This window comes from Sander lucioperca, chromosome 5 (assembly GCF_008315115.2).
Source record: "Sander lucioperca isolate FBNREF2018 chromosome 5, SLUC_FBN_1.2, whole genome shotgun sequence".
Lineage (NCBI taxonomy): Eukaryota > Metazoa > Chordata > Actinopteri > Perciformes > Percidae > Sander > Sander lucioperca.
In genome coordinates this window covers 42,827,929-42,951,606 of record NC_050177.1, presented here as the reverse complement: position 1 = coordinate 42,951,606, position 123,678 = coordinate 42,827,929, and the positions used below count along the sequence as shown (strand labels likewise).

At 41.1% G+C, this 123,678-nt stretch overlaps 10 protein-coding genes and 1 long non-coding RNA gene across 14 annotated transcripts in view; 6 read left to right on the top strand and 5 right to left on the bottom strand.

The window, feature by feature from the left end:
- Positions 1-15,843: 15,843 nt before the first annotated feature.
- On the bottom strand, positions 15,844-20,850 carry LOC116038969 (homeobox protein otx5-like). The gene is made up of 3 exons (XM_031283703.2): positions 20,099-20,850; positions 18,644-18,795; positions 15,844-18,461 (listed from the first exon to the last, which is right to left on the bottom strand). The coding sequence occupies exons 1-3, from the start codon at positions 20,193-20,195 to the stop codon at positions 17,823-17,825; spliced, it is 888 nt and encodes a 295-aa protein (XP_031139563.1). The 5' UTR covers positions 20,196-20,850; the 3' UTR covers positions 15,844-17,822.
- A 1,410-nt stretch (positions 20,851-22,260) lies between these two features.
- On the top strand, positions 22,261-32,038 carry LOC116038979. The gene is made up of 2 exons (XR_004102212.2): positions 22,261-22,529; positions 31,162-32,038. It is a non-coding gene; the product is annotated as an uncharacterized LOC116038979 (long non-coding RNA).
- A 2,105-nt stretch (positions 32,039-34,143) lies between these two features.
- Positions 34,144-37,732, bottom strand: psma6l (proteasome 20S subunit alpha 6, like). Its single transcript, XM_031283707.2, has 7 exons — positions 37,442-37,732; positions 36,790-36,884; positions 36,283-36,364; positions 35,806-35,961; positions 35,394-35,572; positions 35,191-35,285; positions 34,144-34,712 (listed from the first exon to the last, which is right to left on the bottom strand). The coding sequence occupies exons 1-7, from the start codon at positions 37,515-37,517 to the stop codon at positions 34,655-34,657; spliced, it is 741 nt and encodes a 246-aa protein (XP_031139567.1). The 5' UTR covers positions 37,518-37,732; the 3' UTR covers positions 34,144-34,654.
- A 151-nt stretch (positions 37,733-37,883) lies between these two features.
- On the top strand, positions 37,884-43,567 carry LOC116038963 (inositol-tetrakisphosphate 1-kinase-like). Its single transcript, XM_031283697.2, has 10 exons — positions 37,884-38,167; positions 38,472-38,496; positions 40,468-40,590; positions 40,740-40,857; positions 40,948-41,049; positions 41,382-41,422; positions 41,538-41,703; positions 41,838-41,905; positions 42,402-42,564; positions 42,640-43,567. Exons 1-10 carry the CDS (start codon positions 38,085-38,087, stop codon positions 42,789-42,791), a joined length of 1,041 nt encoding a protein of 346 aa, XP_031139557.1. The 5' UTR covers positions 37,884-38,084; the 3' UTR covers positions 42,792-43,567.
- On the bottom strand, positions 43,059-48,836 carry LOC116038959 (DNA ligase 1-like). The gene is made up of 7 exons (XM_036001130.1): positions 48,739-48,836; positions 48,432-48,472; positions 47,253-47,293; positions 47,091-47,160; positions 46,607-46,671; positions 45,353-46,354; positions 43,059-44,875 (listed from the first exon to the last, which is right to left on the bottom strand). The coding sequence occupies exons 1-7, from the start codon at positions 48,834-48,836 to the stop codon at positions 44,807-44,809; spliced, it is 1,386 nt and encodes a 461-aa protein (XP_035857023.1). The 3' UTR covers positions 43,059-44,806.
- Positions 48,837-50,751: 1,915 nt separating this feature from the next.
- sars2 (seryl-tRNA synthetase 2, mitochondrial) lies at positions 50,752-60,103 on the bottom strand. The gene is made up of 16 exons (XM_031283684.2): positions 59,799-60,103; positions 57,113-57,208; positions 56,923-56,952; positions 56,648-56,788; positions 56,043-56,097; positions 55,880-55,943; positions 55,487-55,592; positions 55,316-55,363; positions 54,614-54,722; positions 54,229-54,274; positions 54,052-54,139; positions 53,743-53,855; positions 53,442-53,535; positions 52,793-52,885; positions 52,638-52,703; positions 50,752-51,025 (listed from the first exon to the last, which is right to left on the bottom strand). Exons 1-16 carry the CDS (start codon positions 60,072-60,074, stop codon positions 50,885-50,887), a joined length of 1,566 nt encoding a protein of 521 aa, XP_031139544.1. The 5' UTR covers positions 60,075-60,103; the 3' UTR covers positions 50,752-50,884.
- A 335-nt stretch (positions 60,104-60,438) lies between these two features.
- si:dkey-260j18.2 (uncharacterized protein LOC325231 homolog) lies at positions 60,439-68,191 on the top strand. Its single transcript, XM_031283682.2, has 5 exons — positions 60,439-61,009; positions 61,376-61,529; positions 61,706-61,784; positions 63,219-63,446; positions 63,656-68,191. The coding sequence occupies exons 2-5, from the start codon at positions 61,376-61,378 to the stop codon at positions 65,151-65,153; spliced, it is 1,959 nt and encodes a 652-aa protein (XP_031139542.1). The 5' UTR covers positions 60,439-61,009; the 3' UTR covers positions 65,154-68,191.
- Positions 68,192-68,627: 436 nt separating this feature from the next.
- On the top strand, positions 68,628-78,469 carry slc5a2 (solute carrier family 5 member 2). Its single transcript, XM_031283680.2, has 15 exons — positions 68,628-68,726; positions 68,920-68,991; positions 69,518-69,622; positions 69,833-69,892; positions 70,013-70,117; positions 70,207-70,312; positions 70,834-70,914; positions 71,651-71,880; positions 73,627-73,762; positions 73,938-74,045; positions 74,772-74,922; positions 76,468-76,636; positions 76,747-76,962; positions 77,579-77,708; positions 77,785-78,469. Exons 1-15 carry the CDS (start codon positions 68,628-68,630, stop codon positions 78,003-78,005), a joined length of 1,989 nt encoding a protein of 662 aa, XP_031139540.1. The 3' UTR covers positions 78,006-78,469.
- Positions 78,470-78,918: 449 nt separating this feature from the next.
- On the bottom strand, positions 78,919-94,434 carry fbxo46 (F-box protein 46). 2 transcript variants are annotated; one of them, XM_036001086.1, is made up of 3 exons: positions 94,002-94,434; positions 82,618-83,234; positions 78,919-82,526 (listed from the first exon to the last, which is right to left on the bottom strand). In XM_036001086.1, the coding sequence occupies exons 2-3, from the start codon at positions 83,098-83,100 to the stop codon at positions 80,727-80,729; spliced, it is 2,283 nt and encodes a 760-aa protein (XP_035856979.1). In that variant the 5' UTR covers positions 83,101-83,234; positions 94,002-94,434; the 3' UTR covers positions 78,919-80,726. The 2 variants fall into 2 exon arrangements, with proteins under 2 accessions (XP_035856979.1, XP_031139539.1); XM_031283679.2 differs by having other exon boundaries at positions 82,618-83,247; positions 94,006-94,434.
- Positions 94,435-96,115: 1,681 nt separating this feature from the next.
- coq8b (coenzyme Q8B) lies at positions 96,116-107,510 on the top strand. 2 transcript variants are annotated; one of them, XM_036001087.1, is made up of 16 exons: positions 96,116-96,260; positions 96,744-96,925; positions 97,135-97,285; positions 98,706-98,893; positions 99,255-99,321; positions 100,021-100,095; positions 100,517-100,636; positions 100,725-100,810; positions 101,018-101,158; positions 101,251-101,332; positions 101,878-101,971; positions 104,023-104,164; positions 104,846-104,953; positions 105,097-105,162; positions 105,810-105,896; positions 106,913-107,510. In XM_036001087.1, coding segments are annotated over exons 1-16 (1,896 nt in total). In that variant the 5' UTR covers positions 96,116-96,259; the 3' UTR covers positions 107,219-107,510. The 2 variants fall into 2 exon arrangements, with proteins under 2 accessions (XP_035856980.1, XP_031139543.1); XM_031283683.2 differs by having other exon boundaries at positions 98,688-98,893.
- A 3,333-nt stretch (positions 107,511-110,843) lies between these two features.
- The window catches only part of numbl (NUMB like endocytic adaptor protein), a 63,288-nt gene continuing 50,453 nt past the window's right edge, over positions 110,844-123,678 (top strand). The window contains exons 1-2 of one of the 2 annotated variants that reach the window (XM_031283677.2): positions 110,844-110,918; positions 111,053-111,228. The gene's annotated coding sequence lies outside the window, so the exon portion shown is untranslated. The other variant, XM_031283676.2, reaches the window with a different exon arrangement.

Below are 123,678 nucleotides of genomic sequence, written 5' to 3'. Positions count from 1 at the left end.
TTCTCAAAACAACATGGAATTTAATTTCTCATTCATTTCATCAAATTGCAAATGTCTTAGTGCATGTCTCAATGTCTCAGTACGTCTTTGCAAATGATTAAGTACAGGTAGCCTACATTTAGCACAATTTCCATTTGAATAGATCTTGTTGATCTAAACTGATTGTTGATTCTCAATCTAATGGTTGTTCTCTCCAAAACGTGTCAGCTTTATTTCATTGCATGAGTCATCACATGCACAATAGTCTGTTCAATTGTCAAAATTAGTCAAGAAGAGGAGCACGAAGACACCATGCTGTCCCGGATGAAATTTGGGCCACAATTATAGACCATGTCATCAACCATGGCCTCACAATGGCAGAGGCAGGTCGCCGAGTGCAGCCTAATGTGCCTCGCTCCACAGTCTCCTCCATCATCCAAACCTTTCATAAGAGATCTGTAACATGGTGATTGCAAATAATGCCATCACATTGAGACAGATCCGCGCTGCAATCCTACAAGACAATTACATATTCCAAAATGTCAACTCTATAAGCATCTCCACAATAGACCAGATATTGAAGAAGCATCAGATGACAATGAAGCAAATTTACAGGGTACCATTTGAGAGGAACTCTGATAGAGTGAAAGAGCTGGGGTACCATTATGTACATGTAAGTCAGTTACTGGTTGTCCATCATTATAACCTTTTTACAATTAAGCAGTGGTTCCCAAACTTTTTTGGCTTCAGTACCCACTTTACCTGATTTCTGATTATCTGACTTCAACATTTTGCCTAAAAACTGCAGCTTACTGTATGATGCAATTATCATTATAATCCTTATTTTGAAGAATATAACATACAATAAGTAGAATTACATCTCATTGTGCTACATTAATAGACAATATATTCACGAACGATATGGAAAACAATGTAGACAGCGGGCTATTATATAATGACATAAGTGATCATTTACCTGTTTTCATCGTCTATCACTGTAATTATAGGAAACCCTTGGACATTAGGCATCTCAAATACAAAAGAGGAAGAACTGCGGAAAACATAAATGCTTTTAAGGAAGAGTTACTGAAACAAAACTGGAAAATATTATATGAAGAAAATGACATTGATAAAGCATACAATGGATTTCTAAAAACTTTTACAATATTGTATGACAAAAATTGTCCTGTAAAACAATACAGTGATAGACAAAGTAAAACAAATAGCCCATGGATCACTAAGGGTTTATCTAATGCCTGCAAAAAGAAAAATACATTGTATAGAAAACTTATCAAGTATCGCACCCCAGATGCAGAAAATAAATATAAAAAGTATAGAAATAAATTAACTAATATTATGAGGATATGCAAGAAAGAATACTATAATAAAATATTAGATGACAATAAAAATAACATGAAAGGTCTATGGAATATTTTAAATAGTATTATTAGAAATGGAACTATAAATGGGAAGGCAAGTTACCCAGAATTTTATATTGAAAATGACAAGAAAATAGAAAACATGGAAGATGTGGTTAGTGGTTTTAACAATTTTTTTGTAAATGTGGGACCAGATTTAGCTGAAAAAATAAAAAATACAGAAATAACAGAAGGGGTAAAATCTGATCTGTGGAATTGTAATCCGACCTCTATTTTCCTTAGAGCAGTGGAAAGTAATGAAATAATAAACACTGTAAAAAAATTGTAAAAGCAAATGTTCCACGGATTGGAATAATATTGATATGAGTATAATAAAACAAGTTGTTGAAGAAATTGCTGAACCACTAACTCATATTTGTAACTTGTCTTTTCAATCTGGTAAATTTCCAAACAAAATGAAAATAGCAAAAGTAATACCAGTATATAAAACTGGGGATAGACACCTTTTCACAAATTACAGGCCTGTTTCTATACTCCCCCAGTTCTCCAAAATCCTTGAAAAGCTTTTTACAGAAAGACTTGATAATTTTATCGAAACATCCAAGCTTCTAGTGGACAGTCAATATGGATTCCGGGCAGATAGATCAACAACTTTGGCACTAATAGAATTAGTTGAGGAAATCACAAATTGCGTAGATAAAAAGAAACATGTAGTGGGAATTTTTATAGATCTAAAGAAAGCATTTGACACCATAAATCATGACATTTTATTACATAAATTAGAGAAATATGGTATCAGAGGAGTTGGATTGGAATGGGTGAGTAGCTACTTAACAAACAGGCAACAATTTGTAGAAATTGGGGATCATAAATCAACATACATGAACATAACATGTGGGGTACCACAGGGGTCGGTCTTAGGACCAAAGCTTTTCATAATTTACATCAATGATATATGCAGGGTATCGGATATACTAAAATGTATTCTATTTGCGGATGATACAAATATTTTCTGTTCTGGTGATAATTTATAGCAGCTTTTGGAGATGATCACATCAGAAATTGTCAAATTAAAACAGTGGTTTGATGTAAATAAACTGTCATTAAATATAAGCAAAACAAAGATAATGTTATTTGGAAAAAATAAAACTAACTGTCAAGTAGAAATACAAATCGATAACATAAGTATTGAAAGAGTATATGAAAATAAATTTCTTGGTGTGATTTTAGACCACAAAATCTGCTGGAAACCTCACATAAACCATGTCAAAGCAAAACTAGCAAAGACGATAGCAATAATAAATAAATCAAGACATATTTTAGACAATAAATCATTACATACTCTGTATAATACACTCATACAGCCATATCTAAGTTACTGTGTAGAAATCTGGGGACATACATACAAAACCAACCTACAGCCATTATGCACATTACAAAAGAAAGTAGTCAGAATCATAAATAATGTTGGAGCACACAAGTCCTTTATTCTTCAAGTCACACATTCTGAAATTCATTGATCTGGTTAAATTTAAGACGGCACAAATCATGTTCAAAGCAAGAAATAATTTACTTCCAGGAAATTTACAAAAAATGTTTATGGAAAGACAGGGTGGGTATAACCTGAGAGAACAAATAAACTTTAAAAAACTCAAAATAAGAACAACTTTAAAAAGTATGTGCATCACGATTGGTGGGGTGAGTTTGTGGAATGGGCTAGACAGTTGCTTAAACATTGTACAAACATAACAAAGTTTAAAAAGTTATATAAAAACACTTTATTAAAAGGATATGAAGAGGAAGACAGAAGATGGTGAAAGGGGGTTAGTGTATGGATTGTTAGGATGATGGATTTTCGGAAATGGGTTGTTGATGTACTCAAAATGTAAATAAATAAACAAAAGGGTTTGGTATGTGAAGAATTAGAGATGTATTGTTGTGTATACTCATTATCATGTTGTAAAAATATATGATATATAAAGAAATGACTTAAAGTGAATCAGGGGTAGGAAACTTTACAAGCTTGGCTTCATCCTGCTCCTTTTCGGACAAATTTTTTAAATCAAAAATCAAATAGTATTTTTAATATTACTTGTAAACACTGGATGGAGATTGTTCCTTTTCCTTTGGTGTGTTGCTACACACTTTTATTTTATAGATATATTTATATATGTGTATTTGTATATATATGCATATGTATGTATGTATGTATATGTATATATGGGTACATGCTGTATGTGTATATGTATTTTTAATTTTGTTCGAAATAAAAATAAATGAAATGAAATGAAATGAAACATTTTGCCTAAAAACTGCAGCTTACTGTATGATGCAATTATCATTATAATCCTTATTTTGAAGAATATAACATACAATGAGAAAAAGGGTAAAAGAGCTGCAATTAGTGCATCCCATGTAAATCTATCTAATACTGTGGGTTTTACTGTAACATTTCAGTAAGTCTAGTCATTGATGATTTTCCCCCTCCCCTTTCTGTCAAATACCCCCTGTAGTACCTCTGCATAGGGGTACCCCAGGTTTGGAACCACTGGAGTAGTGGGCAGTAGTATATTGAACTTGTGGAGAACATAGAACATTCCTATGTAATTGTCTGTAACTGTAGTGTATGACTCTTCTGTATGACTGATTTGATGTTTTCTTTTTTTACTCTATTGTAGAAAATAATGGCATTGGAAGGAAACGAGACCCCTCACATACTCGTGTTTGTGGATGAAGCTGGGTTCAACCTGGCCAAGGGCCGAAGACATGGCCGTAATATTATTGGCCACCGGGCCACGGTGGATGTCCCAGGCCAGCGAGGGGGCAATATAACTATGTGTGCTGCCATTTCTGAGAATGGTGTGGCCACTCACATCCCCAGTCTTGGCCCATACAATACACAGAAGCTCCTCATCTTCTTGGACCGCCTTCATTTTGATTTGATTCCTGAAAATGAGAGAGGTCTCGTAGGGCCTCCCCTACCACAATATGTCATTGTATGGGACAATGTGAATTTCCACCGTGGCCCGCTCCTCAGGGCCTGGTTCACTACTCATCCAAGGATGGTCATGGTGTTCCTACCATCTTACTCTCCTTTCCTCAATCCTATTGAGGAGTATTTCTCCGCTTGGAGGTGGAGAGCGTATGAGCATCGGGCTCAAGATCAGAGGTCCCTGCTCCATGCAATGGACGCTGCATGTGAGGATATTACAGGAGATCAGTGTAGGGGATGGTTGCGACATGCACGCCATTTCTTCCCTCGTTGCATCGCAAGGGAGAATATACGCTGTGATGTGGACGAGAATCTGTGGCCAGACAGACAGCAGCGTGTGGATGGCCAGGAGGGTGAGGACGGTGGCCAGGAGAGGGAGGGTGAGGACAGCGACCAGTGAAGAACTGTTAGTTGTGAAACTCCAGCTTTATTTACATCACTGTAGGCTACATATAATTTTCCTTGTTTTTAGTTTGTGTGTTTATATTACAGTATATTATGCTGTATACATTTTCTTTTTACTCTGATGTATGGAAGTTCCTTTATGTGTGTGAATAAAAATGGTTACAATTTCCTTGGCAGTATGAGTGCAATGTGTGATGTCAAACCTTGGAGGCTACTCTTACCCTAAAATCCTATTTTTTTCAGTTTTATACACAATTGTATTCTGTTAGCTAGACAAAAAACAGTACAGTAACCATTGTCAATGAAGGACTGGGCTAAGACTGAAAGGTGGACATGAGGGATATTTCAATGGTCCTCTGCCATAGTGACAAAACATCTAAACATTTTGACTTGCAGTGCTTACACAATGCCAAAGGGACAAAGCATTTTGGGGGCACTGACTATTTAAATGAGAAAGAAATTTAGTTTTGACACACCATGGTGTTGTGCTGAACCATCCAGGTTATTTTGGCAAAAGCACAAGAGTGTTGCGAACGTCCGGTCTGTTTCAAGAAATGAGCCAAAGCAACTGAGAAGGATCTTTGCCATTTTCGTGGCACTGACTCTTTATATGGGAAAGCAATTTAGTTTTGAAGCCTGAGTGAACAGTTTTAGGAGAGATATGAGCTTTTGCAAGTGAGCTATAGTGTGCTGAACTGTAAGACTGTTTTGCCAAATCTTAGAGTTTTGAGAATGTGATTTCTGTTTCAAGAAATGAGCCAAACCAATGGAGAAAAACAGTAATATGTTAAGACTTTTTCTCATGACATGAATAGTGCACTCTGCGAACCAGCTAGCAAGCCATGCTAAAATAATATACACTATAAGAGTTACGTATTTTACACACTGTTACACTAGTGTATGTTCTAGTTACACTATAAGCTAATATAGCTGATTTGGCTCGATGATTTATCAAACTGTAAAAATCCAAAACACCCAACCCAATCTTGAAAACAAGAGGCTAAAAACAAAAGGTACACCACTAAGAGTATGGGGCTAACGGCCAGCTGACCCCCAACGTGCAAGATATGTTCCCCTTCACCGGGAAAGAACTAAACTAATCAGGAGTTTGTATTCCCATATTTCAACACTGTCAAACCCACTGCAAAAACAACACTGATGGTCAGCCACAAACAGCTTGCGGTGTGTGACAAAATCAAAACATATGAACATACTTTTACAAAAATCCTTTGAATGAACTAGCAAAACATGATGCATGAGGGGCATGAAATAAGTAGTTAGTTATTTTCCTCTCCTAAATAAATTAAAGAGCCCCTGCAGACATGTTTCAAGTCAAAAAAATTGTTGTTGTCGTTGAATAATAGATTGTGTCTGATATGTTTGTTCTCTTAAAAAAAAAAAAAAAAAAAGTTTGATAACCTAGTTAAAAATTCTTAATTCCTCTACTCCTTGTCTCTCATTGAAAAATCCAGAATATTGTTTATTTCAAAAGTTGAACTGCTGGACACAAGACGTCTCCAACTTCTCAAAACGTGTCCATTGTATGTGTACGTGCACTGGAGGTTTCAGGCAGTCTTGTATAAAGTACTCAAAAGCAATACTTGAGTAAAAGTACAAGTATCTTCCCAGAAAATGACTTTGGTAGAAGTTAAAGTCTCCTTTTAGAATATTACTTGAGTAAAACTCTTAAAGTATCTGATATTTACAGTACTTAAGTATTCATAGCAATTTTCTGATATTAAATGTACTTAAATAGAAGTAAAAGTAAAAGTAAAAAAAAACTTTGATTATGAACTTTATGGCCAAAGGTGTGTAATGTTATCTTCATCACCACTGTCGTCGGGGTTATCGTCGTCTGTTACCATGGCGGCTGCAGCAGGTGCTTCCATGACACTCTCAGTCATTATGCTTCCTCCTCTTCTTCTTTAGTTTTGGCCTATGTTTTTTTTTTTTTGCCACTTGGCCACAAACAGGCATCACGTCACCAACTGGAATGGAGCGTACATTATCTTGCCAATTTAGGAGCAATGATTCGCCAAACTTCCTTTTTTTCAGTGTAATAAATTTCTTCTGATTATATTTTGTAGTAACGAGTAACTAAGCTGCTTAGGGGAAATGTAGTGGAGTAAAAGTATACATTTGATTTAGGAAATGTAGTGGAGTAAAAGTAAAAGTTTCCGGAAATATAAATAACGAAGTAAAGTACAGATACGTGAAAATTCTACTTAAGTACAGTAGTGAAGTATTTGTACTTTGTTACATTACAACACTGGTTTCAGGTTACAAATCACATTTGTGTTAGCTGCATATTAAACCATGATTGGCTTCCCAACTAGTTGTGATGTCATATACCGCCCATGTATTTTCTCCTTCAGCAAGTGATCATGAAAACAGATTTCTAGACTCAAACTCTGCACATAGCCTATGACATTCTGTACAGTGACGCTCAAACACCACAGTCAAGGAATAATAAGCAAAACACATATTGAGTGAGCCTGTAAGAGCATGATTGGACCTATTTGATTCATTTCACGTCATTCCAAAATTCAATCTCACTTGCCGTTTATGGCTGTAAATTGTGCTGTTGTGCCAGTGTGTGTGTGTGTGTGTGTGTGTGTGTGTGTGTGTGTGTGTGTGTGTGCGCGCGCGCGCGCGTGTGCGTGCGTGTGTGTGTGTGTGTGTGTGTGGGAGAGGAGACACCTCTCTCTCTCTCTCTCTCTCTCTCTCTCTCTCTCTCTCTCTCTCTCTATGTTGTGTTGTTTCTCTATACAGCCCTCCCTAATGACCAGTTATGGCATTACATAAGGCACACAGTATATCCAAAAACACACGTGAATACTAAACAAACTAATTTCAACATGCACAACATTTCTGGTTGTACTTTTTTCCATTTGTTCACAAAATATACTATTTGTTAAAATGGTACTTGACAACAAATAATTCTTTAAATGTTGAGTCGACCTTAGACACTCTAATAGTGGAAGAAAAGGCCCTGTGAAACTGTTTATATCAAGTTTCATAATATTGAGATTAGAGTTTAGATTCTCAACCCGAGACCGAGCCCGACCCGAGCCAGACCATTATCCATTACCTTATTATCCTATTTGGGTGGGGAGAAAGCTATGCCATAATCAGAAATATTATATATATATATATATATATATATATATATATATATATATATGCTATATAAAAGTAACAAATGTGTACAAAAGTTAGGCTGCAGTTACAAAATGCAGCACTTCATGCGTCTCCTCCTCTCGCACGCATCACACCGGGAGCTTGAAGATGTAAAGAAAAAAAGAAAAACAGGAGAATTAACTTTGAGCAAGTGTGGAGGAAAGTCGGAAGTATGGAAGCAGTTTAAACAAGTCGTGGGCAGTGACAACAATATGTTGTTCATCATTGTTTCTTTTTTTTTTTACGTTTCTTCATTCAGATCCATTTGCGATCCGTTCCATTCTAAACAAACAGCGCAGTTTACAGGCTTCGTCCTTGTTGTATTATTCTAAACAGATTTCTGTAGTTCAAACAACTCTGAATTGTAGTTGAGAACGTCAGTTATAACGGACCACGTATTAAAAAATTGTCGGGTTTAAATCGGGCTCGGGCTCATAATTACAGTTAATGTGTCGGGCCGGGCCGGGCTCGGACGCAACGTGCTCGGGCTCGGGCAGGTTCGGGCTTGATTTTTTGGGCCGATCTAAGCTCTAATTGAGATGATCAACATTTGGCCACTGTGTTGTAACAGCCCATTTATGTAAATCTAGAAGGTAAGATTTGCAAATTATGTATTATATGTAACAGACTTCAGCTTTGATGCCTGTGGTTTGGTACACAGAAAACTGTGTTTTTCTGCAACAACAGGTATAGAAATGTATATATTTTTTTCATATAATGGCACACAATAAAGATTTATTTGTGTGTGAGGCTGCCTGTGAGTCACAAACAGGGTGGTTGTTGTTGTCTTGTTGGCAGTACGCAGAAAAACTGGCATGTAAATAGCCACTGAGTCACAGAGATGAAACAAACATGTTGACTTGTTGTTTCCAGAAGGGGTGTGCGGTCCTATGTCCTTGTGTGGTGCTTGTGTGTGTGTGTGTGTGTGTGTGTGTGTGTGTGTGTGTGTGTGTGTGTGTGTGTGTGTGTGTGTGTGTGTGTGTGTGTGTGTGTGTGTGTGTGTGTGTTTGACTAATATTTTGTAACTTAATGGAGGCACCCCGTGACCCCCCTACCCCATCAGTTTGTGATTGGTCTGTGGCTCCAGCATCGGGGATTAGACCATGTTTCCCCACTTTATGTCCCCTGTTCCTCTCTCTCTCTCTTTCTCTCTCTCCTCTCTTTTCTATTTCTCTCTCTCTTTCTCCCTACATCACATGATCCGTTACATCACGGGATTGAGGTCAGAGCTGGATTAGGGCGAGCAACCCTGGAATTACTGAAAGTGAGGGAGGAGATGCTGGAGGTTGGGGGGGGGGTAGTTTAGCTGGCCTGCAGATGAAGAGAGGATGAGAAAGAGAGAGAAGAAAAGAGAGATTGGGACAAAGAAAGATGAGCACAGGAAGGGAGAGAGGGGGATGAAGATATGCAGGGGTTTACACTAAAAGGGGGATTTGAACAATGCAAAGGTCTCGCTGTCATGTCTGATGCTTCACATAAATGCAGTAAAGTATGTTTGACAAAGTGGAGCTCAGAAGAATAAAACATTTGTAAAATCATTTTGCAGAAGGCATGCTACTGTAACCATGCAGTAAGTCAGATAAAGAAAAAACAGCAGGGGGGCATAAATGTGGTCGAGTGATGGGGCAAAGTTCAAAAAAGAAGAAAGAAAGTACCTCTTAGTTTTTCAAATATTATTACATACAATAGCACATAATATTCAATATGCAATGCAGAATAGACATACTTAAAGTGCAAAAAGAACAGAAAATCCTGCTGGCTTTCATGCATGTTTTGTATGAACTTGGTATATTGTCATTCTCCACACATGTAGTGCTGATGTTCAAATGAAATGTTTTCTGGTTTTAGCTGTGCGACTCACCTTAAAGGCTAATATAGTCAATAACCAGACTTTTAAAACATTTACAATGTAAATGAACAATGTTGTCAATGTTCGTATTAAGTACAAAATGTAAAATACAATATTCTTCAAAGAGTAGCATATGTTACAGTAAAACATACCAAAATGAAGTCAATGACTTCAACAAAGATTCAAAGTGCAGTTACACACCAAATGTGAGAAAACTATAATTGGTTAATTTTTTCACTGTTGAGTTTAAGTTAGAAAACAGAAAAACATTCCCATCTTTTCACACATTTTTCAACTCTTCATTACTGTAATTCCAGGTAGTATTTGTAAGCTAACATTAAAAACACAATACTAAATTACTGTAACAAGCATGCATGATGAATAAGTAGAATTTTGATTCGCCAATTATCTAAATCAGTAGTTCCCAACTTTCTGGGTTGTGGCCCCTTACATTGATGTAATGTCTACTTGCGACCCCTCATCACTGGTTGCATATGTCTGCTTGTTTTAAAGAGCGAACTGGGTCCTGACCCCCAGGTGAGCGTCAGAATAATTGTAAAAATTTGTTCCTGACATAAAATTCATGTGAACGGCTCCTCAAGTCGCAACAACACCTCGGAAGGTCAGCAGAAATTTTGGTTACACGACTTGCCTTGTTGACGTCATATTACGCAAAAACATGTCGGATGAAAGTAAATGTGGGTTGATGGAATTAGCCTGTAACCGCTCAGGCAGGAACTGTTAGTTGCCGTCCACCTATGCCCTAGATCAGTTAACAAAGGGAATGCACAGCAAGTATGGGATAAAATCACTAATATAAAGTTTCAAACTGGAAATGAATACTGGAAACAGCCATCAACGTATCATTTACTGTAATACTGATCAATGTTACACTATGCCACAACCAGTACTAGCCTACTTGTCTTGGCTGGTTGTTGCACCTTTCTACTCAGACCGCACAAGTAACAGTGAGTCCCTGCCGTCTGACTGGGATTTAGCCAAGCACAGAGCTGGGTTCAGCCTCAAGTTGACACAGCACAACACTGGCATGTAGCCCAAAAGCTCATTACAAAGCACAAAGTGCAGTAGACTACGGCCACTAACAAGCTTGGGCTTTAATGGGTGTTCATTTACCAAGTCACACATGTAGAAAATGCTACATTGTTACTCTGACAACAGATTTTTATACTTCAAACGTTTTATTGGTGTCACTGATATTGTGACCAGTGGATTCAGCATTTAAACGATAGATAGATAGATAGATAGATAGATAGATAGATAGATAGATAGATAGATAGATGGATAGATAGATAGATAGATAGATAGATAGATAGATAGATAGATAGATAGATAGATAGATAGATAGACTCCCTCCTGTGCTCTGCAAGCAGTGTGCTCCTGTAATCCCCCAGCAGCATATGGACTCTGAAGCACAGAGACACAGATACACTCAGGACTTAGAAATATGATTCATTTCTTTCCTCTCTATAATCCCCAACAAACAAGCCGGTGGCCAGCCTGCTCTGGAGGCACACTGTAATCATGCCACAGGCTGCTGCCAGTGCTGACCAGCCTCCCCTCCCTCCCCCTTCATCCCTTCCTCCCTTCTTCCTCCGTCCTGCCTGCCTGCAGTCTATTTTCCTCATAATCGATTCTTAATCCCAACGCCGCCAAGCATACACGCGCTGAGCACATGCCCAAAAACACAAACACACACACACACACACACACACACACATACACATGCACATGCACGTACACACCCACACACACACGCACACACAAATATGTACAGACACATTCACAATCATCAGTCACATTTATATGAATACAGACTCACACACATTGTTTTTTTATGCTTGGTTTAAAGTAAAATGAAAAAGGAATCCATGATGAAAGTCAATGTAGAGTGAGGAACATTTTGTGCTGTTGTGTGGGAACTAAATAAAGTTCGACAAGGTTAAAACAGTAGTTGAAAACACTATTTGCCTGGTTTTGTTCACTGTAATGAGGGACCAGATCATTACTGTTTTAATTACACATCAAAGTCAGTTTACAGGTCTTACTGAGTATTATTGCGATTGTGAACAAGTTGCATAAAGCCCTTTGTGGCTCCAGGGGCAGCTGTGTGAAGTCTGATAAATTGCCTCATGTAATGTCACTTAAGTCAGTGTTGGTTGAGGCTGAAGAATTTAGAAATTGTGAAAAATCTGAAGGTGTGAAGTTAGTGAGCTTACCATACCTCTAAAGGCAGCATAGCACATTCAAATCTCCGGCAGAGCTATTGACGGTAAAGTTGCATTGTTGGTAATGTAGGCGCCAGGGGAGAAGAATGTGTGGAATAAAAAAGACAATATCTCTTGTTCTGCTGCATTGATTTTGGTCGGTGGAGTACAACAAAGTCATGCTGTGCAGCCAAACATTATTTAAATCCACAGTTTCATTTATATTTTTTCGGGGAGATCCCAAAGTTTCCAAAGATACCAAATACATCTGGCTGGACCCGTGGGGAAAAGTGTACAAAATGATGTACAAGACATCAGTGTGAACATCATAAAACTTCAATAAAAATAAAAATGAATAGTTGGAACAAGATGACACAGAATATGTGATACTATATGGGATTATACATATCCCAGTAACCTGCTTTAAAATGTCTGCATTCAAATATGATAATCATGGCACAATAAGATTTTTCTGCAAATAATTAAATAATAATTTGTTGTTTTAGAAGTTATTTGCCTTATTAGCTAATTAGGCTATTAGCATCAGCTGACTTTTATTATGCTCTAGCATTGAACACTGTAAAGTCAGTCAAATAAATATCAAAACTGTTTTGAATTTGTCCTAATAAATAAATAAATGCCTATTGCCAAATTTATCATTAAATTGATAATGTAAAAAGATGTAATCATTTTCATAAGTCATTAAATACGATTTGTAATGGTGCAGTAATGCTGCTAAATCACATAGTACTGCAGTGTAAGTAGGTGTGAGTGATCTGCAGCTAGTAGTGGTAACAGGATCAGTATTACAGTATGAATGGATCAACCAGCCACTGTCAACCTCAGCATACACTTCTGCTGAGGGCTTTACTGCAGATTACAATTTAACACCTAGTTAATATCACTAATAGTAAAAGTCAGAGTTTAGAGCCACAGATTAATGATATGTTGGACCAAAACAGTCGTCTGGATTATATGGGCGTTTAGTGCTCGGTGCCAGCTGGAATATCAAACACAAAAGCTCAGCGTCAATTCTTTCAGGAAGACTTCTAAACTTCATCCACCTCTCTCTCTTCCTAAAAGTGATCAGCTGTTTCGAGGCGTTCACTTTTCAGTTAAACCAACCAGAATTGGCCATGAATTTCACGAGCCAATCATAGCATGGAATCCCTGCTTTAAGTCTGTTCTTCTCTCTGCTGCTGTCAGTTATCATTTCAGGTTAAAGCGTGCAACCCTCCTCCTCCCCTTCCACCTCCAGTCATTGTCACCCACGGCACCCTGGGTCCTCCTCCGGCACACCGCTCCTTCGGTTCGGTCTTCGGGCTCCTTCACCACCACCACCACCACCACCACCAGTGTCTAGACTCCATCGGGGGGATATGCCTTGGCTTCTCTACCCCTTTAAAATTATTTTTATAACGATGGAGTCTAATCTCCAAAGACTCTGTACATTTCATATTATGCATATGTACAAATAAACCTTTACACATTTGCAACAAAGTCTCTCCTGATTAAAATGTGATCAGAGACACTGAGAGCAGTTTTGTTGAGCTTGCAAAAAGAGCTTTTTGTGCACAGAACTGCTCTGCTTCACTTTAAGGTGATACACGCATAGGTCTCGATAAGTTGCACTCTTCACCTTTGAGCTGCTTGGGGGTTAAATGCCTTGCTCAAGGGCAGCAACTGTAACATTAGATGTTAAAGGAAGAGAGAGCAGTGCATATTTGTCCCTGTCAAAATGATTCAAACTGGCAACAAACTTATTATTTTATGTTTTTTAACACATTTTCTTCTACAGTTTCCTCAGAGTTTGAATGCCTTTTTTTATGCATGTAACCTCTGTCTCTTCTGTCCAGCACCCCTTCCTTCATGCCACCTCTTCCAGTGTGCCCCCTTTTCCCCTTTACCCCACCTCTACTTGCAGTTTGTTATTCTTGCTGATCTAATTTAGAGAATGTCCCAAATCCTCTTAGTGTCCTGCTCCCTCAGCGTAACACTAAGTGAATTAGACAGGATTACTGTCTCCCTCTTCCTCCTCCTCCTTCTTGTCTTCCTCTTCCTCTTCCTCCTCCTCTTCTTCTTCTTCTTCTCTGTGCTCTCTCCTCGTCATCCCACATCCCCTATCTCTCCACTTGTATGTCCATCTTTCTCTTTTTCTGGACATTTCTCTTTTCATCGGCAGGATTAAAGCCTTCTCCCTCTCCAGATGACAAATTGGTTTCAATGTTCCCCCAGTGACAGATGCTCTCGCAGGCCCAATGCATCATGGGACAGAGAGTATCATTAATTAAACTTTAAACTCTTGCAAATAAAAATAGAAAACAAAAACCTGACCTAACACAGATGAAGTCCACCAAACATCAGCATGCACACAGCTCGTACAGGGAGACGAAATGTAAATGAAAGGAAAACAGTGAAGAAGAAATAATGATGCTGCTAACCAGGGTTTCTTTTCTCCGACTGCTCTATTTGTTTTTATTTTCTACTCTTACAATATACAATAATACCAAAGGTGGAGTGCTTCCCACTTTCCACTGAAAAGAGCCATTTTCCCCCTGTTGTGTGGCTGTCTCTACATGACTTTGGTTGGACAGCAGCACGAAAGAACCCCAGGCCCAGTCAGGCCATCCAGTTCTAGTTTCATGACAGTGTGATGTAGTCTAATCTGTAAAATCTGCAAAAATCCACCGCTCCCTGTTCAGATGCACCAATCAGGGTCAGGGGGGGAGGGAGGGGTGTCAATCACTGCTCATGCACATGCATTCATTCGCCCTTGTGGAGGGAGGGACTGAGAAGTTGTCGATGTTCAATTTTTTTGGCTAAGTCCTGGATCTTCGCAATCCTACCTACGGCACCTTTAAGCTAAATGCTAACGTCAACATGCTAACATGCTCACAATGACTATGCTACTGTAACATGCTGATGTTTAGCAGGTAAGATATTTACCATGTAGACCATCTTACTTTAACATGTTAGCATTTGCTATAATATAGCACTAAACACAAAGTCAGCTGAGGCTGATAGGGATGCCATTTGTTTTGCAAGGTATTTAGTCAGAAACCAAAGCTTTGGACAAATTAAAATTTTGACCTGGTGGTGGTGCTAGAGGAAAAGTCAGGCGATCACTAAACATGATTGTTTGTACAAAAGTTAATAACAATCCAGCCAATAGAAAGAGATATTTCAGTCTGGACCAAAGTGGTGGACCGACAGACTGACCATCCATAGAGCCATGCTGCTAGTGTTACTAAAAACAATAGCACCTGTTGACAGCAAGTGAGTATTGCATGCTGGGTTGGACCCTTCATTATGAGGAAACACATTTTCTAGGTGTATTGTGTCATTGTGATTTGTGCCTTTTTAAAAGATATTAAGCATCTCAACGTGAGCTAACATCCCTAAAACCTTTCATCCACTGCACTCCTCACAACCCCCGTGGTGATGACCCTCTGGCCTACCGGTGGCAGGAACACAGAAACATTCAGCAATCGAAAATAATCGGCCCATCTCTGGTACTTCAGTTTAGTGCTGGCAGGAGCAGTGGGACTCGGTATTATTGTTAGTTCTTTGTTTCCTGTCCTTTCTGCCCTGCTCCCTCTCATCTCTGCCTTATGCCCACTCAACCTCTTGTATGGATAAGTGGAATGCTTTCAGAAACTGATTCCCTATGTCCCCTCTCCTAGATGTCCAACACTCCCTTTTTCTCCTATTGTAGCCCAAAAGGGGCACATGTCATATAGCCCTAACTTGGTTTAACACTGACCCCCAATATTCAGTAGCCTAATTAAACAGTCAAATCCAATGACTTACAGAACACAATGACTCCAGAGTTTTAATGAAGTCGTTTAATGTCTCAGAAACATCATAGCTATCTAGCATGGTAGTGGCGAGACTGGTCGAACACAGGAGACAAAATGAAATATACAAAATAATTCATGTCAGAAAAAATAAGCATAGAAGATTATAGTAATGCAAAAGATAAAAGTACAGTAAATGATTAAGAAGCATAAACAGCATTGTATCCTATTAATGCTACTTGTATTGGATAAACCCCTGAGTTTGAAAAAAAAGAAGAATAAGCAGAAACCAGAAAAACAGAAACAGAAACAAATAAAAAGTTGGCAGTTTTCTAGAAATTAAGAAAGAGAGAGAGATTCTGTTGGGTGGAGCGCCTGCGTAACAACTTATTGCTGATACCAGACATGATTGCATTTTCAAGTTTTAATATTTACAAAAGAACCAAAAAAAAAGTATATTAGCAAAGTCCATGTCAGCTGAAGACAAAATATTAATGATGATAGTAATAATACTGATAATAATATTCAAAACAAATTACCACAATTTTTACTTCAACGAATTCACAATTTCTTAAAAGAAATATTGTTTAAGTCTAATACAAAAAAATCAAAATCAAACGATACATCAAACACATAAAGGGGTACCCATCACATCTTTACAGGTTGAAGTTGAGAGAGGCACCAAACTCTCTGTGCAAAGGGGGGCTGCATAGCGGCCCAGTCCCTTCCCTTTCTCTGGTGCAGACTTCTCTCCCATCAAATGCCTCACTGGAGCAGTTTATCAGCAAAACAAGTTTATAATAATAGAGTCATTTGTAGATTCATGAACTGCTTCAACAATCCGCTAACCTCATGCAAACACTGTGAGATGGAGTGGGGGGAAATCTACTCGGCTGCCAATAGCCACAATGCGACCATTGTTGCACAAATTGTCTGGAATTGATCCTATTAAACTAACAATGAACGAGCCATTCTGCTAATGATTTCAACCATGCTCAAAGGCAACAGGTTTGTACTGCAGTCACTTCAGTGACCAACTCTACTACCTCCGCGAGTATCACACACAGGCTGCAGAGGGTCAGTATCACACAAGGCTACTGGGAATCATCAGTGTCTGTCTGCTAAACATTTTTTCTCATGGTGTTTTTTTTTTAATTAGTGGCCACCTTGTAAAGCCACCTCCTTAAGATGTCAGTTTGGGTTAGTTGAGTCGTTTGGCTCAAAGCTTTTTGAGTCAGCTTGCTGATGAAAAGCAGCTTTATAAAAGAAATACATCACAGAAAATACAAGACAAGGTCTAAGGAAGAAATAAACATCAGCTTGGGCTCTAGTCAGTTCTGTGCTTTCACACATCCATTTCAAGGCTGTCTAAGCAGTAACCTTGTAGGTCACTGAAGCGGTTGTGCTGTGGAAGCTCTGCTTCAAATGTGGTACAAGTGGAGGCAGGTGGAATTTCTATTAACCAAAACTACTGAGTTATCGATCTAAAGGAGGCATTTAGCATGTGACAAGTCACCACCTTTGTTAATGCGTGTTCACGTTAAATTCTCTTGTCATCAGTAATATAGTTATACTGTATTTAAATCACAACTTCGGCCCAATACCACTGAGCTGGACAATTAAAGCTGTTGTTCTTCCTCACTAATTAGATTTTATTGTACAGATATTACAGTCTTGTTTTCCTTTTACACAGCCATTCATTGATTTCAAGGCTGATTTCTATGTTGCTTAACTTAGGAACACTACTGTCATCTCTTTTTTTACAATCACCAAGTCAAGCATCAACAGATCAGTTTACTTCCACACAAATATTTCTGAACTAGCAAAAATGAAGAAACTATTTCAGCTGATTAGTTCTTCAACCGATATGATTAATTGATTGCTGTGTCCCAACGTCTCTTCCTTCTTCTAAAACACAGCAAAAGTAATCTGGGGTCATTCACCCTACTTCAATTTTGTTCAATTTCTCGTTTCTTCCCCTATCCCCTTCCCTCCCCACCTCCCACTTCTTATTAATTACAAGACCTGGAACTTCCAGGAGTTCTGGTCTTTGTAGTCCAGACAGTCAGTGGCATTGAAATTGAGCTTCCAGGCAGCTTGGTCCTTGTAGTCTAGACAGTCGACGGCTCCAAAGCCCAGCGAGGCTGCTGTGTAGCCCTGGGAGGAGAGCGAGGCGGGGGACTGGCTGAGAGGCCCACCCATCGAGGCGGCTGTGATGGGGCTCAGGGCACCTCCGGTGCCCGACAGCTGCGGGTGCATGGGGGACAGGTAGGAGCTACAGTCCAGGCCAGTGAAGTAGGAGGAGGAGCCTGCGTAGCTCTGGCTGTAGGCTGGGGCCTGGGTGTAGGTCATGGGGTATGAGGTGGTGCGCTGCATGCAGGGGGTGGTGGAGGCACACAGGGGGTCTGGCAGCGGGGAGATGGAGGCTGGGCTCCAGATGGACACCGTGGCGCTGGCAGAGCTGGAGCTGGGGGTGATGCCGGTGCCTGGAGGAGGGGGAGGAGGGCTGTATGATCCATTGGTGGCGTTGGCACTGGCCTCAGAGTTGGCATCACGAGCAGGGGATGCCTTCTTTTTAGGGGGCCGTGGTTTGGACTGGCCGGTGCTCTGCTGCTGCTGCTGGCGGCACTTGGCACGACGGTTCTTGAACCAGACCTGGAAGAAGGCAGGGGTGCATCAGAGAGGAGGTTAATTATATAATCAATACTTGATTATCAAATCTCCTTCTTCAACTCATATCCAGTGCAGTGCAAAATGAATTATGACATGAATGTAATACAATTTTAAAACATATAATTCTGAAACAATATTCTGTATACTTGTTTGTAATGTTTTACCTGGACTCGGGACTCGGGCAGGTTGATCTTGAGGGCCACCTCCTCCCTCATGAAGATGTCTGGGTAGCGCGTTTTGGCAAACAGAGCCTCGAGGATATCCAGCTGTGCGCGTGTGAAGGTGGTGCGCTCCCGACGCTGTTTACGCGGGGTGTCTACAACGGAGAGAAAAAAAAAATCTATGTTATTTTTATTATTATTATTATTATTATTAATATGATTGTTTTTTATGTTGGTATTTAAAATAGTATGCACCAAAATTGTTAAAACATGTATCAGTGGTGGTTCAAACATTGAACTCTAATAAATAAATAATAATAAATAAATAAAAAAAACCTTCACAATTCTATTGGAAATAGCACGAAATTCTAATCGAAATTAGGCTATTAAAATCCCTTAATGCATTATTAAAACGCTATTTTAATAAGGAACTCCACAAAATGAAATGTCGACGATTGCCTATGAATCAAGTAGATTAGGCCTATTTGATTCCCCCCTTTGAATTCGCAAATAGCCGTAATAAAACTTGACTTTTCCCCGGTTCTTTATTTTAGAAACTGCCCGAGAATATCGATTTTTCAAAACATGTTTTGCAAAATAATAGGAATGAAGTTTAATAAGTTTGATTCGGTAATTTTCATCGGACAATATTGGCATGTCGTGTCTTATCTGAAGAATTGCGGTGTTGAGTAAAAAAATGTCTTGATTATGGATGTTTTTTATTGGATCGAATAAAATTATATAACAAATCTTATGGTTTTATCTTTCTATTTATGTTCGAATCGAAATATACAAAGTATAGAAACGAAACTTCAACTTCTTTGATTTAAACTCTAATCTGCGACAAGAAGGCCAAGCTTTGTAACACGCCTTCTGTCATCGGTGCCAAACCTCGGCATCATTTCATTCAAACTCTCTTCTCAAAGATGACAGATGGTGATCAGGTCACGTAGGCCATCCAAACAATATAAGAAGTGTTCATTCATGAAAAACAACATTATGGCACAAAATAATATACACTAAGCATCCTTTTGTAATTAGGTTACACGATAAGAGCAACAGATTGGAGTCTGTTTTGATGGTAAGTCTCTGTGAGAACAAGCTGCGTTTCCATTCACACACGTTTTTATTGTTTTTTGACTCTATAATCCGCTGAACTTATAGGTCAAGTGAACACATGTTCTGATGACTGAAGTACCAGAGACATCTATTCATACTCATAAAGCATATACTGATACATTTAAAAAAAAAAAAAAAAATGACATAGCCTGCACGTAAATTGGTCATTTTTTTACAGACCATTCTATGCAAAAGACATGACATTTTTGTGGATTCTTTCAGTTTCTGCATATCAAAATTTACTTTTTACACTTGAAACTACAATTAAAAGACATGTTTAAATTGTTGAAAAAAAAAAAAAAAAAAAAAAAACATACAGTCATAAGTAATTTTACTTACTGGGGTATCCAACGGCGGAGTGGAGCAGATCCATGCCCGGGCCGGACAGCGTTAACCCGTTCACCGCGTAATGGGGTTGCTTAATGTAGGACATCATGCCTCCTGCTGGCTTTAAAACACTCCCTCACTACCTCACTCTCTCTCTCCTTCTCTCAGGCCGGGGGCCGGGTCTCCTAGCTAGTCTCCAGGGGGTGTCTCTCTCTTTCTCTCTCTCTCTCTCTCTCTCTCGTTTTTTTTCTGTCACTCCCTCCCTCTGTTTTTCTTTTACCCTGGGTTGTTTGTCACTTAGTTGTTTTTGTTTGAATTAGTGCTGTCGAACCAAGCCAGGCCCCTCTAACTGAAGATGTAACGGCGATGCGTCTTTACACCTATCTGAACCTGACGCGTAAAAACACCGTTGATTTAGAGACCTGGTGTATATTGTATCCTTCCTCTATTCAAATAAGAAGGATAACGTTAACTTAAATCAACCCAAGACTATAAATTACGTCACCGCATTAAAATAAATGATAAAGGCTAATTAAACAAGACCCGTGCTATGATGCAGTTTCTCTATCCAAGTTGTGGTGCGCACCGACGTCGCCAGGTGAAAGGTACCAAAAGCAGCCGTTCCACAACAGTTCAGCCGTCTTCGGTCTGATGGGTGCTGAAAAGTGTAGGGGCCCCAAGCGGTCCCTGGTCCCTGAGGAGAGGATCTGGATCTGCACAGTGGACAAGTGAGGCGAGCAAGAAGAGGCTGGCTAATTAGAAGTAACTTCTCACAAGTAGACACCCAGTGCCCTCCCTCTCTCTCTCTCTCTCTCTCTCTCTCTCTCTCTCTCTCTCTCTCTCTCTCTCTCTCTCTCTCTCTCTCTCTCTCTCTCTCTCTCTCTCTCCTGGGCGTTCATACACACACACACACACACACACACACACACCGTGATTGGGCTATTCATGTTGGGCCTGTCATGCTAAGTATGAGGTGTTTAGATTTATTCAATGTCTTTTATAGGCTATACATTTGTTGAAACGTTCATGCTATAATCCAAGATGCAAAATTGTCATTGCAGCAGCACTGTGCACCTGTTGATAGCCTACATAATTAGTAAGGAGTAGGAATTTCAAAAAACAATATCAAATTACAATAACAATAATTAAAAAAAAGAAAGGAATGTAGACAGAACTAGGCCTACAGTTTGTTTGGCATTTGGAAAGTTTAGGCTACTTCTTACAATTATGGTGAATCTTCAATCTTAGCCTTCGAGTCTTTTCCAAGCAGGTTTTAAACTATTTTCGAAATTGGCCTCCTAAAATAATTAGGCGACCCTGTCTGAGTGTGGAGGCAGAGGTAGAGCAACTGAGAGGCGGAGAAGGGGGTACAGGCCGGATTAAAAGCAGCACAAAGACCGCGTTGTTCTTCTATTAAATCCCCTTCTGATCCCCAACATGCTCCCTCCGGCCCATCCATTCATTCACTATACAGTCAATAATAATAATAATAATAATGGCCTAATAATCATAATAATAATAATGTTCTGCCGTATCATGTGACTGGTTGATTTGCATAATTGATCGGTAGACCTAGGCCTAGGCCTACATACATATTATTTATTTATATATGTATAGACCTATATCATAGATTTATAATAATAATAATAATAATAACACCAAGTTATAGGAGGATAATGTGTTCCATGGGAACATTAATAGTGTAAAAAACAGGCAACAGGCAGACCAATTCCACTAATAACCTGTTAAATAACTGAATTATGTGTAGGGCCTACTGCAATAATTTAAGGTTAGAGGACATATGCCTATTAGGTTTTATTTGCTAGCCTACAAGTTCTATAATGCTTTAGCTATTCAAATATTCTGTATAGCCTTACAGCTCTATAGTCACACATAGGGCTATTTCCAGTATTAAAAACATTGTTGTTACATAGTTACATGGTTGTAATTAAAGGTAGGCTAGGCCCTAATATTATTGTAGCCTATTGTTGTTTAATTTCTACACAACAGTGTAGGCTCCTACTGTCTCGTCTCTCTGTTTGTCCTGTGCCATCCTCTGCTGCGAGACAATTTCACAGTGTCCAAAGCCGATTCTCTGCGATTGTTAATTGAATCGGATTTCTTATAGTTTAAAATCCACACCCGCACGCGCGCGCGCGCGCGCGCGCGCACACACACACACACACACACACACACACAGACCCATGTAGCTACAGCCCAAACTGTATAAGGGGTTTATCTAGCTCTGTAAAGCCAAAGCGGAGATATAAAGACACACACAGAGCGACAGAGAGACTTTACGGGCGTGTTTGAACGTTTCTAAATCTCGAATAATATGTCTTCACCTGCTGAGGCGAGTGTGTGTGTAGCTGTTTGGCCTGTGTCTGTGAACGTCAGGATACCTTTAGTCTCCAGTGGATGCCTCACCTGCTGCTCACATCAGGTAGGCCTACGCTTTGTTTGCTTGTTTGTTGTCTTTTGTTGGTGCTGCTCGGGCAGCTTGAACTAAACTAGCCTCCCGCAGGACAAATACTCGAGCTAGCCTAACTGTGGGGACTCCGACAATAAGAATGTCTCGAGACCTCCAACTGAAAGAAAGAGAGAGAAAAAAACCGGCGGGAATAGAGAGACCTCAGATATGCCTCAGAGCGCGCGACACTGCGCGCAGCACTGCTGTGCACGCGCACACTTCCACACCTGCTTCCCTCAGACTCTTCTGTTGCATTTCATATTGAATTTGAGAAATATTTTGCATATTTCAACATACGTATTTACGCACTTTAGGAGGCCTATGTTAATAGTTTGCTATTTTGATTTAAATGCAATGGCAAGATATAAAAATATAGGCTGCTAGAATAAAAAAAAAAATATTAGGCCAAGCCTATGTTTTTAACTTGTAGGATTTCTGTCTTATACTGTATGTAGCCTTTTTTCTCTGTCAGCCTCTTTAGCTTTATTTAATAATACAAGAACAATGACATGCTACAAGATATGATAATTAGCCCAATCCATCGAGTAAAATGGCGCGGGAAATCACTTCATTACGTTTGGATAGATACAAAAGGCCTTCAACCGTGGCGTTTGTGCATGCCAATAACAAATGATACATTTATCTATGGGTCTCTATATGGCTCTAAAATTATTGTTCCATTGTAAAATATCGAGAAAAAACTAGAATATGAATGTTGTTTTTCAGTTACTGCAATGAAAGTGATTACAGTAATAATAGATTTGGGGTTAGACCCACTGTGCAAATACCATTGTAAATTACACTCTAAATTCCCATAGCGATACTGTAGTTACACTCTACCAAGTAGAATAAGCAAAGTCAGTAAGTTCCTGAGATATCATAGACACACAATGATTTGTCCATAAGGTTGTGAAATCTTTGGTACAACTAAATGATAAAAAAACAAAGTTACCAGCTGCTCTACATTCATGGATTTCATAGAACAAAAAATTGTAAATTAATGACATTCATTGTCTAGTTTTAATAATTTCAGTCATTATTTTTGATATAGTTAGAGCAGTTTATTCTTATTTTTTTATATGGGCATATGTATAATTATATGAAGGCATGGCCTAAGATAAGTAATGCACTTTAAAATCGTGACTATGTAGCCTATTTTATTGCATAACGTGATGTTTGGAGTTGTTAGTGTGGAAACGTCTATGTGCTGGAGGACTGCTGGTAGTTTGGACGCACTAGGACCCAGAGCAGACACAAATTAAGGACAAGCAGCACATAAGAGGCTTAGTACATCTAATCTATACTCCTACACACACACACACACACACACACACACACACACACACACACACACACACAGAGCATTTCATAAACATCTAATTTTGCTCTCAAGCACGCATCCACATCTCAAAAGCAAACACAACCATTGTATTTTCATTTATTTTTCATTTTCTCCAAACTCATTTATTCCCCATTGTTGACCTAAACTTCCATCATACTTTGTTAGAGAACATTTGCCCATATGCTCCATTTCTCTCATCCCATTTCATTAGCAAACATGTATCATGCGTCCTTCAATGACTACAGTAAGAGCCAGAGAGCAAACATTTTTAAGACAATTAAAGTAAAAAAGGAAGCACATAGTCGTCCTCAGTGTGGTCAGCCTACCTGCGTAATACTGAATTTTATTAAATCAACTGTACAATCACTTCAACAGATCACAAATGAAAAAGGATTTCAAATTGAAATTGAAACGAAATTTGACTCAGACTTCAACATAATCATCATTCTGATGAGGCCTTCTGGGCCCTTTTTTATTAACAGAAACTAAGGCCTAGCTTTTTTTTCAATTTAGTTTTACAGAAAAAAAATTAAGTTTTCCCAGAATCCTTCCTGGTAAACCAGTCTTTGTTAAGTGCATTTGATTCCAATCTGCTGTTTCTGTGTATGATGCCGCTGATGATGAAAACATAAAAGGAGAAAAAGGCTCCTAATCATTTGTGTTTGTGTCTTCATTACTGAATGATTAATAAACTTAAAACCATCACGTCCAAAAAGACCCAAAACGTGCACACACACACACACACACACACATTATATAAACACACTTGCAGCTGTTACAGGTTACTGTAAGTACCTCTGTTGTCTCATGTTGTTTGATACACACACTGTATTTTTGTCTGTGTGCACACTGTGTGCTTATAGTGTGTGTGTGTGTGTGTGTGTGTGTGTGTGTGTGTGTGTGTGTGTGTGTGTGTGTGTGTGACAGTTACACACTCTCACACATACACACAGGCACAGAGTTCAGCCGATTTATCATAATATGCTTTATCTGAAAAGTAAGTATCTTACCTCGGGATAAAGGGAGGAAAGAGGGGTTTGTGGCCAGATTGACAGAGGAAGGGTGAATGGAGAGAACAGAGCGCTTGCTGCACAGGGACAGAGAACAGGACCTTCAGTTCTGTGGCTGCATCGATCACTATTGATAAGGTAACGGAGCATTATGGGACGGGAAGGAGCAGCGCTGACAGAAAGGGCCACAGTGGTGTGTGTGTGTGTGTGTGTGTGTGTGTGTGTGTGTGTGTGTGTGTTTGTGTGTGTGTGAGATGGAGAGGCAGACTGAGTGAGAGGCAGACTGAGTGAGAGGCAGACCAGGAGAAAGTCATGTGGTGCTTGCTGTAGAGGAACTGGTGGAGGTCAAAATTGTTACTGGGAATTTGTGTATGAGGTGGAACGAAGGAAGAGAAGAGGAACATGATGATAGAAATAAGTGGAAGAAGAGAGAGAGAGAGAGAGAGAGAGAGAGAGAGAGAGAGAGGCAGATGGGTAGAGGAGGTGTATGGGAGGGGCGTTGGAACAGACCTAGTTTTCTGAGGGTCTTGCTGTGAATGTTGTTCTGCTTTTATTGTTTTAGATTTAGTTATTGATAGGCTGTCATTTTACAACTGAGTTTGTTTTGATTCATTGTTTTAAATAGGTATTTATGATATTACTGCAACTGTCTATACTGTATACTAATATAGTTAAAACATAAAAATAGTGTTGTGGGTTGTGTGAGTGTGTGTGTGTGTGTGTGTATTGAGGTCACTCATTAAAGTGATGTGAGGATTACTCTGCGTGAGTCCAGATCAGACCATGTGTCTCTCTGCACAACACTCCTCTTCCATCTACAGTAACACAATGGTCCATATGAGATGGTTCCATACTGCATACAGTTTCCATTAAATAGCCCTGCTGTTAGACTGCCATTACATGCCATTAGTGTATGTATACTATGTGCTGCTGCATGCGTGTGTGTGTGTGTGTGTGTGTGTGTGTGTGTGTATGTGTGTGTGTGTGTGTGTGTGTGTGTGTGTGTGTGTGTGTGTGTGTGTGTGTGTGTGTGTGTGTGTGTGTGTGTGTGTCCATTTAGTAGGACTTGGGTTGTCAGCAGTCTATCATGTGTCGAGGCTAAAGATAAACTCAGGCTGTGGTCGCTTATATAATGGTGAACTATAGGAGTACAAGTGTGCGCATATAACCTACAGGAAAATGTTTAGACAGAGAACAGTAGCGTCTGTTTAATTTACTCGCACTTAACTACATCAAAAGCCCAATAACTTAAGTTTATGTTGTTCAGTATTTACACATTAGCTGCTTAATTTCACAAAAGTGTAGTGCACATTACAGACCTAAAATATTGATATGTTTATAATTCAACTATGTTATTTTATATGTGCAAACAATTTTGACCTAGGTCCACTGCCAAGATGTGCACAAAATTACTCAATACAATTTTCTACCAGTTATCCTTCATGTACTGACAGTGGAAGTAGTTGTAACAACATACTGTAACAAAGTTTGGGGAATTAAGGAGTATTTATTTATGGTGCTATTTTACATTTATGCTTTTACATAATTTACCCCAACAAAATTCTTATTCTTATAAAACTTATTTTTATATGTTTTTTGAACACACTTCCAGCTTTTCTCATCTCAGAGTAAAGGCAAACATAAGGTCTGCAGCAGGAACATGCAGCTTTGTGACTGTAATAAATTACCAGCAAACTGGCCAGAAACTGTGGTTGGTCCCATCACTTGAAGGCTTACACTCAGACAGGGTAACATGGCTCCCGGGGGGGGGGGGTGATTGTTGTAAGAACAGTCTGCAGTAGGGGCGGCCTCTAGCTCACCCAGTAGACCGTGCGCCCCATGTAGGCTGAGTCCTTTGCAGTGGCTCTGGTTCGAATCCAACCTGCGGCCCTTTGCTGCGTGTTAACCCTCTCTCTCTCCCCACTTTCCTGTCTATACACTATCTAATAAGGGAAAAGCCCCAAAAAATAATCTTAACAAAAAAAAGTCTGTAGTCAGTAGTTATTTGCCCGGTTGAGACGTGTTAACCAGCCTAGAGAGAAGATTCAGTTTAAAAAAAATCTTTCTCTGTTATTGGAACAAATTAAGCAGCAGTCCTTGGTGCATGCATAGTGTCTGTGACCATGAGTTCATCTGTAAATAATGTCTGGCCTCAGCATCTTGATCAATTTCACAGACAGTGGACCCCCTGCTGCGTGTATGTTTATGTCCTGCTGTCTTCTGAGAGTACCCAGATCTCTAATCCACTGCAGACAGCAACAGGTGGTGTGAGTGTGTGTCTGTGTGTGTGTGTGTGTGTGTGTGTGTGTGTGTGTGTTCACTGTCATCATTTAGCCCCCTCCTTGACCACTGTCTGGGGTTTTAACAAATTAACACCTGTTCATGCCCTCATAGTCATACACTTGTAATTAGATAAGATGAGCAATTTCAGTTGCATTTGTACACCCAGACTGTTATCAAACCATGTGGAAATGTTTTACTCTAATAATTGGACTGTATCAATGTTTCTGTACATAATACCTCTATGAAAGAGGTTGCATCAATTATTTGCTGTAATACCAATGCAGCTCCATTACTCAATTTTCAATGGCGGCAATAACTACATATTCTTTAACCGCTAACCGGTTCTATGAGGCAGCTTTTCTTTATAGGTAAATGATTATAAACTTATTATTCTAATTATATGTTATTAGAATTCATAATTTTTTTTTAATGATTTTATCAGGTTGTAACTCCAGTCAAAACCACTGATTTAAAAGTAAAGAGAAATAGAGAAAAATATAAAAATGTTATATATAAAAAATCGAGCCGATTGTACAGACATTAGGTGTGTATAGAAAAGGGTTATTAAGCATTTTGGCAGGGGCAAGTGTATGGACAACACACACACACACACACTCACTCACACACACACACACACACACACACACACACACACACACACACACACACACACACACAAACACACAGTCTTCAACTTATTAAAACAAAGCTCATGTGCATTTATGCGTGGTTTCATATGAATTCCCTGTGTTTGTGTGTGTGTGTGTGTGTGTGTGTGTGTGTGTGTGTGTACATAGCGTGATACAGTAGCTTGTACCCCCACCCTCCCTTTTCCTCCACACCACCACCCGCCCCCACCTACACCCCCACCACCCCATATGGCAGTAGACAGTAGTAATCATGGAAATGGAGCAACAGGCCCTGAGCCTCACTAATCCTCTGCCACACTCCGACACGTGCCACACTGATGCATATACACACCGTACAGACCCACACATGCATGGTTATTAAATACACTAGTTATGTACACATTTATGCATACACATGATAGACACACCACATGCACAGCAGCACACATACACCAATGGATACAATAGAATATTAATTATTTTGTTTGCATTATGATTATAAATGAGGCCAGTTGGACTCACCAATGGTGCCTGAACAAACCCCTGGATTAACATGCATCGAACACTCAAACACACGCGCACACACACATTGCAGCTACTATTTGGCATGCAGGACCCATAATGCACCATCTCTCACTCTATCCATCACACACGTATGTAATCTTTCTTTATGAAGCTATAGTGTGCATGTGAATTTAAAACCTGAGAAGTGCAGGAGCTGTGCAACATGCTGGTAGAAAATCACAAAGAGTGCTTTTTGAATGACAAATAGCACCTTGCACACACAAAAGCACGTCCTCGCACACACAAATAGAGTCACACACGTGCTCACTGCGACACGTATACACACAAAACCTTTTAACTGTGACGCACAAGGAGACAGGGCTACAATGGCTCTCTTATTGTTAATTGGCCATTTAATCCCAAGGAATGCGTCTGATTAGTACCCGCCTGTGGGTCAGGATCTTGCTCAACACTCTCCTTCACAATGGACAGGCTGTAACAGAGATCTGGGAGCACACACACACACACACACACACACACACACACACACACACACACACACTGGTGTCTGCACAAACACACACATGGACAAAGGTGTGCACAAGTCACACAAAGAAACACACAATCAAGCATCAATACATGTGTGCGCAGACACGAGGGGCCACAGTGGCCTCACATACCCCCTGTGTTAAGTGACCACACAGCAGTACACCCAGCATGCAACTTCACTGTAGATAAGCATATTAGTATCAGAACATAGCTCGCTAACACACAGTTACCATCTATTCAACCACAATCACAATTAACTGCTACATCACAAGGCTTTTGCACCACAATCTTTACTTTGCCAGTCCTGTATTTAATTACATGTAAACAGTATTTGCTAGAAGGATAGCGTTCTTCATTGTGGACTCTACAATGTGAGCACCTCTTCCAAGGCCTACAATGTTCAGACCTTTTGACAGTAAAATAATCAAATTAAAGTTCACAAAAACGCTAGTGGTGCTCCAATTTACTTTGTTGCTTTTCAGGTAATATACTATTTGTAGTCATTCCTTTAAAATGAACTGGATGATGTGCAAATGTTCGCTGACTAGGCCCTTATGTTTGTTTTGGGTGAGGGATGATGCTTAGATTCCGTTGTTCCTCAGCATATTTACTGTAGTGTGAAAAGATTGAAACAAACTAAAGGAAATTTGAAATGTAACAGCAGGAAGACATTTTTAACTGTTACCAATAAGGGATGGATAGAAGAAAAACACAGAGAGGAAGGGCTGATGGGACCTCAGACTGGTTGCAGGTAGATAGGTAGGGTCAGCGAGTGTGTGTGCTTGCAGTTGTGTGTATTTGTGTGTGTGTGTCTGTGTGTGTGTGTGTTCTGTAGGAGGTCCAGGCAGGCTGCATCACTGCTGACACACTGCGGCTGGTAAATCCAGCTTAGTGTGTCTAAAACAGTCCAACGAAATCTGCCACAGGGCCCCTAATGCTTGGGCTGCTGTCACCCTCAATCACTCACACACACCTAATCCCCACGCCGTGACCCAACACACACAAACACACACACACACACACACACACACAGGCTGGCTACCCGATGCCCTGGGCCCATTCAGCTTGGCAGGCAGTCCCAGTACCAGGAGACACCAGCCACAGGGTCAACATTTCATATTAGGGGAGGGAGGAAGGGGGTGATGGCAGAGAGGAAGGAGAATGTGGTGTGGAGGAGTAGGAGTCTGAGGACTTTGGGCGATGAGGAGGTGAACAGGTTGGGGTAGAGATCAAGGTGCGGCAACCTGGTAGAGGAGCAGAAATTGAAAGGCTAAGGTGGCTGAGGTAGTGGAAGATTGGGATTTGGGGGATAACAGGGTTGGGAGAAGAAAAGTGGTATAAATGTAGGGGTGTAGTAGAAGAGGAACAGCTCAGCCATGAAGCAGATGGAGTAGGCGCAATGAACAGAATTTTAAAATATGACAAAGAAAATGTATTAAAGTCAGAAGCCAAAGCTGAGAAAATAAGAACTAGAATTTAATCAATATTTGTGAATTAACAATGTATCAAATGACGAACATACAGACAACAGTAGCATCTGAATCTGCAGCTTTACGCCGCTTTAAAGTGAGTTTCAGCTCTTTGTTTAGCTGTTCGGCCCACAACTTTACTGTTTTGGTTCACTTTCACCGCTCTCATAGCGTCATATTCGGCCGCAGCAGGCAGCTGTTTTAAGCTAAAAAACTCACTGAACACTGCCTTCTCAGCACCAAATGGCAAACAGACTAAATTAGAAATAGTTAGCTGGTAAACATAGTGAAGCATTCAGTAACAAAAGCCAGATATTATCCCCCAAGAGTTGGGAGAGACCAAAAACAGAGCTTAAAGAGAGTGAATATTGGACTTACATTTATCAGGAAGAGACAAACACGAGTCCAAATAAATTACATTGTTTCTTCGTAGCTGCTGGATGTGTAAATATACAATTTTTTTCTGACAAGTTTCCCATATAAACATTAAAGATTATGATACGTCAATGTTGTGTTCACAACCTGTTTCCGCCGTGGCCAAAAAAGTCAGTTATTGGAGGTTTAAGCACCCTCGTGCTCCAATTCCATGACCTGTATGAATAATCTAGCTGTATGGACAACATACAGTATGTACAACTTCATGACCACCAGTTTGATCCCTGTGACAACATGTTGACATGGTGTACTGATTGCTCGCATGATTACAGTAAACAACTGGACGACAGTTTGAACTCTCTCTTCCATGTTACTTTTTCTGCACTCATGCAAAGGGGATGCCTGCTGCTCCTAACAGAGGTTCTCTTTTTTGTGTTCTCCCAGGTTATCATGTGCATGCAGTGCCAGACATGAGAATGAAGAGACAAACATGAGACGTGCACCTTCAAGTCACCAGTTACTACATCAACCTCAAAGGCCATTTCAGTCATTTTTCTTTCATCAAATATACTGTGCAAAGTACATGTATTTGATTCATAGTCATGTGTCTCTTATTGGCTTTAAGCTGCAGTGCAACACTTTACCTGGGCCTTTACTTTGTCTGGGCCTGTAAGGTAAAGTGGACACAGAGAAGAATTAAGTTAAGAGGCCTATCAATGTAACTTAGAACCGTCTCACACTCCTAGCTTTAAAGAGACTAGCAAGGCTTTTTGTTGCTCTCACTGAGAATCACTGACACAAGCCTCTCAGCCTAAATCCTAATTGTATCTGGAAACAAACTGAGCATCCACTATTTAACTATTCCTCCTCTCTGCCCAAGAAGTGAGTTGTAGTGAGTAATTGTTATTGACCATGGAATACTGTTCGTTCCTTTTAAAATGATGATCTATCTGAAATTTAGACTTACAATGTGTATCTCTATTGTGTGTATCTCACACAGATACTGTAAGTGTACAGTAATTGTTTAGGTCAAAACTAAGGCACTGTATTCTGGGCAACTCTCCACTATCACAAATACATAGAAAGGCTGTATGTAATAACTCTTATTAACATAATGCCTTACTCAAAGCCTTGCAAGTAAGTAAGAATGGAAATAGTTTTGTTGGTGTTTAATAGATAATATTGTAATAATATTGTGTACATGTGCAATAAAGTTTATTTTTGATGTGTCAACCCTGTAAAAGTAATCAAATTCTGTAAGTCCACAGCATTTTACTTGTGTTACCTTCTAATGTTTTAAGTAAAGTAAAATCAGACTCAAGTTGCTGTTCTCATGTGTTCGTGTTTAAATGTGAATGTGTCTGTGACCAGAAATGCTTCTACATTTATTGAACAGGACATAACAAGATGACATGCACGGATTGGCTGTCTGACACACACACACACACACACACACACACACACACACACACACAATCTCCACAGACTGTGAAGTATAATTGTTTAAATAGGTTTCCCCAAATAGAAAAGTACACCCAGAGAAACACTGAATTCTGTTCTGAAATACTCAGAGGGAGTAGGATGCAGACACAACATTGCCATCTAGTGGTCATATGAAGTAGCACAGGATAATCTACAGTTCAGTGGAAAGAATGTATGATTAACAGCACTGGGGAGCCAGCAATGTGAACATGCCATGCAATTCAGTATGATATAAATCATTAAAAACAGTAATTTTAATATTGTACTACTACTACTTTTACTATTGTGATACTCCCAAATAGGGCTGGGACGATATGCCTTTGTCCCGATTCGATTCTTTCACGATACATAAGTGCCGATTAGATTTGTATTGCAATTTTCATTTATTGCAATTTTCTTTTCCTTTAACAAAAACAACAGTTGAATAATCCACTTCTAGAGACAAAAAATGAGACATCTCTAAAAACTAAAAGTACCTGGTACCTGCTGACAGGTACTTTTTTTAGTACCACCTCAGTCGAAGTTCCAAGCGAGCTGAGGCGATACCAAAAGGTGATGTGAAAGTGACAGACGGGGGTGTCCTGAACAAACCCGCCATTTTTAAATAGTTTAGCCAGCTGTGTGAAAAATAAAACAAAATGTGTCTTCTGGCTGTGGCAACAACAACACACCTTCGACGTTCTGTGTGTGTGTGTGTGTGTGTGTCGCGTTACGTCATGGCAGTTTACTGCGGCGTCGCTATGATGACCAGCCACGCTGAGGCAGTACTAAAATCTGCAATGGAAAACAGATGCACAGTGTGTCGAGTCGAGTCGAGTCCAGCAGGTACCATGTAATGGAAAAACGCCATAACTGGGTGAGCTAGAGGCCACCCCTCGAGTTTTTTTCCCACCCCTACTCCCTCATCTCACTTCCTAGAAGAGTATTTGTTATTTATCCCTGTGTAAATACCAGTGCTTAACTCAGTGACTCATATCCGAATCCACAATATTATTTCGGAAGAAAAAAGTCTGGAGTACTCAGAAGTTCAAAACAAATTATGAAGTGCTCTTTGGAAAGGGAACAAAAGCTTCGAAAAAAGGATTAAAGGCTTGTGAAAATTATTATAAAATGCCTTTATTTAGATGGCTATTTCATATCGAAATCTTACATTAAAAGTAGAGCTGGGCAGCGACCCACGCGTATCGGCACAAAGCAGCCTTCTTCAGGGTGTGAACACAATATTATCTGTTGGAATAAGATGTGGATTCAGTCCTGTCTGTCCAGATCAGTAAACTGACCTTCTACCAGTCAACCTCAGGTAATGTTATCACCTCACTGATGCCATCTGCTGTTTAACAAGTGGGATTTTGTTTGTTTAGGATATTTGACTAGCCTGACAAGCCAGACCCACATCAAGATGTTGGGTCTGGGAACTCACCATTGACAGGGCTCAATCTGAGGGGCGGGATAAACGGTTGTCTTTCAAATTCCCTCTGCACGCAATAGGATAGCGCTACAACCAGGCAGAGCGACGAAGAAGGTAGCGAAGCTAGTTGATAGATTAAACTTTTGTCGTCTCTGGTCAGCAAAACTCCGAACACATCTTCCTTTTTCAAGAATGATTTTAGTGCCGTTCTTTGTTCTTTTCTCAAAGAAAAGCTTAACTCCAGCTGCTGCTGTTCCCAGCAGCAGCAGCAGCAGCAGCAGCCATAAGCCTGCCTACCGACTCTATACACGATGTGATTGGCCTGACCAGAGTTTGGTTTTTCCAGCTCGCAAGCCAACGGAGAGTTGCTAGAACCCCCTGGCTGCAAATTAAATTTGCTGCCGCTAGGGTGCGTCTAGATTTCTAGGCTAATATTTGACAAAATTTGGGAAAGAAACCTGAACAATCTATTCATTTTAGTGATAAAGGTTGATATACTTCCTTAACTATTTGATTTAAAGAAAAACAGGACAGTGTTTCTAGTCTTCTTTTCTAGTCTGTTTTATTATAACAGTTGTTTGAAAGGGGTTAACAATGAAGGATGGATGTTTTTATTGCAACTTTACAAGTGTGGAGATGACAACAAGGCTTATATAGTATTAAATAAGCTGTATGACAAATATTCTGTACACATCCAAACAAAACCAGTTAAGGTCATAAAAAAATGTTTAGTATTTCAAATAGACATACAGTATGTTGCAAAGTATGGATTCGGAATGTGTTGCTTGTGTTGTCCACTACCGATGGTTTCATCATACATTGGTGTATATTGATTTTTTCCCTTTAAAAGCCCAATAGAAATGTCTGGTGAAACACTAAATCAAACCTTTCTCTTTAATAACTTTCTACTTCAGGTGTACATGATTAACCCTCCTGGACACACAATTGTGTACTTTTGTTTTCAGACTGTTGCTAACAGTATTGCTAAATTGGGCTAAATCAAGCACACTGAAAATGAAATGCTATGATGAAGTTTGTGATGGCACCTTACTCCCGTTCTGCTATGGCAACCAGGTGGGCTTCTATCTCTTCTTCGGACAGCATCCTACAGGAGGGAAAACAAAGGTGAGAAGGGAAGACAAATGCAATTTGGAACAATAACCAGAGGAAGGAGGAATAAAACAACAACTAAGGACTGAACAACATCATACAACTATTAGAATAACAACAAATAATAATTTATACTGTTTATTGATCACTACACACAGGCCTGAAATACACACACATGCTCAGGACCTATTCATGCACAAATGGAGAGATGTCAGAGTGAGTGGGCTGCCAGTGCTGGACCAGCACCCTGAGCCGTTGGGGGGGGTATGGTGCCTTGCTCAAGAGCACCTGGCAGTGCCCAGGAGTTCAACCAGCATCTCTCCAGCTACCAATCCACACTCTGTACTTTGGTCCGTACTGGGACTTGAACCAATAACCCTCTGGTTCCCAACCCAAGTCCCTACGGACTGAGCTACTGCCACCCCTGATGATCTAATCTTAAATACATTTACACTGGGCCTGACTGAAGTTACCTGAACTTAGGTTTTTCCTTGGTGACCACGCCAATCTCCAGCTCACTGGCCTTGAAGTCCGAGGACAGGACAGAGGACAGACATGTTATAGCCAACTGGAAAGAAAGAAAGAAAGTTAGGTGAGTAAAGTGATTAGCTCAAACACATAGAAGCCTTTCTCAATGTTATTTTCTGTCACTCAGTTTCACTAGCTTTCACTCTACCTGTACTGTCCTGTCGTGGGTCAGTTCAGGCTTTTTCTTCAGTTTCTTCTCCAGGTAGCTATTGGCCTCAGTTTGTTTGGCTCCGACTGCTGTGGCTCTGAAGCCACAGTAGTAGCCTGCGGGGTCACATTTATATAGGACAGGACCCTGCTGGGGGTCTATAGCCACCATGATCATACCTGCAGAGAGCAGAGGAGGAGGGAGAGAGAGGGAGGAGGACAGAAGGTGGGTGGAAGATGCCACCTATATTATGTATATAATTTACTGTATGTTTTGTCATTTTCAATGGTCCCTTGCAAGTTTCTAAAACTTAATTTAAAAAAAATCAAACAATACAGAGTGAGTTGTTGATGAAGAACAGTATGAACATAGAAATGAAAACCAAGAGGCAGAAATCAAGAACACCACTCACAGCAGCCAAGAGGCCTCATTTCGGCATTTTGTGTGTAGACCTGGGAGATATCGGCCAACCTGCGACACAACACATCTGCCATGATGTCATAACCAAACTTGTATTTCCATTCACCTGCTTCCACTCGTGCCCGGTGAACCTGCGAGCGACTGTCCGCTGCACAAGAAAGAATAGGGGGGACAGTGTCGCTTTTTAACATTATTAAATTAATCAGATTGTCCAGACATAAATGTAATTACAGTAAACAAACAAGAATGTCACCAAGACTAATAACACATTCTAATGCCCATAAACCGTATATTACACTATTTTCTACCAGTTATTTATCATCTGTATGTAGAGAAACTGAAAAAGCCAGGCTTTCTGATGTGAAATAAAACAAAAGTCTTAATCTTTTTCACATTTGTTCATGGTCATTATATCAAAGTATCACAGTTACTTAAACAATTATGTGTTGTGTGCGTGCTGAATACATACCGCCGTTCCCAGTCATCACACAGCCAATGCGAGGGGTTAGTTTGAACATGTTGGTCACAGTGGAAGAGTCCAGCAGCTTGTCCTGCAGTCACGGAAAGGACAGAGTCACATCCAACTCACAAAATGTTATTGGGCTGACACATATCAATGTATCACTGTGCATGTGAAAATATCAACAATCACATTATGATCAGATAGGACTCCAATAGGCTCATTTATGCCTGATTATGACAATTAGATATTGAAATTGACAGGGGATAGACAAAATACAACTTTTTTTTTTGTCCTGCCAAAATAAAAGTCCCTGACTTGGTAATGTGAGAACGTATCTTGTTCATATATTTGATTGTCAAGTCAGCAAAAAGCTGCATCAAGACTCCTTTGAGGCTTCCCTAAAACTTCAGCGCTTGAACTCAGATCATCATCCACGTGTGTGTGTGTGTGTGTGTGTGTGTGTGTGTGTGTGTGTGTGTGTGTGTGTGTGTGTGTGTGTGTGTAATATCTTACAGGTATTTTCTTTTGTGTGAGCACCACAACGCTGTCTGTCCCCCGGATCCCCACCGACGTCAGCCCACTCTGGGATACGGCTTTAAAGGCATACTCTGCAGCACATGTGACATACAGTACAAAATAAAAAAATAAAAGAATAAAAGGTTTTTAGTGTAACAGTGCAGGATTGGATTTAAAAAAGCATATAACTACAAGATATAGGCCTATACGAAGATACGGTAGGCTACATTTGAGGAACAAAGTAGCCCAGCAATTTCTCGGCTACAAAACTAAGCTACAATTAGGCTAATGAACATAACAGAATTTAACATAGCCTACTTAACATATGAAATTATATCCAGAGTTAATTTTACTTTAAAATGGCGGAGTGTAGCCTATTAAAAAAATTAGGCTACTTGCTACAGGTTTAAGCTACGTCAAAAAAGTAAAACTTGAGTGCAAATTTGGATGCTACTGCACTCCACCAGACAGCTATAGCCACTTTAGCTAATGTTACACGATATTGCAGTAGGCTTTATTGTTTGTTGTTTTGATTGTTGTTGTTTATTGTATTACGGCTATCTGCAGGTGGTAATGGTAGTAGACTTCTCTTTTGCAGTAGCATATCCATGCTCTAGCACTAAAACACCGGAGAAAATATCTCTCTTACCGACTTGGTAGAGGCGGCCCTCCGGTGAAAATATGGTGATGTGTCGGTCGAAACCTGCATTTGAACCGCGAGACATTTTTTTCTCTTCTCGTGACCTCAGATGAACTTCTCGGCACTAAATGTATCTTTATATCGTCCTAAATAATCGACAAGTCTTTTTGTAGACGGTCAGTTAATTGGAAGCAGCATGACTGAGCTGCAAGTGAACGATAAGCAGAATAATGGAGACTTCCCTGAGAGGTTTTTACTTTCTCTTTCAGTTATAGTTCAGTAAGGTGGGGGTCATGTAGCAGGCAGCTCCATGAACATCGGCCTCGCTCACTATTATTGGATGGCAGCAATAAGGAAGTCAAGTGACTTTACCAGTTAGACTGACTCTCTCTCTCTCTCTCTCTCTCTCTCTCTCTCTCTCTCTCTCTCTCTCTCTCTCTCTCTCTCTCTCTCTCTCTCTCTCTCTTCACCTGTGGACGAAAGTCATGAATCTGGAGAAGCACTTCTTAAAAGACATTAGGACTTGTCAGCAGAAGTATTAGGGGGAGGGCTGAATGGAGAAGAGCGAGTCACCGACTCAGACCTTCCTGTCTCTGGCAGTGTCTATCTCTGCTGTCATTTGGCTGCTGGCGGCCCCCAGACACACAGCCAAATGTCGGGCCGCAGGGTTGGCTTTTGTCTCAGCGACAAGAAACGCAGGCGGCTGAACCTGGACGCTTTTGCAGACTTCTGTGCGTAAGTTGAAGCCGACTTTTGAATTCATTTAGAGCTGGTGGTCTATCTGGTAAAAGTGAATGGGCCCCCTCAGGTTAGTGGGGCCGGGCCCCTTAATAGATAGACAAGTGGTTCCCATAGCAAAATGAGGATTGTGTTGATTTTCTTTTTATTTTAATGCAATACAGAAACAACTCATCTAGTGTACACAGTTGTGCACCTCATTCAGTAGCAATGCAAATTGCTACATACGAAGCCTAATTAATTGTCAACCCTGTTTAAAATCAAATATTACATTATAAACATTTTAATATGTTTCCTGCAGGGGCCACGGAGTGGAAGTGGTGGAGGTAAGTGTTTTTATTCGCATATAGGCCCTACATTAAATGAACCTTAAAAGTTGCAGTAAAGGGATAAAGAAAGGCCAAATGTTTGGTGAAAAGTTAGAAGGATTTGCTATTCTGTTTTTTCATTTTTTCATTTTTTTTTTATTATTTATCTAGAACAATCAACAATGTTGCAAAGGAAAACAAAACAAAAAAATGAAAACCATAAAATAAAACACAAACAATCAGAATTTAACAAAAACCAAAAAAATAAAAAAAGGTTTAGTTCGAGAAGGAGCAGGCGGAAGCAAATAGCTTATTTGGTCCTGCCCCTATTTCACAAACTCATATTATTACCAAGCAAATACATATTCAAATGCAGCATACAATTTTTCAGGTCTTACAATAACTTACAACAATACAAAAATATTCAACAATACCAAACAATTCCATTCCTGCGTTTCGGTCTATTAACCCTGCTTGTTTGTCCTGCAGAGGGAGATGACAAATAATGTCAGCTAAAATTAGGTCTACTCCAATATAACACTAGCAAACAAAGAGTGAGGGGTGATTCTTATCTGACAGGCAGGTCCTTCCAGTTTACTGCATGATCCATGAAATGAAACACATAACAACTTACTTCTTAGAAAATGTCTACTAGGAAAAAAAATGCAGGTGTATGTATATATGTGTGTGTGTGTGTGTGTGTGTGTGTGTGTGTGTGTGTGTGTGTGTGCATGTGTGCGTGCGTGCGTGCATGTGTGCGTGTGTGTCTGTGTCTTTGTAAATGTGTTTGTTTCTGTGTGCACACGGAGATTGGTGGATGATTTCCTTTGTATAGATGCCATAACACTGACACACACTGCACCCATATCATCTTATTCTAGAGGTTAAGCAGTTAAAGTACTACAGTATTAGTAGTAGTAGACACACCACACACACACACACACACACACACACACACACACACACACGTGTCATGTACAGATGTCCACAACTTTAGTAGGCCTAATCCATGTCACAGCCACCTGCAGCCCCCTCCTAAAATCTGCTTGTGGCAAACCGTGAACAATGGCTGCCTGCTTGTAACTTATCAGACATTTCACTGCATGGGAATAACTGCACAGGAGCACAAGAGATACTTTTACATACACGCAATAATTATTTCACCTTTTCCCCACATTTTATGTCATAAGAAGCAGGCACAAATAGTGAACTTAATGTAATTAATGACAAATAAAATGTAAGTAGCTTCTATCAGTCAAAAATTCCTGTCCACAATTTGAGTTGAATTAAAGAGGGGTCTGTGCGGCAGGATACAAGCAACATTAATATGTTACAAACCACATTTTTTGCCCAAAATGACATGATGTAGGGCAGTGGCTTTCAAACTTTTTTAGGTGACACTTCTTTCCATGGTTAAAAAAACTTAACTGAAATAAGAAACACTTCACACATTATTTCATAAAATTCCAGAACTTTATGCTTAAATCGTTCATGCCATCATTATGTACTGTATGTCATGACACACAGTAGACCTATAGCTTTCAGAAAAAAACTGTGACTCATTACACAGGTATAACTAATTAGATGAATTATGCTGTTAGTCCCTTTTGTTATGCCAGTGACCGGACCCTGCTGGAACAGAGCTATCATCAGTGTTAGTAGTTACACCTGGTTTTCCTGCTATAGTCTGTAATAGCAGAGGTCAATGGAACCTTGATTTTGTGGCAGACTAGAGTCAAAAGGCTGTTGTGTTGTTTTTAGAGTTGGTTTACTATTTAAATTTTTTTTGGTAATAATTGCTGATTTCTACATTGGTGACCCAATTAAAAAAAAAAATATATATATATATAGTATAGTATACGTAATTTACACAAATTCCCAAACTTGACCCAAAGATAAGCAATGTGAAAAGTATTGTAGTATATTAGTATAGTACTAGTACTGTACTGTAGTTACACAGATCCACTACATACTCTTTCTCTCTGTCAGATTGACCTCACTCAGCCCCTGGTGCCTCAGGGACCCTTCGACGTCATCGTTCAAAAGCTGTCTGATGTCATCGTAGAGGCTGAGCACGACAGCCAATCGCAGCAGCTTCTTGTTAACTTCCAGGTAAAAGAACCACTTTTTTGTATCTGTCCGATCGAGGCTCTTTTGAGAGAAACATTGATTGTGTATGCAGCTGTATGCTTGTTCATTCATTCATTCAGTCATACACGCTGGAAATGAGAAGAGTTTTCAGTCTGTCTTTTACATTACAGAGCTATGTGTCGGCTCATCCCAGTACAGTTCTTCTGGACCCCCTGCCTGCCATGACCCAGCTACTAGACCGCTTTGCCTCTTATCGGATCATGAGCAAGCTGCACAATTCACTCCTAAGTAAACTGCAGCTTTTTAGTGTATATTGTGTAGTTTACTGCTGCTTGTAGATATTAACACATGCCTTTCCTATTATATTCTGTCCAACAGAATGCTGCATCTGCACTCCTCCTTACCTAGAGATCCACAGTGCCAGTGACCTGTCATCCATTCAACAGGCTGTGACGACCCAGGGCCTAAGCTTTCCTCTCCGTCAGTTCACTCTCTGTCTATCTCTAGCCTTTCACTTCCTTATTCAATTCTTATATTTTTAATTTCATAACTTAATAATGTTTAAATTAACTGTAAAGTAACCACATCTCAGCCTCTTTGTGACTGTAAGTGAAACCTAAAATCTGCAGTACATACAGACGGTATTGGTCGGATTATTGGGGGGGGGGGTAGGTTTATGGTCAGTGGTGTATTAACCCACCCCAAAAAAGCTTCTCACACTGCTGAATTCAATTATCCTTCTTTCCTTTTTGCTTCCTCATGAAGTATGACAGAACCTACAAACACTTCCTCTTTTTCTCTGTTGACCCCAGTTTGTAAAACCAGAGTGGCACATGGCTCACTTTCCCATGAGGTGAGTTGGTTTGCCGAACATTGTACTTGTGCGGTCATGTTTGTTTTGTTCATTCACTGTTGTTTATTTGCTCTCTGTTCATTTACAGTCTGTGCAATATCTGTGTGTATTGCAGATGTCTCTGATCTTCAGTGCAGGGAGTCTGGCTGGTATCCATCCTCCCTGTGTGCTCCAGAGTTTCGTCAACCACGGAGCTGTTCTGCACAAGGTGTTTGTGATAGGAGACAGACACTTCTGCGTAGAGAGGCCTTCAATAAAGAACTTCCCCTCCGGTCCCTGTGGTCAGTCTGCACCAGACCTCCAAATATATATATTTTGATATTTCCGTTCCTTTCCTTTCCTTTCTTGTCCTTGTTTTTCTGTGCTCTATTTGTTTCCTGTATCCATTCCAATTGTGATTTCTCTCTGCCTCCAGAAAGGAAGACCATCTTCTTCAACAGCCATCAGGTGTCCAAGCCAGAGTCAAGCTCAGATCTCACAGCAGTAAGTAATAATACTGTTTTAACAAAGTTTATGTCAAAGGTTCTGTACTCAACATTCAGAACATTAATATAGCAGCAAACATCTGTTTGTTATGTAAATATATAGTGGCGTATGAAGTCATACTCCCTCTGTGTGTGTTGTAAGCCAAGCTTCTCTGTTCGTTGGTCTTTAGTGGTTCTGGTTATCTGGTCCGGCCGCACAAGCATCTGAGTGCCTTGTGCGTCGGTATCAGAATCCACGGCTGTGACACAATGTCGGTATTTCGAGTACAGCCAATTTAACTTCTCCCCCATTCTCTCACTTTGATATCCTAACCCAAGGGCTAAGTAATCTGCAAAACTGCTTGACTAGAGTGGCATCATTCAAGGTGCACTTACGGCTTGTAAATAGTTTCATGTAGTCGTCTAAATTTACAGGTAGACCCCCATCTATTTCACCTGACCTGAGTGGGCTGAAATCAACCCTAAACATTTTCTATTTCCTCCTGATCTCTAAGCTGGACGAGCAAATGCCGTGTCTGCCTCCTCCCAGCTCTGAGGCCTTGGCCGCCCTGGTCAGAGAGCTCAGAGTTCAGCTTGGCATGGCCCTGTTCGGCGTGGACGTCATCATAAACATACACACACACACCCTCACAGTCATCGACATCAACATCTTCCCAGGTACTGCAGCTGTACAGACACACATACAGACACACAGACACACTGATGTTCTGATCCACACTTCTCTCTTATCAGGCTACGAGGGAGTGCCCCAGTTTTTCTCATCCCTGCTCAGCCACATCCAGTCAGTGTTGGACAAACAGGCCTCTGCTGGCCTGCAGGCGACAGGCTCTCCTGAGTCGAGACAGACTACAGGAGGTCCATCTGCTGCACCAACTGGCCTTTAAAAGTCACCTTAGGAACACATCGCGGATTATGCTGTGTTTCATCAACTTTCCGGGACAAATTAAGTCATTGGCTTTTTCACTGTTTTGTTGTGACCAAACTCAGCTTTTTTCAACACGGTGTTTCAATCATAATACGTTATTTATATGTAATCTGTGACATGACTTGATCTTAAACTATATCGCCTTTGAATCAGACTAATTATTTTGTGTCGTTTAAGCGATCTGCTCTATTTACAAGTCAACAAACCAAACAGACGACACATAATGGTTTAATACACTTTCCGTTTATTGATTGACAGGTAGCATAGAAGAAGTTACAGCAGGCACAAAATACAGCACTCTGATTGGCCAGTAATATTACAAATGGTGTTTTTGTTATAATTGTTTGTTTCCTAATGATCAAAATGTCATCTATGCCCTTATGTCCCCCCCCCACACAGACATTTCCTACATCTTTCTTGCTGGTTTGTAAGATACAGTTTGTGGAAACAATTTTGCACTAAAAAAAGAAAAAGAAAACTACAGTACATTCATTTTTTTCATTTTTATCAAGTGAACAAACATCTCATCTTTGGAATAGACAGTAATGAGCTCATCCGTGTTGACTGATCTTGTGTGTTATTATCACTACGTGTTTACACAAGTTGACCAACCGGCTACTTTGCCAGTGTTCAAATACATAAATGTATTGTAAATCTTGGCTGTGTAGAAAAAGAGAGATTGTATCTGCTATATGATGCACTTTGATAACATATTAAAATACATGAAATCATTCATTATTTGGCTAATTATTGCATTCACATGTGCTCTAGTCTATATTGTGTTATTGCAGTAAGTGGGCCTCCAATGGTAACCCTGTTTATCCTGCGGCGTGTGCATTTCTACCCAGTGTCCTCTAGGGGGCGCTGTTGCTTCATATTTCCTATGACCTTGGCTTACAGACCATGATATCGGATATTTACACAAATTACATGACAGCTATGACAACTTTGACGGAACAATACTGAGCATTTATAAATGTTATTGTCATTGTTGCTGTCACCAAAAGACAACAAAATGGCTTTAGTGACTCCCTCTTCCCTCAACTCCTCCTTGGCTTGTTAAGATAAGAGTGCAAAGCTGGCTGAGAACCTGAAGTGACACTTTCAGACCTTGTAAGCTCTAAGTACATCACATCCTGTGGTCACACACTAACCACGCACAAAACAAACTTAACATCTGACACAAGTGTCAGAATTTCAACGCTGTGTTTTGTTCGTGTCACCCTGGTTCATCACAAACAGTCGGGTTTTAACAGTGCAACAGCCAAATGAAACACAGTCCTTGTTTCTACTTTATCATCAAAGAAACAAAGAGGAAATCATGACTTACTCCTGTGTAGAAATATCAGTAATACATATCGTTAACAGTCGGAAGGGCAAGAACAGCTTACACATAGTTATCAGTTATCGCACAAAATATATATTGAAATACACACGTTACTTATAGTAGGGAATCTGTTTTTCCCACACACCATGGAGGATGATACCTTCGTAGAAAAGAAGCGCTGCTTGCCAGTATTCATGATTTCAAAGACGATGGTGTTTGTGCTGTTGGCAATCTGCAGTCAAAAACAACATTCGAATAAAAGTGCTGAATGCTTTGCATCCATGGCGTTTTACAACTGGAGGGAAATCACCTGTCTACCTTACAAACAGCATTTACAGGTACAGAGACAGGGACACGAGTGGAGATGGACACATATCTTTTAGATTCTCAGGAAAATGTGTCTCTTTTTCCTTAACACTCAGACATATTTTCCAGGCAATCTTAAAGCAGAAATTAAACAACAGTATGTACAGTTTCTACTGATGTCCATTTACAGATTCACATCTGAAGACATTTCTCTGAGTGCTGTGGGGATTTGAAGGCTGTAAAATGGTGTGTGAGTGTGAGCTGAATGTGTGACTTTGACTGCAACAAAGGATTTTGTCAGTCTGTGTGTGTGTGTGTGTGTGTGTGTGTGTGTGTGTGTCTTATCCTCTGCGAAACTCCCTCAGCTCTGCAGCGACTTTGCGCAACTCTGCTTCAATCTCCAGCAGCTCCTTTGGACAGAACAAATGAGAATATATGACACAGCATACAATAATCCAATCCAATGTGTGTCCAGTCCAATACAGGACACATGGTAATGCTTTAGATGACAGCCTGCAAAAAAATGTGAAAATATTTTGTACATATGGGGTACCTGCTGGTAGGTATGTGAGGGCCATAGAAATAAATTGACTGTAAATACTTTTTTTAAACTACCTGTTACATATTGAATATGTACTGAAGGTGTAAAACTGAAAACTATAATAGCATAGAAATAGAAATAGATATCTTCACAATGGTAAATATTATGGAGAGCCTCCAAGATCTGTAAAGCGTTGCATTCTGGGTATGGGGATGCTAACTTCGTTGTTGAATACCCATGGATGTATTGTTAATAATAATTATACTAGTGAGCCAAGGCTAATTAATCTGTAATCTATCTAACCCTAACCCTAACCCCCCTTAAGACACGTTATTTTTCGACATACCTCCCCTTCATCTTCTTCGGCGTTACCCTCCTCATCATCTTCCTCCTCCTGCCCCTCCTCATCCTCTCTGATATATTCATCCTCATCTTCCTCGTCCCCATCCTCCTCATCCGCATTCTTGTACCTCTCCCGCTCAAACTGCCGCGTGGCTTCATCGCTCGCTTTCTCCATCACTCTCTTCTGCAGCGGCTCCTTCACCTCTGCCGCCGCCACCGCCTCCTTCTTCTTGACTTCATTCTCTGCTTTCTCATCGGGCACCTTATCCTCTTCACCCTCCTTCTTCTCGCTCTTCTCCTCTGCTGTCCTCTCGTCCACGCCGTCCTCTTTCTTGTTGCCGTGCGTCTCTTGCTCGTCCTCCTCCTGCACCCGTTTCATCTTCCTGACGAGTTCGTCCAGCTCCTCCTGCTTCTCCTTCCTCTCCCTCTCCTGCTCCGGCTTGCCCTTGCTTTCCTTTCTTTCTTTGAGCAGCTCCTTCAGCTCCTTCTCCACCTTCTCCCTCTCCCCCATCAGTTCCACCTCGTTCTTCCTCCTCTCCTCAATCCTCTGCTTCTCCAAGTCCTCCGCTGTTTTTCCCTTCTTCTCCTTGTCCTCCTGTTCCTTCTTTTTCTCCACCTCTTCCTCCTGCTCTGCCCCAGAGCCTTTCTGGATCTCCCTCTCTTTCACCGCCTCGTAGCGTTTCTTCTTCAGCTCTTTCAGCAGTTCTTTGAGCTCTTCATCGTTCCGCTCCTCCTTCCCTTCCTTGGTGATCTCTTCAGCTAGCAGCTCCTCAAGCTCCTTGGCTCGCTCTTCTTCATTGTCCCTCCCTCTGTCTTCAATCCGGGGCTCCTCCATTATCTTCTCCTTGGTGTCATCTGCCTCTGTCTTGTCTTCTTTCTTTTCCTCTGTCTCTTTCGGGAGGCTGGTCAGGTCTCTCTCCTCCTCCGTCTCCTCATCCCCCTGCTCGAAGTCGCTCTCATCATCAGCCAGGTTATACTCATCCTGCTCATTGTCGTCTTCTTGCTCTGCAACAGTCACACTGCAATAGTCAGTGCCATGTGGTGTTAAAATGTATGAGCACAATTGTGTGATTGAAGGTAAAGACATCACTTCTCTCACATAGTTACTTTAAAAAAAAAAAAGTCCTTGTCTTGTGCGTGACTTTTACATTCATTTGATTCCAAGGAAAATAAATGAAACACCAAATCAGACTATGTGTTGTTGTAGTGAATAGTGAGTTAAAACAACAAAGTGTGCCAATGTGAATTTGTGCATAGCATCACCAGCCAGCCTCTGCAGCTCCCTGAGCAGGCCCTGGTGTCTTTGCACTTCATCAAGTTCCTCTGCAAAAACAATGACAAACACGCAATAACACATTAGCGCACCAAGAACAAAGTACAATATCCCAACATTATTATCTACAAATGTAACTGTTTTACCCAACAAAAGACCCATCACAGATTAGATTGATTGTACATTTCAGCAAATGAGGCAAAAGACAAACGCATCTTGTGATAGATGAATTACCGTAGTTCACTATTTTCATGTAATGTTAAATTGAAAGTTTACCAATCAAATGTCTGTAACCTGTCAGAAAATGCCCATCACAATTCACCTCCAAATGTCTTGATTTGTCCTGCCAACAGTCTAAAACCCCAAGCTACTAACTAATCTACAACTAATCGAATAGCTCTTTCAGCTCTAAACACTAGCCTACATACTGCTATTTCTGTATTGATGAACAGATACTTAGAGACGTCACCTGCTAGCTGTGGGTCACACTCATGTTGAGACCCGTCTTCGTTCAGTGTCTCCTGAATAATACATTCAACCTAAAAGCACAATACAAAAAAAAACAATTACTGGTCGAGCCATTGAAATAATGCCGAATGGTGGGGAAATTAAAAAAGGACTTGTTTCTGACCTTTGCATCATTAAGGGGTGAGGTAACTGGCCGGCTTCCCACTGAGGCACAAAACAAGGAAGGAGATACAGAGAGAGTAGGGAGAGAGATGGAGAATGGGAAGACAATTCAGTATATTTAGCATTTCTGCAACAGCAAAAGCTGTGCCAAACTGTGTTAGAGAGCACCACAGATGAACTACTTTGTTTACTTAGCAATGGTTTGTCCTGCACGGGTGTGGGTGGAGCTGTTCCCTCATTAAGGTAAGCACAGTTACCTTGGTAAAGCAATACAGCAAAGAAGCTTAACCCCCTCTCTCTTTCCAGGACGCAGATATTCTCAAAGGCTTTAGCACGCACACAGGTAGTTTCCCACCAGGGCTAAATCAGTCACCAATCTCCGCCTGCCAGCAGATCATTAAAGGCACATAAGCTGTGTGGCATCAGTGCCTTTTCTCACAGAGATACATTGAATCTAACAAGGACCTACAATTCAGCTTGCTTATCTTTTTTTGATATGTATTGGGAACTCTGGTTGAGGTACAAGATGATGCTGTTCAATTACTGCACGCTCATTTTGTCATAATTCTAAATGTCAACCCATAATATTTCGGTCAATTTAGAAATATTTTTTTAGTTTTCTGGCAACACCCTCTAAGCAAATTAAGTAAATCTAACTTAAATAAAACAACCATATTTACAAAAAAGACTTCCTGTAATCTAAAACAACAGTACAAACTCAGGTGCACATAGGGGGGATGCGCAATAATCAGTTTATAATTAGATTACTCCTCATCTTGGCATTTAATTGACGTCTGCAGTGGCATTTAGTGGTAGGCTAGGCTACAGCAAGATTGCTGGTTCTGTGGTAATAAGTAAAATTGTAAAATGTAGACTAGGCAGTTACTTCGTTAGGGTGGGGTCTGACAATTAGGCTATTGTCTTCACACACTGTGACAGCTAAATAATTTAAACCCAGCCTACCCAACAGTAGGCTGTATGTAGGTTATCGTCGGTATACCGCATAACACAGCTCGTAACACCACTGCAGACTAATATACGAATGTCTCTGTGAGAGACAAACGTCCTTCTGATTCTGACACTATAGTAGCTTACACTTATTTTAACTAATTTACACGTTTTCACCGCAGCTGGCGCATGTCACCGTGCATCACGTGCACTTGTGCGCTGTTCCGCTCACCTGTGCGGAGCTGTAATTTGCAATTATGTTGTTCAATAGGACTGTTTGGGGGGGGTCAGTAACATTAAAATGTTTGTTTAAAAAATAAAAAACGTCCAAACCAACCAGTGACAGCATCCACAGTCCCGCAGACAGAAACGGAAAGGTAGGCGCAAAACAAATTATGTAACAACGCTTTTGTTTAGCCTATTAAGTCTAAACCCCTGAGGCTTTCGCCATTATAGTTAGCACGCCTTATGGCTGCTCCATAAAGTATTCTTTTAACGCTCTAGTTTCGTCTGTTTATACCATGTTATAGCCTACATACCGGTAAGAAGAATAACAAGGGCTGACGTTACAGTTGAGGCAGTGCGGGCTTGTCACCAGAGCAGCCTGCAGAGCTACACTCGCATTTTCTACCGTCATTTCACACCGAGCGCCATACTGTATACACTGCAGGGGTTTAATGAATGTGATAAATGCTTACCTCCGACGACAGCCCAAAGAAAAACTGCGGTTATCAGAATTCCCATAGGATCCGAAAAGTGAGGTTCCTGCAGGAGATAACCTTGAAATAACGGGCTGGATCTTCACACACCCGCCGAGCGAGGTGGAGCCGCGCGGAGCTGTGTGTGTGTGTGTGTGTGTGTGTGTGTGTGTGTGTGTGTGTGTGTGTGTGTGTGTCAGGTGACGACTTGAGACCAGATCAGAACCCAAACCGTGTTAAGGTGCCAGAGATGTCAGTTGTTCTTCCTGTACTTAGAGTATATAAAACGTGTAATCTGTGTATCTCAGACATGTTAATGATTTTTAAAGCTAGCCCATTAAGAGGGCTTGAGGGATGTATACATAGAACAATTAAACTTCTCTGCAATTCCACTCTATTCATATCCCACTATATGCCCAGTGAGAATATTATTATAAAAGCTCTCATTGTATTTGCAAGGCCCATGCAAACATCATCACCTCCCCATGGCTGCTGGTTTATTACTTTAGCACATCAATTATTGATACATTGTAACAGTTGATATTAACAGGCCTGTAGACTTATGTCACATCTGCGAGCAGTTTCTTTCTGTGCTCCATCTGCAGGCCCCCCTCAAGGTCACAATGTCATTCAGTATGTTTGCTAATGTATATAAAAAATACTGGGAATTAGAAAAACACAGTCAGTAAGCAATATATGAGACAGAAATTAAAGACGTATCTTTATTGGTTATCCTTATTATGGTCCTCATGAGCTGGACAACACACATCCATGCTAGCATTCACAATTTCATGGCCTTTGACAAAAAAAGACAAATATATTTACAGTGACAATGAACTGATAGTAAGGTCTGATCCATCGCCTTAAAACATTGTTGCACGCAATTATAAAGTCAGACTGTATTTCATTTAATCTGAAGGACTGTGGAGATCATTAAAGGACAATTCCGGCGCAAAATGAACCTAGGGGTTAATAACACGTGTACCGAGTCGACCGTTCTCTGGGATATGTTTTCATGCTAATCGAATGTGTCTCTAGCTAGACGCATAGACTGTATATAGAATGGACCAACAGATCCCATTGCTCTGGACGGAGACCAGTGAAGGCCATTAGAAGCACTTTTCCCGGTGAGCACTGAGCGTTACTGCGCAGCCTCCAACTGAGAGAGACGACGTAAATGTGACGTGAGCAACGTGTCTGAAAGTTGTAAGTCTTCTGGTAGCTGTGCCAAGAGAAATCTCAATCATTCCCAATCTTGCAGAGACGGAGAGCGTAGGTATATGTAAGGAGATAACATGGACACAGGCTAATTATTGATCACTAAAATGATAGTTAACATTAGTAATTAAACTCAAACAGCTAATGTAAGTCGAAACTGCCTGCAAGCTTCTCCTGTACTATACGGTAATTCCTCTACTATGCGACAGTAGATACACTACACTAGCTTGAGCTATGATACTGGTTACTGGTTGCACGGCGTTCATCGTTTGACCGGTTTTCCCAAGATGGCGCCTGCTTGTATACGTGAACGCTACTGTTTTTATAAACTATCTTTTTAATAAACTGTCTGTACACTTACAAAGTTCTCAATGCTTCGGTTTACATGTAGGGACCCTCATTATGCTACCGTGGAAGTGTGGTGCTATGTTGAGCCTTGTTAGTGGTATAGAAATAGCGATTTCTTTTTACGTTACCCGTGCCCCAACGACTAGCTTTATAAGCTAATCAGCGGTTTGCGCTATCTTGTTTCAAGCTAGAGACACATTCGATTAGCACGAAAACATATCCCAGAGAATGGTCGACTCGGTACACGTGTTATTAACCCCTAGGTTCATTTTGCGCCGGAATTGTCCTTTAACAATAGGCACACAACAAAATGTATGAAATATCCTTATGAGTGTTAAATAGCAACTTTCTGTCTGACTTGATGGTTGAATGTGAACTGGCTCCCACCTCAGGCGTTTACAGGTGTGTGCTTGTATTTGTGTCATCTGGTCTTGGGAGCAGGTCTGGGTGGTCGACTGGGCTGGTTGGGTCCGATGTATTTCAGTGGAGTGTACTTTGGCGTCTCGATCACTTCTAGGCCCAAATAAGGCTGCAGGGCCCGGGGGACACGCACTGTTCCATCCTTGGGAAATGGAGAAAAAGGACGGAGACAAAAGAAACAGCAACAAAAATAGCATCATTAACAACACAGTGATGTTAAGTCCAGTGGATTTAAAAAAATCTTGAAATAAATATGTTAAAAAACATTTTGAAGTAGCTGGGTTTACACCAATTGGGTTGCACTAAATCCCTTGCAACTTTGGGCCGGCGAGTCGCCGGCCTCAGCGTCAGGAAGTATCGCGTGATATCAGGTCTCGCGATGCAACGAATTGCTTCACGGCACTGCACGCATATGGCCATTCAGGAACCGGCTAACAAGGTAGCGATGGAGTTTTTCACACTATCGTCATGGCTGAGCCGGCAAAAAAGAAGCAGAAAGCTAGGAAAGCATTGTCGGAGGTACAGAGAAAGAGGAAACGGCAGACCGACCGAGCGAGGACTCAGACACAAGTAAACATAGGAGCTGCCAAATATCTATTCCCAAGCTGTAGGGGGAGCTCTATAGAGAAACCTGCGAGCAAAAAGCGAGAAAACAGCGAAGAAATGGCCAAAACTGCATATCGCCCCTTTAATGCCCATTTTTATAGAGGATGTAAAATGCTTAAATAAAAACAAAAACAGAAGAAATAAAGTGTTTATTTAAAGTTTTTCATTGTGACATGCATTTTGACAATGCTAAATTAAAAGCTAATCACAACCCAGAAAACAAAGTGAAGAGGTGTACTGCATTTCTTTGTTCAGGAGAAAGTGCTCCTTGCACTATTCTAATGGGCATTTTACACCCAAGAAAGAGATCTCATACAAGTAAAGAAATGGGGGAATTAATGGGTCGTTACTGTACAATTACTGACTATCAAAATGACCAATGCCTCTTTTAGGCATTCGCCTGTAAATGAGTGAACTAAGCCTGCAATATTTGTTGGACAATTTCTCTCCCTCAGCAAAATGTAAAACTGTTTTGCAATTTAGAGGTAATCGAAGTATTATTTTCTATCGTTAAGTCAGCATTTCTAATGACCAATTTATATAAAAATGTTTTGACTAACAACAATCACCAGGGGGAGCTACTTCAACACAGGTGCATGCAAATTAGGGCTGCACAATTAATTGCAATTTTATCAAAATTGCAATATGGACTAGTGCAATATCCAAATCGCAGGGGGGGCGCAATATTTGTTAAAGGCAAAATATGTGTCTAACCATTCTGAATGAAGTATTGTGGTGCTGCAGCGACGTCCTGGGCCTACAGATCCTATCCTACAGACTAAAGAAAAACATCTTTGTTTGGTACAGAGTCTTGCAAAAATCACACTACATGACTATAGTACATTTTTATTTGTGTTTCAATGAAAATGGATCATTCCCTCCAATATCGTGAATCATATCGCAATCGCAACATCAGTCAAAATAATCGCAATTTGACATTTTCCTCATATCGTGCAGCCCTAATGCAAATGAATTTAGCCCAGTGGAAAGGGAACAAGGTCATGTTTTGTTGGAGTCGCTGACTTATGCTTTTATAGTGTCTTGAATCTATTTTGTCATTCTCTAGGACAATTATTTAATGCATTAAAGGTTTTCCAGGTTTGTGTGAACCCTCATGTGTGAAGTGTGCCCTCATGTTGGTGTCTTACTTTGGTCTGGTGAGTCTCCAGTATAGCGATGATGGTTCGGGGGATGGCACATGCTGTAGCATTCACCTAGAGAAAAATTAAAAAATTAAAAAAAACATTATGGAGATGGTACACTGCTGTGAACTAAACCCGCAGGATTGTACAGCAATGCTTACTGTGTGGGCGTACTGCAGGCTGCCATCCTCTCTCTCATACAGGATGTTGAGGCGTCTGCTTTGGTAGTCTGTACAGTTGGACCCACTGGAAATCTGATATATATATATATATATATATATATATTGAGAGAGAGAGAGAGAGAGAGAGAAGAACAGCAATCAAAATCAGCAGCTAAATACAGCTAACTGGCTCTGTGGAGCTCAATGGGTATGGCTACAATAGACAGACCTTGTTTGAATGGAAAAAAATCTGTCATCTTCCCCCATTAGACATGATTGGCATTCATAGCACATGCAGTACCATCATCATCTTTACCATTGTCTTTTTTTATTAAACAGAAGTTATTGACTCTCTTTCAACCTTTCAAAGCAGTACTGCTTTTTTCCCCCTCAACTGCTTGTGCAGCATTTTGTAGCTAAATAGAGTCCAAATGTTCCTCGCATGTTTGGGCACCCTACAGACTTTTGACTGACAAAGAAAGGGAGTCACTAATGACTGAAGGCATTTTTGTTTGTCTATTATCACAAATTAACATCTTTACATTAGTCACAGTCAGCAGATATCTCAGTTGACATCCAGTCATTTCCTACGCATCTGACTTACAATGTCGAAATAATGTAAGTAGGTAACTGATATAATGGGACTGACCTCTCCATAGCTGTCCCTCCCAGGCATCCATGCTTCAATGTCATACTTTCTGTGTGCTGGAGGACCCAGTTCCTGTGTTGGCATGTCCAGCACTCTGAGTGAAAACGCACATACAGACACCTTGGAGCTACAAATAGAGCCATAACTCACACAAATATTCTACATATCATGTCAAATTTATTGGATGTATGAAACAACATGGCAACTAAGATTGTGACTGTATGTGAGAGAATGTATTTCTATTTGTTTGTGTGTGTGTGTGTGTGTGTGTGTGTGTGTGTGTGTGTGTGTGTGTGTTAACCTGTAATGTAGTTCCAGTGCAGAAAACATCTCTTTCTGCAAAGAGACAAACTCCCCCAGCAGCTGAGAGCTCTCTTCTCCTGTCTCATCTGCTGTTATTCCAAACATCTCTACCTGGACAGACAGACACACAACACACAGTTAATTAAAAAGCTCATCATCATAATAAATTAGGCACTTGTTTATAACCTTAATAAAAAAAATTGCAATCACTTATTAACAGCAAACAAAGAGTTAGCAATACACAGTTTTGTATACATATTCATCCAAGCAACTCGTATGTCTCTAATATACAATATGTCCTTGTAACCTTGTTAAAGTGATGTACTCTGTAGAGCCCCCATGTCTCTCTGCCCGTGTCCGTCTCTGCTCTGTAGCAGGTGCTGCTGCACACCGTCCTGCAGCGGGAGATGACAGATCATGTCAGCTAGAATTACTCCAATATAACACTATCCGTAGCAAACAAGGAGTGAGGGGTACTTCTCACCTGACAGGCAGGTCCTTCCAATTTACTGCATGATCCATGAAATAGCCTGGAGAAGAGAGGAACTCTACACTTACTACACTAGAAAAGCTCTAACTAGGTAAACAAAGTACAAACGTATGTATGTATGTGTGTGTGTGTGTGTGTGTGTGTGTGTGTGTGTGTGTGTGTGTGTGTTTGTGTGTGTGTGTGTGTGTGTGTGTGTGTGTGTGTGGTGTTTAGTGAAATTACAAAGGAAAACCAGGAAAGCACCTGTAGCGTTCACTGGTACTGATAAACAACCTTATTGGTTATTTATTGTTCGATGAAATTAAAACCTCATCGTGATAGCAACACATTAAGACATTAGTGCATACATTTATTAACAGTGAAGAAGAATGAATTTTACCTGCCACCCCGACCTCTCCCGTCCCAGCCAGATTGAGGTCTGGGAAACGGGCCTGGTCCAGTGAATAGACCTGAGAGCGATGGGCGTTGGGCTGCATTCCACAACCCTCCTGAAGGTGGACGAAACAGAATGATGAAAAAAAATAAAAGAGGAGATGTCAGCGGGAGTAGGATATTGTGTGGCTTGAAAGATGCTTTGGTCTTCGAACTGATATGTCCGAGTATTATGTTTCAAAAATATTTGATTTGATATTTAATTTATCCATCCATCCATCCATCTACATCCGCTTATCCGGGGTTGGGTCGCAGGGGCAGCAGTTCCAGCAGTTCCAGCAGTTCCAGCAGGGGACCCCAAACTTCCCTTTCCCGAGCCACATTGACCAGCTCTGAGTGGGGGATCCCGAGGCGTTCCCAGGCCAGCTTGGAGATATAATCCCTCCACCTAGTCCTGGGTCTTCCCCGAGGCCTCCTCCCAGCTGGACGTGCCAGGAACACCTCCCTAGGGAGGCGCCCAGGGGGGAAAGCTGGCTCCTTTTGACGCAAATTTTATTGATGTGCATGTAAATTTTCTTTCCTTTTTTTTTTTTTTTTTTAACGATATTAAGTTTAGTATCTTCCAATTATGTCAAACTGTCTTCTCTTGACAACATCTATGCAAAATCAGGAATTTTCGAAACAAATGGCTCAGAGTTCTGCTACTTACAAACACTGCCCCCTTCAGCATGTCAGGTACAACCATAGGAATGAAGCCCTGCAGGAGTCAAAAAGAAAACTCAAGTTTGGCTATCCTATATGTTAACAGAATAATACAAATAATAATACATTCAGTTTGCAGACTTTATACAGTATCTAATATTTCAAAACACATGCTTACCCGTCGCTGCAGTGTGTCAAGGGCAAAGTTTTGGAGTGCAGTCTGAAGTCTGGCCCCTGCTCCCCTCAGATAGTAGGACCTGTGGCCAGAGACATGAGCTAGATGTCTGCAGAATGGGAATAGAGGAACAAAGTATAATGACCCCCCTTTCATATCAATGAACTTAATATTAGATAAATTATTATGGTATTACCATATTCATACAAAATGGCACTTTGCTCTTCAAACTTTTCGTATCTTTGCTCTGAACCTGCAGGCTGACTAAACAGAAAAACTACCATCTCTTCTTCAGTTTTCTTTGAACAAAAGGTTCAGAAGAATAGTGCACAAAAAACACGTGTGGAATATCAAGTGGGACAAGTACTTAAAACCAAAGGTCAGAGTCCTCCTCACCGCTGCCTGATGAGACCCAACTCCTCCCCCAGCTCTACATGGCCTCTGGGCTTGAAGTCAAACTCTACAGCAGAGAGAGCGCAGATTAAGATATTTGTATTTTTAAACACACAAGGGTAAAGCACTTAAGATTATTATTGATCTGACACATCAGATCAATTACCTGGTTTCTGTCCAACCAGTTCCACCACCCTTGCCTGGCTCTCGTCTCCAACTGGCTGAAAAAGAAAAGATGAACTTTAGGAAGTTTCAAACTACACTCACTTTAAAAAGACACAGTTCGCAGTAAATTTCTCCCCAGACGTAGACTGGGTAAACCCAGCCCGATCTGCCGGCGATTTGATTTCGCCCTGCAGCTCAGGCTGAAACCTGTACATTTATCTATCCTGCTTCCGTTACAATTTTGCGGGGACCAATCACAAACTGGTTTATCCACCTGGCGCGCTATTGGCGGGTTTAACACAATGACGATAGAGAAGCGACCAAGCAGCTTCTTGTTTACATTCAACAAAGCGGCCACCGAAGCGCAGCAACCGGTTGATGCCGCTGTCACTACTACGTCACCCGGATCGTTGGTCTGATTGGTTGAAGGACTATCTCAATTGCGTACAGAGTCATTTGAACTATGCCCGTTGATCACACCTCTTGTGCAGTAGAAAATACAGAGCAGACTCCCCAGACTGATGTTCAATATTAAAAGAGTGAGCTTGGTCTGGTGATAGCCAGACTACCCCAGATGCACAGGACAAAGTGTGTGTGTGTCCTCACCACATCAGGGTGTGTGGCGTTGGGCAGTCTGAGCGCTCGTCCATAGTGTTCCTGATCCAGCTCAGTCTCTTTGGGGTAAAGTTGATTCAGTCTGTTGCGGATCTCTCGGCCCTTCTGCAGAGCCTGGGTGTACTCTGGAAGCTGCGTGATAAACAACAAGGACTCAGTGCTGGTCCCAAATGTGATTTACCACTGAAGAGTGCACTGAAAGCAGAGTAATAATGCCAAGATTGACTGAGTCAATAAAGTATTAAGTTCTAAAGTGCCAAACTTACATTGCCGAGGGCTTTCTTGTCGTTCTTGGCCTGTGAAGAAAAGATGATTCATGTCACAATTATGGATGCAGCTTTATACTCAAAGTAGTGAAAATGAAATCACATCCATAAGTTCTATATATTCAAAACAATCAACACAAACATCAGAAAAGTGGTGACTGTGACCAGTGCTGTAATAACCTTTACTGACCACTAGAGCTTTGACTGTGTCACTGATGTGTTTCTTCTGCTCCTCCAGCCCTGAGATTTCTGTCTTCACTGCCTGAAGCTCCTGCCACACACATACCTAGTGGACACACACACACACACACACACACACACACACACACACAATTGAAAATCCAGTAGAACAGTGGGCTCACCATGTTTTCCTTAAAATTACATTTTATCCACATTTAAGGACAACGCTTGAATGCTTATAATAGCTATATCTTTTGAGTTGGCTTATCTTGCTTTAGCTTTGTCGTCTTTGTTTAGCTGTATGTCTGCTGCATCTTCCTATACAGTAGTTTTTCAATGTACTCGTAGCCTATATACAGTATGTAAGACTATTGAGAGATACTGACAACCTGAGTTAAATTTGTTGTGTGTCAACAGTGGACCAACAAAGTTTTGGTCCGATTCTAAATACTGTATTTACTTGTTCCGACATTTCTTTGAAGCAATATTGTGATTATAGTTAGTATCATAACCTACATTAGGGATGAGCGAGTACAGCATTATCTGTATCTGTATACCATATGAATTATCTGTATCTGTATTCGGACTGGGCGTGGCCTAACCCGGAAGTGGGCGGGATTTAACCCGGAAGTGGGTCTGTTTGTCTTGAAATGGGCGGGGCTTTAACGGTATGTTATTTTAAGCATGCAATTGAAAAGATGGGTTGATCAGAAATTGTTATATTTATTGCTGATTAGAAAACTACATGACAGCATCAGCATTGAGCTTCAGATCAATGGTTTTGATCACGATAAACTATATACAGAGCAAGAACAATGAATACAACACATGCGGTTGCAATTATGAAGTAAAATGTAATGAACAAGAGTTTTCATACTCAACATAACTTTCTTTTTTTTAACTTTTAATTTTTTTATGATCAGTGTGGTTCTTTTTTATTTTTTTTATTTCCACACCAGGTATGTGTGTGTGTGTGTGTGTGTGTGTGTGTGTGTGTGTGTGTGTGTGAGAGTGTGTGTGAGTGAGTAACAGAGAGACAGAGAGAGAGAGAAAGAGAGAGAGGGGTGCGGGGGGGACTGTGTTTTTCAGATCTGTTTAGAGCCAGCTGACGGTTTAAAAAAGAAAAAAAATCTCCGACAGGCAGAGACGCAACGCGAGTCGCATTCTACTAAGCATCACGTCTGAACAAACCCCACGTTTACCAGAACTCTACTGGTTAATAAGTAAGTACTACAAACCGAAGTAAAAAACAAACCTGAAGCTGAAAAAACCCTGAACGTTAACGGAAAAGACCGGCGAACCTGAGTGACTGAGGGAGAGACAGACAGAGAGAGTTGTTCTGTGTGTGAGTGAGCAGAGCGGGACACAGCAACACAATAAATCTGTATGTGTGTAGGGGAGGGGCGCTGTGACGACTAGCCTATCACAGAACGCAGACATAGTCAACTACCCAATCAAGATTTTTATTCAATCCGAGAACAGATATTGACTCGTATTACTCGTATAATACTCGTACTCGGCAAAAGTGCTTTATCCGTACCGGATACTCGTTTCAGCCGAGTATCCGGCTCAACTCTAACCTACATTACCATTTTTATGAGTACTTTAACAGACTTTATAACCAATTGTAAATGTATTGTACATCATTTCCATTCAGTCACTCAGTGTTGTGAATCTGTTATATTCCATTGTGTTAAAACTCCGAAGCCTCATCTGACCTTGTATCATACATTGTGTCACTGTTCCCTCTCTGATGAGTCAGAGTCAACACACAGAAGTCAAGCCAGTAGATGTTACAATATGAACCACATAACAGATGACATAAAGAGCTGCAGTTCCATTAAGAGCTTTAAATCTGTGTGTGTGTGTTTGTTTTTTTTTTATTGTGCCCTGCCAGGGGACTGCAGATGGCTGTCCTAACTGTGGCTAACTCTGGTACAATGCGTCAAATGGTAACATTTATAGTTAAAATTGTACATGGTCCCTAATAAAATTGTACACGGTCCCTAATAACAAAATAATATTAAAAAAATAATTGTAATTGTGATGTTCCATCCATCCTTACTGGTATTCCAGCGAAGAATTCAATTTTATTATTGACTCACCAATAGCATGTTATGCTGTAGTACGAGCAACACTGGCTAGGTTAGCAACAGGCTGCACTCTGATTGAGTATATTGAGCTGTTGCTTAATGCTGAGATGCAAGAACTGTGTGAAAAAGCCTAGAATTTAGAATAAAGTTCCCTGTGTCTGAACAATGTGAATGTCAACGTCGTGGATCTTAAGATGTACAGATTCAAATTCAAAGGTGCTTTATTGGCATTAAAGTTTTAATAACAATGTTGCTAAATACAAAATACAATTTGTCCAAATATTCGGACAGTACACAATAAGTAATATGAACATTAACACAACAAGATTGATTTATATTAATTATATATACTGTGTGTGTGTGTGTGTGTGTGTGTGTGTGTGTCATTCACTGTCCCTCAGTTTTTTGACATGTTGATAGAAATTGGGCAGCAAGGTCATTCAGCTCTTTGAACTTGTTAAAATAAATATTATGCTTTACATTCTGTGCTTTTGCTCATTTATAAGCAGCCACACAGCCCGCTGTTAACCCCAGAAAAGATAAAGTTGTCACGGCTTTAATGTCCCAAACAGGACGGCATTTGCAGATAAAAGAAACACTTACAATATTCCTGACATCGTCCCCTCGCAGGTCCCCCTTCCTGTTCTCTACATTTGCTATGACTTTGTCGGTCTCCTCACACACTGCTCTCATATCGAGCTCGGGCTTGTCGCTATAACCTTCACGGACATGCTCGTACAAACTGCTCCGGGCTCCGTGGGAAAAGCGGTGCGGGATGAACACACGTGTCCTCTGCCTTGAACATTGTCTTGCTACCGGCTTTAACACAGTCAGAACAGTGCCTCCAACTCTTGCGACCATGCCGATGCAGGTCGCCATGTTTGTCTTGTGGTTAATGTTGCATTCATGGTTATGGGAATAATTGTTATTGTACTCTGTGTGTGCTCTCGATCAGCCTTTCTCCATGCACTTCAAAAGTTATGCGTTTGATTACAACATTATCACTTAAATGGAAGCATAATATATGATTATAATACTGACTATTCACACTTCGTAGCCTTGCTTCTTGTCTTTTTTTAAATGCTCATTGAACTATGAAGCAAAACGGTTTTACGTAAAACGGTCATATCTGCCTTAAATGCAGCATGAATGCGGAATTCAGTATTTAGGAAATTAAATCAAAATAAAACCAGTGTGTTTATTTAAAATTATATTTAAAAATATATATAACTGCTATTTTACGCAACGGTTTTCACATAATATCAAAGAGCGAGCTGGAAACGTTTAATTTTCCCAGTGACAGAAAACGACTCAGCTCCAAACAATCGTCACGAGCCAAAGGTCATCCAATCAGATGAGCGGAAGTTTAACGTTGCGGTAATCCGGTTCAGACGTGACAAGTGCGGCCGACTGAACTCAGTCCTAATTTCTGCCCTGTAGGCTCTGCAAACTATTTTCTTCGTTACTGCCTTACCACCGAGCTGGACGTGTGAGCATAATGCCATGGTGGACTGATATGTGTTACGACGAGAAGCCTTTGCACAGCGGGAGAATTGTTCCTTTGTAAGCTAGTTTGGTCAGTAACGTTGGTGATGGATGAGCAGCGAGTAGCCTGAACGCGTCTTCTCCACAGGGCCCGGGACGAGCGTTTAAACTGAGCCCGGAGGACTAAGACACCCAGATGAGAGCAAGCAAAACCTCCCGAAGCTTCTGGTAATAACCGGGTACTTAGCCTGCCCCAAACTGCCTCACCAATTTCTGTTGAAAGTGAGACCCAACCAGCCTTCACGGTGGAAACGAGAAGAAGAGCAAAGGTACTGTAAGCTAAAAAAAACATCTTACCGGTAAACTGATGCTACAACAACAGTCTGCTTTGTGTTTGTTATCTATTATAGCCAGTCGTTTATGGGTTAACATACTTGTTATTGTCCTTGTGGTATAAAAAAAGGTTAACATACTGCAACTAGGAAGTGGGGTAAATATGTAGCAAACTTAAAATTAAGCTGTATCATGATCTTTGTCATAAAGCAACGTTTTTGTTTACCTGGGTCATATATGTTATAAGCCTCTATCTACATAGGACTGTCTGTTACAGATAGGCCTTGCATGCATATAGGTTAACACATTTTCTGTGAATAATTCTCTGGCCAAACTATGAGTGTTTGCGTACTGTACCTCAGATGAATGCTGTGCGGGGGGGCACAGTCACCTGGCGTCCCCAGCCGTGGCAGGATGGGGACGGGGGAGGAGGAGAACCTCTGTCGGACAGCGACTCAGAGGAGGAGGACTTCCCTGATGACAGTACCACACCACTGGGAGACTACATCACACATGGTGAGACAGATACATGACGAGACTAGAGAGGATGGTGTTGGGAATTTGGAAACTACTCATTAAGTTTCACCTGTCATCCCAACCTCTCTCTATTCTGCTTTGTCTAATTCTTACTCACCCCTCCTTCTGTTCTCGCCCTCCTCTCGTTTCTCCTTCCTCTTTCTGCTTTGTTTTAGGATTGAAGCAGCTCCTGGATGCTCAGCAGCTGTGTGATGTTACTCTACTTGTTGAGGGAAAGAAGTTCATGTGTCACAGGTATGACTGCTATATAGTACAAAGAAGCTGATACATAGAAAAACAATAATTGTTAATAATTTAGGAGTGCTGATAAGCTTGGAAATTGAAGAAGTTTCTGGGGACTTTGATGATTTACGTAGAGACATTATGAGGAGAATTAGGATCAAGCAGTACAATTTAACCATAGTGTAGTGTCATCTCAACTCTGAAGTTCCTGTCTTTCTGAAGGAGCATGCTGGACATACAAGATTAGAGATTGCCAAATAAGGTCCTTCTTCACTCATCTATGCATGTGTGAAGATGTTATTGGATTATATACAACAGCTATTCTTACCTAAGTAACAAGGCACATTGTAGGTACCCCAGACCACATGCAGCACATTCTAGGGTCAGACAGACAGTCAGTCTGACATCTACTCAGAGTTCACTTTATCTATGGCAGGGATCTTCAACAGGGGGTCCGGCACCCCAAGGGGGTCCTCAAAGTCAGTGCAGGGGGGCCTCCAAATTATTGTTGTTTTTTTTAAAAAAAATTCCGAAAAAATTAAAAAGCCCTAAAAACAATTCAGCATATTATAAGCAAATATAAATCCCCACTGATGATAGGCTTACTGGCCTATAAGGTAATCACTAAGGTAGCCATCCACAGATACAGTTCATCCTCCTAAAGGATTCACTGTGCCACATTTATGTTTAACATTAAAACAACTATTAGCCTATTTTAATATAGTTTAGTATTCTATGCAAAAAAAAGGTATGTATAAAGGCTTTAGGCGGCCCCACAGGTTATTGTAGGCCCAGTTTATTATGCAACTTCATTTTATACAATATATGTAGTAGGGGGTCCCTGATCCGTCTCTCTCTCAGCTAAGGGGGGTCCTTGGCTTAAAAAACGTTGAAGACCCATGATCTATGGTGTGTGCATATGCTTCTCCAGTGTGACTACTCTGTGTGTATGGGGTGTAATCTTATTCCGGTGACCTTGGGAGTCAGAGAAAAACAGGCAAAAACAGTATTTTGTATCATGCAGCGGTTAAATCCCAGTCAATTGAGAAGACAGAGATTTGAACTGTTGCTTTGCCTGAGACAGGTTTTGATATAGTGTTGGTTGTGTTGGTCCCTGACCTTAACGTGCCCTGTGGTACCACTGTCCCAACTTACACAGCATCAGTTCGTAAACTGGAAATAATTACTTACCCAAGTATTATAACATAGATTGCAAAGCAGATGTAACTGATGAAGTTGCAATTATACAGCCAGCTCTGTTCTTGTAGAAAGCTGTTTGCATCCTCTGTTTGATATCAAAAAGGGGGAAATATATTGAACACATTGGTTTGACTGTGAGCTACTTCTTGTGAGTAGACACAAACTTAGCACTGTAAAATGTAGAAATGTCTTCTGCATGTGATATGAAACCGTTATCTTCTATCTTTCATCCTTCTCTCCCCTCAGAGTCCTCTTAGCAGCCGTGAGCCCGTACTTTCGGGCCATGTTCACCAGCCCGCTGGTAGAGTCTCGCCTCACTGAGATCCGACTGGAGGAGGTGACGCCGTCTGTCATGGAGACTGTCATCCAGTTTGTGTACACCGGTGAGGCTGGGCTCTCTCTGGACACAGCTGAGGATCTGTTTGTGGCCGCCAACCGGCTTCAGGTGATGCCCCTTCAAGACCTGTGCTCCAGGTAAATCTGCTGTATAAAAGTGACAGATGATCAAGTTTACAGCCTTATTCATTAGCCTTTACAATTCAGGTGGCTATCTATTTACTTTGGCATTAGGTTTAACAAACCAGCTTCTGTCTTCTGCATTTTAAACCCTCTTGTCTCATTTCCTCTTCTGCCCCTCTGTCTTTCTCTCCCCTTGTGGTTGTTCTCTACTCTTATCTCTCCAGGTTTCTATTTGAGCACCTCTCAGTGGATAACTGCCTGGGGATGTACTCTCTTGCTCGCTCTCACCATGACCAGCTGCTGCTGCGTGCCTCCCTGCGGCTCGTAGCCCAGCACTTCCCCCGGGTGGCCCGGCAGAAAGACTTCCTCCTGCTTGACCACGGCACCTTAGGCAGCCTCCTGAGCTCTGACCGCCTGGGGGTGGACTCGGAAGCAGAGGTTTACGACGCTGCACGCCGCTGGGCAGAGCACCAACCCTTAGATCGCTATGCCCACATGCCAGCTCTGCTTCACCACCTGCGGCCGGGGCTGCTGTCCCAGGAAGAGAGCCGAAGACTGTGCCAGGAGTTGGGGCCCGCTGCAGCTGGTGAGGGCCTTGGGGGGCCTCTGAGACCACGGGAGGGCATGTTTGAGAAGAAGATTGTCTGTGTGGACCTGACACCTCGGGAAGAAGATAATTTAGCTGCAAGAGACTATACAGTGGACTGCTTTGATCCTCGGACAGGGAAGTGGGAGAAGTTAGCAGCACTGGGTTCACTGGTCAGTCCCGGCTGTACGGCTGTAGGTGACCGGCTGTTTGTAGCGGGTGGGATTCTGCGGACAGGCTCTGTGTCTGCAGCTGTGCATGAATATGATGCAGTGTTGGACCGCTGGGTAGAGCGGCCTTCCATGATCCAGCCGCGGGCTATGTTAGGCCTGCTGGGCTGTGGAGAGTCTATCTATGCCTTGGGTGGTAGTAACCGCTCAGCTCTGCTGGACTCCAGTGAGACCCTGGAGCTGACTACGCTTCAGTGGGCTCCAGGGCCTCGGTTACCGCTCCCTCTGCGCGCCTTTGCCAGCGCAGCATTACGTGGGCGGCTTTACCTTCTGGGTGGAACCACACTTGAACAGAACCGTGCTGTGGTCCACTCAGGGGTGCTTATTTATCATACCCTAACAGACTGCTGGACACGTGTGGCTCTGGACTCCGGCGCCACCTGTCTTGCTGGAGGAGTAGCAGTGCGAGGAGGAGTGTGTGCAATTGGGGGATACATGAGGGATACCACCAAGTTCCTGGATGGAAACTACACCAATCTGGAGACTTTAGACGCCACTGGGCGTGTTCTGTTTTTCAGAGAGGGCAGGGGGTCTGGAGTAGAGAGGGAGGTGACTGGGGGAGGGGTGATGGTCACTGCAGAGCAGCGAGGGGGTGCAGGTGGTGGAAGCGACCGTTCCCCAAGCCCTGTGGTATTTCCCGGGCTGCCACGGCGGATTGCAGCTGGGGGCGTGGCCAGGTGGAAACGCAGGATTTATGTGCTGGGTGGGGAAAACGGCTCACGGTTCTATGACAGTGTGTACTGTTGGAAGCCCGGCTGGCGCAGTTGGGTCCAGAGACGTGAGAAACTCCCTGGAGACACTGGAGGGGTGAGCCAGTTTGGGTGTACCACTTTAAAGTTCCCTAAGAAACACATCCTGTCCAGACTGAGACTAGCCAAAGAAAACTGCAAGAAGTCCACTGACTAGCTTTGTAGGGACCAGTATGACTGAAGTCGAGGCAGCCGTTCATTTAACACAAGATGAGCTCCAGGCTGAGTTCGAATTAGCTCTTCTGTTGGTCTTGAGATGAAATCACAAGGAAGAGACCATTTTATACAGCCTGAGTGCAGCCCAGAGTAGACCTATAATGGACTAGATGCAGAAATGTAATATGGATAATAAAATGATGTACAAGTGGAGCCAGAAACTGGTTAAAAGTCAGGCAACGTGCAGCTGAATGTAACTAGTTAACTATTTGTTAGAACAGTAGTCCTTTGAGAGAAAAAGGCCTTTTTAATTGTTTTGTTAAAACAAAATGTTATTTTCAGCTTTTTGCTGGCATAAGTTTTTAATGGCTGTTTGGAAACCATTTGAATGCTGTGAATCTTTAAGCAGCGTCTAGTTTAGACACAAGGACATTGGCACATTTCTGACCATGCTATGTTCCACTTTATTTTCTTTTTGTTTTTTCTCTAATGTGAGTTTGTAAAGCATTTTGAAACTGCAATAAGGGATATACAAATAAACTTGACTTAAGTGAAATATATATTTCATAAAACTACTTGCATATAGTTTTTACTTGTACCATTAGTCATTTTGTTTTTTAATCAACAAAATAGAGCCAAAAATGTACTTTGGCACATAAGGTATATGAGTTACAAATCTGCTTTTTAAAACGAACTGAATCTTTTTATTATCAAAGTCATAACCCAGTGAAGAGCTGAACGTCCTGCAGGAACTGCAGGAAACCTAAGTGGGTTTTTGATGGCACAGCAATGGCTCATTTGTTCACTTTCATGCTTCACAACATCAGGAAAGTCAAATACCTGCCCCTGGACACGGCCTAGTGTTGAATATGGCAAAGCCCTGTTCACTGGTCTCACTAGGCAGGCAGCCAGGTCCCTCCAACTGATCCCAAATATGGCACACAGACCAGATAGCGTCCTTTCACTTGGTAGAAACTGTGCTTATGTTTGGTGTTCTTAAATGCTCTTTTTAAAGGTCCTGCCTCAAACAAGTGGAACATAGCAGTGGGAGAAATGTGTAGATAAGGCTGAATACACAAAAGATGAACACCGTCTTCCATATTAATAGATATGACAATGTGTGTGTTTAAGTACAGAAAATCCACTGTCAAAAGGATTTGGTATAGACGTTTATGAAGATGTGCTGCAAAGAAAACTTGAACAGTTTTTTTCAGCTAGCATGGTGTGATTACAGGGACGCAAGGTAAATATGTGCAGGTGTCGTGAAGATGACCTACAGAAATTGTGTCTAGACTACCGCACCTTTTCTAAACCTTCAAGCCAGGTGAACAGTTGTCTACTTGATTTATCAGCCGTGTCAAAATTACATTTTGGTTTTAATTGCTCCAGCCACAGGACCCGTGAATGTGTTTGGCATGGAGGTAATGGATTATCTGAATACGTTAGCACTGCACCTAATTTATTGAAATGTATTTCAAAGGTTTTTGTTGTTTCGAAATGGTAACTTTTTTGCTCTGACTACAGCTCGGCGTTCTGCAGGATGGCACTATAGGCTAAGATAGACTTGTCAAACAGGAGCAGATGTGTCGAGATCTGAAAGTGGTTTTAAAGTAACTTAATTCTTAAATTCTGATTTTATGAAAGGTCAGAACGTTTGCCCACAAATGTAAGCACATTGTTTTGCTGTAGGCCACCGTGTTTTCCTCAGTCTTTTCACTTCTGTTTTCCTCTCTTATTTACTCACATTGATGAAATCCAGATACTTCTGCGGGTGATATGTGCATATGAAAAACACTGCCAGCTGTGTCTGAAAATGGCAGAACTCTACCAGTGTTGTCATCAGATTGCAAACTACCAAACAAGACCATAAAACAAGGCTATTTTGAGATTGTTTTGGGCTTAAAGTCAGACCCAGAGAAAATCACTGAAAGATGTCTGTGACATTAAAATGAATTAGTTTTAAATGCTAAAATAGCAGCAGGGAAATATTTTTTGGAGTTAATTCACTCAGAACCTGCTGAGTTGACCTTACCATCTTAACAATCAACGTTTTCATTACTGCAGGCCAGATATTAGTTTTCAGATGTAACTTTAGATTGGTTAACATTGACACAGTTTAGATTCTGTGAGTACATTATCAACCAAAAAGAAGAAATTGGGATGGATACAGGATGTAATGGCAAAATAGGGATTCCTTTTTCAGATCTTACAACTGGGATATGACGTAGTGTGACTGTGTATAGGATCCTAGACCTGCAAAGTGGATTTATTGCTGAAGCAGTAATTCAATAGTAGCCTGAAAATAAAAAATGTAAACCTGCTAATAAGCATTAATTTGGTGAGAAAAAGAGAGGGTATTTCACATAATGTAATTGTAAAACTTGATCATTGAGGCCAAATTGATGTAGCTCCCCCAAAAAGGACTCAAATTAGACTGGTCAGGTTTGTCTCATAGCTCTGCTTTCCACTGGGTTATAATGAGTCAACCTATCAATAGATTCAAACGTAGATTTCGGTCAAACCACCCTACCTTGTAAAACTTTCCAAAGTGTTACAATGACTCCCTCAAGAACAGAATAGTGAAACTTCCCCAATTTCCCAGCTAACAGCAGATGTTTAACACCACCAGTTACTTTATTTAAGAAGTAGTGAGTTCACTAGTCAAACACACAACATATACCTTTTTTAGTTTTTGTTATTTTGGTTGGTGATGAGATGTGAGCTTTAGTGTGTGTTGCCTTTTTCATTTCAAATATCTGAATTTTCACCTTGAAATGTCACATGAGTTGGTTTTCTTTTTCCTTCGCGTGTTTCGTATGACACGTGGAAGGTGATTGTGTGCATGTTTTCTATGCTGAGGTTAAAATCTGTTTAACACAAGCTCTTTGCACACAGGCACACACCCAAATACTGTGTGTGTCCATTCACAGAAGTGAAACTGCCCTCATTTGTACACCTGACCCAAGTTTGTGATCTGAAAGGCAAATGGATGTTTTGATGAAAGCAGTGCTATCAAATGATTAAAGGACTGTTTGCTTATGTGTTTTTCACTGGTGAATTTTTACTACTGCAGGAACAGTGATTAAGTATTTTGGCTAATTATGTGCCCCCCACCATACAAAAATGAAGTACCTGTAGTACCTTGAAAATCCAGTGGAACTACATGACGGATACCTGTTTTGTCATGGTTGGGTGTTAATAATTCCTCTAATAAACTGCTGGCACTGCCCATTGTCACAGTCACAGCTGGCCAAAGTTCTCACTTGAACTGACCACTACAAATCTACTGCCGAGGCATCACTCTTCTACAGATGCAGTTTTTTTTTTCTTGTTCATATTGATATCTAAGTTTAGATGTTTTTTGCAGATGAAGGTGGTATTGTTTAGGCTTTATTAGAAGCAAAGCTCCAGATAAATCAAAGGCAGGTTGTAGTATAGAAAGCTAATTAAATCAAGCTACAGGATAAGTGAAGCAATGGCGGAGCCCTCGTCAGACAAAGTGATCATCAACAACCCAGCAGACATCGCCGTCATTGTTGGATATTTCATCATGGTTATTAGTGTCGGCATTTGGGTGAGTGCACCTGTGTTAGTCTGTGTGCGTAACTGAGACTGAGTCTAATCTTTGGGAGATTATTATGACTAAATTTAAAGAAAATGTATACCACCATAAAATATTTATGTCTCATAATTGTATGCATAAGGAAACACAGGTGACATTGATTTTGGTTTGTGAGAATAACACAATTGTCCGGTCTGTGTTTTAGGCCATGTTTCGGACCAAACGTGGGACAGTTGCAGGATATTTCCTGGCAGGACGCACCATGACCTGGTGGCCGGTGAGTTCAATAAAGAGCTAGCCCAATATTAGCTTATTAATATCAGTGTATATGTTGGCCGATAAGACGTTGCAGCACAGAAATGCAAAGGTTATGTTATCATTTCATAGTTTGTCCATCAGAGGGGGCTGAAGTTTATTTTTACACTGTAAAATACCCTGCTCAGTATATTAAACCTTTTTTTTTTAGGGAATCCTTATCAAAAATGTATGCGGCAGGAGTATTGTAACTGTAAGTTAAGTTCATGTCTTTTAGTCATGGAAGGATGTCGAGGCAAAGTTTGTCCAAATATAGGTCATATCCTTTTGTATCTTAATAAGAAACAAAATATAGTGGTTCCTTCCAGAAAAGGGGCAATATATGGCCTGATTTTGAAACTCATAAAGATTTTGATGGGTGAATGTGCTGTGCATGTCTCTGTTTTGTGCATTTCTGGTCATAGTCTTCATACTGTATGATGTCACGGTACTCCTGTAGGTTTGGATTTGGTTTCTTCAGTGATTTTCTGTGTTCTTTTTTAATTCAGGTTGGTGCATCTCTGTTTGCCAGCAACATTGGTAGTGGTCACTTTGTGGGCCTGGCAGGCACTGGGGCAGCGAGTGGCATCGCTGTGGGAGGGTTCGAGTGGAATGTAAGTCATACTCACAGCTTGTACAACTCTGCAGTTTAATTCCTATGAATCACCATTTTAAAACACTGAATTCATGCATACATTACTCTTGTGCCAAAAGCCACCTGAATCTACTGCAGTAGGTAAAAGTCTCTCACAGTGGATTTGGAGGATAACATGATTTAACATGTCATACGTTATACATTGTGTGTTGTTCATTTACTGTGTCAGGCTCTGTTCATCGTGCTGCTGCTGGGCTGGTTGTTTGTACCTGTCTACCTCACAGCTGGGGTAAGTAGTAAGTAGTTCAGGCTGTATTATCATGTGTTAACACGTGTATCGTTCACTGACATGATGACTTCTGTAATTTCCTATATTGATACGCCCACTGTGTGAAATGTGTTGTGTTAGGTGATCACGATGCCGCAGTACCTGAAGAAGAGGTTCGGAGGGACCAGGATCAGCCTCTACCTCTCCGTTATCTCTCTGTTCCTCTACATTTTCACCAAGATCTCAGTGAGTCATCCCGTCTGAGAAAACAAAACATACAGTACGTTTCTTTCTTCGTTCCTTCCCTCCCCCCACCTCTCTCTGTCTCTCTCCAGGTGGATATGTTTTCGGGGGCTGTGTTCATCCAGCAGGCATTAGGGTGGAACATCTACTTAGCCGTCATCACCCTTCTGTTAATAACAGCCTTGTACACTGTTACAGGTACGTAGCCTATGTAAGGAGCCTAGTCCAATTTTAACACATGAGCATTAGTTTACCCATCATGACGGTAGTATTCCTTTTTTTAAGTAAACTTATTTTCATTTAGCCTCTGAAAACAGTTGTATAATGTCTTCTGTGACTCTGGAGGAAGCACCCTTATCATGTCAAAGTCATGTCATCAGGGTTATCTTGGCTTGGGCTTGGAAACTGCAAATTCAAAACAGAAAACCTGTGTTACAAACTGGGGGGTAGAGTTTGAAAGATGTGAGCATTCAAAGGGAAGAGGGGGTTTAATGAAAAGATTATACGTGTTGCATTGTGGGAAATGTAGGAATGTAGTGTTTTTGGAGCTTGGCCTAACAATCAGTTTAAATCGTCCTCTGCTGCTTCAATTCTTTTTACCTGTCTCTTGCAAGTCCCCCAACTTTATCAAATTGCGATACGAGATTGTTGAAGTACCTCTTTAAATGTCACAATTTGTGTAAGTGTGTGTATTTTGAGGTGCGTGACTGTGTTACCAGGTGGCCTGGCTGCTCTGATGTACACTGACACAGTTCAGACCTTTGTCATCATTGCCGGGGCCTTCGTCCTCACTGGCTTCTGTAAGTACATCATATTTAACCTTCCAAAAGATATTTTTATTCACACTACACACAGTTCATGTTTTTGGCTTCTGTCAGTCCCTCTAGGCCTGTGGCTATGCCCCTCCCTAGCAGCTTCACAACAGGAAAGCGATTAACCAGGGTCAGTAATCATTCATTTCACTGCAGCAGTGTACAGTACGCTGACACTGCAGAGCCGCAAAACTCTCCACCTCAGCCTACACAACGACAACCACCCCCTGCAACTTTATTGATTTCTTTATACTTGGTCAATATATAGCAGTATGATCCTTATGTAGATTATTGACAAAGGAGGAGGCAGACAAGATAAAAGTGGGCAAGAAACCAGTGGAGGAGGGAAAAAAGGCCACCTTCTTCTGTGAATTGGTGATGCGTTGAGATAATAGTGCTGACTCAGCAGCTGACTCATATCTTTAGTTAGGACAACAAGAGAGCTTTGGACTTTTGAGCTGAGTAGGAAAGAGCAAAGCATACAGTGTGTGTATTTATTTTTAATTTTTTTTTTTTTTTTTACATAAAACAGTCTTGTTTTACATGTTGTTAATGTAGTAACAGGGATATTCATGCATACCATGCAGCTATGCGAATTTAAGGGTTGAATGGAATTCGGAGGTGAATTGAGTGTCATCACTTTGAATGGAAGAACACCACGAGGGTCCAGCATAAAATACACAGAAATTACAAAGAACTTACCCTTTCTCCTTTTGACTTCCAGCTTTTGCTGAAGTAGGAGGCTACAGCGCTCTGCTGGCCAAATACAGCTCTGCTATGCCAAGTAATTTCTCTTCAATGGATCCCCAGCGCTACAACATCTCCCCCCACTGCTATACCCCCAGACAGGACGCCTTCAGCATGCTGAGGCACCCAACCACAGGGGACTTGCCCTGGCCTGGAGTGCTGTTTGGAATTGCTATAGTGGGAGGCTGGTACTGGTGTTCAGACCAGGTGAATATCCCAGTTTGACGTTGATGTTGAAAAGCTTTGGTTTAGTTTCTCCATCCTGGGGGAATTCAAGGAGAGGGAAAGGGCAGAAAGTGACACAGAGCTGGTATTAGTGCTCAAGGTATACACATAGATCAACCAATGTCTAGTAACTACATGTTTGGTTTAAATTGAGATAAGACCAGAATCTGACTTCTTAACATCTTACAATAAGATAAGATAAGATTTTAAGTTTTGCTAATGTTATCTCCCTGCATTTTGTTAAATTGGTCTTCAAATGCCTAAATAACGCTGCTCCCCCACCCCTTTGCAAAACAATAACAAGACAGCAAAGCGGTACCAGATCCACCACCCGAGCAGCGTTAAAAGGCAATTGTAGTATCCCTTTCCGTAGAACATCATTTGCCCAAACTGCCTTTTCAGTAAAAGGAGCAAAATTATGGAACTCTCTGCCAGACCACTTGAAATGTATCCCAACATTAGCCACCTTCAAAAAAACAAAAACAAATTGTGGCTAATTCAGGAACAATACTGCTCTCATATTTAGTTTTTACACTGTGCTCTCTCTGTATACTTTCTTTCCTTTTTCATTTCATTCCATTGTATTTCATCTCTATCTTATTTTTAATAATGTAAATCTGTATTTTTAATTTTAACCAAAAGCCCTACTAGGGACAAGTGTCGTGAATTAGCTTCAGCTAAAAACACTATGATACATACATCAGATGACTGTTTAAGCTTATCTATGTTTTTCAAATCTGTCCCTATCTACATAAACCTTTAATAATAATATCAAAAATATAATGCCTTAGAAATCAGTATTTTTTGGTTAAAATAAATAAATATATATAATTTTAATAATTTACCACCTTTTTTCCTGTTTGCTCTATTGGAAAAATCTATTTAGCATCTTTGCCTATCCTTAAGGAGCAGGAATGATCAGGGAGACCTAAAAACCAAATAACTCTCCAGCCATACATAATGCAATGCAAGGAAAACTGCATTTATTAAAAACTAGTGTGTTTCTGCATGTGGCCTTTATCACAGCCATACAACCACTTTAGTAAAGGGGAAAACACCAGTATGTCAGTAGAATGACAGCAGCAAGAGTCATTTCATTGTAACCATATAGTTTAGCTTCCTTTGTTTCTGTGGTTACATGAATATTGATCCAAATAATATGCAGTAAGATACACTGGGATGTTATTTCATTGGCTGCTGACAGATTAGCTGTTTTAGCTTACGTGTTTATATTGAAACATGGATTGGGAACCCAGGTCCCCATACGGACCAAAGTATGGTGGTGGACTGGTAGCTGGAGAGGTGCCTCCTCCTAGGCACTGCCAAGGTGCTCTTGAGCAAGGCACCGAACCCCCAACTGCTCTGGGCGCCTCTCCATGGGCACTCACTCTCACTCTGACATCTCTCCATTAGTGCATGTATAGGTACTGAGCATGTGTGTGTAATTCAGGCCTGTGTGTAATGTATAATAACAACAGAGTGAAAACATTGTAATTTCCCCTTGTGGGATTAATAAAGTATACATTACATTATAACACACAATTTAAATAAAAAAACTACTTCTCCTAATTCAAAAACGGATGGACCCTTTTGGTGCTTACTCACAAACTGAACCAAACTCTATAAACCTTGACTAGATTTCCAGCCCTACTCTTTGGAAATGTTTCTCATGTGTGAAACAGTCTTTTCTTGACACACAATAAGCTATCCTGTCTTGTATGACTCCAGGTGATAGTCCAGCGGTGCCTTGCAGCTCGTAGTCTGACCCATGTGAAGGCCGGCTGCATCATGTGTGGCTACCTCAAACTGCTGCCAATGTTCCTCATGGTGTTCCCCGGCATGATCAGCAGGGTACTCTACCCAGGTCTGTGGCTTACACTTGTCCTTTCAAATCACATTTAAAGGGGGTTGACAAAAACAACAGACACAGCATTAGAGTGAAGTATGATACCTCTGCATGGTTGTACTTTTATCAAGCAAATGTCATAAAAAGAAAGCTGTATCTTCATGCTGTGTATGTGTTTTTCCTCCACCTGTAGATGAGGTTGGCTGTGTTGTCCCTGAGGTGTGTGAGAGGGTGTGTGGGACTGAAGTGGGCTGCTCCAACATCGCTTATCCTAAACTGGTGGTGTCAATTATGCCAAATGGTAAGAACACATAACAAACAGTGTGTTTACATGCACAGCAGTACAGACTACTTTTAAAAAAGATGAGGAGGATCAGGGGCGATTCTAGGATCAGACCTTTAGGGGGGGCTCAGCACCTGATGAGAATGTGACACAGATACAGTGCCTTGCAAAAGTGTTAACTCCATCCCCCCTGCTAAATCAGTAATTTCACTGGATAAAATGAATATATGTATTTATTATTAAAACAGAGGATAAATGCAAAATATTGAACATGTGAAAAAACTAAGAAAGTCCCTTTATGGACTACCAGAATCAAATGAAATGATAATGAGGTGTAAACAATAAATATATAAAAAATAAAACTTGACTGGGTTACAGGTGTACAGCATTGGTGACAGCAACACAGGATATTAAACCTGTTTCTTTGAACCTGTAATCATTTGTCCTCTGTCACTAACAGACACGTTTGCAAACTGTAACTTGAAGCACTAAAATTCATTTAAAAAAATAAATAATGAATTTGTTTTTTATTATAATTTTTTTCATCTGGGCTGAGATGAAATGTAGAGGGGCTTGAGCCCCCCCAAAAAGGGTATAAAATCGCCACTGAGGAGGATAAGTTTTACGTTCCGTTTCTCATCCTTTCCACTCTCACCACCCTTTTTGGCCAACTTCCTCTGATCTTCTCTCTGTCCCCTTCTTCATCCCCGCACCTTTTCTTGCTGCCTTGATCTCTCTGTGCAGGTTTGCGAGGTCTGATGCTGGCTGTGATGTTGGCTGCTCTCATGTCCTCTTTGGCCTCCATCTTTAACAGCAGCAGCACTCTGTTCACCATGGACATCTGGACTCGTATCAGACCATGGGCCACCCAGCGCGAGCTGCTTATTGTGGGCAGGTAAATGGACGGTGTCTTTCTCTTGTGCTAACCGATTACAAACCATATGTCACTGGACTACATTCACTACTTTTAAGGAAGTACACTGAATTTTGCTCACAAACATTCAATGATGCAACGCTGTGACTTAAGGTCTTTGTCAGGGAAACATCAGAGCATCATATGATACGAAAAAACACCCATTATGCCCAAGCAGTTTGTTATGCATGTAAAAAAAAAGAGGATTACACTTAGTGGTGGGCGGCTTGATCCAAATATCGATAATATCGATAGCCTACCAATGTTGGTATTGATATTGATCAATACCAGTGTAATGAGATCTTTCTCTCCATTGTGCACTGCTGCAGTTTCATCAAAGAGGCAAACTGGCCGGGCGCCTGGGTAGCCCACCTGGTAAAGTGTGCGCCCATATACAGAGGCTCAGTCCTCGCCGCCGCGGCCATAGCTTCGGTTCCGACCTGCGGCCCTTTGCTGCATGTCATTCCCTCTCTCTCTCTCCCCTTTCATGACTAAGCTGTCCTATCGAATAAAGGCCTAAAATGCCAAAAAAAATAATCTTAAAAAAAAAAGTGCCGCTGCTTTCACATGCCGCTCCTGTCACGGTGCAGAGCAGGCACACTTTGCTCCTCCTCCCCCCTCTTGTGATTTCATGTTGTATTTTCAGGCCAAAAATGAAACAACGGCAAGCTGAATCATTTTTAAAAGGCTGTAAGATACAGTGTTAACACACATTTATACAAGGATATGAAAATTCTGTCCTGGGTTTTAACTTATTAATAATCCAAAGGAAAAATCACAAAAACACTTAAAGGTCATGAAAATTCATTCAGATTTAGCATTTTGATGATGAGTCCACTTTAATTATTAAAAGTATCGGTATCTGCGATACTGGCCCTGTATTTACTTGGTATCGGATCGATACCTAATTTTGCAGTATCGCACACCACTAGATTACAGTACAGGACACATGGAATGCAGTTTGTTCTGCATTTTTATATTTTACAACACACATTTTTTTAAAATGAACAAAACAATGTGTACAATGTCTAATATGCTTCTTCTTCCTGATAAAGTCTTTTTCATGATGCTACGGTTCTACTCCATGCATAGATGGCATTTACACTGCTAGGGTTTGGGTAAGGGTTTTACTAATAAGAACAATTTTTGGGGGATTTTGCGTTCAACTTACCAATAGCTGATATTTTGTGCCATTAACCATTTTGAAATTTCTTCCCTTATAGACTTTAAATCACATAGCCTAACGAAGGTTTATAGGTGGCCAATGAAATGTCATTAAGATAAGTAGACTGAGCTCCTCAACTGAAACCCAGGATACAAGTGCTAATTGTGATGTGATTGATACCACGACTTTAAAAGTTTATCTTAAGGGCTTCTGTTGAAACAAACATTGCAGTTTTGACCAATTAATTCTGGGGCTATTCCAAAGTGTATGAATGTATGATACTGTGAATTGATATGGATAGGTTTGAAGGCATCACCAACGGCCCATGTATTTCTTCTTTTTGATTTTCCTCTCCTTTTTAGAGTCTGGGTTCTGTGCATCGTAGCCGTCAGTATCTGTTGGATCCCAGTTGTGCAGGCGGCTCAGAGCGGTCAGCTGTTTGATTACATCCAGTCAGTCTCAAGCTATCTGGCTCCGCCTATCGCCTCAGTCTTCCTCCTGGCTGTGTTTGTTAAGAGGGTCAATGAAAAGGTGAGATGACACACATGGTAACATCATATTAAATCATATTACCATTGATGAAACACCTGGGGGAATCATACCAACAGAACATTTGATTTTCCATCTGCCTTCACCTCAAGGGTGCCTTCTGGGGCCTGATAGGCGGCCTGCTGATGGGTCTGTGCCGGATGTTGCCTGAGTTCTGGTTCGGTTCCGGCAGCTGTGTTTTCCCGTCTTACTGCCCTTTCTTGGTGTGTGGGATCCATTACCTCCACTTTGCAATCATACTCTTCTTCTGTACGTCAGTTCTGGTGCTGGTGGTCAGCTACTGCACCCAGCCCATAGAAGATCTACATGTAAGTGACTTATTTAGTTGATAAACTCAAAGATGCACTGATTCACTAAGACCCCACATGTTTGTGTAACAGGAGGTACACAAAATATCAGTCATATCAAGTTCCTTAAGACAAAATCTTATTCATTAAGGGGCCATGATATTAGGGTGGCTGTGCAATTAATCTGAATTTTAATAACGGTTACGATTTTGGCTCCTAATGATCACAAAAAAACGATTATTACGCACATTACGTTTTGCAAGTAAACTCTTATTTTGTCTTGTGTTCTGAATTAGAAAAAAAAAAACAGTTCAACAGAAACAGTATGAAGGGAAATTTCACAGTTCAAGGTGTTTCCACTGTTGATTTGTTTAACTGTTTCACTGTTAAGTTCAATAAATGCATCATCTTTCCAAAAGTCAATGAGGAATCATGTTAAATAATGCTGATTTCTACATTGACCAAAATAATTGTGATTATGATTTTTTTCATATTCGAGCAGCCATGTCAACATAACATGAAAGCATTTTGAGAGCGCGCTGATCTGCAACTGGATTAAGCAAAACCTGCCAGCATTTTAGAGGAAATGTACAAATGTTGTCTGTTTCTATGGCTTATGAAATTGTTTTCTTTTCAGCTCCATCGTCTGGTGTTCAGCCTGCGTCATTCAAAAGAGGAGAGGAAGGATTTGGACTGGGAGCAGGAAGAGAAAGGAAAAAGAGCTCGGAGAGAGGCTGAGGAGAGGATGAGGGAGAATAGTGATGCAGGTAAGAAAGAAAGGATGTCACAGTCACAAAAACAGACAAATCTAGGAGAAAGTACTAACTCTTCTCTCTTCCTCAGTGGCTGAAGAGGGGAACAAGTCTTGTATCTGTCGCATGGTTGGTCGGTTCTGTGGTGGGGGCAGCGGCAGCGGCAGCAGCTCCCAGGCCCACGAGCAAGACACTGAGGCATCAAAGAAGCTGCCTGACATCAGCGAGGACCCGGTGTGGAAGTACATTGTGGATGTTAATGCTCTCATTATGATGGCTGTAGCAGTTTTTTTGTGGGGTTACTACGCTTAGCAGTCATATTAATTCTAGTCGAAAGTGCATGTGAGTTGGAATCTTGATGTGATTAAGTTTAATCACTTTGTTGGTATGATTCGGTTAGTCACTCTTCAGAGAATAAATAAAACAATGTCGCCACCTGTTGGTAAGTACTTGTCACTGCAAATCATAGAGATGTCACAATTACAAAAAAAGGTACAAATTAGGCAGCCATGCAAGTATACAGTATACTACCAACAGTCTCACTTCTCTGTAGAGCACAATGGGTTGTGATCATTCACTGCATTTCTCCAACAGTGTGTGTAATGCAGTCTAAAAATGTTTTATGAGGTTAGAATGCCATTACTGTATACTCTTACATGTTGATTCAATCACAAGTCAATCACTGAGATAAGAGGTGCGAGAAGAAAAAAGTATTATGTGGACGCCAGGTAAAATGTATATTCAATAAAGTATCAAGTAGCCCGAAGATGTGTTTTTTCGACTCCTTTTAAGACTTTGGCTCAAGAAATCAATGAAAAGTATGAAATTGAGTCACTTTACAAAAGTCACCAAGAGAGCAATTAATACCCAGAAGTTAATATCGTAGGCTAATGTGCATGTCTAGTTCTCAATGTGGTCTCTAATCTGTATTTAAATGTGCTTTGTCATTTAATCAGTCATATGATAAATCATAAGATTGTCATAAGTCAAGAAAAGATATTTGGTACAAAGTATTGCTTGCTTTTCTGCCTCATATAATACTATTGAAAGCAGTTGTTTGTCTGTTTGTTACACACTTGTTAAGCTCTGATAAGATGTGATAAGCATTGTTACAGTCATTGTAAGGACAAATGATTTAATCAATCACTGTTATAGGATCAGCTTTAAAACCATCATTGGTTGCAGGCCTGATATTTACTTCATCACACACCACACAAACCAGGTAGATATTCAGATTTCCAGTTTTAATCATCACTTCTGTTTTTATTTAAGCAGATATTTCCCATTAGCACTGTACATGTCTGGAACCTACAGAGTTCTCCCATGAATACCCAACCATCTTCCCACCTCCATGCAGAGTTTCAGCATCATTCATCACATCAGTCCAATCTGTCAGCTTGCAGGGGTGGGTGAGTTTAACAGCAAGGGAGACGGGGGGAGGAGAAGAGAGATTTTAACAAGAATGAAGAGTCACCAGGCACTGTTCATCTTGCACTCCCACACAAAGTTATGGGTGGATCCAGTAGAGCTGGATGGAGTCTATCGAGCATCTGATATCTAGCCACTTAGAGGGTCCTGTGCAACTTCCAATACTCTTGATCATCTGTGAGGTATCTGACGCCTCGATCTCCTGCAGGGTGGGTAAGAGGTAGGGGGCTTTTAAGGCTGGAAGCTGGTGTAGAGAGTATCTGCGGTCTGTGGTAGTTGGTTTCAACCGCTTTGAAGCGTGAATGACTGCTTTGGCAAACACTGCCCTCTGCCGAATCGGAGGAAAGGAAGAGAGCTGGGGAGGGGTTAAAACAAAGATGGAGCATTTAAAAAATACATCTTTGCAGGTTGAGTAGGGTGACACACTGATACAGGGAGAACACAGTCCTCAAGAATAAAAGCAAATACAACAGCAAACATTCTCTGACACGCCAATAAAACAGCCAAACAAAAAAAAAAAGGCAAACAAGCAAGTCAATCAAACCATACAAAGTGACATCAGGCCTTTCCAAAGTGACATCAAGTTTCTCTTTTTAATCCCATTCAATCCCACTGGTCTTAATCAATAAAGTCCATCTCCCATAATTCTCTGTAAACCAGAAAGTACTCAGTGGCTCCTCTTTATGGCTGGTCAGCAAGGTTAGGGTCCACTCTAAAACAATACCAGGTCTCAGTGGCCAGTGAGACTGGCTAGTATGGTGAGACTGTGCCTGTCATTAACCAATGGTATGGCTAGTTCAGAAATAGGTCAGTGACACAGGCAATGATTTCAGCAGCATCATCAGGGGACTCATCAACATAGTACAACATTACAGCACATTCAGAGAAATAGAAACGCATGGCGCGGGACAGGTATGAATGGCATCTTGTACAACGGAAAATCAAGTTTGCTTTATACAATCACATTTCTTTAGCAACGCTTAACATTCCACCACTGAAAACTTTTACATCTGTTGGACTCGGTACAGCTTATTCCTTGAAGCACCATTGTACAGCTAACATGGAAGTTTGTGATACAACACAGAACATAGAAGTATTGGGAACAGTAAGGAGGCTCTAGGGCAATACATTTCTATGCGTCACTTTATGAATGCTAATCTCAATCAAATACACTGCAAAGTTTTCACATGAATTATCCAACAGCCATGTACGGTGTTAGAAAGAAACCCAAATGAGTAAGAGGCAGAAAGAGGGCTGACTGACGACAGCAGCAGGAGGGGACCCCAACCCTGGTATGCAAACTTTTAAAAGGTGCCACTCTGGAGCACAGTAGGGGGAGAGAGGGATTCTGTAGGGCTTGAAAAAAAGGCAAGGAGAGTGACGCATCTCTCTTCCTTCTTTATCTCTCAACTTCCCTCCACTGAGGGCAAGTATGAGAAAGGAGTGCTGGAGCAAAGAAAAACAAACAAACAGGCTTGGAGTGCTGATTCTTCCTTGTAATCCTCTTTTGTCCTGTTCGTTCTCTAAACAGAGATGAGAGGGAGCAAGAACGAGGTAAGCAGGAGGAGATGAGAGTTGGTATGTGTGAGGTGTATTCTTTCCTCTCTACCTGGCCTCCTCCCTCCTGTCCTCCCTCTTGGTGCGAATGGGCTGCGAGCCATCAGCAGGCTGCTGGACCCAGTTATTATCATGGAGCCCAACACGGCAGCCCGGTGTGTCCTTGTCTGTACGCCGGCAGCACATCCAGTAGGAACGTCCATAAGGCAGGTCGTGGTGGTAAGGTTTGGGGTGCCATCGGCACAGGGAAACGTCTCCGCGCTCATATTGTCGCTTACACTGCTTGCAGGGGTCATCCCTGTAGAGAGGGTCTTGATTCCAGCGTGAATCCACTGCCCGCACCCCATATGTCTCAATCAACACCTTGAAGTAGTGGCAGGTGCACTTGAGGGCTGCCAGAGAGCGTGTCGGCAGGTAGCTGAAGATGTTGACCATGATGTGATCAGGCAGCAGCAGCATGTACTGGCGTGGTTCCAGGAGGCGCTGAATCTGAAAGCGGATCTCCAGGAAGTCATGGGACACGTGGCGGTAGAGGCGACACAGTGAAGGATCTGAACAGTCCTCTCCAACGCTAGGAGAATCTGGTCGAGTTGCACGCTCCCCTGAGCCCCCTGCCACCCCTGCCCCAGGGCCGTTGTTGTTGGCACAGTCCAAAGAGCAAATTCCTGACCCACTGCCCGTTCCTTTTACATCCTCCTCTGGGCCCCGAGGGGGCTGAAGGAAGAAGAGTTGTCCAGGAGGGGGATCATCTGATGAAGGGTCAGTGGAGCTCCCTACACCCCCACCACTAGGCATAGCGAAGCACACCGTCTCCTCCTGCACATTCTCTGTACTGTCCTTGCCATAAAACACACATTGGTCCACAGCACCTGTTACCACCACCTCCACATGGAAGCCAGTCACTCGCTCCCTACACACACCCACAGCTTTCTTCTCCTCCTGGGTTGGGTCTGGGCTGCCACAGGCCTGCCTGTCTGGGTGATGGAGGTCTCCATCTGGTTTGGGGGCAGCAGTTGTGGCGGCAAGCAGCAGACTACTGGGGTCTCTAGATGAGGGGCTGACAAGTTGGTAGAGGTCACAGGTGATTTTCTCTTTGGCCCTGGCCGCTGCCTGGTTACCCCCACCACCACAGCTCATAAACATACAGCGTGACCTTCCAGCTGGCTCCAACTGAGACCGTGGATCCAGATTTGACACTCTGAAAGCTATTCTAACCTCACCATGACTGTGACTAGGGGGTGGAGGAGGGGTTACAACACCGGACTCCCCTCCTCTCCTATGCTCCCGTTCTCTGTCTTGATTAGACGAGTCTGTTCCAGGACCAGCACCCAGATGGAACCGATTCTCCTGGTTCTGAGACTCAAAGTGTGCTATGGCCTGGGCTACCCTCAATGACTCCTGCTGCTCCTCCAGCTCCTGGTCTATCTGGATGGGAGATGATGAGTCCTGGTCCTCTTTGGAGGGCTGGTCATTTGAACTGTCTGACACAAACACAATAGGAGTAGGGTCTGACACCGTGCCCCGGAGTAGAGTGTGCTGGTGTGGGGTAAGGCTCTGACTGTGAGTGGTATTAGGGGGCTGGTGGTGGTGTTGATTCCCATGAACAGCTACAATTCCTTGGAGGGCCATGGCTGTCCTTTGCTCAACCAAGGCAACCATCTCTGCCACCGACAGCAGGTCTGTCTCATTCACTCCTCCTAAAGGTGGCTCATCAGGGATAGGAGGCGCAAGGGAGGAGTCATGGCTGAGGTTTGGCTCTGAGGCTTGGGAGCGTGTTGGAGGGTCATAGGATGAGCATCTTCTTCGTCTTTTGGCTTTACTGCAGTCAGTTGCCCAGTTACCTTTAACCTGCAGAGAAGGAACATCATTTATATTTAGTTAAAAAATTAACCAAATCGAACAAAAATTTCAAAATGCTCATTATGTTTCAACTCTTTACCTTCATAGCACTGGGTCTGGGCTGGCCTGCTCCACTGAACTGGTGTGCAACAAAGAATGCTATCTTCTCCTTGGTGTTGCCTGGCTTAATGACATACCAGGTGTCTAACAGCACGCGGCCATCTTCCATCTGGGACCCGGAAGAGGGTGGTGAGGAAGGGGCTGAAGAGGGTGGAGGGGCCTGGCTCTGCGTCATGGAGCTGGGGGCAAGCTCAGGTTCGGGTGGAGTGTTCTCTGAGCCCACATCCTCCTCTTCTGCATTCTCCTCCTGCACACCCACTATCATCCCTCCATCTTCACTTCCATCCACAGTCCTTCTGGCACCCGGAGAAGGCTCAGCCTTGCAGAGGGAGGGGGCCCCTGTCCAACCACCACCGCCTCCCCCACTGCCCCCTGAGCCTGGGCTCCTAGCTTTGTTCTGGGAGTAGGTGCCAAAGGGGCGTGGGCACCACAGGCGGATGTGGGAGAAGGTGTCCCGGTCCATCAGGATGCGGACCCCCGGGGCATATCTGCATCTACGCTGGCCAGCAAACACCCAGAGCCAGAGCTCTCATTGTCGGCTCCCTGTCACAGTGCCAACCTGATGGGCACTGTCTGTCATCAAAGTCACCAGCAACACTGGGCATACAACCTGCATTAAATAGAAAGGGAGATATAAGAGATAAGGGTGGGGTACAGGGGGGGAATGAAAGAAAAGAGATAAATGGCACGGTGAAAACAGAGTTTGTGTAGAGCAACAATGCTCATCAGGCCCAGGATCAGTTCAGATAATCAATGAACAATTGAGGCTGTATTGAGTTATTGCCTCAAGGTACAATTCAGGCAGGGAGTTAGCTAGGGTTGGGTACCGAAACCCGGTTCCACTATGGAACCGGTTCCTACGCCAACGGTAGTATTCGGACCGGATTAGAACGCAAATTTCGGTTCCGACTGAAATATTTTCCCTCTGTCGCTCCGGACAGCAGCAGACTCTTTTTTCTTTTTCCCTTTTACGCCAAGTGGCGCACGTGCCCGCTCGCGGTGTGAAGCGCGTGTCCGCGCTATTCCCCCGACGTGCACTCTACCACAGCTGATAGACGGCTTTTTGTACACGCTCCGAAACGGACGTAAAAATCTCACACTTTCTCTGTAGTCTAACGTTAGCAAGCTATCGTAAATGTTGGCATATTTTCCCTCTGGGCTCACCAAAATGGACGTAAAGGCATATTAACCATTCACTGAACGTGATCGCTAGTAAACATAGCCTATTACACTTGCTCTGCTAGTCCATCGTTCAGGACAAGACCCTGTAGCCCTTTCAAACTCATACCTGTGTGTAGGCTACAGGCCTCTTGGACATCACCTGAGAGAGTTTTCTCCTGTGCAGGACATGCCATAAGTCAGGAGAGGTGTGTTTATTGCCAGAGAAGGCAAATATGGTCATTTTTCTGCAAAAGAACTGCTAAAGTTTGAAGCTGGTTGGCATACCAACTCAACAACATTTATTTAGTTCTAACTTGTTAATAGTGTAACTGTTATTTGTTAAATTATTGTAGTTATGCATTAGGTAGTGTAATTTCCCCTTGCGGGATTAATAAAGTATTATATTATTATTATTATTATTATTATTATTAGGTGACTTAGGTTTACTTATTATATATTTAAGTACTTTAAAATGTTAATATATTGTTACATTTAAATAATTTTCAATTTTAAAAAAAAACTCCATAAAAGAGCCTTTCTTTGATGTCATTTTTCAAGAATCAGTTTAGCAATCGGTATCGTTTTAAAAGTACGGGTTTGGCATCGGAATCGTAAAAATCCAAACGGTACCCAACCTTAGTGTTAGCACTGTACACCAGTAGCCCGGCCACTAGACTGGAGAGAACAGAACTATCATCATACTACTAACTGAACTAGTCACAACTGGCCTGCCTCTTACTTTCGTCAAACTCAATTACATTTGCTACGTTGTACAATGATCATCTCCCCACTTTGGAGCCTTTAAATCAAATTAAAGGGATTCCATTTCAGGTTTGGTGTCTGCAGCCTGCAGATGAAAGGGATGAAAGATGGAACACAAAAGCTCCAAATGGACTCCTCTCTTTCCCTCTGTTCCTCTCCTGCATCTCAGTGCTTCAAAGAGGACTTGCTTAATAGGAGGCAACACAGGGAGGAGCATGGAGGCATATGCTGGACCTATTTTTAGCAAACAGCAGGAGGGGGTGGGTAGTTGTGAGACTGCGGTAGCTGTCCTACCCGCCTCACCCCTTTCTCCCTGCCAAAGAGCCTATGCTACAGGCTAGGGGGTGGGGGGGAGCCTTTATTCCAACCAGCGTGCTTCTGCAGCTATGCCAGCTGTTGGGGCTGCCAGGAACGTGCCGGCGTACTTAAGGAGAGGAACAAGTGGCAATGAAGAAGCAACATGTTAGGCTCAAACATGAGCCAAACCTGATCTGAAGGCCTCCTCTGCATCCCAGAACAGCTTGAACGCACAGTTACACCTCATCTCAGTGCTGAGCTGCTTCCTTTAAAGTTACCCTTTAGACATTACATTTTTAAACTCCTAGATTTAAAATGGACTGGCCGTTTATTTTTCATATCAAGTTTTAACTAAAACTACTCTGTGCAATTTCCCACTGACCATTGCACATCAATATTATAGTTTTGCTGGTCCAGACAAAAGCCAAAAAACATCACTGGCTATACTAAAATAGTATGATGGTATGAATGATGATAGTTACAATATCTTCACTCCCATGTTAATATACAACATCTTGCTTACACCAAGTATAACCACATATGCATACAATACGACTCCAGCCTTCAAGTAGTTTAATATAAATTATGTTCAATTCTTTTGTTAACATGTGTCAGGCCATGTGTTGACAAGCACAACATCCAGAGGAAACAGATCATGTGATCAAGGATGTATTAGTATTGATTTGAATTTATTTAACCCTATATGTATGTGAACAAAATGAATGCATCAAGTCCTTTACTTCCACTATAAATGGCAACAAACAATTCAGTTCCATCTTTCTTTCTGTTGTGTCACTCTTCACCTCTACAGATCCACACATCTCCAGTGAGAATTTCATAAGAAAACTCTCCATGTATCTTTGACTAACTCGTCCTCTTATGCAGTGTTGCATTTACAGATTGCCTAGCACGTTTTGGGGTGTGGCAGCAACTTGACAAAAGTTGTCTGCATTATTGGCAGGTAACCAACAATTAGGACTGGCTCAGCTTGATGTATATCTACAACAAAATAGCAATAGCCTAAAATAAAATTGGCTTCAACAGCACTTTTGACAACAGTTTTTGACAAAACATTTTCAGGTGTTACAGCTAGGAATAATGCCAATAAAAGTTTAAGCAGGGTGTGTTTTAGTGGACAATACAAGCTAGTGTTGCAGCACTTTCCAAATTCCCACAGTCAGAGCTCATCAAACTATTTTTTACATAACAAAGTTAAAGAGCTTATTTTGCAAATACATTTGTTTAAGATGGTTTATCTCTTGACGACACAGTAGCCTGCTTTCCATTTTAGCCACCTGACTTCTTCAATCCATAGGCTTTAAAACAGGTCATTGTTGTGTTTCTCTGCCTGACACACTGAATGGGTAGTGCTTTGTACATTTGGACTAATGGCATGGCTCAGAGAGGTGCAAAAAGCAAACACCGCCCACACAGTGTGGTGAACCAATTCAAATACTTCCTCAATAATCACACAGCAACAACTCAGCTAAGAGCAGGCAGATTACACCACTGTGAAAAGAAAAAAAACTGGTGAACCTTTTTTTCTGTTCTGTTTCCCCCTTTCTCTCCATGTCTACTTATGACTCTCTCTCTTCAACCACTCTGATTCTCTACCTCCTTTCCATCCACTCCTCTTTTCCCCTCCCTTCACTGCATCATGCAATCCATCTCTCATAACAGATTGGATGGTATTATAAGAGGGGCCAGAAGTGAGACGCTCTGTCCACTGCAGTGCTTCAGCACAAAATTACACACACACACACACACACACACACACACAAGAATTATTAGCTCTCACTTTCCTGTGAATATAGTGTAGTTGGGAGACAGGCCATGTCCACACTTGAGCAGAGACATCTGAAAACACGGTTTACATCTAAAATAATCAAAATCTAAAAATGACTTAAGGCAACATTAGCATTTTTTAAATTGTCCTCCATCTACACATAATACATAAATAAATAAATATATATATATTAGGGCTGTCAAAATAACGCGTTCATTTCGATTAATTAATCTGAGAAAAAATAACGCGTTAAAAAAATAACGCATATTAATCCATTCCATATTGACGTTTGACCCGGAGCCGTTCTAGCCACCATTGGACTGTAAAATTAAGGAGGGAGACGAGAATGTGCTGCCTGGATCATTAACTGGAACATTTACTTGCAAAAATCTTCTTCCTGCCAACCCTGGCTACCGAAATCTGGTGCCACTGATACGTCTGCTCTTCTCTCTGATGCTCTGAAACAGACGGCAACACAAACACCGCTGCACACGACGCTAGTTAACACTATACTCGACAGCAGCTAACGTTAGCCTACCGCTAGCTAGTAGCTGGATTAAACACGGTTAAAATGCTGACAGCTAACGCTAAACGGTGTAAAGTTTGACTGTTTTACTGTAGAGGATTCAACACCGGTATGTAACCCGTCGGAGAAACAACACAGACGGTGCGTTCAATGAAACTGGTAAACTACAGCCTCGTGGTGCATTTGAAGTTATTGGAAATGTCCTTTTCCCATCTGGTGGTTGTTTTTGTCATTCAACAGCAATTTACTAGTGAAATAAGTTATTGTTATTGTTATACATTATTATTAAATCATTTAATTTTGACCATATGGCCTTAGCAATAAACAAGCCGTTCTTTAAAGCAGCCATATTATGCTCATTTTCAGGATCATAATTGTATTTTAAGGTTGTACCAGAATAGGTTTACATGGTTTAATTTTCAAAAAACACCATATTTTTGTTGTACTGCACAGCTCTCTCTCACTGCTGCAGCTCCTCTTTTCACCTGGTCTCTGTTTTAGCTACAGAGTGAGACCTCTTTTCTTCTTCTTCTTCTGTACTATCTTTGATTGCACTTGCACATGCCCAGTAGCTCAGATGTAGATCATGTCAGCTAGCTAGCTCCATAGACAGTAAAAGAGGCCGTTTCTACAACTTCGGTCAGTTACAAGGCAGGATTAGCTGGGAGACTTCTAAATGAGGGTGCACATGGAAGTAGTTCTTTTGTAGATTATGGTGAACTTGTGTGTGTTGTAGACACAACATAACACCCCAAATCCCAGAAAAAGTGTTTTTTTTTCATAATATGGGCACTTTAATGTCACCAATTGTTGTTTAGTACCCTTTTTTTTTCTTTTCTTTTTTTACTTTCTTAAAAAGTATCGGTTCAGGCACTGTTAATTATGTATGCGATTAATTTTCGATTAATTAATCACAGAGTATGTAATTAATTAGATTACATTTTTTAATCGATTGACAGCCCTAATATAGATAGATAGATAGATAGATAGATAGATAGAGAGATAGATAGATAGATAGAGAGATAGATAGAGAGATAGATAGAGAGAGAGAGAGAGAGAGAGAGAGAGAGAGAGAGAGAGAGAGAGAGAGAGTCTCTTCCTCCTCCTCTGTGGGTTAGCAAGCAACAAAAGTGTACAGTGCAGCCAACATTTTTGGCAAGGAGTGGGATAGTCACAGCCAGGTTACTGCTGCTCTCAGCAGGTTAAAACTCCATTCTGTCAACTGCTGCTCTTTATTTATAATGAGCAGGAACTCTAGCCTGACAAGCCAGACCCACATCAAGATGTTGGGTCTGGGAACTCACCATTGACAGGGCTCAATCTGAGGGGCGGGATAAACGGGTGTCTTTCAAATTCCCTCTGCACGCAATAGGATAGTGCTACAACCAGGCAGAGCGACGAAGAAGGTAGCGAAGCTAGTTGATAGATTAAACTTTTGCCGTATCCGGTCGGCAAAACTCTGAACACATCTTCCTTTTTTAAGAATGATTTTAGTGCCGTTCTTTGTTCTTTTCTCAAAGCTTTTCTTTTTTCCAGCTCGCAAGCCAACGGAGAGTACCTAGACCCCCCTGGCTGAAAATTAAATTTGCTGCCGCTAGGATGCGTCTAGATTTCTAGGCTACAGGAACTCTGTATTTATAGTATGTTTCAATACAACTTAACACACAATTTAACGGTTGCTGTCATCATTGCATAGTTTTCTGTTTCTGTTGTCAGATTTCTGTATTTCTGTATATCTGTCTCCCCCCAGCCGGTCAAGGAAGAAGGCCGCCCACTGACAGCCAGGGTCTGCCTGAGGTGTCCTGAGATCATTTCTGTTGTGATTGGACATAGAGCTGTAAATTCAAAATTTTGCTGTACAATTAATTGTCTCAGAAATAACTGAGATTAACAATATAATTGTCTTTCAGTCAAATTTAAAAACATTTATGTATTACTTTTGCAAACAAAGTTTTGAATGAATCCCAGGATACGTCTGTTAGTTATATCACTGTCATGTGACCCAGATAATGTATATGTATATAACATAAATACACAGCCTATAAAGTAAACACCTTTTTATTATCATGTTTTAACCGTTTCCCCCCCCCTTGTCATTTTTGTTGCTGTGAACGTGTTTAGGGTTAAGTGCCAACAACTAATAAAAATATATAGTCCGACCAATAATCACTAATATAATTACAATTTGGCATATCTAAACAAAATCAACAATTACCAGTCATAGCCTACACCTTAAGACCTTAGCTAATGTTAGCAATTAATTGCATTCAAACAAAGAAACAGCGATTATGTAATTTACAATTAGACAATAATGTAACTGCTACAGGCCTAATTCGATACTATAAATAAAATTGAATTGAATAAATGGTGAGTCATAAACCCCATGATAACCTCCACAATGACCCAGGCGAACAGCATTGAAACTGTCAAAAGATGAAATCACTGTTTAATGCTAGAGACGTCATATATAAATAAATATAAAATAATCAGAGTTCAGAGTACAAATGGAACGCACTGTAACATACACTGTCCTATCCAGTATCTCACATCCAGATACAGTTGAAGTGTCATCTCTCATTCGGTTTTCAGTACTCCACATTACTCCCCAACAGTCGGTTTAAGTTAGTACTGAGCTACTTCAACTTTTTTATCTTAATTTGAAACACTTCCTGCAAATGAAGGCTTGGGTTTGGTTTTAAGCTTTCTGCATCAACCTAATCCTTCAAATCCTGTCCAAGCGCATTGGCAGCAAGCAATACCAAAGCAACACTACAGTGCCAGGGACTGCATTAGGTACCCAGTCAACTGTTTGACAAATTAACTGTCAAAAGAGAATGATGATTTTCTAAATGTTTTACTTAACCTTTAACTACTTCCACAAACGTACAGAACTATGCGGCTCTAAATGTAGGCAGGAGTTAGGACATGTAACACTAGCTACTGTATCACAGTATGCAGTGATGGTGCTACTGAGCTTTCATAACAGAAGGTATACTGATTGAATAGGTCAAATCATATTACAGATTTGTCTGTCTAAAATGAAAAAAAGGGCAGTGTTAAGTGGACCAGACCGGACACAGCAGCTCTGTTATTTAACCTGCATGCATGTTGCATGTAGCATGTACAATATGTCAATAATACAGAGTACATAATTCCTCCTCTGTCTGGAAGATTTTGATTAAAGCTTACTCACTTTTACACAATACAATTGCACAATACTCACTACATAGCTGCACACAACACATATACACAAATGATAAAAAAGGTTCTGATGTGTTCACAAATGACTATCCTGCTTATGCATAGTGAGAGATTGGCAGGTTTTGTCTAATTACACTGAAACTAAATTTCTGGACTGGGTCATTTCCCCATATAAATCAGGAGCAATTTGGCATGCACTCTCACTAGGGTTGTGATGGCCGGCCGACATCACGATGGAGAGCCAGGGTGCAAGATGGGCCCCTTAAGTGGAAGCTACTTTTTTCCCCTCTATCTGCTCTACCTGCTAATAACGTTGGACACAGCGGTCTCAAGCGAGAGAGAAAAAAGCGTTAACGTGGAATGCTATCACACTTTCCTTTCTCCCCTCATTGGACTAAGTTTGTGGACACTACTGTGTGCGTGCATCAATAAGTAAGTCTGATGTCCTGTAGGTACAGGACGATGTAATACAGGATTTATGAATGTACGTTAGCAACAGTAGGCTAATTCACGAGGGTGCTATTTTATGTGTGAGCCAATATTGCGCATCTGTTCATGTGCGCTGCAAGAGTTATGTTTCTGTTTACTGAATGTGTTATTCAGTGCAAACATAACCGAGAATGTAGTTTAATCTCAGTAATGATGGTATATTAAGTTATTACTGTCGCTCTGTTGAAGGCAAACATCCCACTGTACTGTCGTTACGCAGATCACGGACATCTGATTGACTTTACTGCACCGTAGTTAGCTAAGTGAAAGTAGGTCAAGTTGTAAAAAACTGCCCCTACCATAATGATTTCACTGTGGTAGGTGTGTGCAGTTCAGAACATAAAGTGTACCACATCCCCATTAAATGCTAATTTAAGATTTAACAGGTTGGATTAGCTAAAGGAGCACAGATTTCAAAGCTTGTGACTTAATAGTTTGTGTTTTTTCCCTTAAACCTATCAGCTCATAAGTCTAAGGCTACCCTTGCAAAAATGCCGCCTCATGAACACAAAACTCCAAACTCGGCCCCTCATGCTATCCTGCACTCTTTTTCACAGCCAGAAATACAGCTGACGAATGATAATACAGAAGCATGCCAAAAGGTCTTAGCTCAATCTCGCTCTCTGCATGGGGGCCTGTGAAGACAATGCAACAGAAGCACAGCCAGCAAACTTTGCTGCAAACTGCCAACAGAACAATAGAGCTGAGTGCATCCCTCCAGTCTGCTCAGGAACATTATTACTTTGAGAGGACACCTAGGAAAACTGGCTGACTGACCTACAGAGCCGTCTGTGTGTTTGTCTGAGCATCGATGCCATTTGTGGTGTAACATCGTCACAAGTTAGACTTTATTGCAAGCTTTGATACTACAATCCTAAAGGCCACTGTGTCAACACAGTGTATTACCTCATTTGAACATCTGAATATAGGAGGGCAAATCATGCATTTTTTAACAATATCACATAGGGCTGTGCAATTAATCGAAATTGTAATCGCGTCGCAATTACGATTTCGGCTCCTAATGATCACAAAAACAGAATGATTGAAAAACTATTATTTTGCACATTAGGTTTTTGCAAGTAAACTCTTATTTTGTCTTGTGTTCTGAATGAAAAGAAAATGTTCAAATGGGAAAAGTATTTAAGTAAATTTCAAAATTCTAGTCGTTTTCACTGTTTTTTTAGGTTCAATAATTGGAATATCAATATAGAATATCAAATATAAGTCAATGAGTAATCGAATAATTGTGATTTCAATATTGACCAAAATAATCGTGATTATAATTTGTTCCATAATCGAGCAGCCATAATATCACATCAGACAGTACTCTGTGTAAGTGGGCTAATTTAAGCCCAACAAAACTGATAATTTTATAGCAATGGATAAGCCAAGATGAACAAGTCAAAGTAAAATCTGTTTTTGGGACAGTAGCATATTATCATCTTACATTATGGTTGCAATAAACTGTTCCCCGGTGCCACACTCAATGTCCCATTGGAAAACACATATTGCAACAATAATTTGTGATCTTAACATGCTACTTTCCCAAAAACAGATTTAGACTTGTCTTGGCTTATCCATTTTTAAACATCTCCTTACACCAACCAAGTTGTGCCATACAATGCATCAATAAGTTTGTTCGCGTATGCATTATCAAAACACTCAATATGTAGTCCTTACTACGATTCAAATTTCTTAGTTGAAAACGCAGGCCTGCAAGTAAATTGACTATTACTTTTCCTGGTTCTGTTTACCTTATAACCCTACAAAACTGGCTGAAATTAAGTTAACTTCTCCAGTGATAACCAGTGTGGCGTCACAGACAACACAAAATAACAGCAACAATACTCATCAGATTGTTCATTTTTCATGGAAAAACTTGTCCATGCTTTTATCTTGAGTAGACTCCTGTAACAGTGTCTTTTCAAGTCTTCTTTTATATAAAAAAAAAAAAAAAAAAAAAATGGATTAGACAGCTGCAGCTGATTCAGAACGCTGCTGCTCAAGTCCTCACTAAGACCAAGAAAGTGGATCACATCACTCCAGTTCTGAAGTCTTTACACTGGCTTCCTCTCTCTCAAAGAATGTATTTCAAAATATACTGTTGGTTTAAAAAGCACAGCATGGTTTAGGGCCAAAATACATCTCTGATCTTCTGCTACATTATGAACCATCCAGACCTCTCAGGTCATCTGGGACAGGTCTGCTTTCTGTCCCCAGAGTCAGAACTAAGCATGGAGTTTAGTTTTTATGTACCACATATCTGGAACAAACTCCCAGAAAACTGCTGGTCCGCTGGAGGGCTGGGCAACATTGACAAAATCAAATATCACAATACCTTTGACCAAATACCTCAATATCAATATTGCTATGATATTTTAGGGTTGAGATTCATGATAAATAATCAGTTAGAACAGTCTGGTAAGGTCAGAAAATTACATCACTTTACTGTAAAACCAAGAAAAGACAACACTTATATTACATATCCACAATCTAAGACGATATCATGTCTCATATCACGGTAAATATAATAGCAATATATTTCCCAGCTCTAGTCCGCTGCTACTCTGTTCTTTAAATCAAGGCAGAGTAGTTTTCTGTTTGACACAACCTTTTATTAAATCAAGTAATGGATAATTTACTACCCTGCACTGTAACTATTATTCTCGTACTTGTATTCTATTTGAGCTTGCTGTTATTTTCGATTCTCTTTAATTAATGTTTTTATTGTTTTATAATTGCGCTTTAATGCTTTACGTATAGCACTTTGAATTGACTTGTTGCTGAATTTGCTATATAAACAAAGTTGCCTTAATTGTAGCAATCACCTTTGACCGTCTGATGGAACGTAACGTAGCTTAACGTGCTAGTAAAATGTCCAGCGCCTTATTGGTCAAGTAGGACCTAGTATGTCTTTCATTCTATTAATATTTAACATTAACTAGACCCCAATCAGCTAAGCTTCCGGTGACTTCAATGGTTTATTAATGGGTTGTTGCAAACCGTAAATAAACCCGTCACTAGCTAACGAGCTGGCTAACTGCATAGCACAACTTACCTGCATAATAACATGACAGAGCTTGCTAGCAGGCTAACAAGATAAAAAAAAAAAAAACCTTTACGTTGTATTTTGCTAGCTTACTCACCGTAGCAGCGTTAATCTCCACAGACAACCTTCTTGACTTGTATACGGTCGATGACAAGTGTTTCCAACTGTATTTCCCTCTAAACAAACCAGTTTTTCTAGTAAAATGCAGGTGACACGAGTTAACTATCCGTGTCCACGTAGCTAAGCTAGCTCACTCGCTGGCTAACATCGACATTAGCCAGCAGCTACTTTCTATTATCAACCTTGTCTTGTTGATGGCTGCTATCGAGGCTTGTTGTGCCTGTCAGTCCTCTGAACAAAGTCTATCTGACCGTACGCCTTGTTAGGACTCTGAGCAGTCGCTCTCCCACTATCTATTTAGAAGTGACACAAGCTTTTACGGTATGTTCTCGGGGATACCAAAATAATCAGTGTCAAAACGACAGGAGGAGGAAGGCCATCTTGTTGACAAGCAGCTGCATAAGGCCCACAGCCAATAGCAATGCAGAGTCGGTGGTGTGCCCATATATGGCGTCTGCACAGCTCCCTCCCTCTACTGCCTCTTGCTCCTGCTCCCCCCACACTCACTACACTGGACCACAAAGCGCAACATCAAAAGGTCACTGTGTCAAAGACAGGTGGAAAAATCCATATATATATATATATATATATATATATATATATATATATATATATATATATATATATATAAAAGGCACATTTACACTTAACGACACTGATAGTATTTGCAAAATGCTCACTGAATCAGAATGAGATGTATTGCCAATTAAATCAGTTTTATGGTTTTTACTTGTATGGAATTTGCTTTTGTGAGTTTGGTGCATTCAATAAACGTGAAAATGGAATAGGTTTAAGCACTGCACTACTAGGCCTAACAGTTGAGAACATAAATATAGAATATAAATATTACAATAAAAAATATGTAAAAGACACTACAACAAATATGTACAAAACTGTTAAAAGGCAAAATATAAATCTGGATGTGCAATAGTTGTATAAATAAGTATAAATAATAAGCGCAATGGTCAGGGATAATAGGCTAGTCCAAAGTACCGTTCTCCATCTATTTGATACACTAGTATTTAGGTCTTTTTGGCCAGATGAAACATCATCGTCATAATTTCATAATGTACGCTAATTTCTCTATAAGTCCTCCTATGTTATTTGGAATCTCATCTTTTCCGCTGTTGATATTAACAATGTTGTGACAATTTTATACTCTTGTTTGAATTCTATAAAAATGTTCTACGTTCATTAGCTGCCATGAGCCAGTTTGCCAACATGGTTCATTAATGTTTCATCTTATCTTCCAAAATCTGTAAGTGCCTGTGTGTTAGAAATGAAATACAAGTGAACGATCTTTACATTGCATAGTACACATTACAATATCGTTACATAGGTAATGGTGGAGAAATAGGCTACAGCAGGCTTATGTGTGTAGCGGTCAGTATGTTTGCATTTCAGATAGGCTGGACAAAAGCAAAAGCTTAGAGCAGCATGCTTCTCAGTCCAGCAGAGGGCCAGACACTAGGCTACTACATTGTGTGTTCAAGTGTCCATCCCTCTGTAAACAGTATTTCTCTTGTGTAGACCTACTGACATTCATTGCACAAGTCACAATCTACTTTTTTTCTTTTTCTTTACCATCAGAAAAGTAAACAAAAGAAATATGCCCTTTAAATGTGCATGCATACAGTGTGTAGATTGGATTTGCAAAATGGAGGTTATTATAAATAGTCTACAAAAGATATTGCACTTTGCCAGACTTATAGAAAATGTAATTGTGAGTCAGTTACAGTGAGTCCAGAGGACCTCACCTCTTGGCAACCAGAATGTCATGGATGCTAATCAACAGCATCCTCTTCTGCGTCACAGCCTCCAGACAGAGAATCCAACTCCGCCGAGTCTGGACTCTACAATAACGGTGATAGCACGTGCATGTAGGCATCATAGTAGGCATCCTCCAAAATGTTGACACCCCCTTAATTCTCATTGGACGTTGTTCCATTTAAAGCCCGCCTTATGTTGACCATAATTAGCCGAACAGTGCTGATTTAGACGTCCATCATCTAATAAGATGCACTGCTATTGGTTAAAGGACTACAACCCTCCTCCCTTCACAATATGGGTTCCGCCTTCTTATTAAAAATCGGACTGTGGTTGGTCCCCGGTCAAGTCACTCGAATTTGAACTTCCGGGTGTTAAATCGTTGCAAAACAGACCTACCACAGTGGACTGTGGCAGGAGAAGTCATTCACCGAGGAAAACCTGGATAACGCAGCTTCAGGAGAAGTGAGCGACTTAATTTGTTAACAGCAGCATGTTTCATTCAATACCGTTTTTAATGTGGAAGAATAAACCTTGTGTATAAGTATTTAGATTTAGCTAGCTTGTTGTGATTTCAAGCTTAGTCAGCAGCTAACGTTACTGACTAGAACGTAGCCAAGAGTATAGGCTAGCTATGTAATTGTTGTCTTTAAGTCTGTAAATGTGTACATTTGTATTTACAAGTCTGCAGGTCACTGCTGCACCGTTACTGCTGGGACACGTGTTAATGACACATTATAACATGTCTTGACAGTAACGTGGAGCCATTCGCATCCAAGGTTAAACTATTGATATGTCACTTTACAAACACCCTTATCTTGCAATCCTTTGCTTATTTGGGTAAGATTGTGTCTGGTACTTTTTTCTTAGTCACACTTGTCATCATCACACACCGTGTAAGTAAGCCTAACTTGATTCCCTCCTATCTCTCTACCTCTCTGTGTGAAGTGACGCTATCAGAAGTCATGCAGGTGCTGCGTGGGGCAGGTAAAGTAGGGTCTGCCCTGGTCACCACCCAGGGAGAACAGCTCAGATTAATGACCTGCAACTCCTCAGTGGGAGCAGCAGTCAAAGTTGCTCAGGATGCGGTAGAAGGACTGGTGGGCACTTTTATGGGCAGCAACAATGCGGTAAGGATTCCTGAATCCATCTCTTTGGGCTCTGGAACTTGTGATGGGCATTTTATAATATCTGCACATGAAATTATTAATTAAATAATAAAAAAAATAATTGATAGATTAATTGATAATAAAATTGCAGCCCAAGTTATATGTACAAATAGTATAGTATAATATTTGGCTAAATTACTTGTCCATCTCTGCTGTGTCTGTAACAACAGTCAATAAAGGAGGATGTGTTCCCGGACGTAGAGGGTTGGGAGACTATGGACCCTGAAGAAGCAGCCAAATGGGCAATGGGGTCAGAGTTCCCCCCTGATGCTCCGGAGCAAAGCCAGACAGAAGTTGGAGCTGCAGCAGAGATGCCATCAGGTACTGTCAGTACCATGCACAGGAGGTGACATACACTAAGTATGTGGCACCAGTTTTTTTTTTTTTTGCATAAGAATATTTTAACCGCATTAGTCCTTTTGCAATGTTGAAATTATTGTAAAGATTGTTTTGACAATTTAGTGAAATTTGACATCAGTAAATTCATCCATAACAACACAATTTATTTTCATCAATGCATTTTTTTGGAAAACATGTTTACATCATCAGAGCATCTTCAGGCCTTGGAAAATAAAGTGAATAATATAAATCTGATAGCATGTATAGAATTTCAATGTATCCTTATTATTTCCACTTTGTGAAAAAGGTGAGGGATCGGGTATTGTGACTGACAAGGTGAGCAGGTAACAGCCACGGGTCAGGCTGACCGATGAAGGCAAGGTAGCTTCATTTGTATAGCACATTTCAGCAACAGGGCAATTCAAAGTGCTTTACATAAAACACTAAAGAGCAGTTAAAAACAATTACAAAAATAAAAACTGTTAAAATAGGAGAATAAACGTTACAGTGCAGTATAAGAAATGAACAATTATTTAAAGAAATGCAGCATCAAAAAGAAAGGTCTTCAGCCTTGATTTAAAAGAACTGAGAGTTGCGGCAGACCTGCAGTTTTCTGGGAGTTTGTTCTAGATATGTGGAGCATAAAAACTGAACGCTGCTACACCCTCTTTAGTCCTGGCTGAGGACAGAAAGCAGACGACCTGAGAGGGCTGGCTGGGTCATAATGTAGCAGTATTTTGGCCCTAAACAATTTAGTGATTTATAAACCAGCAAAAGTATTTTGAAATCAATTATTTGAGGGACAGGAAGCCAGAGCAAAGACTTCAAAACTGGGGTGATGTGATCCACATTTTTGGTCTTAGTGAGGACTCGATCAGTCTGAAGGAGGAGTCGGAGACAGGGATTGAGTTTAATCACGATGTGGTATTTTACTGAAAGTTTGATTGAGTGTGGTTGTATTCTTGGACGGACACAGTCTTGGAGTAGCAAAGCAGCGCGATCGGGATGTGTCCTGTGTAGGTTTGAGTTTTTAAAACTGGTCAGCGGACATGACAGACACCTGTCTAAGTAATCTCGCCCAGCTGTGCCACACAATGACGCGCAGCCATTTGCTGATGGGTTAGAAGGACGTCAGGTGGTGTGTGTGAGCCTTTTTGACACTTGAGTGTTAACCTTTTGACAGTATTTTGGCTTTGAATATTCAAGTGCTTGAAAACTGTAAAATTCTGTCATAACTTGAGAGCGTATATATATTAAAATAAAAAACAAGTCTCCATTTTGTCATATAGGCTATATTTTTTTTAACATGATAAAATAGTTAAATTATTGTTCTCTCATGTTAACATCATGTATTCAATAAAACCCTCTACTCTTTCTTACATAGGAGTTCCTCCTTCCCCAGGGGTAGCTCCTGCAGCACCAGGCTGGCCGGGACAAAGCGCTCGCTTCCTCCACACGACCCCTGGCCTCCACCGGTACTACAACCAGACCAGGTCTATCCATGGCACGGGGGTGGCCAGACTCACACCAGAGGACATCAAGAAAGCCAGAGAGGCCAAGAAGGCCCTGATCAAACCTGTCAGACAGAAGGTTGGTCGAAGTACTAAATCTGACTTGATTTAACTTTGATTGCAGATTATGCATATACACACACACACAAGCTGAGTAAATGTATAATATTTATATATTCTTAGTGGTACCTGCAGGAGATGAATTACAGACAGGCGCTAGGACCATATTTTGAGTAGTAGACTCATGTTATGTAGTGTGTTTTATAAACGGTATGTTGTCCTTTGTGATGTAATTCAAGGTTACTGTCTGAAGAGTTTTGCCCTTTGTTTCTGTGTTAGCAGAACAGTTCGACAGCAATCAACAATCAAAAACCGCTTTCAAAATGATTTCAAATCCATTTTTACATTATTTTGTTATTATCTGGTATGTCTTCCCCCAGCTGAGTGACCGGGCCAAAGAGAGGAAGGTGCCCGCCACAAGAATCAGCAGGCTGGTTAATTTTGGGGGTAAGAACAATGTACTTGTGACCGGGTTAGCTCAGTTGGTAGAGCAGGCACACACATATAGAGGTTTACTCCTCGACGCAGCGGCTGCGGGTTCGACTCCGACTTGCGGCCCTTTGCTGCATGTTATTCCCCATTTCTCTCCCCTTTCATGTCTTCATCTGTCCTATGGAAATAAAGGCCTAAAATGCCCAAAAAAATAAGCTTAAAAAAAAAGAACAATGTACTTTATATACTTTATATATCATATTTAGCGCCAAAATAAAGATATATATATATTTTTTTTTTTTCTTCACAACTCCAAGTGTCTTCTGTGTTTACAAAGAAGAGGGAATGCTTTTCACAACAGCAATGAAGAGGATTTTTTTCCACCTTTATTTGATAGGACAGCTAGGTGAGAAAGGGGAGAGAGAGAGAGAGAGGGGGGAGACATGCAGGAAATCATCACAGGTCGGATTCAAACCCTGGACCTCTGTATATGTGCGCCTGCTCTCCCCACTGAGCCAACCTGGCCACACAGCAATGAAGAGTTTTTAACTGTATTTCTCAAGTGTCAACATTTTTAAAATCAAAATGTTTTGCAAAAGATTTTAGACATGGAATATGATTTCACCCTTTCAACTAGCAGCAGCAGCTGTGTTAAATCAGTGCTTCCCACAAGCTTAATTCAAAATCACTTGTGTCTCTGTCTCCCTGCTGCAGGACTGGCAGTAGGACTTGGGATTGGTGCCATCGCAGAAATGGCAAAACAGTCATTAGGAGGCAAACAAAATGAAGGTAAAGCTATTCTCCTCTCCTTTGCTTTTCTCCTCCCATCCTGTGAAAAAGCTTTTGGTCCAGTGCACACTTGGCAGATCCAGCACACACATGGACAGCTGGTCGGCCCTGGAGAAGTTTCAAATGTGTTAGCACCTGCCAGGCACTGGACAGGCATTAAATCAAAGCTGTTAACAAGAACTTAAAGACAGGCTTTAATATGTGTTAAATGAACAGTGTTTAAGAAGTACCACTACCCCCGTTTTTACATGCTGCTTTGTACAATTGGCTAGTAAGGGCTTGAGCTTAATAATTTACATGTAGCACTTTGAATATACTTGCTAAGACAAATTACTCTTGTTGCTCTTCATGCTATTGTACTTCTAGTATGCTGTGCTGCTATATGACTGCTAATACTCGTGTGTGTGCTGTTGTTTCGTAGAAAAGAATTCCTTGTTAGACTCTCCTCTCCTGTCAGACGCCAACGCTGAGAGAATAGTGGACACACTGTGCAAGGTCCGTGGGGCTGCACTCAAGATCGGACAGATGCTCAGCATTCAAGGTACACACTGTAGCAACGGCTTTGCTGCAAAATGGTGTTGAGATGTCCTCACAGTCACAGAGGATTTTTTTTTCAATTCTTTCTTCAGACAACTCCTTCATCAGCCCCCAACTGCAGAGGATCTTTGAGAGGGTCCGGCAGAGCGCAGACTTCATGCCTGCCTGGCAAATGAATGTAAGTAGCACAGTTCGTCCTGTCCCTTGGCACATAGTCAATTTGTGGACTAGCAGTAAATAGTGTCAAAACCTCATAGGAAAGTGCTGCAGTGTGTGTTTCTGACATGAGATTAAACAAAAGATGATGTGACCAAGTCTGTTTTAATCAGTTTGGCAGTTTCACAGGTGCAGCTTTTTTCTTTTTTGCGTGGGTCTGATTGTGTAGAAAGTTCTCGTGGAGGAGCTGGGGCCAGGCTGGCGAGAGAAGCTATCGTCCTTTGAAGACAAACCGTTTGCTGCAGCTTCCATCGGCCAGGTGCATCATGGGGTGTTAAAAGACGGAAGAGAGATCGCCATGAAGATCCAGGTATTCATACACACTCTGTTTCTGTCTCCCTCGTAACATCTATCAATGTCTGTCTGCATTGATGTTGTCTGTTATCGCCATATTCCTCTCAGTACCCTGGAGTTGCAGAGAGCATCCACAGTGACATAAACAACCTGATGTCAGTCCTAAAAATGAGCGTTGTCCTGCCAGGAGGTAAAAACTACATTTTATGATATTTGTTGTAGTGTTTGGTGATAACACCATATTGAGGATAAGAAATGCAAATTAGGCTATTTTGAATCTTGAAACAGCTGGAGAGTTCAAGTTTTTGCTGTTATTCTTTGACTGTCCCCTGTCATTATATTGAGAGGTGACTGGAGATTGTTCTCCCATTGATTAGTTTCTTTTCTTTCATTCTAGCAATTTCACTATTACAGTTCAGACCAGGGGGTGGTGCTATAGTTGCAGGTCAAAACTAGGTGGCACAGTTGTTACTGAGTGCCCATATAAGGATGTCTGCATCATTAATAGAGATGTTTCTTGTTTCCTTGTTATGCTGAATCCTACATGCTCTGAGTCAAACATTAACTAGTTTTATTAGGTATTCAATGAAATGTACACTATCACAGTCCCAAATACACCACGATAATTGTTTCCACACTTTGCTCATTCACATTAATGTGTTTAAAGATGACCGCGTCTGTATGTTTTCTTTAGTTGTCCCTGCTGAGTTTTGCACTTTACATTTTTTTTCACAGGTCTGTTTGCAGACGACAGCTTAGCGGTTCTTCAGAGGGAGCTGGCATGGGAGTGTGACTATAAGAGGGAAGCAGAGTGTGCCAAGAAGTTCAGGTAGGTTTTTGTGGCATATTGAACCATAAAGCCTCCTACCCTGAAGCCAACTTGTGAGCCGTTACCATCACATTGAGATTAAGATCTCTTTTCCAAGAGAGACCCGAAAACAAGAAACATTTACAAGAACACAAACCGCAAAACAGAAACAACTAGGGATGTAACAATTACCGGTATAACGGTAAACCGTGATAAAAATGTTGACGATAACAATTACCGTTTTAATACCGAAAACCGTGATAATTTAGTTTTACTTTAAAGTGTTCATGTGTACAGTTTTACATTTTAATTTTGATTATGAAGAAAACAAGTATATAATTAGTGGGTCTTAGCTTGAATGTTTGGATTTGTATAATTTAAACCTGCACTACTGGAAATGTTCCTGACAAATAAGCTGTTTACATGCTGAACCCTTGTTCCTTTGAAGGTTTTGCCTATATTTTTGTAATATAATAAATAGGGCTGTCAGCATTAACGCGTTAATCGCGATGCGATTAAGGGCCGAGCATAATGCGTTAATTTTTTTTAATCGTATTAATCGCATGCTGCCATTTATTAATTTATTTTCACTTCACTCGGCTTTGCGTCGTGCCTAACACATCCTGCTGCTGCAGGAATAGCAACACGGATGTCGGTGCCTCATTCCGGTGCCACTGATATGTCTGCACTTCTCTCTGATGCTCTGAAACAGACGTTACAGGAAACGGAAACATCGCTGCACATGACGCTAGTTAACACTATACTCGACAGCAGCTAACGTTAGCCTACCGCTAGCTAGTAGCTGGATTAAACACGGTTACAATGCTGACAGCTAACGCTAAACGGTGTAAATTGTGATTGTATTTCACTGTAGAGGATTCCGACACCGGGATGTAACAATCTGCAGCTGCTGCTGTTGGAAAAACACAGACGGTGCGTTCAATGAAACTGGTAATTTACAGCGTTATGGTCCATTCAAAGTTGTTAAATTCAAATGTGTGACTAGATTAAATATATAATAAACAAATACAAATCTTAAAATCATGTTCATAAAGTCACTTTCTTTGCATTCATTTGATTCCCAATCAAGATACACTGGTAAGAATGGCTTTCCATTGTTAATATGTACTTAAAAACAGTTCTGAAATGCAAAATAATAGAATTTTAATCATGTAATAAAACATGCGATTAATCGTGATTAACTATAGAAATTCAACGATTAATCGCGATTAAGAAAATGTAATCGTTTGACAGCCCTAATAATAAACACTGTTACACTTTTTGAAACTATTTCAGCTTGTGTAGGCCTATCAGTGCTTTCTGAACATATTGAGCACACTTAAAAATACAGTGATAATACCGAAAACCGTGATAATTTTGGTCACTATAACCGTGAGGTTAAATTTTCATACCGTTACACCCCTAGAAACAACACAACTACAAAATAACAAAGAATTAAAAAAAGTTACAAGAATCCTAAAAATCATCAGATAGTAAAGTTTTAAAGTCTCCAAGGGGAATGCAAGACTTTAGTTTGAGGGAAGTTTGCATTTCATACCATTTTAAAAGGTGCATAGTATCTGAAACCAGTTCTGCCAACATTAGTGCGCACGTAAGGGATATATAAGGTTAAGTAGTTATTGGATTGTGTACTCTAGTTACTAGATTTATAAGAGAGACGAGAGGTGAGGTAGTTTGGAAGTTTCAACAGTAGGGCTTTGTAAATGATTAACATGAGATGGCTATTTCTTCTTGACTGTAAGGCGGTGCATCCAATTACCACCACTGAGGTGCCCTTGAGCAAGGCCCTTAACCCTAACTGCCCAGTGGCCAGCAGATCTATTTATTAATTTAGTATTAGTCTATTAAGTCATTTTAAACTATCTTTATGTGCATGTTTTTCTAACCGGTTGCACATACTGTATATTCTACATATTCTGCAAATGCATAAACCTGCTCGTCATGAATTGCTTGTGTTTATTTATATATATATAATTTTATTTTTAATTTTTTTATATATTTATATATATATACTGTATATATTTTCCGGAACATTTGTGTGTGGCCTCCAGGTCCATGCTGGAGGGAAATGAGTTTTTCCAAGTCCCTGAGGTGATCGATGAGCTGTCAGGTGGCAGGGTGCTGGCCATGGAGCTTGTACATGGAGTCCCACTGGACCGCTGCGTAGACCTGGACCAGGAGACCAGGAACCAGGTAGGGGTTGACTCAACGGGTACATGGATCCCATGGTGCACTGGAGACAGGGAGATTCTGGGAGTTTATGTAATTGTTTTTATAATTCTTTGGGCATTTGAGGTATTACAGAATATTTTACAAAAAAACTATAGCAGAATGGAGGTGAATGCTGCATAGGACACTAAGTGGCTGAAAGATCTAGACCATCCCAGTCTGGACCTTTTAATTGTGGGAAGCTAGAGCCGAAACCCTATAACATGTAGAAGGAGAAGATTTGATACCTCTGTTCCTCCACCCTAGGCTTTTGTTGATATTGAATGTATTGTATATCTGTATTCCACCCCTTGTTGGTAAGAGAAAGTATAGTGTCGACCACTTTTTATTTGTAACGTACATACATCATGTGACAAGTGCACAACTGAGCTGATGATTTGCTCATTAACTCTCATAGAAACAAGTTAGCTAGCTGGCAAATTATACAGCAGGATCTCAAACAGTGTGAAAAGGACAGCAGCAATGCAAATTAGACACTGTAAAAATATGCATTTAACAGTTGAGATTTATGCACTTGGAGCATGACCTACAGTAATGCAGCATCTTTAGACATGGCGAGTGTGTGGCAGTGCACTGTACCAGAGCTTTAGCATTAAAATGATGCATGGCAGTAAACGCAACCCTCTCCTCTCCTCCCATCTCCAGATCAGTTTCAGAATCCTCCAGTTGTGTCTCAGGGAGGTGTTTGAGTTCAGGTTCATGCAGACGGATCCAAACTGGGCCAACTTCTTCTACAACTCAGACACCAACAAGGTGACGGGTGTCTGGTATTGAAGTTGTAAATGAATTGTCTAACACAGAAATGGATGCCATGTTGACCAAATATTTAATTGTACCAACAACAAAAAATCATCATGTGCAGCAGATGCATAACACTCTTGTTATCTTGTCTGTAGGTTGTTCTGTTGGACTTTGGAGCTTGCAGAGGCTACCCAGAAGAATTCACAGATGACTACATACAGGTATGATGAATCTAAAATGATGGGACACCCACCAGTGAACCACACAACATGATTTATGCAACAAGATTTCTGTGAATAATTAAGCACTAGAGCAGGGGTCACCAACACGGTGCCCGTGGGCACCAGGTAGCCCCCAAGGACCACATGAGTAGCCCTCAGGCCTGTTCTAAAAATGAAAATTGAATATTGATATTATCTGTTTCCCACCTTGTTAAGTCATTGTTGATAATTAATAATGAGAAATCATTAACGCGATCAGTGTCTTCACATAGATGACTATCATTAATAATTATATATAACTAAAGGCAAACTGAGCAAATTTGTTATTTCAGGAGAGTGTATCAAACTGGTATCCCTTCGTATGACTCCGTACCCATGAAGTAGCTCTCAGTTTCAAAAAGGTTGGTGACCCCTGCACTAGAGTCTTTGGCTAAATTTGAGGACTAACGATTACACACAAGCACAAATACATTCCAAATCAACCAGTGCCTTCAACCAGTGCCTTAAAATGGAGCTCTTTACATAAACGTGTGTGTGTGTGTGTGTGTGTGTGTGTGTGTGTGTGTGTGTGTGTGTGTGTGTGTGTGTGTGTGTGTGTGTGTGTGTGTGTGTGTGTGTGTGTGTGTGTGTGTGTGTGTGTGTGTCAGGTGGTGCACGCAGCTTCCGTGGGTGATCGAGCCACTGTTCTTTCCAAATCAAAGGCACTGAAATTCCTGACAGGCTTCGAGGCCAAGGTAAGGTATTTTGGTCTCTGCTGCTGTGCTCATTTATTTATAATATGGTTTATCCTCCTCCGTCTTCTCCTTTTATTTGTGTCTCATCCTAGTGCTGGGCAATATGGAGAAAATCTAATATCACAATATTTTTTAGACCAAATACTTCTATATCGATATTGTAAGGTTAACAATTGCTGCTTTCCCAAAATATTTACACAATGAGATGTGGATATAATGATTAAGTGGGTAAAGGCAAATAATAGAACAGATGGAACAGTCTGGTAGGTTCATAAAATGACATCAGTTTACTGTAATGCAGCTCGTAAAACCAGGAAAAGACAACACTTATGTCATATTACGATATTACAATATCCAAAATTGAAGACGATATCTTGTCACATATCACAATATCAATATAAAATCAATATATTGCCCAGCCCTATCTCATCCTACCTCAGTCTTACACCCTGTGCTTGATGCAGTTTCCCTGTTTTCAGCCCTGTATTTACTTTGTAAATGTCAGGAATTATATCTTTAAGTGAGTGCTGTATAGTATGTGTTTTTTTTTTGTTTTTTTTTGTATTGGGAAAACTGCACACTGTATGCTCTCCAATTGTCATTTAGTGATGTCTTTCTGGACGATTTTCTTATATGACATCTTTATCCTAGTATTTTATAAAATGTGGCAATGGATAGAGGAATATAGCCAGAAAATGGCGAAAACAACTTGTTGCATGCATAAAAAACACAATTTGTTCTAAGTTGGAGATACGAAAATATGTGCATATACCATAGAGTCGTATACAGTATAGCTTCATAATATATAATGCACACTTTAGGTTCTAACATCTCTAGTAAACATTTCCTCAGGCTGCTCCAGAGTGTACACACAAAAACATGCAGCTTAAAGTCTGTTAGTGTTATGGTTTACTGTTCTACTTTACAGCTAGTTAACTTCTGCATTGAAACATTACTTCAGTTGATTATTATGCACACAGATAGCCATTGTAACGCCTCTCCCTGCTCCCTACCAGGCCTACGAGGATGCCCACGTGGAGGCGGTGATGATCCTCGGCGAAGCCTTTGCGTCCGTGGAGCCTTTTGACTTCGGCACCCAGAGCACCACCCAGCGCATCCAGAGCCTTATCCCTGTCATGCTACGCCACCGCCTTACCCCTCCACCCGAGGAGTCGTACTCCCTCCACCGCAAGATGGCCGGCTCCTTCCTCATCTGCTCCAAACTGAAGGCGCGCATATCATGCAAGGACATGTTCCTAGAAGTGTACAATGCCTACAACCAGAGGAGGCAGGCGCAGCAGGCAGCACGGGCCAGTGCTTAGACGTTCGGGGACATGCTCACTGCCTAAATATGCCTAGGACTTTTTAAGAGTGGGCTACTAAGTAAAGGGACAGAAAAGGTGGAGTGGCCACATGGATCAGATTTACCTAAGACTTGACCATGAGTGTGCCCGGCTTTCTATGCTTGTCTCCTTCAAGTGCTACAGTTCACTGACATCAGTTAGGGAATGATTTGGTCAAACCTGCCCCAACATGTCACTCTGACTCATCGAGGCTTGACTAAGCTCTCGCTGTCATGTACAGACATAAACACTTAAACACCTATAACTATGACATGGGATGTGATTACTTTGAAATGATAGTGATAGATGTGCCGTAACAAATATATGCTGAATCCCAAATGGTTATATTACTGATATCATCATTAATTAAAAAATAAGAGAGGATTATTTGATTCATTTTAAGTGTTGGTGTGTGTGTGTTTTTGATCATGTTGGCCCTCTGATTACATCTCTCTGTCACAGCAAACACACTACACAATGCTGCTGAAACTGTAAGCCAGCTTTGTGTTCTCAGAATGCAAGATGTATATTTCCTTTGTGCTCCCTTGGCTAAAATAAATAAATTCTGACCTGTACTCCCTTATATAGCATGGTCCACCCTATTTCCAGGAGAATGAGTATTTTCTATCTTAAAGACAATTGATTGGCCCTGCATTGTCTAGCAGATGCTGCCATGAATTCTGTAGTCAATAGAATAGCAGTAAGTAAAGGCCTTGCATTTTAAAGTATATTTGATATAAAACGCCATAATGTGAAATGCTGTTTTTATGTAACACTTCTTTATGACAGAGATGTTTTCTGTAACATGTAAGGCAGTGTGCTGCGCATTTGTTTTATGAACTAAAAAAATGTATATGTATCACAAATTGAGCTTTACTGGCAGATGTCAAAAGAGGCTATAAGCCAAGGATTTCCTTCACTCTTTCAATTTCAATTTTAGACCTCTTTGGGAAATATTGACTAGAAGCCATGTTTGACTACATTCTCCAACTACACTGTCCTTGTATTGACCGTTAAGTATCATGATACAATAGGTTTGGCTCACAAATGGTAAGACTAGAGCTAATGGTGGCATTGATGGGTCTATTTTTAAGGAACTATTTTTGTGTCAAGGCAGTGCTGTCTATTTTGTCTTCAGTCAAGCCATTACATGCGGCTCACAAAATGTTATTGTTCGCACCACAGGAGTGGAGATGTGGGGCTTTCACTGACATCATAAAAACCTGATGGAGAAAGATGCAGCCTTTTACTGGATCTGTATTAGTGCTTGCTGTTAAGTGTCCCTCCATTGAGCTATGTCACATTCTGTACAGCACAGCTGCTGAGCTGTTCCTACAGTGCGGCTGGCTCTCATGCTCTACATCAAAATCCCAGTTTACTGAGTTTTCGGAATTGGCCACAGTTAGTAACTGCAGCACATGTTGAAAGAAGAAAAAATGCATTCTTCTCTTGTAGTTTCACGCAACGGAAAGTTGGAGCCTTTCTCTGCATGTAAGAAGCAGCTGGCTTCAGTTTGTTGGAGGAGAAATTGGCTCTTTTTGGGCCTAGTCTTTTCGGTGGGGATAACACTGGACCAGTGAGAGACTATTCCTACCAAGACCAGTTCATTTATGAAGTTGAAACATGGTGCATGTCAGGCGACACATTCTGAAGGAATATTTGTTTACATTATGTATAAATCCAGGGTTTCATTGTTGCTGAATTAAAGATAAAGTGATGTTGTTAGAGTTAAGGTCTACCGGGCATTATTAAAGGTCCAATGTGTAGGTATTTCTCCCATCTAGCATTGAGATCATATATAGCAATCAACTCTCTCGCACCACGCAGTTCAAAGTATGTATTACAGCTACGGTAGCCTTCATGCTATCCGTTTTCTTTTTCTGGGCGAAGAAGAAGACTCCTGTTCCTGAAATTTGGATTTTGAATACGTGTGGTCCTCCATGTTTCCTTCTTCAAACTTGCCGGGGCCGCTTATCAATACTACTATATCAATACTTGGAATTGATGGTGAAGGTTATAGTAACCTTTTTGTATTTGCTTGTTTTTCATTTGGACATTGAAGTTCTTTGTGGGTTTCAGCAACCTAAGAGTAATTTACAAGCTACAATTTAAAAACAACCATTTTCTGAATATTTTAAAAGCCTGTATATTTATTTTACAAAATATAATTATCACATCCTTGCCAGACATCTTTAAAAAAAATATTATTAATAATAATAATAATAATTCATAATTTGTGACTGCTGGAAAATGTCCTACTTCACTGTAAGGTTCATTCAGTGTATGTATGCTCGAGGTTTCAGGTTTCCACATCACACTTGTATAAGTTGCATACAGGGCTCGATGGTGTTTTAAGCCCCCAACATCTCCTTCCAGGTAACGTTGCGACTGTTGACTTCAAGGCACCTAACCCTAACCATAACCATAACCATAACAATTGCCTAATTGACTTCAAGGCAGCACTGCAACCATTGACTTCAAGGCACCTAACCCTAACTTTAACCCTAACCATAACCATAACCATAACCATAACCATAACCATTGCCTAATCTTAGCCCCCAACGTCTTGTTTATGTTGGGGGCTTAAAACACAGATAAACGCATACTGGACAGTGATTGGCTTCCAGACTAGGTGTGATGTCACAAAATCCTGCTGGTACGTACACATGTTAAACTGAGATTTAAGGAGAGCACAGAGAAACGTTTTACCTTCAGCAGATGAATGTGAAAACAGCCTTCTAGTGTCAAACTCTGCACATACATCCTTCTGCACAGTGAAACTCAAGCATCCAAGTGAAATAACAAAATGACAATTTTTTTGAGTGAAGGGAGACTTTAAATGTGATTAGTTTAAGGGCAACAAAAGAATCATCAAATCATTTAAAATGAGTCCATTATATACCTTCAACGCAAAGTGACATCAAGGCTGGACACTGACTGGACCATAAAGAGCTTGGCATTAATCAATAGAGTGTATTTAATGTGTGTAGAAGTTGCCCTGCTCACTGTAATGGCCCAAAGACCTGAGTTCAAGTCCCCAATGGCAATCTGACAAAGCCCCCTTGAGCAAGGCACTGGTTTTCTTGCCTAAGATCCCTAGTACATTTACTTTACTTGAGTATTTCCATTCTAAGCTAATTCCTATTCCTAATTCTACTCAGTTACATCTCATAGGGAAATATTGTAATTTATAATACATTTATCTGACACTTACAGTAACTAGTTACTTTTTACATAAAAACATAGATGCTTATATGAGATGCAGTAGCCTACTATACCGTACTACTAATGTAGTAGATACAAAGTATTTAGGCTATGTAGGCTATTTGTTAGAAAAACAGAATAATATAGCACTTTGAAAGGAGCCATTCTGCATAATTTTACTTCAGTAACATTTTGAATTCAGGAATTTTAGTTAGACCATGACATTTCTACTTTTACTTAAATAAAGGATCAGAGTTTCCTACTTCTTCCACCACTGGCTGGTACAAGCAAAAGACGAATTTCCCTACAGGGATGACTGAAAGATGCCGCGCGGTGGTGCAGTGGAGCGACTGAAACAGAGACCTGCTTCTCTGGAAAACATCAATGGGAAGAGTGGATTTGCATGTCCGGTCGTCTGTGCCAATGGGCGCACTGGGAAGGCTGGGTTAGCGGGTGGAGCGGGGGAAGCAGCCCAGTAACTACATAGTCAACAACCAAAGCATCAGAGAGTAGTACAGATACCTACACCAATTTCACCGAAATCTCTCTTGAATCGCTGTTGTAAACCTTTTTTTATTTTGTGTGAATGTGTATGTGTGCACCGACCAGGTTAATTTGCGGCTCCACATCGCCTCCATACCTCGCTTCCACAGTGCGGATGAAGAAGATTTTGTGAAATTAGCAATTACAGATTATACTTGTTTAGCCTGATAATACATTTCTGTCTGGGGTCCTGGATTTACACAGAGGAGGAACGGGGAGCCGATCATCCGTCGTTCTCTTGGGTGAGTTCACTGGATTTCCGTCCAATCTGGCATCCCTATTTACAGAGATTTCCAGGGTTATTCGGAGACCCGGTGATGTCTTTATAATGAATGAATCCATCAAGAAGTGCGCGATCCACTCAAAAGTGACATTGAGTTCTCGATTTGTGAGTTGGGGTAATTGTGGTTGTGGATACAACTGCAACGCGGATATGGATCTCGCCAGTGGGCCCATATGCATGAAATGAATGAAATGTGGCAGCTCCAGCCTTTGATAGCGGTTTACATTCCTAATCCATAAGAGAAAGAGGCTATTCTAGTAGGACTTTGATCGGCTCTTACACAAAACAATCGGTTAGTCCTAATGTGAAATTTTAGAGGAATATTCCAATGATGCCATATTAGATTAAAAAAACAACTGTATCGGCCTATAGTATGATAGATATATATCTTTAATATGATCCTATGATAGCCTACCGATTATTGTCAGGAAGGAAATGTTATTACGTCATTATTGGCGTGGGAAAGGATAAGGTAATATCGAGTGAGCTGTAAAGAGTCACGTTGATTCTTGGGTAATTATTGGTTCATAGGTTTGCGGTGTTTCTATGTATTTTCTCCAGGACAGCATGGCCACCGAAACACGCGCCCTGTGTTTGAATATGTAAGACACATAATTCTACCTGTCTGCAGGATTCTCCCTATCTCCCTCCGTTGCATCATACTGTGCGGTTAATGTGTGTCTCTTGGGCTTGATCACATCATTTTCAAACTTCTTTAGGGCATATTCTTTGTTGGAAAACTAAGTGTGATCTCTCCCACACTTCTTGTTCCATGACAGAAATAGAGATTCATAGACATGACATGAGAGCAAAAAAAGCATTTGAAACTGCAGCTATAATGCACACACTCACTTACGCACTTGGCACATGCCTTTGTATAGGCCCAGCAAAATGCATGCGGCTCTATTGTCTGTGGAGCTCCATCTGTTCCATGACATGGCATTCCTCAGACAGCCATGTCATGCTGTTAGGGGGTGGTCTACCCTGACCCACTGCCTCTGAGAGAGAGAGAGAGAGTCACATGGAGTGTATTAAGTGGGTATGTGCAGGGTTTAGGATGTCTCAGCCCACAAGCTGTAGACCACCTGCAAAGACAGCTCCTGGGTCAGACTGGAGGGCTAGGTTTGGCCCAAGATTAGGTTAAGTGAAGCACAAATTTTGGCCTGAGATTAAGCTAAGATGGTTAGGTTTGGTCAAGAGATCATGAGCTACATTAAGGCTAGGTTTGGTCTAGAGCTGGGGCTAAAGGAAGGCCAGAGGTGGTCTGGAGCTGCGGCTAGAGGTTAGCTAGGTTTGGGCTAGAAACTGGGGCCAGAGGGCAGTTAAATTTGGTCTGGTCCATGAGCTAGATTAGACTAGCTTTAGGCTATGGCTAGGGCTATAGCTAGAACTAGAGGGGCAAGTTTTGGTGTGAAGAGTGGGGCTAAATGAAGTCTAGGTTTGTCTAAAGCTGGGATGAAAGGAGGGCTAGATTTGGTGTGGAGACTGGGGCTAAAAGGAGGCTAGGTTTGGTCTGGTCTACAGCTGGAGCTGGTCCTGAACTTGGGCTAAAGGAAGGCTACGTTTGGTCCTGAACTAGGGCTAGAGAAAGGTTTGGTCCAGAACTGGGGATAGAGGTAGGCTAAGTTTGGTCTAGAAATGGGGCTAGAAGAAGGTTAGGTTTGGTCTGGAAATGTGGCTAGAGGAAGGCTAGGCATGGTCTCGAGTTGGGGATAGAAGTGGCCAAACCAAGGGGCTGCTGGATATATACTGCAACTCAGTCATCACAACTAGAACATAATTACACCACCCCCATCCAAACAGCAGTACACACACACACACACACACACACACACACACACACACACACACACACACACACACACACACACACACACACACACACACACGCATAAATGCATACACATACACACTCTCCATTTCCCCTCAGACCATTTCCCCTCTTCCACTGCTCTGATTGCTGCATTAGGACTTGGCTCTCTTTTGTTGCACACACACACACACACACACACACACACACACACACACACACACACACACACACACACACACACACACACACACAGACACACACACACACACACAGGGGGAGGGTTGGCGCAGCTGAGACCACAATACAACAGGGATCAAAGGTCATCCTGCTGGCCAATCAGGGTGCTGTCTGGGTTGGCTGGTGGTGGAGGAGGGCGTTGCCCCCCTTTGTGTTGGTCAGGGTGGGTCTGCTAAACAAGCGGCTCCACTTCCAGCTCGGACCTGCTACTGCTGGCAGCCACGCTGTGCTTCCTCAGAGCCAGTCACACCAACCTTTGGGCACTTTATTAATACTGCAGGTCAGGGGATTGTCCAGTTTAGAGGAAGTCTTTTAATGGTTTAGGACTGGATTTTTGGTTTGTAATCAGCTGCTTCTTGAAAACATGAGTTGTTGAGCCTTTACAGAGGAAGAGAACAAGCACAAAAAATTATGATTCAAACTATAAAATGCACTGAGGTATATTTTCTGTGTTGACTACTATATTGCACATTGGATGATGTGTGTTTTGAGGACTCACAGTGTTCCACTGGTAGCCTACTGTGCAGTTGTAATTTGTGTGTGGGTGTTAATGAATGAAATCAAACCCTGCAACTAAAACCCCTAAACAATTCTATTTCTAGTGATGGGATTAATTAAAGAAATAGAATTCAATAATGAGATTTAAAGTACTTAAACGATGGTGAAGAGAGGAAGGATGGAAAACGATGAGTGGTGGAAAGAGGAAGTGCTTCAGAGACAGAGCAGGGTGCAGAGGAGAGGAGAGAAGAGAGAAAGACAATACAACAGAAATTAGGAGAGGCAGAGGAAGAATGAGACTGTATAAGAGAACAGAGATATCTTATAAAGATAGAGTGACAATATAAAAGAACAAGAGAGAGACGTAAGGGAGAGCGAAAAGTGGGAATTAGCCAACAGGCACACTGGAAACCATTTGTTCTCCAGTCACTGTTTTTAATTTGTGTTAGAAACTCCTCTCCTCATTAGATGTGATCATGTCAGTCTGCACAGAACCTCCGACACAGAACATGTACTTGTCTTCTAAAATAAATGTATATCCACATCAGCCTCTCACTTTCTCTCTCTCTCTCACGCACGCACGCACGCACGCACGCACGCACGCCCGCACACATACACACACACACACACACACACACACACACCTAAGTGCCTTCAGTATGTTCTGAGTGGAGTTATCTGATTTCTGCAGGCTAGTTAAATGCCACCACTCCCCCTCCCATATAGTTCCATTACTGCACAAGCTAATGGCATGCTCACAGTGCAAAGACCTAGGCAATTGTTCCGTACACGTGTCTGTTTATGTGCATTTGATGTGCTCTTATTGCCGTGTGTTATGTTGATCTGGATTGATGAATGATCGCAGCAATGGATTTGAATGCCTGTCTAGCAGACACTCATGTGTGAAGGCAGTGGTTTGTGGTTTTCTCTGTGTTTGACCATGCGTATGTGTGTAGAAGGATGCTCGCTGGCTTGTGTGTGTGTACACACATGTTTCCCTAGTGATCAGCAGTTGATTTCTTTGCTTCAGTGACGTTTTTCTCTGCAGATAACAAGAAAAGTGAAAATCTGTCTTTCTCAGCAGCAACAACTCCGAGTGGAGCGCTCAACTGTCACTTTGGGTTGCGAGGGTTGCATTTTTGATCTCATTGGTCCCTTGATTTATTTTTTGGTCATGACCTATTTCAGCCTGTTTAGCTGTTGACGCTCATATATGCCTGCTCAATGAGGAACGTGCGTGCAGAAAACCTACAATGCAAAAAAAAGCCTCCTAAGCCAAACACCACATCCCTCCCTCAGGGTCTGATTTGATCTATATCCGTTTCTCAAGTTTTTAGCAACTGCTTTGCTTGCTGCTTGTCGATTGTTTTCACATGGTTTTGTCCCAAATTACACTGAGCAGCACCTACCGTGAATGTCCAATACAGAATGTGTTTTACCACATATCTCCTTCTGCAGTGTGAACACACTTGTGTGCTGCCTGCCTGCAAGATTTCTACAAAAGTGTTAACTGCCTACAGAGGAGGCTCAGCACAGTCTCAGTGTGAGATTCAGAATGACAGAATTACCCAATAATTAATCATCACTTCCCTTTATTACTCCCCTGTTAACTGAAAAGGAAAACATGAACTATGGTAGATTCAGGTTTAAAGGAATAGTTTGACATTTTGGGAACTATGCTTATTAGTTTTGTTGCCGACAGGTAGATGAGAAGATCCATACCACTCTGGTGTCTCCAGGCTAAAAAGCTTAACTAAGCCTAAAGACTGGAAGCAGGGGAAAAGAAGTGTGACTATCATGAAGGTTGCCAGTATGAATCCTCCAACCAGCTAGGAAAATTATTGGAGGGAAATGAATGAGTAAGTTAAACTAATGTTCTTGGCCAAGTTAGATTGCTTTTAGCTGTGTGAAAGTAAAGTACGGCAGGATACTTGAAAAACAGTATACATGCTTTCGACTTTCCCTGTATTAAAAGAAAGCATAGTTGCATAATCAGGATTCTCCATTTGACCTATACATGGAGGTAAATGAGCCCAGATGGCCCGTCTGCACTGTTATACATCAGAGAAACGCTAGCATTGTTAGTTTATAATCTTGTGTTATTTACAGTACCTACAGCCCACGTACAACGGCGTTCCACCACAATCTTCTTTTATAATTCAAAGCCTGTACATTGTGTGTGCAGCTGAGCTTTGGTCTCACAGCGTGGAAAAAACACTATTTAATATGAGGCAGGTTTCTCCACTGTGCTATTTCAGAGTAATGTCGAGGAAGAAAGATTGTAAGCGACAGACAGGACCTAAGTTAAATCTTCCAGAGCACAGAGGGGCCTATTCACTGTGCTATGTGAAGAGTGGACAGGGAGAGAGAGAGAGAGAGGTGGGGGTGAAGGAGCAGGGTGACAACACTTAAAGTTTTTTTTTTTTTTTTTTTTACGGTTGATGGCTTGCATCTGTGTGGTTTGTGTGTTCTATAGCTCCACAAGCCTGTCTGAAGTAGTCAGAAACCCAGAGACAAGGTGAAAGATGGACGATAGCTGATAGCAGTTTCCTGCTGATCAAGGACACATATAGGAGTTAAAGTGTGTGTGTGTGTGTGTGTGTGTGTGTGTGTGTGTGTGTGTGTGTGTGTGTGTGTGTGTGTGTGTGTGTGTGTGTGTGTGTTATGTATGTTTACCGGTGCTATGACTCATGGTTGCTATGGCGAGGCGCTCTGACAGCAGCTGATTAGGGGCATCTGACTCCACATGACTGTACTTTTTTTTTCAGAATTGCAGGTGTCACCAACTTTTATGTCTGTTCTTTCACTCTTCCTTGTTTCATTGTGCGTTTTTTCCTTTTATTTCTTGCTTTAGTTTGGCAGCTCTCAACAACCTTGAATAATATACCTCATATAGATTTTCTTATCACACTATTGCCCTTCACTACAGTCTTCTCCCCTTTTCTCCTACTCTCCTCTCAGTCCCATCCCTCTGCCTGTCTCGTTATGGTGGCCAGCTGCATGGCAGATGTCGCCCACTCTCCCAGCTGTTGGCATCATGATCATAAAGAAGAAAGGACAGAAATGGAAATGATCCCTCCTGAAAAACAAGGCGTAGTAATCCTCATAGTACACGTGAGGATAAAAATAGCAGGAAGGAAATAAATAACCAAAACACACCAACACTATGAGTAGCCTAGTGCAGGGATTTTACAGTAATATTTTGCTATTAAAACTGAATAGCCATATAAAACTTAAAAGAAGCCAACCATAAACACTGTACCACATTGGGACATTATTATGATGCCACAGAAGATAAAAAGTGTAAGGTCAGTGTTGAGTACTACAGACAGACTTTACTGTAAGTCCCTATTATGACATTAGAGACTTGCATTCATTAGAAACCACATCATTTAGATGCAGAGGAATATGTGACAACCCAGCAAAAGAATATGCCAATGTTTTCAGTAAAATCAACATTGATATCGTAGAGGTAAAGAAGGAGGACTATGACAAAGAAGACGAGACTAAAGAAAACTACAGGCTGTATCACGAGCAGGGACACGATAGATGAAGTAAAAAACGCCTCTTTATTATCATAAAACATTTTTTCTAACTGTATCCCCCTTTGTCATTTTTGTTGCTATGAACATGTTTAGGTTTATGTTTAAGTGCCAACAACTAGCATAGATTTAGCTCAACAGTCTGACCAATAATTACTCATATAATTACAATTTCAACTACAAAATCAACAATTACTCTCAACAGTCATACCCCTTAAGACCTTAGCTAATGTTAGCAATTAATTGAGGGTATACAAAGAAACCGCGATTACGTGAAGGAGTTGACAATTAGACAAGTATGTAATAATTGTTACAAGCCTACCACTCTCTTCCATGGTGCCGGTACATTATATTAACACACTTGTCACCACCCTCACGTAATGCGGTGATCATTTCTGTTACTTCCTTTGAACTTCGACCAGAGAAATTGGGTGTTTGCAACACAAAACTTTTTCTTTTATTGGTCTCACAATCTTGGACAAAAGTGTTTTGCCTGAAAATTATGTAGAGTAAGCTAGTACATATTGTCTGCTACAAATGTTATCATTTTCAAAAGAAAATTGAATGTAATGTAATACGTCGAAAAAATGAATAACAGTATTTTAACACGGGATATATTTGTCCAGGGGAATCCAAATCATCCAAACTGGTTTTCACGCAACCGCAGTTATTTGCTGGTTGCACAAGGACGAAGCTGGAGACCAAGAGGAAAGAGGTGAGGTGCCATAGCCTGGAGCTGGAGAGATGGACAGTGCAGAGGGAGAGATAAAAGGAGGGAAGATGGAGAAGGGATAGATGTCTTCTTTCTCTGGCAAGCTGCACTAAAATGCCACAGCCACTATGAAAAAAGAGAAACAACCATGAAGATTGTTGAAAGTGTTAGCATTTAGAGTGGATTGTTCCTGTTGTGACCGCTCAGAGGCTGTGAGGCAAATACTTTGTGAAAAGGGCAATAGAAAGCAACATTTTGATTGATTGTAGGTCATTACACAAGAACCATATTGGACTATATGCAGCTAATATGCAGTGTCTGACTTGCAGACCTTTTCTATACACTGCTCTTTTCCTCTAATTTTTTATAATCCTCTCCCTGTCTTTTTCCAATTTCCTCCCAGTCCTCAGTTGATAAAAAGCTCCCTGTGTCTTTTCTATTCTTTATCTTTCTCAGTCCTCTCCCTTTCCTCTCAGAATTTCTTAATCTATCTCACTTTCCCCCCTTCTTTCTGTCTGCCTTTCCCGGCCAGGGGAAGTGGCAGTCGCTGCCTGCTGGCTCCCAGAGGAACAAACCTGCCTTTGTTTGTCTGCACTGCCGGAGGATGAGGAGCCGGTCCACCCAGTAAGCCCAGCATGTCCAGTAGGGATTCAGGGTTTGTCTGTGTCGAGCCAGCCACCCAGAACGCCTGTAAATCATCCAGCCACTTAAGCCAAGGCCTTCCCAGTCTGTATAGCTAGCTAGCCAGTCAGTCAGGTATTATGTTAGGCACTCTCGAGTATTAGGAAGAATGGATGGGAAAGCACTGTGCAGAAGGAGACAGACCGCAGACCTCGGTTAAATGTTTTCCAACCATAACCAAAAAATATGAAATGACTTTGAATCCTGAACAGAAGCTTTGCTATTCAAAAACTCCCCTACTTTGGACAAATTCCAAAGTGTGAAATTATTGTAGCCCAATGTATCTCCTCATGATGCTATAAACTGAGAGCAACCAGTGAAAACTGTCAGATGTTTTTATAATGCTACATGACATTATGGCACTTAAGTACCACCGTTCTTTTTTTGGCTGTTAACTTCCACAAAGTAGCCTATTGATACTTGCTGTGTGATGGAGAAAAACACCTGATTCACATACAGATATGAGGGGATTTTGAGTGTTTTTGTTCACTGGAAGATATATTTAAGGGACTGTACTCAATATTCAGAACATTAATATAGCAGTAAACAACTATTTGCTATGTAAGGATATAGTGGAGTAATAGCATGTGCATGTTAATGCGTGTGAGTGCCTCGTGCTTCGGTATCTGATGCCGAGGGCCGTGATAAAGCGTCTGTTGGGGAACGGTCTGTGACAGCCGTGTGGAGGCAATCCAAAACCACTTTTTTCTGTATATGGAGTACAGCCCCTTTAAACATAAGGCTTCAGTTGTGGATGGAGCCAGGCTAGCTGTTTCCTTCTGCCTATAGTCTTTGTGCTCTGCTAAGCTAACTGTCTCCTTGCTGTACCTTCCTAATTAATGCAACACCTGTAAACTACTATACTATAACACGTTATATCAGTTAAAAAAAAAAATAAAGTGTAAAAACAAATGGTTTTATGGGCAGTTATATGCTGGACTATTTCATGGCTGAAATAGACTCTGGGGTGCAGTGATAGCTAAGCTAAGCTAATCGGCTGCTGGCTGCAGCTGTATAGCCTATATTTGATGGATAAAGAGTGATATCAATCTTCTCATCTAATTCTCGGCATGAAAGCGAATAAGCATATTTCCCATGTTCCTTTAATGTCCTCCTTCGGCATTGTGAAGGCTCCAAGTGACATTCCAAATTGACTAAATAATAAAAGAGAAACAGCAGTTATACTTAAGGAGGTACAGAGAAGTCACGAAGATACAAAACCAGCTTATTGGCAGGCAGGTTTGCTTGTTATCTGTGTGTGCAAACTCATATGATCGCACTCCTCCTTTTGAAAAGCTTCCAAGCTTCTTCTCCCAACCACTACCAAGCCCTTTTGGGAAAGGAAACCAAAAACATCCAGTACCATTGATTTTTCTATTATATTTCAAACCTGAAACTACTTAACATCATTACGCACAACATGAGCCTTCTGATATCATGCTCTCAGCTTTGACTACACTCTGAAATTTCTCTCCAAACATGATGAAATCTAGAATAAGCTAGAGTGCTTTTTTTGTTGATGTTATGTTTTTATGGATGAGGCTCCAGGCACCTCAGGCTTCAACAAGCCTTAACAAGGAGATCAATAGAAAGAATATAGACTGTCCTCCCATAGGCTGCGTCTGCTCTCGCCTCAGATCACAGAGTAATATTGTGGAGATGCCAAGGCGACACCCGGCCAGCGTGGAAATAATTTGATGTAATAGGAACAATATGGTTTGATTAGTGGAGCCTCTCTCTTCATCTTTCACCCTGTAGCACCACTTTGCTCTCTGTAAATTCAATATGTCAGCAGAGGTGAGCGTGCATATACAGTACCATTCTCTTTAAAACTCCCCCTCCCTCCCTTGACATCACTCCTTGTCTCCTGGTTTTTAAAGGATGGTACGAGAGTAACTGTAGAGTAGTATACGCTACAAGAAGAGGAGCAGAGAGGAGAAGAGGATGGGAAGGATGATAAGCAGTTTTGAGGAGAATAAAAAATAAATGGCTAAAGGGCTGGACAACAGTCTGACTCAGCCGCATGTCCTGGATTGTCCAGTTCACCAGATGGCTGCTTGATATGTACAGAGAGAACAGACCGAGGCACACCAGACTCTCTGTTCCTGTGTGTGTGTGTGTGTGTGTGTGTGTTTACATGCTATCTGTCCTATGCTGCTCCCTGTGCTCCACATAGGGAATGTGTTATTGCTCTTGCTCCGCATTCCTAAGAGCCAGAGGAAAATCTCAACCCCTTTTAACCCCCCTTCTCAGCTGTAGACCAGCTTTGAAGTTTTTTTTTCCTCCTCTCTTTCTCTTCTCTCACTTACACACCCTTACACATCGCATACAGCTTCTTTCCTCACATGGATTTTGTTGACATCCTGGCAGCCGACTCCCACAGTACATGGCTCAGACAGAGGCTGTATGGAAGATATACTGAGTGCATGTTGTCTTGCTGAGGTGTTGCTTAGTCAAGCTGTGTTTGCATGGGATGATTTGGCGACAAAAGGCATCACCCTCGTCATGACACAAATGCATTTTGTAAGATTTTTGAGACAGTCTGGTTGTTAGTACGGGGAAAGCAAACAGCCTACCTTGCTGGTTTCTTATCCTCTCCTTTTCTTTTCACTGGAGACTTGCTTTGATAGACAGATCCCCAGTCCACAGACTGGTTGCATGTACCCCCACTGCCTGTGAAGTGGAGAGCTGTTTACGCATGCTGTCTGTGTCCATGTAGTTGTGTGATACCTGCTGCACCACAACAACTGTTGATAAGGAGGACTTCTGATCTTGTTCTCTGGCAAAACCATAATCACTTGCTCCCTATATTACCTTTATCATAATGTAACTGCTAATATAAAAAGCCATGTGTGCATGCATGTGTCTCTCATTAGTGAATGAGCTGAGATGTTCAGAGGCGCATACAGAAACCATCCTGTACGTGCATTATGTATACACATTCATATTCCCATTATGCTGCATTCTGCATTGCTATACACTAATTTCTTTCACTCCCAATTTTCTGCTCAAGTCCCTCAGTGCGCATCTACAGTTATTTAAACCTTGCCTAACGTGCGAAAAAATCTTATCTAATAAGTGTTTGCCTGAGGCCCCACTTTACAAAGTAAAGTTAGGAATGATTTTGTAAGGCTCCCAGTTTGCTGTGTGGGCTCCCCACTCCCAAGTATATCCGTAGACTTACAAGGTATGAAACAGAATTATACATTGTTATAAGAAATAAGGATAAAAGACAACACAGTTTTAATTAGTGCTATACTGCAAAGCATGTGATTTAGTTTCATATTTAGCCTTGATATCTTACTTACTACTTTCATTAGTTTCCTTTAACACTGTTCCACTTTTTAATGGTATTCAAGTGTTTGTATCACGAGATACAAGATACAAATTAAAACATGACAGGATTCAGAAATTAGCTAATTTACACAGAGGTGACAAATGGGTAAGATACAACTTTTTTTATATTTATACAGGTGCCATTCTTATGTCATTGAAAATGTTCTTCAAGTACAGACCATCTGTGTATTTGTAAGTCATAATCTGTGCATGGCTCTATGTAGGTCTGTGTTATCTAATACAATCTGTCCCTATCCAATATTTACACTTATCTGCTAAGCCTTGAGGGTAAAGAGACTGGAAGGAGGAGAGGAGAGGAGAGGAGAGGAGAGGAGAAGGAAAAGAGAGCAATACACAGAACTATATAAAAGGGAATCCCACACAAAACAGATTTAATGCATAGACAACAAAGTTGCACACGCACGCACACACTGGCAAATGCTATTGCACTCAGTTAGCCAGTGCCCAGTACAGTATGTCTGCTGTGCTGCAGACACTTCAGTAGTAAATTGATTTTAAAGATAAGATGTGTGCAAGTTACTTAAATGTGATAGATACACACACTATGCATGGGCCGGTATGAGTTTCTGACGTGTTAACCTTCAGCAAAAATATCACGGTTTCACGGTATTGCAATTGCAGCTATAAATGTATTATTTTTTAAATGTCTGGGTAAAAAACCAAAACTTTTTTTTCCATTGAACACAATGTATTTGATTTTGAAACACACTGCACACTGGCACTGGGAGAGGGATTTCTAAACTGCACTTTCTGTCCAGACTTTAAAAAAAAAAACAGTTCATACCATAGGAACGGTATGATAGAAAATTGTATTGGTTTTGAAACCGTGACTTTTTCAAACCGCGGTATACATTGAAACCGGTAACCGGCCCATGCCTACCACACACACACTCATGCCCAGACATGATATTTACTTTGAGCTTTAAACGCCCTTTAAACCTATTTTCTCAACCAGTCTTACTGTACACACGATGGTACACACATTTTCATGCCAAGTGGTATATTGTTTGCTAGTTACGATTCCTATGAGGCAAGTTAGACAAAATAGAAAATGGGTTCAATATGTTTTAAGCTGTTTCTAATTAAAGCAGTGAAATCAAATTCAAGCGAGTTTCACTGCAGCTCTGAGGTGACTTTCCTGACTTTGCCAGTGTTTTGCACAACTTCTCCACTGATCCCGAGCCTACGATGACTTTTTTCAGTTTCTCTTTCTCTAAAGCAATCATTGTTCTGGCCTTGGTCTTTTCTCTCTCTTCTCTCTGCTTTACTCTTTTGTTGTGCTGTTCTCTTCTGACGCAGCAGACTCACCCCGCCAGCTACACATAACGGAGTGAAAAACAAGAACAGAGCTTGAATCAATTACTCTGTGGATGCACTTGATTTAGTGGTGCTCTGAATAAGCATTTCTGAAGTGATGCTGGCTGCATCTGCAACTTTTTTTCTTTTCTTTTTTGTATAAATCAGAGCTGATCTGCTGTCAGCCTGGATGCAGATCATAATCAAGGAGGTGGTTAGATCCATGAGTCAGCCTCTCTCTTCCAAGAGGATTCATTTGAGAAATATAAGATC

Coding starts and splice junctions, on each gene's coding strand:
- fbxo46 (XM_036001086.1), bottom strand. CDS start 83,100: ATGGACCGGGACACCTTCTCCCACATCCGCCTGTGGTGCCCACGCCCC. Junction 82,527..82,617: donor CCAGACCCAGTGCTATGAAG/GTAAAGAGTTGA, acceptor CCTTCTCTGCAG/GTTAAAGGTAACTGGGCAAC.
- sars2 (XM_031283684.2), bottom strand. CDS start 60,074: ATGGCGACCTGCATCGGCATGGTCGCAAGAGTTGGAGGCACTGTTCTG. Junction 56,953..57,112: donor ACACAGTCAAAGCTCTAGTG/GTCAGTAAAGGT, acceptor TTTTCTTCACAG/GCCAAGAACGACAAGAAAGC. Junction 56,789..56,922: donor ACAAGAAAGCCCTCGGCAAT/GTAAGTTTGGCA, acceptor TTTATCACGCAG/CTTCCAGAGTACACCCAGGC.
- coq8b (XM_031283683.2), top strand. Junction 100,637..100,724: donor ACAGATGCTCAGCATTCAAG/GTACACACTGTA, acceptor TTCTTTCTTCAG/ACAACTCCTTCATCAGCCCC. Junction 104,954..105,096: donor ACAACTCAGACACCAACAAG/GTGACGGGTGTC, acceptor TCTTGTCTGTAG/GTTGTTCTGTTGGACTTTGG.
- LOC116038963 (XM_031283697.2), top strand. CDS start 38,085: ATGTCGGGCCGCAGGGTTGGCTTTTGTCTCAGCGACAAGAAACGCAGG. Junction 40,858..40,947: donor GCTGCACAATTCACTCCTAA/GTAAACTGCAGC, acceptor TCTGTCCAACAG/AATGCTGCATCTGCACTCCT. Junction 41,704..41,837: donor CTTCCCCTCCGGTCCCTGTG/GTCAGTCTGCAC, acceptor CTCTGCCTCCAG/AAAGGAAGACCATCTTCTTC.
- LOC116038969 (XM_031283703.2), bottom strand. CDS start 20,195: ATGATGTCCTACATTAAGCAACCCCATTACGCGGTGAACGGGTTAACG. Junction 18,796..20,098: donor CTCCGCCGTTGGATACCCCA/GTAAGTAAAATT, acceptor TCTCCGTTGTAG/ACACCCCGCGTAAACAGCGT. Junction 18,462..18,643: donor TGCCCGAGTCCCGAGTCCAG/GTAAAACATTAC, acceptor GCCTTCTTCCAG/GTCTGGTTCAAGAACCGTCG.
- si:dkey-260j18.2 (XM_031283682.2), top strand. CDS start 61,376: ATGAATGCTGTGCGGGGGGGCACAGTCACCTGGCGTCCCCAGCCGTGG. Junction 61,530..61,705: donor GGGAGACTACATCACACATG/GTGAGACAGATA, acceptor GCTTTGTTTTAG/GATTGAAGCAGCTCCTGGAT. Junction 63,447..63,655: donor CTTCAAGACCTGTGCTCCAG/GTAAATCTGCTG, acceptor TTATCTCTCCAG/GTTTCTATTTGAGCACCTCT.
- slc5a2 (XM_031283680.2), top strand. CDS start 68,628: ATGGCGGAGCCCTCGTCAGACAAAGTGATCATCAACAACCCAGCAGAC. Junction 73,763..73,937: donor CAGCAGGGTACTCTACCCAG/GTCTGTGGCTTA, acceptor CTCCACCTGTAG/ATGAGGTTGGCTGTGTTGTC. Junction 76,637..76,746: donor TTAAGAGGGTCAATGAAAAG/GTGAGATGACAC, acceptor CTTCACCTCAAG/GGTGCCTTCTGGGGCCTGAT.
- psma6l (XM_031283707.2), bottom strand. CDS start 37,517: ATGTCTCGCGGTTCAAATGCAGGTTTCGACCGACACATCACCATATTT. Junction 35,962..36,282: donor TGTGATGACTGGGAACGGCG/GTATGTATTCAG, acceptor TTTCTTGTGCAG/CGGACAGTCGCTCGCAGGTT. Junction 35,573..35,805: donor AATGAGGCCTCTTGGCTGCT/GTGAGTGGTGTT, acceptor TGCTCTCTGCAG/GTATGATCATGGTGGCTATA.
- LOC116038959 (XM_036001130.1), bottom strand. CDS start 48,836: ATGACGGTAGAAAATGCGAGTGTAGCTCTGCAGGCTGCTCTGGTGACA. Junction 47,161..47,252: donor CACCCCTTAATGATGCAAAG/GTCAGAAACAAG, acceptor TTGTGCTTTTAG/GTTGAATGTATTATTCAGGA. Junction 46,672..47,090: donor GTGTGACCCACAGCTAGCAG/GTGACGTCTCTA, acceptor TTGTTTTTGCAG/AGGAACTTGATGAAGTGCAA.